The 105,873-nt window shown below is 45.7% G+C and overlaps 3 protein-coding genes and 2 long non-coding RNA genes across 8 annotated transcripts; 1 reads left to right on the top strand and 4 right to left on the bottom strand.

The window, feature by feature from the left end:
* Positions 1–3,977: 3,977 nt before the first annotated feature.
* Positions 3,978–7,921, top strand: LOC115192993 (uncharacterized). Its single transcript, XR_003878054.1, has 2 exons — positions 3,978–4,633; positions 4,700–7,921. It is a non-coding gene; the product is annotated as an uncharacterized LOC115192993 (long non-coding RNA).
* Positions 7,922–14,270: 6,349 nt separating this feature from the next.
* fbxl22 (F-box and leucine-rich repeat protein 22) lies at positions 14,271–27,947 on the bottom strand. The gene is made up of 2 exons (XM_029751993.1): positions 26,648–27,947; positions 14,271–15,435 (listed from the first exon to the last, which is right to left on the bottom strand). Exons 1-2 carry the CDS (start codon positions 27,037–27,039, stop codon positions 15,078–15,080), a joined length of 750 nt encoding a protein of 249 aa, XP_029607853.1. The 5' UTR covers positions 27,040–27,947; the 3' UTR covers positions 14,271–15,077.
* A 15,985-nt stretch (positions 27,948–43,932) lies between these two features.
* On the bottom strand, positions 43,933–70,636 carry usp3 (ubiquitin specific peptidase 3). 4 transcript variants are annotated; one of them, XR_003878053.1, is made up of 15 exons: positions 70,103–70,635; positions 66,085–66,145; positions 65,746–65,883; positions 65,329–65,412; positions 60,317–60,398; positions 58,696–58,778; positions 57,733–57,846; positions 55,515–55,628; positions 53,057–53,275; positions 50,215–50,321; positions 50,025–50,105; positions 47,720–47,952; positions 45,184–45,251; positions 44,067–44,436; positions 43,933–44,024 (listed from the first exon to the last, which is right to left on the bottom strand). XR_003878053.1 is itself a non-coding variant. In XM_029751990.1 (14 exons), exons 1-14 carry the CDS (start codon positions 70,191–70,193, stop codon positions 44,262–44,264), a joined length of 1,650 nt encoding a protein of 549 aa, XP_029607850.1. In that variant the 5' UTR covers positions 70,194–70,635; the 3' UTR covers positions 43,933–44,261. The 4 variants fall into 4 exon arrangements, 3 of the variants coding, with proteins under 3 accessions (XP_029607850.1, XP_029607852.1, XP_029607851.1); XM_029751990.1 differs by having other exon boundaries at positions 43,933–44,436; XM_029751992.1 differs by lacking the exon at positions 45,184–45,251 and having other exon boundaries at positions 43,933–44,436; positions 70,103–70,636.
* A 4,131-nt stretch (positions 70,637–74,767) lies between these two features.
* LOC115192990 (uncharacterized) lies at positions 74,768–80,834 on the bottom strand. The gene is made up of 4 exons (XR_003878052.1): positions 80,779–80,834; positions 80,381–80,425; positions 77,906–77,984; positions 74,768–75,800 (listed from the first exon to the last, which is right to left on the bottom strand). It is a non-coding gene; the product is annotated as an uncharacterized LOC115192990 (long non-coding RNA).
* A 39-nt stretch (positions 80,835–80,873) lies between these two features.
* Positions 80,874–103,744, bottom strand: LOC115192989 (kunitz-type serine protease inhibitor vestiginin-1). Its single transcript, XM_029751989.1, has 3 exons — positions 103,610–103,744; positions 95,512–95,718; positions 80,874–80,953 (listed from the first exon to the last, which is right to left on the bottom strand). Exons 1-3 carry the CDS (start codon positions 103,680–103,682, stop codon positions 80,916–80,918), a joined length of 318 nt encoding a protein of 105 aa, XP_029607849.1. The 5' UTR covers positions 103,683–103,744; the 3' UTR covers positions 80,874–80,915.
* Positions 103,745–105,873: the final 2,129 nt, after the last annotated feature.

The raw sequence follows: 105,873 nt of genomic DNA, 5'->3' as shown, positions 1-105,873 counted from the left end.
TGTCAGTACATAAACACAACAGGTAGGTCACATGTCATTACATAAACACAACAAGTAGGTCACATGTCATGACATACAACAGGTAGGTCACATGTCATGACATAAACACAACAGGTAGGTCACATGTCAGTATATAAACACAACAGGTAGGTCACATGTCAGTACATAAACACAACAGGTAGGTCACATGTCAGTACATAAACACAACAGGTAGGTCACATGTCAGTACATAAACACAACAGGTAGGTCACATGTCATGACATAAACACAACCGGTAGGTCACATGTCAGAACATAAACACAACAGGTAGGTCACATGTCATGACATAAACACAACCGGTAGGTCACATGTCATGACATAAACACAACAGGTAGGTCACATGTCAGGACATAAACACAACAGGTAGGTCACATGTCATGACATACAACAGGTAGGTCACATGTCAGTATATAAACACAACAGGTAGGTCACGTCATTACACACAACAGGTAGGTCACATGTCATGACATAAACACAACAGGTAGATGTTGTGAGGTGTTGCTTTATTTGTATTTTTTAAACCAGGTTTGCTGTTTACTTGTGCTATATAAGATGGAAGGGAGTTCCATGACTCTGTGTAATACTGTACATTGTCTATGAACTTGTTCTGGATTTGGGGACTGTGAAAAGACCCCTGGTGGCATGTCTGGTGGGGTAAGTGTGTGTGTCCGAGCTGTTTGTAAGTTGACTATGCAAACAATTTGGAATTGAACACATTAATGTTTCTTATACAAATTAGAAGTGATGAATAAGTCAGTCTCTCCTCAACTCTTAGCCAAGAGAGACTGGCATGCATAGTATTTATATCAGCCTTTTGATTATTTTTTACACCTTTATTTAACCAGGTATGCTAGTTGAGAACAAGTTCTCATTTACAACTGCGACCTGACCAAGATAAAGCACAGCAGTTCGACACAAATCAGAGTTACACATGGAATAAACAAACAGAATCAATAATACAGTAGAAAAATCTATAATGTGTGTGCAAATAGGATAGGTAGGATAAGAGAGGTAAGGCAATAAATAACCCATGGTGGCAAAAGAATTACAATATAGCAATTAAACACTGGAATGGTAGATGTGCAGAAGATGAATGTGCAAGTAGAGATACTGGGGTGCAAAGGAGCAAGATGAATAAATAAATACAGTTTGGGGATGAGGTAGTTGGATGGGCTATTTACAGATGGGCTATGTACAGGTGCAGTGATCTGTGAGCTGCTCTGACAGCTGGTGCTTAAAGCCAGTGAGGGAGGTGAGTCTCCAGCTTCAGGGATTTTTGCAGTTTGTTCCAGTCATTGGCAGCAGAGAACTGGAAGGAGAGGCGGCCAAAGAAGGAATTGGCTTTGGGGGTGACCAGTGAGATATACCTGCTGCAGCGCGTGCTACGAGTGGGTGCTGCTATGGTGACCAGTGAGCTGAGATAAGGCGGGGCTTTACCTAGCAGGGTCTTGTAGATGACCTGGAGCCAGTGGGTTTGGTGATGAGTATGAAGCGAGGGCCAGCCAACGAGAACATACAGGTTGCAGTGGTGGGTAGTATATGGGGCTTTGGTGACAAAACGGATGGCACTGTGACAGACTGCATCCAATTTGTTGAGTAGAGTGTTTGAGGCTATTTTGTAAATGACATCACCGAAGTCGAGGATCGGTAGGATGGTCAGTTTTACGAGGGTATGTTTGGCAGCATGAGTGAAGGATGCTTTGTTGCGAAATAGGAAGCCGATTCTAGATTGGAGAGCTAGACGTGCCGCTCTGTTCGGGACCAGCTGCAGCTTAACTAGGTCTTTTTTTGTAGCACTTTACCACACAACTAGACAATAATCAATATTAGATCAAACTAGAGCCTGCAGGACATGCTTTGTGGAGTGTGGTGTCAAAAAAGCAGAGCATCTCTTTATTACGGCCAGACCTCTCCCCATCTTTACAACCATTGAATCTATATGTTTTGACCATGACAGTTTACAGTCTAAGGTAACGCCATGTAATTTAGTCTCCTCAACTTGTTCAACAGCCACACCGTTCATTACCAGATACAGCTGAGGTCTAGAACTTAGGGGAGGATTTGTACCAAATACAATGCTCTTGGTTTTAGAGATGTTCAGGACCAGCAACACTTAGTTAGTCTGGGCATTAAAACGTCTTTGGGATAGGGGGCGGTATTTTGACGTCCGGATGAAAAGCGTGCCCAAAGTAAACTGCCTGCTACTCAGGCCCAGAAGCTAGGATATGCATATAATTGGTAGATTTGGATAGAAAACACTCTAAAGTTTCTAAAACGGTTAAAATAATGTCTGTGAGTATAACATAACTGAAATGGCAGGCGAAACCTCGAGGACAAACCATCCCCCCCAAAAAATGTCATCCTACCACTGATTTCAATGGCTGACACTTTTATAATAGGGCGAAATCGTGCCCGATTGTAGTTCCTAGGGCTTCCACTAGATGTCAACAGTCTTTAGAAAGAGTTTTAGGCTGGTTTTTGGAAAAATGAGCCAGAAATTGTATTTTTTCTAGGTGGCTCCCATTTTGGCTGTAGTGTTTCCAAACGCGTTTTTTTGTATTTTTCTCCGGTAAAGACAATAACGATTCTCCATCTTAAATTTGATCGTTTATTTGCGTATTAGGGTACCTATTGTTTGATTATAACGTTTGGGATTAATTTTGTATGCATTTTGAAGGAGGGAAACCGAGTGGATTATTGACTGAAGCGCGCCAGCTAAACTGAGTTTTTATGGATATAAAGAAGGACATTATCGAACAAAAGGACCATTTGTAATGTAACTGGGACCTTTTGGAGTGCCAACAGAAGAAGATCTTCAAAGGTAAGGCATATATTATATCACTATATCTGACTTTCGTGTCGCAACTCCCTGGTTGAAAATGATTTGTTATGCATTTGTGTGCTGGGCACTGTCCTCAGATAATCGCATGGTTTGCTTTCCCCGTAAAGCCTTTTTGAAATCTGACACGGCGGCTGGATTAACAACAAGTTAAGCTTTATTTTGATGCATTACACTTGTGATTTCATGAAAGTTTAATATTTATAGTAATTTAATTTGAATTTGGCGCTCTGCAAATTTCACCGGAAGTTGTCGAGAAGAAGTTTTAAGCCTTGTAAGATACTGATATCTCACTACCCTCTGAGGACCATTGTTTACTGTAGCTTATGAAATGGCTCAATCAGCTCCAAGTGATGCCATTCAGTCTCCAGAATGCACCTGCCTTACTTCAGAGACTCATGAATGAAGCACGATGAGTACGGCCCTGTGTTTTGGGTGATCGTGACCTGGATTTGAACTTTTATTTAAAGCTTTTTCATCAAACGATCCAATTTCTTTTTATGTCAGATGGTCCAGCACCATCATCATCATCCATCATCATCATCGATCACCATCCTCCATCCTCAGACAAATGCTTTTATTTTTGGTCCAATTCTCATTTCTGGAAAAGGCTTAAAATAAAGGTTAAAATCCAGGTCATGTGACATGATCAACCAAAACACAGGGCCCTACTGTGAGTATTAATGTTACAGGACTGTGTAGTATTAATGTTACAGGACTGTGTAGTATTAATGTTACAGGACTGTGAGTATTAATGTTACAGGACTGTGTAGTATTAATGTTACAGGACTGTGTAGTATTAATGTTACAGGACTGTGTAGTATTAATGTTACAGGTCTGTGTAGTATTAATGTTACAGGACTGTGTTGTATTAATGTTACAGGACTGTGTAGTATCAATGTTACAGGACTGTGTAGTATTAATGTTACAGGACTGTGTAGTATTAATGTTACAGGTCTGTGTAGTATTAATGTTACAGGACTGTGTAGTATTAATGTTACAGGACTGTGTAGTATCAATGTTACAGGACTGTGAGTATTAATGTTACAGGACTGTGTAGTATTAATGTTACAGGGCTGTGTAGTATTAATGTTACAGGACTGTGTAGTATTAATGTTACAGGGCTGTGTAGTATTAATGTTACAGGACTGTGTAGTATTAATGTTACAGGACTGTGTAGTATTAATGTTACAGGTCTGTGTAGTATTAATGTTACAGGTCTGTGTAGTATTAATGTTACAGGTCTGTGTAGTATTAATGTTACAGGACTGTGAGTATTAATGTTACAGGTCTGTGTAGTATTAATGTTACAGGTCTGTGTAGTATTAATGTTACAGGACTGTGTAGTATTAATGTTACAGGACTGTGTAGTATTAATGTTACAGGTCTGTGTAGTATTAATGTTACAGGACTGTGTAGTATTAATGTTACAGGTCTGTGTAGTATTAATGTTACAGGTCTGTGTAGTATTAATGTTACAGGTCTGTGTAGTATTAATGTTACAGGACTGTGAGTATTAATGTTACAGGTCTGTGTAGTATTAATGTCACAGGTCTGTGTAGTATTAATGTTACAGGACTGTGAGTATTAATGTTACAGGTCTGTGTAGTATTAATGTTACAGGTCTGTGTAGTATTAATGTTACAGGTCTGTGTAGTATTAATGTTACAGGACTGTGTAGTGTTACAGGACTGTGTAGTATTAATGTTACAGGACTGTGTAGTGTTACAGGTCTGTGTAGTATTAATGTTACAGGTCTGTGTAGTATTAATGTTACAGGACTGTGTAGTGTTACAGGTCTGTGTAGTATTAATGTTACAGGTCTGTGTGGTGACTCTCCTAGCTATAGCTGGCAGCAGGGAGCTCATACACCTTCCCTTTGAGGAACTGAATCTTCTTACTCTAACGCTCCTTTGAATATACTCTCTGCTTGGAAGAAGGCAGTGACCTCTCATTGGCTCAGGTCACACTGCAGGTGGATCTAGGTAGCTGAATAACTGGCAGGCTAGCAGGTAGCTGAATAACTGGCAGGCTAGCAGGTGGATCTAGGTAGCTGAATAAATGGCAGGCTAGCAGGTAGATCTAGGTAGCTGAATAACTGGCAGGCTAGCAGGTGGATCTAGGTAGCTGAATAACTGGCAGGCTAGCAGGTGGATCTAGGTAGCTGAATAACTGGCAGGCTAGCAGGTAGCTGAATAACTGGCAGGCTAGCAGGTGGATCTAGGTAGCTGAATAACTGGCAGGCTAGCAGGTGGATCTAGGTAGCTGAATAACTGGCAGGCTAGCAGGTGGAACTAGGTAGCTGAATAACTGGCAGGCTAGCAGGTGGAACTAGTTGCTGAATAACTGGCAGGCTAGCAGGTGGATCTAGGTAGCTGAATAACAGGCGGGCTAGCAGGTAGCTGAATAACTGGCAAGCTAGCAGGTGGATCTAGGTAGCTGAATAACTGCCAGACTAGCAGGTGGAACTAGGTAGCTGAATAACTGGCAGGCTAGCAGGTAGCTGAATAACTGGCAGGCTAGCAGGTAGCTGAATAACTGGCAGGCTAGCAGGTGGATCTAGGTAGCTGAATAACTGGCAGGCTAGCAGGTGGAAGTAGGTAGCTGAATAACTGGCAGGCTAGCAGGTGAATCTAGGTAGCTGAATAACTGGCAGGCTAGCAGGTGGATCTAGGTAGCTGAATAACTGCCAGGCTAGCAGGTGGATCTAGGTAGATGAATAACTGGCAGGCTAGCAGGTGGATCTAGGTAGCTGAATAACTGCCAGGCTAGCAGGTGGATCTAGGTAGCTGAATAACTGGCAGGCTAGCAGGTGGATCTAGGTAGCTGAATAACTGGCAGGCTAGCAGGTGGATCTAGGTAGCTGAATAACTGGCAGGCTAGCAGGTGGATCTAGGTAGATGAATAACTGGCAGGCTAGCAGGTGGATCTAGGTAGCTGAATAACTGGCAGGTACATTCATTATATAGATTATATCAGCACCCACCAGACTATAGTCACAAGTACATTCATTATATAGATTATATCAGCACCCACCAGGCTATAGTCACAAGTACATTCATTATATAGATTATATCAGCACCCACCAGGCTATAGTCACAAGTACATTCATTATATAGCTTATATCAGCACCCACCAGGCTATAGTCACAAGTACATTCATTATATAGATTATATCAGCACCCACCAGGCTATAGTCACAAGTACATTCATTATATAGATTATATCAGCACCCACCAGACTATAGTCACAAGTACATTCATTATATCAGCACCTACCAGGCTATAGTCACAAGTACATTCATTATATAGATTATATCAGCACCCACCAGGCTATAGTCACAAGTACATTCATTATATAGATTATATCATCACCCACCAGGCTATAGTCACAAGTACATTCATTATATCATCACCCACCAGGCTATAGTCACAAGTACATTCATTATATAGATTATATCATCACCCACCAGGCTATAATCACAAGTACATTCATTATATAGATTATATCAGCACCCACCAGACTATAGTCACAAGTACATTCATTATATAGATTATATCAGCACCCACCAGGCTATAGTCACAAGTACATTCATTATATAGATTATATCAGCACCCACCAGACTATAGTCACAAGTACATTCATTATATAGATTATATCAGCACCCACCAGGCTATAGTCACAAGTACATTCATTATATAGATTATATCAGCACCCACCAGGCTATAGTCACAAGTACATTCATTATATAGATTATATCATCACCCACCAGGCTATAGTCACAAGTACATTCATTATATAGATTATATCATCACCCACCAGACTATAGTCACAAGTAGCAGGATAATGAGTGTGATGACTTTCCTCCTGGTAACTTATCCTGCGTTCATAAGCAAGTGGGAATGTGGTCACTACCAGTTGTGTAGTTGTAAATACAAGTTTGGTGCATTCACGTTTTGAACTGGGAAATATCATGAGCCATGGACATCATTAGCTCTTTCCTTCCCATAATAAGTCCAGACATGATTTCTAAATCAAAAGGAAGATGAACAGAATACATTTTGGATCAACCATTAGTATTTTCTTCTTACCGTAAACGACAGCATGCTTATCGACGTCAGAGAGGTGCTAGTGGAATACTGGCAGGACGAGGACGATAACAGGAGTTTCCAACGAGCAATTACCAGTTAGGAGGGGCGTTCAAGTGGGTTTTTCCTAGTCGTATACTGGTATTTACAAGATGTTGTGAATGCAGCAGAACTTTCCCTATTGAGAACAGTCATGACTGTCCTGTGAGGATCCCAATAGGTCAGATCAGCTTGACAACAGATGGCAGTAACCAGACCTCTCTCACCCACAGAAGAGGAGAGGAGGGAAATGGGTCAGGTTGACAGCTCACGCTTGTTGTAAATGAAAAGAGAAGACTCTCTCTTCCCCTCCGGTAGTACTGAATCATGAGTAAGGCTGGGGTTTTTGCAGATGCATGAGGTTACGACTGATGATGTGATACGAGGTAATGATTTAATACGATGACTGTTCTAACGGATGTAATAGGTAAAGACCTTTAGAGTTGAATTCGGGAGATGGTATTCTCTTTAAACAACCACTCTCGTGGTGCCCCAAATCCTAATGAGTTAATTGTTACCCGATTTTTTTTATTTATTTAAATCAATCATGTAACAATTAAACATAGTTGATTAAATAATGAACAGTCATCAGGTTAATGAAAGTAAAGTCACGACAGAACCAGGAAGTGAAACCATCATGGGTCATTTCCTCTTTATTAGGAAAGAAACACTTAGCAGAAGGACACCTGACCACAGTAGTGCTCTATGAATAGGGTTCCATTTGGGACGCAGCCTATGAAAACACAGCACAGTGCCCTTATCTGTTCCCTCCACTAACCTGTACAGACTATGAAACACAGTACAGTACTACTCTCTGTTCCCTCCACTAACCTGTTGTCATGACCTGCCCTGGGGGGAAAACATATGTTAACATTGCCAAAGCAAGTGAAGTAGATAATATACAAAAGTGAAATTAACAGTAAACATTACACTCACAAAAGTTCCAAAAGAATAAAAACATTACAAATGTCATTATGTATATATACAGTGTTGTAACGATGCGCAAATGGATAAAAGTACAAAAGGGAAAATAAATAAACATAAATATGGGTTGTATTTACAATGGTGTTTGTTCTTCACTGGTTGCCCTTTTCTTGTGGCAACAGGTCACAAATATTGCTGCTGTGATGGCACACTGTGGTATTTCACCCAGTAGATATGGGAGTTTATCAAAATCGGATTTGTTTTCTAATTCTTTGTGTATCTGTATAATCTGAGGGAAATATGTGTCTCTAATACGGGCATACATTTGGCAGGAGGTTAGGAAGTGCAGCTCAGTTTCCAACTAATTTTGTGGGCAGTGTTGCACATAGCCTGTCTTCTCTTGAGAACCAGGTCTGCCGACGGCAAGGCTCTGCTCACTGTGTCTGAATATAGTCAAAGCTTTCCTTAAGTTTTGGTCAGTCACAGTGGTCACATATTCTGCCACAGAATACGCTCTGTTTAGGGACAAATAGCATTCCAGTTTGCTCTGTTTTAAAAAATATATAATTACTTGACACATTAGAAATATATTTTTGTTTTCTCATGATTTGGTTGGGTCTAATTGTGTTGCTGTCCTGGGGCTCTGTGGGGTCTGTTTGTGAACAGAGCTCTCTCTCTCTCCACAGTTATATGACTTCACGACAGGTCATAAATACCTGGTAGAAACTGCCATGCAGTATTGAGAGAGTCAACGAGAACAAAGACTTTTTGTTTAAAACTCCTAATCCCCAAAATGTGAGAACTAAACAATATTTCTACTTTTGAGAATATGGGAATGGTCCGTGGACAATTAAGGACAGTTGTGATGAGTGTGTTTCATTTGGTGATCTCATATGAAGATTATTGTGATTTTGCCATTGTAATTGTTTGTTAGATACATTTTAGACTACAAATGCTATGATCGTATGCTATCCATTTGTTTGTCTTTTTGTATGTTCTTTGTATGCCATTTTTTTTATATTTGAGTTAACCAATGATATTAGGCCACACTTGGCCATGATTACAAACACCTGTGTGTCTCTTGACACTATATAAATGACTCATCTCGCAATGTTTGTGATGATACCCTGATGAAGACAGTTTTGCTGTCGAAACGTTGGTTATTAAATGTTTGCATCTGAGCTCTTAGAGTGTGCGGCTTTCCCTTATTTCCTAGTTTTCTATTCCGCTAGCCAGCACCTCGCCTTTATAGGCGTTTCTTTTTTCTAGATTGATCTCATATGAAGAACAGGAAACTTTTAAAGTGTACATTTTCCCCAGCTGTCAGGTTGACATCTAAATATTGTGAAACGTATGTGATTGAACATGAAACCGTTTGTGAAAAGAAGAAGTTATGTGATGTTAACCTTCTAAATGAGAAAATATGGGCTGTCATATAAAGATGAACTAGTCAGTGGCCACACCCCTGTGAGCCCAGTCATCACATTAGGCATCTTGGACCACCTTTTCCTCTGAAATGTATAAAACCACAATTTTCATTTCATGCCAAAGAGACCCACGGTAAGCCAGACGTCTCGAATGGTTAAGAAGTCAGAGAACGCCGGGACAGAGTCCCCACGTTGGAATGGCTACAGCTCTATAGGCCACGGAGACCGTACAGCTGTAGTTTGGCTACACGGCTGGAAATGGTTAAACTCTGAGACTATCGATCACTACAGAATAAGAGCAAATCTTAGACGCATAATTACTAGTCTGCAGCTAGATGTAACGTAAGTCTAGAACGAGAATACCAACAACCGCCAAAGCATCTATTCTATGAGAACATTTCCAAAATGGTACTCTGAAGTATCCACCTAACCACCTACAACCACGAAAGACATTGTGACTTCTGGGAAAGTTAACCAGAGACTCTGATGAACTCCACAGGACGATTGAGGATTTCAACAGAGATGACAACAACATCCAGGCGTAAATATGTACAGTACATTGCAATTATTCTCGAATGAGCGACCATTCAGGTGCAAAGGATTAGCATTTCAATTAATATAATTATAGACTGTGTGTAGTGTAGTAGTACACTAGTACTTACTAGTACTAGTAGTACACACAAAACACACAACACACACACATGGCTAGACGCCATACACACACATACAGTTGAAGTCAGAAGTTTACATACACTTTAGCCAAATACATTTAAACTCAGTTTTTCACAATTCCTGACATTTAATCCTAGTAAAAAAATGTCCTGTCTTAGGTCAGTGAGGATCACCACTTTATTTTAAGAATGTGAAATGTCAGAATAATAGTAGAGAGAATGATTTATTTCAGCTTTCATTTCTTTCATCACATTCCCAGTGGGTCAGAAGTTTACATACACTCAATTAGTATTTGGTAGGATTGCCTTTAAATTGTTTTTACTTGAGTCAAAAGTTTTGGGTAGCCTTCCACAAGCTTCACACAATAAGTTGGGTGAATTTTGGCTCATTCCTCCTGACAGAGCTGGTGTAACTGAGTCAGGTTTGAAGGCCTCCTTGCTCGCACACGCTTTTTCAGCTCTGTCCACAAATTTTCCATAGGATTGAGGTCAGGGCTTTGTGATGGCGACTCCAATACCTTGACTTTGTTGTCCTTAAGCCATTTGGCCACAACTTTGAAAGTATGCTTGGGGTCATTGTCCATTTGGAAGACCCATTTGCGAACAAACTTTAACTTCCTGACTGATGTCTTGAGATTTTGCTTCAATATATCCACATAATTTTCCTCATGATGCCATCTATTTTGTGAAGTGCACCAGTCCCTCCTGCAGCAAAGCACCCCCACAACATGATGCTGCCACCCCCGTGCTTCACGGTTGGGATGGTGTTCTTCGGCTTGCAAGCCTCCCCCTTTTTCCTCCAAACATAACGATGGTTATTATGGCCAAACAGTTCTGTTTGTTTCATCAGACCAGAGGACATTTCTCCAAAAAGTACAATCTTTATCCCCATGTGCAGTTGCAAACCGTAGTCTGGCTTTTTTATGGTGGTTTTGGAGCAGTGGCTTCTTCCTTGCTGAGCAGCCTTTCAGGTTATGTCGATATAGGACTCGTTTTACTGTGGATATAGATACTTTTGTACCTGTTTCCTCCAGCATCTTCACAAGGTCCTTTGCTGTTGTTCTAGGATTGATTTGCACTTTTCGCACCAAAGTACGTTCATCTCTAGGAGACAGAACGCATCTCCTTCCTGAGCGGTATGATGGCTGCGTGATCCCATGGTGTTTATACTTGCGTACTATTGTTTGTACAGATGAACGTGGTACCTTCAGGCGTTTGGAAATTGCTCCCATGGATGGACCAGACTTGTGGAGGTCTACACTTTTTTTTCTGAGGTTGTGGCTGATTTCTTTGGATTTTCCCATGATGTCAAGCAAAGAGGCACTGAGTTGGAAGGTAGGCCTTGAAATATATCCACAGGTACACCTCCAATTGACTCAAATGATGTCAATTAGCCAATCAGAAGCTTCTAAAGCCATGACATAATTTTCTGGGATTTTCCAAGCTGTTTAAAGGCACAGTCAACTTAGTGTATGTAAACTTCTGACCCACTGGAATTGTGATACAGTGAATTTTAAGTGAAATAATCTGTCTGTAAACAATTGTTGGAAAAATTACTTGTGTCATGTACAAAGTAGATGTCCTAACCGACTTGCCAAAACTTTTTGTTAACAAACTATAATTTGTGGAGTGGTTGAAAAACAAGTTTTAATGACTCCAACATGTGTATGTAAACTTCTGACTTCAACTGTACATTGCAATTATTCTCGAAGCATTTCAAAGAATATAATTATAGACTGTGTGTAGTGAATCCATTTCGTCTTTCCCGTTCGCTCAGTCCCCACCCTTTCCTTTGTCTACCATGCCGTCATATTGGCTTAGGGACTTTTCTGTCACTGTTAGTAACCAATATCTACTGTTTGTATGTGATGCATTTCTGTGATTATTTAGTTAGTTAGGAAATAAATAGTTAAGCCAATTTGTATATTGCTGATTCATAATGGTTACCTGCACGAACCCTAGTTTCCAAGAATTTTACAACGAGAACTGATGAGGCAATTAATAATTCATTACTTGAAGACTAATTGATCAGATATTTAAAAAAAATTATAACTTTGTAATCTCAACATTTTCCGTGGTGCCCCGACTTCCTAGTTAAGTAATTTTTACATGATTTGTTTAATCACGTAATAATTTAACCTACATAACTGATTTGATATAAGTCTTCACATTTAATGATAGTCTGTACAGTGTCATGTCTGGACTATGAAACAGTACAATACTCTGTTCCCTCCACTAACCTAGGCAAGTCTCTAAGAGCTTTGCACACCTGAATTGTACAATATTTGCCCGTTATAATTATTCAAGCTCTGTCATGTTGGTCAAAAAGCACCTAAAGACTCTCAGACCAGGAGAAACAAGATTCTCTGGTCTGATGAAATCAAGATTGAACTCTTTGGCCTGAATGCCAAGCATCACGTCTGGAGGAAACCTGGCACCATCCCTACGGTGAAGCATGGTGGTGGCAGCATCATGCTGTGGGGATGTTTTTCAGCGGCAGGGACTGGGAGACTAGTCAGGATTGAGGTAAAGATGAATGGAGCAAAGTACAGAGAGCTCCTTGATGAAAACCTGCTCCAGAGCACTCAGGACCTCAGACTGGGGTGAAGGTTCACCTTCCAACAGGACAACGACCCTAAGCACACAGCCAAGACAATGCAGGAGTGGCTTCGGGACAAGTCTCTGAATGTCCTTGAGTGGCCCAGCCAGAGTCCGGACTTGAACCCAATCGAACATCTCTGGAGAGACCTGAAAATAGCTGTGCAGCGACACTCCCCATCCAACCTGACAGAGCTTGAGAGGATCTGCAGAGAAGAATGGGAGAAACTCCCCAAATACAGGTGTGCCAAGCTTGTAATGTCATACCCAAGAAGACTCAAGGCTGTAATCGATGCCAAAGGTGCTTCAACAAAAGTACTGAGTAAAGGGACTGAATGTGATATTTCAGTTTATTTATTTCTAAAAACCTGTTTTTGCTTTGTCATTATGGGGTATTGTGTTTAGACTGAAGAGGGAAGAAAAACTATTTCCCTCTCCCCCCTCCTCCCCTTGCCCTCTCCCCCCCTTTGCCCTCTCCCCCCTCCCCTTGCCCCTCCCCTCCTCCTCCCCTTGCCCCCCCCCTCCTCCTCCCCTTGCCCTCTCCCCCCCTTTGCCCTCTCCCCCCTCCCCTTGCCCCTCCCCTCCTCCTCCCCTTGCCCCCCCTCCTCCTCCTCCCCTTGCCCCCCTCCTCCTCCTCCCCTTGCCCCCCCCCCCCTCCTCCCCTTGCCCCCCCTCCTCCTCCTCCCCTTGCCCCCCCCCCCTCCTCCCCTTGCCCCCCCTCCTCCTCCCCTTGCCCCCCTCCTCCTCCTCCCCTTGCCCCCTCGTCCTCCTCCCCTTGCCCCCCCCCTCCTCCTCCCCTTGCCCTCTCCCCCCCTTTGCCCTCTCCCCCCCTCCCCTTGCCCCTCCCCTCCTCCTCCCCTTGCCCCCCCTCCTCCTCCTCCCCTTGCCCCCCCCTCCTCCTCCCCTTGCCCCCCCCTCCTCCCCTTGCCCCCCTCCTCCTCCCCTTGCCCCCCCCTCCTCCCCTTGCCCCCCCTCCTCCTCCCCTTGCCCCCCCCCCCCTCCTCCCCTTGCCCCCCCTCCTCCTCCCCTTGCCCCCCTCCTCCTCCTCCCCTTGCCCCCTCGTCCTCCTCCCCTTGCCCCCCCCTCCTCCTCCCCTTGCCCTCTCCCCCCCTTTGCCCTCTCCCCCCTCCCCTTGCCCCTCCCCTCCTCCTCCCCTTGCCCCCCCTCCTCCTCCTCCCCTTGCCCCCCCCCTCCTCCTCCCCTTGCCCCCCCCTCCTCCCCTTGCCCCCCCCTCCTCCCCTTGCCCCCCCTCCTCCTCCCCTTGCCCCCCCTCCTCCTCCTCCCCTTGCCCCCCCGTCCTCCTCCCCTTGCCCCCTCCCCCCCTTCTCCTCCCCTTGCCCCCTCCCCCCTTCTCCTCCCCTTGCCCCCTCCCCCCTTCTCCTCCCCTTGCCCTCTCCCCCCTTCTCCTCCCCTTGCCCTCTCCCTCCTCCTCCCCTTGCCCTCTCCCCCCCCTCACCCTCTCCCCCATAGGGAGGACGTGTTGGAAACTACAGTACATATCCACAGAGTCCAGTAAAGCAGCAACTTAATGTGTCCAGAAGGGAATTGGTCCACCAGTTATCCACAGAGTCCAGTAAAGCAGCAACTTAATGTGTCCAGAAGGGAATTGGTCCACCAGTTATTTTCTGGGAATGAAACGTGAGGCGTTGCATGTGAATGACTCAGTTTATATAACGTTGAGAGGCTTACATTCAGTTAGTGTTCAATAAAACAAACAGCAAATCTCAGTAATAAAACCCAACCACACAAAAAGTATAAAAACACCTCAAATAAAAATCTGTATAAAGTTTTAAAAAATTATAATAATTGGCACTTTCAATTGAAAACCGAAACTATTTTTGCTCCTGTCAATAAGACTGAAGTCCAAAACAAGTCAACAGTAACCCTGCCATTCACCTTTAGGCATTTCAACACTGCCTCCTAGTGGTGAAACTATGGACTGTGTCCCAAATATTCCCTACATAATGCATTACTATTTACCAGAGCTCAAATGGGCCCTTGTCAAATGTAGTGCACTATATAGGGAATAGGGTGGGCCCTGGTCTATAGTAGTGCACTATATAGGAAATAGGGTGGGCCCTGGTCTATAGTAGTACACTATATAGGGAATAGGGTACCATTTGAGAAGCAGCTGTCTGTGGTTAAGTCTATGGTCATGAGGATAACGGAAGAACCTTCAGTAGTAGTCTGCAGTCTATATTGGGCTCTGGTCTAAAGTAGTGCACTACAAAGGGAATAGGGTGCCATAGGGCTCTGGTCTAAAGTAGTGCACTACAAAGGGAATAGGGTGCCATTTGGGACATAACCATAGCCTCTCATCATGAGAACTGCAGGACCTTCTGCAGCAGTAGGTTGTCTCCCAAATGGCACACTATCTGTAAATAGCTCCCTATTCCCTATGTAGTGCACTCCTTTTTTTAACCAGGGCCCATAGAGAAACAGCTGTAGTCTCATCAGGAGAACATTAAGACCTTCTGCATAAGGCTCCGTCGGAGCGGTAGCTGCATCCTCTTGTCCGGTTTACTATCAGGTATCATCCATGCGCTTCTCTCAGCGGTCAGATTAACGTCCGGACGTCTTTCCCTGACCATCTCCAGCCCTGCCTGGGTAACGTTACGGCAGAAGTCCACTGCGACCTGGTGGAGCGCGGCCCCGTGGAGCGCCAAGGCCTGCAGGGTAAGATCAGTGACCCGGACACAGTTCTCCAGATGGAGGGAGCGGAGTCGACTGCAGCTCTGCAGAACGCGGATCACTTCCTGGTCTGAGATATGACCGCAGCCAGATAGGGTCAGGGACAGCAGGTTAGGACACCTGGAGAAAGGAAGGATCATGTATATTTCACATTTTAGTAATTTAACAGGCGTTCATAAAGAGCGACTTACAGTTTGTGCATTCATCTTAAGATAGCTAGGTGGACCAGTCATAGTCAGTCCATTCATCTCCAGATAGCTAGGTGGACCAGTCATAGTCAGTCCATTCATCTCCAGATAGCTAGGTGGACCAGTCAGTCCATTCATCTCCAGATAGCTAGGTGGACCAGTCATAGTCAGTCCATTCATCTCCAGATAGCTAGGTGGACCAGTCATAGTCAGTCCATTCATCTCCAGATAGCTAGGTGGACCAGTCAGTCCATTCATCTCCAGATAGTTAGGTGGACCAGTCATAGTCAGTACATTCATCTCCAGATAGCCAGGTGGACCAGTCAGTCCATTCATCTCCAGATAGCTAGGTGGACCAGTCAGTCCATTCATCTCCAGATAGCTAGGTGGACCAGTCAGTCCATTCATCTCCAGATAGCTAGGTGGACCAGTCATAGTCAGTACATTCATCTCCAGATAGCTAGGTGAGACAACCACATATCACAGTCAGTACATGTTTTCCTCAATAAAGAAGGTATCAGGAAAGTTAGTACTAGTAGGAAAAGTGTGTGGTTATAAAGCATACATAACATGACCTGGAGAGAGGAAGGACCAGACCTGGAGGGAGGAAGGATGGACCAGACCTGGAGGGAGGGAGGACCAGACCTGGAGGGAGGAAGGACCAGACCTGGAGGGAGGGAGGAAGGACCAGACCTGGAGGGAGGGAGGGAGGAAGGACCAGACCTGGAGGGAGGGAGGGAGGAAGGACCAGACCTGGAGGGAGGGAGGGAGGAAGGACCAGACCTGGAGGGAGGGAGGGAGGAAGGACCAGACCTGGAGGGAGGGAGGGAGGAAGGACCAGACCTGGAGGGAGGGAGGAAGGACCAGACCTGGAGGGAGGGAGGAAGGACCAGACCTGGAGGGAGGGAGGAAGGACCAGACCTGGAGGGAGGGAGGAAGGACCAGACCTGGAGGGAGGAAGGACCAGACCTGGAGGGAGGACCAGACCTGGAGGGAGGGAGGAAGGACCAGACCTGGAGGGAGGAAGGAAGGACCAGACCTGGAGGGAGGGAGGAAGGACCAGACCTGGAGCGAGGAAGGAAGGGCCAGACCTGGAGGGAGGGAGGGAGGAAGGACCAGACCTGGAGGGAGGGAGGGAGGAAGGACCAGACCTGGAGGGAGGGAGGGAGGAAGGACCAGACCTGGAGGGAGGGAGGAAGGACCAGACCTGGAGGGAGGGAGGAAGTACCAGACCTGGAGGGAGGAAGGACCAGACCTGGAGGGAGGAAGGACCAGACCTGGAGGGAGGGAGGAAGGACCAGACCTGGAGGGAGGAAGAACAAGACCTGGAGGAAGGAAAGACCAGACCTGGAGGGAGGAAGGAAGGACCAGACCTGGAGGGAGGGAGGAAGGACCAGACCTGGAGGGAGGGAGGAAGGACCAGACCTGGAGGGAGGGAGGAAGGACCAGACCTGGAGGGAGGAAGGAAGGACCAGACCTGGAGGGAGGGAGGAAGTATCAGACCTGGAGGGAGGGAGGAAGTACCAGACCTGGAGGGAGGAAGGACCAGACCTGGAGGGAGGGAGGAAGGACCAGACCTGGAGGGAGGCAGGACCAGAGACCAGGTTAAGGCTGATATTGAAGATACCATATTGTTTTAAGATGGTCATAGCCAATAGAAACGCATTGAATAACACATTCATATTAATGGCAAAGACAACAGTCAAAATAAAGTGCCACTCCTGTATCTAGAAGATATAATAATGCTGAGGAAATATCTATATTTTTTTGCACACATATTTAAACCCTTATTTTTGCTGGCACAAAACTACTTCCATACATTTTTCCGGGTTACCTTCAGCAGAGTCCCGTGACACTTGTGGGGGTCGTAGAGAAACACGGAAAACACCATCGCGTTTGAGAGAGCCTCCCCATTCCACAGTGGGGTCATATCAGTTTGTCTGAAACGTCCAAACCCTTTGGGCTACAGAGGTTGCAGCATTACAATTACTGACTTCAGAGGAGTCCCATTGGGGTTCGTAGAGCAAAACAGCCAAACCATTCGGACGCTACAGCTGTTTTTTTGTGTGAAAAGACCTATTTATTTTCGGGATGTCTCAAGGTCTGACAAACGCCACTGTAGCACGGAAGGCCTACATAGGCGGATGCGGCTGATTGTGTTACTTAGATTCACACAAGGGTGTGGCAATAGACTCTTAGGGCTAGGGGGCAGTATTTACACCGCCGGATAAAAAACGTACCCGATTTAATCTGGTTACCACTCCTACCCAGTAACTAGAATATGCATATACTTATTAGATATGGATAGAAAACACCCTACAGTTTCTAAAACTGTTTGAATGGTGTCTGTGAGTATAACAGAACTCATATGGCAGGCCAAAACCTGAGAGATTCCTTTACAGGAAGTGGCCTGTCTGACCATTTATTGGCTTTCTTTGACATCTCTTTCCAAAACAAAGGATCTCTGCGGTAACGTGACTCTTCCCACGGCTCCCATAGGCTCTCAGAGCCTATGGGAGCCGTGGCAAAAAGCTGAATGTCGTCATTCCAGCCCCAGGCTGAAACACATTATCGCCTTTGTCAAGTGGCCGATCAGAGGACAAAGGGCTTAGGCTCGTGCACTGGCCGCCCCCGTCTTTCTTTTTTTCCCTCTATTTACCGAAACGCAGATTCCCGGTCGGAATATTATCACTTTTTTACGAGATAAATTGCATAAAAATTGATTTTAAACAGCGGTTGACATGCTTCGAAGTACGGTAATGGAATATTTAGAATTTTTTTGTCACGAAATGCGCCTTGCTCGTAACCCTGATTTACCATTTCGGATAGTGTCTAGAACGCACGAACAAAACGCCGCTGTTTGGATATAACGATGGGTTATTTGGGACCAAACCAACATTTGTTATTAAAGTAGAAGTCCTGGGAATGCATTCTGACGAAGAACAGCAAAGGTAATAACATTTTTGTTATAGTAAATCTGATTTTGGTGAAGGCTAAACTTGCTGGGTGTCTAAATAGCTTACTTAGAATATTGCAAAATGTGCTTTCACCAAAAAGCTATTTTAAAATCGGACATATCGAGTGCATAGAGGAGTTCTGTATCTATAATTCTTAAAATAATTGTTATGCTTTTTGTGAACGTTTATCGTGAGTAATTTAGTAAATTGTTAGTAAATTCCCCGGAAGTTTGCGGGGGGTATGCTAGTTCTGAACGTCACATGCTAATGTAAAAAGCTGTTTTTTGATATAAATATGAACTTGATTGAACAAAACAGGCTGTAACGTTTGTCGTCGGGAGACGAGGAAGCGGACCAAAACGCAGCTGGGAGCGAATACATGTTTATTTAACACACTAGAATTAAACATGTACACAAAATCAAGGAAAAACTGCCAATACGTTACGTGCTCAAATAACAGAGGCAACAACCCACAAACATCGTGGGGGAAAAGGAACTTAAATGTGATTCCCAATCAGACTTCACAAGCGACAGCTGTCTGATTGGGAAATCACCCCGAGCCCAACATAGAAATAAAACACAAAGAATGGCTATAACCAAAACATAGAAAATAAAGCATAGAAATGCCACACCCTGACCAAAATAGCAGAGTTCACCTGGTCAGGGCGTGACAGTACCCCCCCTCCAACGGTGCGTACTCCCGGCGCACCAACCTAAAGTCTATTAGGGGGGGGACCCGGGTGGGCGCCTCACCCTCGGTGGAGGCTCTGGCCCCGGGCGTGTTTCTCCCCCTGCCTCCACCCTAGCCCTACCCCTCTGGCCCGGACTGGACCACTGTGGAGCGGCATGCTCAGGCTCCGGAGCGGAGCCGTCGACCGGAACATGATTGGGCACCGGTGGACCAGACACGGGCCGTGCCGGACTGTGGACACGCACCGTGGGCTTGGTGCGGGGAACAGGGACGGGCCGGACAGGACTGTGGACACGCACCGTGGGCTTGGTGCGGGGAACAGGGACGGGCCGGACAGGACTGGGGACACGCACCACTAACCTGGTGCGGGGAGCAGGGACGGGCCGGGCCGGACTGGGGACACGCACCACTAACCTGGTGCGGGGAGCAGGGACGGGCCGGACAGGACTGGGGACACGCACCACTAACCTGGTGCGGGGAGCAGGGACGGGCCGGACAGGACTGGGGACACGCACCACTGACTTGGTGCGGGGAGCAGGGACGGGCCGGACCGGACTGGGGACACGCACCACTGACTTGGTGCGGGGAGCAGGGACGGGCCAGACAGGACTGGGGACACGCACCACTAACCTGGTGCGGGGAGCAGGGACGGGCCGGACAGGACTGGGGACACGCACCACTAACCTGGTGCGGGGAGCAGGGACGGGCCGGACAGGACTGGGGACACGCACCACTAACCTGGTGCGGGGAGCAGGGACGGGCCAGACAGGACTGTGAACACGTACTGGTGACCTGAAGCGTGGAGCCGGTTTAGCCACTCGTCCTGGCTGGATGCCCATCCTAGCACGGCATGTGCTGGGCATGTCCACCGGACGCACTGGGCTGTGCGGGCGCACCGGCGACACAGCGCGCAACTCTGCATACCATGGCTTGGTGCGGGGAGCAGGGACGGGCCGGACAGGACTGGGGACACGCACCGTGGGCTTGGTGCGGGGAACAGGAACGGGCCAGTCAGGACTGTGAACACGCACTGGTGACCTGAAGCGTGGAGCCGGTTTAGCCACTCGTCCTGGCTGGATGCCCATCCTAGCACGGCATGTGCTGGGCATGTCCACCGGACGCACCGGGCTGTGCGGGCGCACTGGCGACACAGCGCGCAACTCAGCATACCATGGCTCCTCCTCCAGATCTTCCCTCTGCAGGTCCTCAATCAAACGCCTCATCTCCTTCTCTTCCTCCGCCGTCATCCCCCACGAGAGCAGTGGTCTGGGCTCTTCCTCTGCCCTTCCGGACCACCCCATTAGCCCCCCCCCAAAATTTTCTTGGGGCTGTTTTCCGGGCCTCCTCGACCGCCGCCTGCGACTCCGTCTACCGGCTGGCTTTTCCTCTTCGACCTGGGAGTCCGTCCGCCAGGGTCCTTTCCCCGACATGATCTCCTCCCAGGTCCAGAACTCCTTTCCCTCGCGAGCCCATCTCTCGCGCTCCTTTTCCTCCCGCTGCTTGGTCCTGGTTCGGTGGGTTGTTCTGTAACGTTTGTCGTCGGGAGACGAGGAAGCGGACCAAAACGCAGCTGGGAGCGAATACATGTTTATTTAACACACTAGAATTAAACATGTACACAAAATCAAGGAAAAACTGCCAATACGTTACGTGCTCAAATAACAGAGGCAACAACCCACAAACATCGTGGGGGAAAAGGAACTTAAATGTGATTCCCAATCAGACTTCACAAGCGACAGCTGTCTGATTGGGAAATCACCCCGAGCCCAACATAGAAATAAAACACAAAGAAAGGCTATAACCAAAACATAGAAAATAAAGCATAGAAATGCCACACCCTGACCAAAATAGCAGAGTTCACCTGGTCAGGGCGTGACACATGCATGTATTGTATAACATAATGTCCTAGGTGTGTCATCTGATGAAGATCATCAAAGGTTAGTGCTGCATTTAACTGTCTTCTGGGTTTTTGTGACATTATATGCTAGCTTGAAAAATGGGTGTCTGATTATTTCTGGCTGGGTACTCTGCTGACATAATCTAATGTTTTGCTTTCGTTGTAAAGCCTTTTTGAAATCGGACAGTGTGGTTAGATTAACGAGAGTCTTGTCTTTAAAATGCTGTAAAATAGTCATATGTTTGAGAAATTGAAGTAATAGCATTTCTAAGGTATTTGAAAATCGCGCCACAGGATTCAACTGGCTGTTACGTAGGTGGGATGATTTGGTGCCACCTAGCCCAGAGAGGTTAAGGCTGTTAAGCGATGCTGGGTCCTTGAAAAGCACTATATAAATACATCGTATTAATATTACACTGAACAACATATACATGCATAGTGCCTTCAGAAAGTATTCAGACCCCTTGACTTTGATTTAATCAATTTTAGAATAAGGCTGTAACGTAACAAAATGTCAATGTTTTTCCTCATCAATCTACACCCCCCATAATGACAAAGTGATTTTTTTTTTTTAAATGTACTAAAAATATAAAACAGAAATTCCTTATTCCATGACAGAGCTCCAGAGTTCCTCTGTGGAGATGGGAGAACCTTCCAGAAAGACAATCATCTCTGCAGCACTCCACCAATCAGACCTTTATGGTAGAGAGGCCAGACGGAAGCCACTCCTCAGTAAAATGACACAATAGCCCGCTTGGAAGGCACCTAAATATTCTCTGGTCTGATGAAACCAAGATTAGACTCACTGGCCTGAATGCCAAGCGTCACATCTGGAGGAAACCTGGCACCATCCCTACGGTGAAGCATGGTGGTGGCAGCATCATGCTGTGGGGATGTTTTTCAGCGGCAGGGACTGGGAGACTAGTCAGGATCAAGAGAAAGCTGAACGGAGCAAAGTACAGCGAGATCCTTGATGAAAACCTGCTCCAGAGCACTCAGGACCTCAGACTGGTGTGAAGGTTCACCTTCCAACAGGACAACGACCCTAAGCACACAGCCAAGACAACACAGGGCTTCAGGACAAGTCTCTGAAAATCCTTGAGTGGCCCAGCCAGAGTCTGGACTTGAACCTGATCAAACATCTCTGGAGAGACCTGAAAATAGCTGTGCAGTGACACTCCCCATCCAACCTGGCAGAGCTTGAGAGGATCTGCAGAGAATGAGAGAAACTCCCCAAATACAGGTGCACCAAGCTTGTAGCGTCATACCCAAGAAGACTCAAGGCTGTAATCGCTGACAAAGGTGCTTCAACAAAGTACTGAGTAAATGGTCTGCATACAGTACACTTATGTAAATGTGATATTTCAGTTGTTTTCATAATACATTTGCTAACATTTCTGAAGGCCTGTTTTTGATTTGCCATCATGGGGTATTGTGCCATGGTGGGAAAAAGTACTTAATTGTCATACTTGAGTAAAAGTAAAGATACCTTAATATGACTCAAGTAAAAGTGAGTCACCCAGGAAAATACTACTTCAGTAAAAGTCTAAAAGTATTTAAAATGTACTTAAGTAGCAAAAGTTAAAGTACTAATAATTTCAAATTCCTTATGTTAAGCAAACCAGACGGCACAATTTACAAACAAAGCATTTCTGTTTAGTGAGTCCTCCAGATCAGAGGCATTAGGGATGACCAGGGACGTTCTCTGTTTAGTGAGTCCTCCAGATCAAAGGCAGTAGGGATGGCCAGGAATATTACCTTGATACAGTGTGTGAATTAGACCATTTTTCTGTCCTGCTAAGCATTTAAAATGTAACGAGTACTTTTGGCTGTCAGGGAAAATGTATAGAGAAAAAAGTACATTATTTTCTTTAGGAATGTAAGAACGTAGTGTTATTACAGTGGGCTGTTATTAAAGGGTGTTCTACAGTGGGCTGTTATTAAAGGGTGTTCTACAGTGGGCTGTTATTAAAGGGTGTTCTACAGTGGGCTGTTATTACAGGGTGTTCTACAGTGGGCTGTTATTAAAGGGTGTTCTACAGTGGGCTGTTAATAAAGGGTGTTCTACAGTGGGCTGTTATTAAAGGGTGTTCTACAGTGGGCTGTTATTAAAGGGTGTTCTACAGTGGGCTGTTATTAAAGGGTGTTCTACAGTGGGCTGTTATTAAAGGGTGTTCTACAGTGGGCTGTTATTACAGGGTGTTCTACAGTGGGCTGTTATTAAAGGGTGTTCTGCATTGGGCTGTTATTAAAGGGTGTTCTGCAGTGGGCTGTTAATAAAGGGTGTTCTACAGTGGGCTGTTATTAAAGGGTGTTCTACAGTGGGCTGTTATTAAAGGGTGTTCTACAGTGGGCTGTTATTAAAGGGTGTTCTACAGTGGTCTGTTATTAAAGGGTGTTCTACAGTGGGCTGTTATTAAAGGGTGTTCTACAGTGGGCTGTTATTAAAGGGTGTTCTACAGTGGGCTGTTATTACAGGGTGTTCTACAGTGGGCTGTTAATAAAGGGTGTTCTACAGTGGGCTGTTATTAAAGGGTGTTCTGCAGTGGGCTGTTATTAAAGGGTGTTCTGCAGTGGGCTGTTATTAAAGGGTGTTCTACAGTGGGCTGTTATTAAAGGGTGTTCTACAGTGGGCTGTTATTAAAGGGTGTTCTACAGTGGGCTGTTATTACAGTGGGCTGTTATTAAAGGGTGTTCTACAGTGGGCTGTTATTACAGTGGGCTGTTATTAAAGGGTGTTCTACAGTGGGCTGTTATTAAAGGGTGTTCTACAGTGGGCTGTTAATAAAGGGTGTTCTACAGTGGGCTGTTATTAAAGGGTGTTCTACAGTGGGCTGTTATTACAGTGGGCTGTTATTAAAGGGTGTTCTACAGTGGGGTTAGCATGTCTTGGGGGTATGCTAACCTCCCCTGTTATTGTAATGGTGAGAGGTTAGCATGTCTTAGGGGTTATGATATAAAATGCTAACCTCCCCTGTTATTGTAATGGTGAGAGGTTAGCATGTCTCAGGGGTATGATATAAAATGCTAACCTCCCCTGTTATTGTAATAGAGAGGGGTTAGCATGTCTTGGGGGTTAGAATATTTGAGAGTCTAACTTTCTCACACATCATTATTGACGATTCATTCAGGGTTATCCGTAATCACAGTAGCTTCCACATGAATGTTTTAGTGTTCTATTCTACATTCTACATTCTATTCTACATTCTACATTCTATTCTACATTCTACATTCTATTCTACATTCTACATTCTATTCTACATTCTACATTCTATTCTACATTCTATTCTACATTCTACATTCTATTCTACATTCTACATTCTATTCTACATTCTACATTCTATTCTACATTCTACATTCTATTCTACATTCTATTCTACATTCTACATTCTATTCTACATTCTACATTCTATTCTACATTCTACTCTAACTATGTACAAAAAGTGCTGTAGTTTCTAAACATTTCACCCAATATGGATGAAAATGCCCTGAAATGAAAGCTGACAGTCTGTACTTTAACCTCATATTCATTGTGTCTTTTCAAATCCAAAGTGATGGAGTACAGAGCCTAAACAAATTGTCACTGTCCCAACACTTCTGGAGATCACTGTTTTTTTTCTGTTAAATTGTGTTTTTATCTGACGTTCTTCTCTAGACGGATGAAGAGGATTTATCTTACAGGCAACACTCCCCGTCGGTCATCTCACAGCTGTGACCTCAACAGCCTTCAAGGACACAGAAACAATACCACTTAAGACAATGAGCCCTGTAGAGAGCCCACAGACAGACACTTAGTAACTGTAGTAAGACCAGCTCACCTGGGATGTCAGGAAGCTAGAGAGCAGCTGCTGCTTCTCCAACATACCAACAACCTGTTCCTGCTAGTCTAGTCAGGAGACAGGCTGACACGTGTCCTGGGGGTGGGGGGGGGGGGGCCTGTGTTTCTCTCAGAGAGTGTGTGTGTGTGAGAGAGACAGACAGTAACTGATGGCAGCAGCAGTAGGATGTACAGTGGGGCAAAAAAGTATTTAGTCAGCCACCAATTGTGCAAGTTTTCCCACTTAAAAATATGAGAGAGGCCTGTAATTTTCATCATAGGTACACATCAACTATGACAGACAAAATGAGAAGAAAAAAAAAATCCAGAAAATCACATTGTAGGATTTTTTATGAATTTATTTTGCGAATTATGGTGGAAAATAAGTATTTCATCAAAGATCTCTGTACTTTGCTCCGTTGATCTTTCCCTCGATCCTGACTAGTCTCCCAGTCCCTGCCGCTGAAAAACATGCCCACAGCATGATGCTGCCACCACCAGGCTTCACCGTACGGATGGTGCCAGGTTTCCTCCAGACTTTTGTCTTTTGGAAAACTCCAAGCAGGATTTCATGTGCCTTTTACTGAGGAGTGGCTTCCGTCTGGCCACTCTACCATAAAGGCCTGATTGGTGGAGTGCTGCAGAGATGGAAGAACCTTCCAGAAGGACAACCTTCTCCACAGAGGAACTCTGGAGCTCTGTCAGAGTGACCATCGGGTTCTTGGTCACCTCCCTGACCAAGGCCCTTCTCCCCCGATTGCTCAGTTTTGCCGGGCGGCCAGCTCTAGGAAGAGTTTTGGTGGTTCTAAACTTCTCCCATTTAAGAATGATGGAGGCCACTGTGTTCTTGGGGTCCTTCAATGCTGCAGAAATGTTTTGGTACCCTTCCCCAGATCTGTGCCTCGACACAATCCTGTCTCAGAGCTCTACGGACAATTCCTTCGACCTCATGGCTTGGTTTTTGCTCTGACGTGCACTGTCAACTGTGGGACTTTATATAGACAGGTGTGTGCCTTTCCAAATCTGTCCAATCAATTGAATTTACAACAGGTGGACTCCAAGTTGTAGAAACATCTCAAGGATGATCAATGTAAACAGTATGCATCTGAGCTCAATTTCGAGTCTCATAGCAAAGGGTCTGAATACAGTATTTTTTATTTTTTTAATAAATTCGTAAACATTTCTAAAAACCTGTTTTAGCTTTGTCATTATGAGGTATTGTGAGTAGATTGATGAGGATCTTTATTTAATCAATTTTAGAATAAGGCTGTTACGTAACAAAATGTGGAAAAAGTCAAGGGGTCTGAATACTTTCCGAATGCACTGTATAGAAACAGAAACACAGGTTAACAGAAACACAGGTTAACATATACAAACAGAAACACAGGTAAACATATACAAACAGAAACACAGGTAAACATATACAAACAGAAACACAGGTAAACATATACAAACAGAAACACAGGTAAACATAAACAAACAGAAACACAGGTAAACATAAAACAGAAACACAGGTAAACAGAAACAAACAGAAACACAGGTAAACATAAACAAACAGAAACACAGGTTAACATATACAAACAGAAACACAGGTTAATTAACATATACAAACAGAAACACAGGTAAATAGAAACAAACAGAAACACAGGTAAACAGAAACAAACAGAAACACAGGTTAACATATACAAACAGAAACACAGGTTAACATAAACAAACATAAACACAGGTAAACAGAAACAAACAGAAACACAGGTTAACATATATAAACAGATATTTACTTACATGGTACAGACGCGTTCTAGGAAGCTGCTGACCAGACTCTCATGTTTGCTACAGAGATCCTTCTGGAACTGATTCTTCATCCAGTCCTCTATGTTACAGACCTTGACCCTTGAGCTGTGCCAGGTCACAGCCAGATAACGCAGCGACGGTCCTAACACGTAGTTCTCTCTCCTCAGCTCAGAGGGGGAGCGGAACAAGAGCAGCGACCACAGCCTGGGGTCCAGGTAGACCTCTCTGAGCCGATGGCAGGTCAGGGAGAAAGACCTACAACTGTCTTTATCCAGGTAGGAGAGGAGGTGGAGGAGACACTCCTGGTTCAACTGGGTGATGGTGAGGTCCGTAGCGGGCTGGATGAGATTGGTGGTGCTGGTGTCCATGGTTGAAAGCTGCATGGTGAGGAGATGCCGGCAGACAGACTGGCTGACCAGGCTCCGATGGACAGACACAGAAAAGACTGGCTGACCAGGCTCCAATGGACAGACACAGAAAAGACTGGCTGACCGGCCTCCGATGGACAGACACAGAAAAGACTGGCTGACCAGGCTCCGATGGACAGACACAGAAAAGACTGGCTGACCAGGCTCCAATGGACAGACACAGAAAAGACTGGCTGACCGGCCTCCGATGGACAGACACAGAAAAGACTGGCTGACCAGGCTCCAATGGACAGACACAGAAAAGACTGGCTGACCAGGCTCCGATGGACAGACACAGAAAAGACTGGCTGACCAGGCTCCGATGGACAGACACAGAAAAGACTGGCTGACCAGGCTCCGATGGACAGACACAGAAAAGACTGGCTGACCAGGCTCCGATGGACAGAGAGAAGAAAAAGAGAGAGGGGCCTCGTCTAATCCTCGAGTCCCCAAAGTTTACCACTGACCAGCTGCCATCAGGCTACAATGAGGCAGCAGCAAAGCGACTGTATTGTCCTGTCTGGATATATGATGCCTTCTCAGCACAGACTGAGAGCTTGGAGCAGGGTAGGGGGCTGAAGGGTAACACAGTTGCTGATGGACATATAAGGCTGTGGAATGGAGGTTATTTTGGGAGGTGGAGGACAACTGTTTGGTGGAGCTGTCAGAGATAGAAGTGTGTGAGCTAAGACACACACACACACACACACACACACAAACAAACCCCTCTCTCCCATCTGTCATCCTGTTGCCGCCACAGGTTCTGGCTCTCTGGACCGGGACAGATGTTTGCACTAGTGTAGAGGCCCAGAACCTCAAATACATACATCAGCCTGAACATACACCTCAAATAGAAACATTCTGTTCACTGGACGTGCTACCTTGTCCCGGACCTGCTGTTTTCGACTCTCTCTCTCTACCACACCTGCTGTCTCTAACTCTGAATGATCGGCTATGAAAAGCCAACTGACATTTACTACTGAGGTGCTGACCTGTTGCACCCTCTACAACCACTGTGATTATTATTATTTGACCCTGCTGGTCATCTATGAACATTTGAACATCTTGGCCATGTTCTGTTATAATCTCCACCCGGCCACCCCTCATAGCCTGGTTCCTCTCTAGGTTTCTTCCTAGGTTTGGGCCTTTCTAGGGAGTTTTTCCTAGCCACCGTGCTTCTACACCTGCATTGCTTGCTGTTTGGGGTTTTAGGCTGGGTTTCTGTACAGCACTTTGAGATATCGGCTGATGTAAAAAGGGTTTTATAAATACATTTTATTTATTAAAACATAAATCAGCGTGAACATACACACTATCGGTCAAAGGTTTGGTCACACCGACTCATTCAAGGGTTTTTCTTTATTTTTACTATTTTCTACATTGTAGAATAATATTGAAGACATCAGAACTATTAAATAACACATATGGAATCATGTAGTAACCAAAACAAAGTGTTAAACAAATCAAAATATATTTTATATTTGAGATTCTTCAAATAGCCATCCTTTGCCTTGACGACAGCTTTGCACACCTGGTCCTGTGATCCCACATGCCTCAAGCACACATAGGTTACTTCACCTGCTTGCAAATGTGTGCCAAAAGTGGGGACGTTTCATAGTATTTCTGATTAACTTGCACCTCCAATTATTTATCGTTTTACAGAAAACCACAGAACCACCACTGCAATACAGGCCAACACTTAGCACCTTTCCATCCATCTACAAACAGGATTATTCCACTGTCCCCATAGGAGAACCCTTTCCATCCATCTACAAACAGGATTATTCCACTGTCCCCATAGGAGAACCCTTTCCATCCATCTACAAACAGGATTATTCCACTGTCCCCATAGGAGAACCCTTTTCATCCATCTACAAACAGGATTATTCCACTGTCCCCATAGGAGAACCCTTTCCATCCATCTACAAACATGATTATTCCACTGTCCCCATAGGAGAACCTTTAATGGTCCATTTCCACAGAGGGTTCTACCTGGAACCATAAAGGGTTCTCCTTTGGTGACAGTGGAATAGTCCTGTTTGTAGATGGATGGAAAGTGTTCTCCTTTGGTGACAGCCAAACAACCCTGTTGGAACCCCTTTCTCAAAACAGTGTACTCAAGTTCAGCCTGTTACTTTACCACCATTTCATTCTGTACTCAAACATCTGCCTGGAATTCAAGATAACACGCAACATACCACCACCTTCGAAGGTTTTCGTCAACCTCCGTGCTCAGACTTAAATCGCAGTTTCCCAAGATCCTCCACCAGGGGTGACTAATATCCTCAAAACGGACAAAAAAGAGACGAAAGGTCACGCCACACACATTTTTAGATCCCAAGGGGTCTTTATTTTCATACTGGATGATCTCACTGTCATCACCATGTATCAGATACTGGCACATAGCTACATTATAGTAGAACAGGCTACTTCCTGTATCAGATACTGGCACATAGCTACATTATAGTAGAACAGGCTACTCCTGTATCAGATACTGGCACATAGCTACATTATAGTAGAACAGGCTACTCCTGTATCCACGCTGTATTACATTTACATTTAAGTCATTTAGCAGACACTCTTATCCAGAGCGACTTACAAATTGGTGCATTCACCTTATGATACCGTTATGATTTCCTTGGTCTAGTCATGATTTTAGGTCTTCTAATCAAAGTTGTATCTCGTTTCCTTCCTTCAGGGGGAAGTAGTTCTGTATCCCTTAATCCTCTATGTACTCCCATTGGTCCAGACAGGAGAGAGAGAGGTATAGTATCTTCATAGTTGTATCTCGTTTCCTTCCTTCAGGGAGAAGTAGTTCTGTATCCCTTATTCAACTCAGTTCCAGTGTTAATGTGGAGACCTACAGTTGAAGTCGGAAGCTTACATACACCTTCGTCAAATACATTTAAAATTAGTTTCACAATTCCTGACATTTAATCCAAGTAAAAATTCCCTGTTTTAGGTCAGTTAGGATCAGCACTTTATTTTAATAATGTGAAATGTTATAATAATAGTGGAGAGAATGATTTATTTCAGCTTTTATTTCTTTCATCACATTCCCAGTGGGTCAGAAGTTTACATATACTGAATAAGTATTTGGTAGCATTGCCCTTAAATTGTTTAACCTGAATCAAACATTTCAGGTAGCCTTCCACAAGCTTCCCACAATAAGTTGGGTGAATTTTGGCCCATTCCTCCTGACAGAGCTGGTGTAACTGAGTCAGGTTTGTAGGCCTCTTTGCTCGCACACACTTTTTCAATTCTGCCCACAAATGTTCTATAGGATTGAGGTCAGGGCTTTGTGATGGCGACTCCAATACCTTGACTTTGTTGTCCTTAAGCCATTTTGCCACAACTTTGGAAGTATGCGTGGGGTCATTGTCCATTTGGAAGACCCATTTGCGACCAAGCTTTAACTTCCTGACTGATGTCTTGAGATGTTGATTCAATTTAGCCACATAATTTTCCTCCCTCATGATGCCATCTATTTTGTGAAGTGCACCAGTCCCTCGTGCAGCAAAGCACCCCGACAACATGATGCTGCCACCCCCATGCTTCATGGTTGGGATGGTGTTCTTCGGGCTTGCAAGCGTCCCCCTTTTCCCTCCAAACATAACAATGGTCATTATGACCAAACAGTTCTATTTTTGTTTCATCAGACCAGAGGACATTCCTCCAAAAAGTACGATCTCTGTCCTCATGTGCAGTTGCAAACCGTAGTCTGGCTTTTTTATGGTGGTTTTGGAGAAGTGGCTTCTTCCTTGCTGAGCGGCCTTTCAGGTTATGTCGATATAGGACTCGTTTTACTGTGGATATAGATACTTTTGTACCTGTTTCCTCCAGCATCTTCACAAGGTCCTTTGCTGTTGTTCTGGGATTGATTTGCACTTTTCGCACCAAGTGCGTTCATCTCTAGGAGACAGAACGCATCTCCTTCCTGAGCGGTATGACGGCTGCGTGGTCCCATGGTGTTTATACTTGCATACTATTGTTTGTACAGATGAACGTGGTACCTTCAGGCGTTTGGAAATTGCTCCCAAGGATGAACCAGACTTGTGGAGGTCCACATTTTTTTCCTGAGGTCTTGGCTGATTTCTTTTGATTTTCCCATGATGTCAAGCAAAGAGGCACTGAGTTTGAAGATAGGCCTTGAAATACATCCACAGGTACACCTCACCTCCAATTGACTCAAATGATGTCAATTAGCCTATCAGAAGCTTTTAAAGCCATGACATTTTCTGGAATATTCCAAGCTGTTTAAAAGGCACAGTCAACTTAGTGTATGTGAACTTCTGACCCACTGGAATTGTGATACAGTGAATTATAAGTGAAGTGGAGACCCAAACCCACAGCCCCATTCAGTCAGATCCAGTGTTATTGTGTAGACCCAAACCCACAGCTCCATTCAGTCAGATCCAGTGTTATTGTGTAGACCTAGTGACAGTGGAGACATAAACCCACAGCTCCATTCAGTCAGATCCAGTGTTATTGTGTAGACCTAGTGACAGTGGAGACATAAACCCACAGCTCCATTCAGTCAGATCCAGTGTTATTGTGTAGACCTAGTGACAGTGGAGACATAAACCCACAGCCCTATTCAGTCAGATCCAGTGTTATTGTGTAGACCCAAACCCACAGCCCCATTCAGTCAGATCCAGTGTTATTGTGTAGACCCAAACCCACAGCTCCATTCAGTCAGATCCAGTGTTATTGTGTAGACCCAAACCCACAGCCCTATTCAGTCAGATCCAGTGTTATTGTGTAGACCCAAAAACCCACAGCCCCATTCAGTCAGATCCAGTGTTATTGTGTAGACCTAGTGACAGTGGAGACACAGCTCCATTCAGTCAGATCGTGTTATTGTGTAGACCTAGTGACAGTGGAGACCCAAACCCACAGCCCCATTCAGTCAGATCCAGTGTTATTGTGTAGACCCAAACCCACAGCTCCATTCAGTCAGATCCAGTGTTATTGTGTAGACCCAAACCCACAGCCCCATTCAGTCAGATCCAGTGTTATTGTGTAGACCTAGTGACAGTGGAGACACAAACCCACAGCTCCATTCAGTCAGATCCAGTGTTATTGTGTAGACCTGGTGACAGTGGAGACACAGCTCCATTCAGTCAGATCCAGTGTTATTGTGTAGACCCAAACCCACAGCTCCATTCAGTCAGATCCAGTGTTATTGTGGAGACCTAGTGACAGTGGAGACATAAACCCACAGCCCTATTCAGTCAGATCCAGTGTTATTGTGTAGACCCAAACCCACAGCCCCATTCAGTCAGATCCAGTGTTATTGTGTAGACCCAAACCCACAGCTCCATTCAGTCAGATCCAGTGTTATTGTGTAGACCCAAACCCACAGCCCTATTCAGTCAGATCCAGTGTTATTGTGTAGACCCAAAAACCCACAGCCCCATTCAGTCAGATCCAGTGTTATTGTGTAGACCTAGTGACAGTGGAGACACAGCTCCATTCAGTCAGATCGTGTTATTGTGTAGACCTAGTGACAGTGGAGACCCAAACCCACAGCCCCATTCAGTCAGATCCAGTGTTATTGTGTAGACCCAAACCCACAGCTCCATTCAGTCAGATCCAGTGTTATTGTGTAGACCCAAACCCACAGCCCCATTCAGTCAGATCCAGTGTTATTGTGTAGACCTAGTGACAGTGGAGACACAAACCCACAGCTCCATTCAGTCAGATCCAGTGTTATTGTGTAGACCTGGTGACAGTGGAGACACAGCTCCATTCAGTCAGATCCAGTGTTATTGTGTAGACCCAAACCCACAGCTCCATTCAGTCAGATCCAGTGTTATTGTGGAGACCTAGTGACAGTGGAGACACAGCCCCATTCAGTCAGATCCAGTGTTATTGTGGAGACCTAGTGACAGTGGAGACACAGCCCCATTCAGTCAGATCCAGTGTTATTGTGTAGACCCAAACCCACAGCTCCATTCAGCCAGATCCAGTGTTATTGTGGAGACCTAGTGACAGTGGACACAAACCCACAGCTCCAGCACACAACATCATGTAGGGGTGTAGTTTATTGTTATTTACAATGACGGCCTACCGGGGCCAAAACCTAACGACGCTGGGCGCCGTCCTATGGGACTCCCAATCACGGAAGTTGCAATACAGCCTGGAACCGAACCAGGGTCTGTAGTGACACCTCTAGCACTGAGATGCAGTGCCTTAGACCGCTGTGCCACTCGGGAACGCTACATGTAAATTACTATGTAAAATATGCTACATTTACAATTGAATTCATCCATGAAATAAATACTAGCACATCTAATTAAGTTATTTTAACACTAGCCTACTCCCCTATCGACACAGTAAATAATATTACCTACGTGCTTTCAACAAATACGTTATCAACAAAAATGTATTATTTTTTAAATAAACCAAATTTGCCTCACCAATAAATATTTCCTAAACGAATTCACAATTTAATATAGCCTACTTACTCCTCAAATCGGATCAAGGACATCATGGTAATTATTTTAATCGTCTAAGGAAATTATCTGGAGCTTACTCTCGAAAATCGCACCTGCCGCTTGTAAAAAAGTCCTTAAACATTTAGATTGAGAAAGGGACATCCCAAGGATCCCGAATAGCACTGCGAAAGCCTATGGGACTCCTCTATCTGACTGAAAGCCACGGACAACTCTTATTGGTTGTCTGTTTAGGCTACTGGGAACACAGTCTGTGATTGGCTAACAACATTTAGATCTGTATTGGGGGGGAGATAACATACCATGAGGTGTTGAGGGAAAGACAGATTACCTACAGATTGGACTCTTCTAGGCCTTTAGAGATAACAGGAAATACACAAACCCTAGAATACACTATAGCTCAAGGTGGCTACACCGGAATGTCGACCTGCACGGGGAAAAACGGTACATTTCTAACGTTTTATTAATATAAATATCAACTATGCACCTTATGACTTTCATTAACATGTAGACGTCAGTATGGCGTCATGTATGGCGTTGGTACTGTATGATGACGTGGTAGTTACAGTGAGGTGTAGACGTCAGTATGGCGTTGGTACTGTATGATGACATGGTAGTTACAGTGAGGTGTAGACGTCAGTATGGCGTTGGTACTGTATGATGACGTGGTAGTTACAGTGAGGTGTAGACGTCAGTATGGCGTTGGTACTGTATGATGACATGGTAGTTACAGTGAGGTGTAGACGTCAGTATGGCGTTGGTACTGTATGATGACATGGTAGTTACAGTGAGGTGTAGACGTCAGTATGGCGTTGGTACTGTATGACATGGTAGTTACAGTGAGGTGTCGACGTCAGTATGGCGTTGGTACTGTATGATGACATGGTAGTTATAGTGAGGTGTCATGTAGACGTCAGTATGGCGTTGGTACTGTATGATGACATGGTAGTTACAGTGAGGTGTAGACGTCAGTATGGCGTTGGTACTGTATGATGACATGGTAGTTACAGTGAGGTGTAGACGTCAGTATGGCGTTGGTACTGTATGATGACATGGTAGTTACAGTGAGGTGCCATGTAGACGTCAGTATGGCGTTGGTACTGTATGATGACGTGGTAGTTACAGTGAGGTGTAGACGTCAGTATGGCGTTGGTACTGTATGATGACATGGTAGTTACAGTGAGGTGTAGACGTCAGTATGGCGTTGGTACTGTATGATGACATGGTAGTTAGTGAGGTGTAGACGTCAGTATGGCGTTGGTACTGTATGATGACATGGTAGCTACAGTGAGGTGTAGACGTCAGTATGGCGTTGGTACTGTATGATGACGTGGTAGTTAGTGAGGTGTAGACGTCAGTATGGCGTTGGTACTGTATGATGACATGGTAGTTACAGTGAGGTGTAGACGTCAGTATGGCGTTGGTACTGTATGATGACATGGTAGCTAAAGTGAGGTGTAGACGTCAGTATGGCGTTGGTACTGTATGATGACATGGTAGTTACAGTGAGGTGTAGACGTCAGTATGGCGTTGGTACTGTATGACATGGTAGTTACAGTGAGGTGTAGACGTCAGTATGGCGTTGGTACTGTATGATGACATGGTAGTTACAGTGAGGTGTCATGTAGACGTCAGTATGGCGTTGGTACTGTATGATGACATGGTAGTTACAGTGAGGTGCCATGTAGACGTCAGTATGGCGTTGGTACTGTATGATGACGTGGTAGTTACAGTGAGGTGTAGACGTCAGTATGGTGTTGGTACTGTATGATGACGTGGTAGTTACAGTGAGGTGTAGACGTCAGTATGGCGTTGGTACTGTATGATGACATGGTAGTTACAGTGAGGTGTAGACGTCAGTATGGCGTTGGTACTGTATGATGACATGGTAGTTACAGTGAGGTGTAGACGTCAGTATGGCGTTGGTACTGTATGATGACATGGTAGTTACAGTGAGGTGTAGACGTCAGTATGGCGTTGGTACTGTATGATGACATGATAGTTACAGTGAGGTGTAGACGTCGGTATGGCGTTGGTACTGTATGATGACATGGTAGTTACAGTGAGGTGTAGACGTCAGTATGGCGTTGGTACTGTATGATGACATGGTAGTTACAGTGAGGTGTAGACGTCAGTATGGCGTTGGTACTGTATGACATGGTAGTTACAGTGAGGTGTAGACGTCAGTATGGCGTTGGTACTGTATGATGACATGGTAGCTACAGTGAGGTGTAGACGTCAGTATGGCGTTGGTACTGTATGATGACATGGTAGTTACAGTGAGGTGTAGACGTCAGTATGGCGTTGGTACTGTATGATGACATGGTAGTTACAGTGAGGTGTAGACGTCAGTATGGCGTTGGTACTGTATGATGACATGGTAGTTACAGTGAGGTGTCATGTAGACGTCAGTATGGCGTTGGTACTGTATGATGACATGGTAGTTACAGTGAGGTGTCATGTAGACGTCAGTATGGCGTTGGTACTGTATGATGACATGGTAGTTACAGTGAGGTGTAGACGTCAGTATGGCGTTGGTACTGTATGATGACATGGTAGTTACAGTGAGGTGTAGACGTCAGTATGGCGTTGGTACTGTATGATCACATGGTAGTTACAGTGAGGTGCCATGTAGACGTCAGTATGGCGTTGGTACTGTATGATGACGTGGTAGTTACAGTGAGGTGTAGACGTCAGTATGGCGTTGGTACTGTATGATGACATGGTAGTTACAGTGAGGTGTAGACGTCAGTATGGCGTTGGTACTGTATGATGACGTGGTAGTTACAGTGAGGTGTAGACGTCAGTATGGCGTTGGTACTGTATGATGACATGGTAGTTACAGTGAGGTGTAGACGTCAGTATGGCGTTGGTACTGTATGATGACGTGGTAGTTACAGTGAGGTGTAGACGTCAGTATGGCGTTGGTACTGTATGATGACGTGGTAGTTACAGTGAGGTGTAGACGTCAGTATGGCGTTGGTACTGTATGATGACGTGGTAGTTACAGTGAGGTGTAGACGTCAGTATGGCGTTGGTACTGTATGATGACATGGTAGTTACAGTGAGGTGTCATGTAGACGTCAGTATGGCGTTGGTACTGTATGATGACATGGTAGTTACAGTGAGGTGTAGACGTCAGTATGGCGTTGGTACTGTATGATGACGTGGTAGTTACAGTGAGGTGTAGACGTCAGTATGGCGTTGGTACTGTATGATGACATGGTAGTTACAGTGAGGTGTAGACGTCAGTATGGCGTTGGTACTGTATGACATGGTAGTTACAGTGAGGTGTCGACGTCAGTATGGCGTTGGTACTGTATGATGACATGGTAGTTATAGTGAGGTGTCATGTAGACGTCAGTATGGCGTTGGTACTGTATGATGACATGGTAGTTACAGTGAGGTGTCATGTAGACGTCAGTATGGCGTTGGTACTGTATGATGACATGGTAGTTACAGTGAGATGTAGACGTCAGTATGGCGTTGGTACTGTATGATGACATGGTAGTTACAGTGAGGTGTAGACGTCAGTATGGCGTTGGTACTGTATGATGACATGGTAGTTACAGTGAGGTGTCATGTAGACGTCAGTATGGCGTTGGTACTGTATGATGACATGGTAGTTACAGTGAGGTGTAGACGTCAGTATGGCGTTGGTACTGTATGATGACATGGTAGTTACAGTGAGGTGTAGACGTCAGTATGGCGTTGGTACTGTATGATGACATCGTAGTTACAGTGAGGTGTAGACGTCAGTATGGCGTTGGTACTGTATGATGACGTGGTAGTTACAGTGAGGCGTTGGTGTCATGTCAGTCCGATGTTTAATGGTAGGCGACAGCCACATGGTGGAACGGTCGCCTCAGCTTAATTCTGGCACATATCACCCCCCATAGACATACGAGCACGCTGCGATTGAGGCGCGAGAACGAGAAAATGTAGAGAAAACAAAGCTCTTAAAGCCTGGTGGGAACTCTTTTAGACAGCGTAACAAAGTACCTGCTGTTCTGTCGTTGCTTCATAAACTCCCCCAGAGAAATGGCCGTCTAACAGGAAGCATCATGTGGTGACGTCACCAAGGTCAGGTGTAGTGTCTCCGTCTCTTAGGTTGTCATACAGCAGGTGTTATTGCAGGTGTAGCAAAATGCTTCTGTTTCTAGCTCCAACAGTGCAGTAGAATCTAACAATTCACAAATCTAAAAGTAAAATAATGGAATTAAGAAATATATAAATATTAGGACGAGCAATGTCGGAGTGGCATTGACTAAAATACAGTAGAACAGAATACAGTATGTACATATAAAATGAGTACGCAGTATGTAAACATTACAGTGGCCAGTGATTCCATGTCTATGTATATAGGGCAGCAGCCTCTAAGGTGCAGGGTAACCGAGTGGTAGCCGGCTAGCGATGGCTATTTAAGTCTCTCGGTCCCAGCTTTGATGCACCTGTACTGACCTCACCTTCTGTATGCTATCGCGGTGAACAGGCAGTGGCTCGGGTGGTTGATGTCCTTGATCTTTTTTGGCCTTCCTGTGACATCGGGTGCTGTAGGTGTCCAGGAGGGCAGGAAGTTTGCCCCCGGTAATGCGTTGTGCAGACCGCACCACCCTCTGGAGAGTCCTGCGGTTGCGGGCGGTGCAGTTGCCGTACCAGGCGGTGATACAGCATGACAAGATGCTGCCCATTTGTGCATCTGTAAAAGTATGTGAGGGTTTTAAGTGCTAAGCCAAATTTCTCCAGCCTCCTGAGGTTGAAGAGGTGCTGTTGCGCCTTCTTCACCACAGTCTGTGTGGATTAGAGGTCGACCAATTAATTAGGGCCGATTTTCAAGTTTTCATAGCAATCGGTAAATCGGTATTTTTGGCCACCTATTTTTAAAAAAAGTACATTTATTTTTTACACCTTTATTTAACTAGGGAAGTCAGATTAAGAACACTATCTTATTTTCAATGACGGCCTAGGAACGGGGGTTAACTGCTTTGTTCAGGGGGGATTCGGTTTTGCAACCTTCCGGTTACTAGTCCAACGCTCGAACCACCTGCCTTACATTGCACTCCACGAGGAGCCTGCATGGCAGGCTGACTACCTGTTACGCGAGGGCAGCAAGAAGCCAAGGTAAGTTGCTATCTAGCATTAGACTTATAAAAAACTATCAATCTTAACATAATCACTAGTTAACTACACATGGTTGATGATATTACTAGTTTATCTAGCCTGTCCTGCGTTGCATATGATCAATGCAGTGCCTGTTAATTTATCATCGAATCACAGCCTACTTCAACTTCGACAAACGGGTGATGATTTAACAAGCGTATTTGCGAAAAAAGCACCGTCGTTGCACCAATGTACCTAACCATAAACATCAATGCCTTTCTTTAAAATCAATACACAAGTACATATTTTTAAACCTGCATATTTAGTTAATATTGCCTGCTAACATGAAATTGTGTCACTGCTCTTGCGTTCATTGCACGCAGTCAGGGTATATGCAACAGTTTGGGCCGCCTGGCTCGTTGCGAACTAATTTGCCAGAATTTTACGTAATTATGACATACCATTGAAGGTTGTTCAATGTAACAGGAATATTTAGACTTAGGGATGCAGGCTCATAAGCATTCATTCAAACAGCACTTTCGTGCGTTTTGCCAGCAGCTCTTCGCAATTCTTCAAGCATTGCGCTGTTTATGACTTCAAGCCTATCAACTCCCGAGATTAGGCTGGTGTAACCGATGTGAAATGGCTAGCTAGTTAGCCGGGTGCGCGCTAATAGCGTTTCAAACGTCACTCGCTCTGAGACTTGGAGTAGTTGTTTCCCTTCCTCTGCATGGGTAACGCTGCTTCGAGGGTGGCTGTCGTCGATGTGTTCCTGGTTCGAGCCCAGGTAGGAGCGAGGAGAGGGACGGAAGCTATACTGTTACACTGGCAATACTAAAGTGCCTATAAGAACATCCAATAGTCAAAGGTATATGAAATAGAAATCGTACAGAGAGAAATAGTCCTATAATTCCTATAATAACTACAACCTAAAACAACTTACCTGGGAGTATTGAAGACTCATGTTAAAAGGAACCACCAGCTTTCATATGTTCTCATGTTCTTTGTTTTTGCATTATTTAAACCAAATTGAACATGTTTCATTATTTATTTGAAGCTAAATTGATAATATAATACATAAATACTAAGTTAAAAGTGTTCATTCAGTATTGTTGTAATTGTCATTATTACAACAGAAAAATCTAAGAAATTGTTTTTTATTATTATTAAAATGGGCCGATTAATCGGTATCGGCGTTGAAAAATCATAATCGGTTGATCTCTACTACACACTTCCCGATGAACTCATATCCCAGTCCGTGTGATCAAAACAATCTGGAAACATGGATTCTGATTGGTCAAACCAGCATTGAATAGACCTTAGCACGGGTACTTCCTGTTTGAGTTTCTGCCGATAGGAAGGGAGGAGCAAAATGAAGTCATGATCTGATTTGCCGAAGGGAGGGCGGGGGAGGGCCTTGTAAAGCATCCTGGAAGAGAGAATTGCAGTGGTCGAGGGTTTTTCCAGCACGAATACCAAACGTCCCTTTTTCAGAACCTTTTCTTTCAAAGAAATTATCAAAGATAATTCTTAAAAATCCAAATAATTTCACAGATATTCATTGTTAAGGGTTTATACACTGTTTCCCATGCTTGTTCAATGAACCATAAACAATTAATGAACATGCACCTGTGGAACGGTCGTTAAGACACTAACAGCTTACAGACGGTAGGCAATTAAGGTCACAGTTATGAAAACTTAGGACGCTAAAGAGGCCTTTCTGACTCTGAAAAACACCAAAAGAAAGATGCCCAGGGTCCCTTCTCATCTGCGTGAACGTGCCTTAGGCATGCTGCAAGGAGGCATGAGCACTGCAGATGTGGCCAGGGCAATAAATTGCAATGTCCGTACTGTGAGACACCTAAAACAGCGATACAGGACGGACAGCTGATCGTCCTCGCAGTGGCAGACCACGTGTGACACCTGCACAGGAGCGGTACATCTGAACATCACACCTGCTGGACAGGTACAGGATGGCAACAACAACTGCCCGAGTTACACCAGGAACGCACAATCCCTCCATCAGTGCTCAAACTGTCCGCAATAGGCTGAGAGGCGCTGGACTGAGGGCTTGTAGTCTGGTGAGGACTTGACTTACATCATCGGCAACAACGTCGCCTATGGGCACAAACCCACCGTTGCTGGACCAGACAGGACTGGCAAAAAGTGCTTTTCACTGACGAGTCGCGGTTTTGTCTCACCAGGGGTGATGGTCAGATTCGCGTTTATCGTCGAAGGAATGAGCATTACACCGAGGCCTGTACTCTGGAGCGGGATCGATTTGGAGGTGGAGGGTCCGTCATGGTCTGGGGCGGTGTGTCACAGCATCATCGGACTTAGCTTGTTGTCATTGCAGACAATCTCAACGCTGTGCGTTACAGGGAAGACATCCTCCTCCCAATGCCACCAGCCATACTGCTCGTTCTGTGCGTGATTTCCTGCAAGACAGGAATGTCAGTGTTCTGCCATGGCCAGCAAAGAGCCCGGAACTCAATCCCATTGAGCACGTCTGGGACCTGTTGGATCGGAGGGTGAGGGCTAGGACCATTCCCACCAGAAATGTCCGGGAACTTGCCGGTGCCTTGGTGGAAGAGTGGGGTAACATCTCACAGCAAGAACTGGCAAATCTGGTGCAGTCCATGAGGAGGAGATGCACTGCAGTACTTAATGCAGCTAGTGGCCACACCAGATACTGACTGTTACTTTGATTTTGACCTTATTCAGGGACACATTATTCCATTTCTGTTAGTTACATGTCTGTGGAACTTGTTCAGTTTATGTCTCAGTTGTTGAATCTCGTTATGTTCATACAAATACTTACACATGTTAAGTTTGCTGAAAATAAACACAATTGACAGGGAGAACAGTCAAAAACAGTTTTTGTTGCCGAGTTTACATTGTATGTGTTGATAGAACTTCGATAGCATTTTCTGAGGGCTAAAAACAGAAACACACCAATTCCATTGAGCTCCATCGTGTTTAATATGAGGAAAGACAGTGGTTTAATAGGTTCATATGGCATAATCTAAAACGTGTTTTTCTGACTATGCTCTTCAAGAGGTGACGATACGACCTACATATTCCAAAGTTTTGTAAAAACAGAAAAAGATTCCAATGATCTGCATGTTTAGTTTTTTTCCCCCATACAGATGACACCATTTCTACAATCTCTTCATCCTATTTAATAAAACGGCTGGCTATTTCTGAAGTGGCAGACAACAGACTGAGGAAAAGGTTGCAACAGGAAAATCAAGAGAATATATTACAGAATGTTGATACAAATCTCTGTTCACATTGGTTCTGATCAAGAGGGTATACTCAGTCACTAATATATATATAATTTAAAAATCAAGACATCAGTCAAGTTCTAAAATCACATTTAGTTGAAAATAGAAAACTACCAACTGGCTTAGACAGAGAAGACCAATAACCCCCTCTACCATAGATAGAAACCCAACCCCCTCTACCATAGATAGAAACCCAACCCCCTCTACCATAGATAGAAACCCAACCCCCTCTACCATAGATCGAGACCAATAGATTCAAGGAAAAAGTATTTGATCCCCTGCTGATTTTGTACATTTGCCCACTGACAAAGACGTGATCAGTCTAGAATTTTAAATGGTAGGTTTTATTTGAACAATGAGAGACCGAATAACAACAACAAAAAATCCAGAAAAACACATGTCAAAAATGATATAAAATGATTTGCATTTTAATGAGGGAAATAACTATTTGACCCCTCTGCCAAACATGATTTAATACTTGGTGGCAAAACCCTTGTTGGCAATCACAGAGGTCAGACGTTTCTTGTAGTTGGCCACCAGGTTTGCACACATCTCAGGAGGGATTTTGTCCCACTCCTCTTTGCAGATCTTCTCCAAGTCATTAAGGTTTCGAGGCTGACGTTTGGCAACTCGAACCTTCAGCTCCCTCCACAGATTTTCTATGGGATTAAGGTCTGGAGATTGGCTAGGCCACTCCAGGACCTTAATGTGCTTCTTCTTGAGCCACTCCTTTGTTGTCTTGGCCGTGTGTTTTGGGTCATTGTCATGCTGGAATACCCATCCACAACCCATTTACAATGCCCTGGCTGAAGGAAGGAGGTTCTCACCCAAGACTTGACGGTACATGGCCCCGTCCATCGTCCCTTTGATGCGGTGAAGTTGTCCTGTCCCCTTAGCAGAAAAACACCCCCAAAGCATAATGTTTCCACCTCCATGTTTGACGGTGGAGATGGTGTTCTTGGGGTGATAGGCAGCATTCCTCCTCCTCCAAACACAGCGAGTTGAGTTGATGCCAAAGAGCTCCATTTTGGTCTCATCTGACCACAACACTTTCACCCAGTTGTCCTCTGAATCATTCAGATATTCATTGACAAACTTTAGACGGGCCTGTATATGTATTCTTGAGCAGGGGGACCTTGCGGGCGCTGCAGGATTTCAGTCCTTCACGGCGTAGTGTGTTACCAATTGTTTTCTTGGTGACTATGGTCCCAGCTGCCTTGAGATCATTGACAAGATCCTCCCGTGTAGTTCTGGGCTGATTCCTCACCGTTCTCATGATCATTGCAACCCCACGAGGTGAGATCTTGCATGGAGCCCCAGGCCGAGGGATATTGACAGTTCTTTTGCGTTTCTTCCATTTGCGAATAATCGCACCAAATGTCACTTTCTCCCCAAGCTGCTTGGCGATGGTCTTGTAGCCCATTCCAGCCTTGTGTAGGTCTACAATCTTGTCCCTGACATCCTTGGAGAGCTCTTTGGTCTTGGCCATGGTGGAGAGTTTGGAATCTGATTGATTGATTGCTTCTGTGGACAGGTGTCTTTTTTACAGGTAACAAGCTGTGGTTAGGAGCACTCCCTTTAAGAGTGTGCTCCTAATCTCAGCTCGTTACCTGTATAAAAGACACCTGGGAGCCAGAAATCTTTCTGATTGAGAGGGGGTAAAATACTTATTTCCCTCATTAAAATGCAAATCAATTTATAACATTTTTGACATGCATTTTTCTGGATTTTTTTGTTGTTATTCTGTCTCACTGTTCAAATAAACATGCCATTAAAATTATAGACTGATCATTTCTTTGTCAGTGGGCAAACGTACAAAATCAGCAGGGGATCAAATACTTTTTCCCCCTCACTGTGTATACATTTTCTGAACCCTGGTGTTCACCATCAGGACAGATCACCTCCATGGAGGAATGTTTTGTGAAGATAAACAAGGGCTGTGTCTCAAATGACACATTATTCCCTACCCGGCCAGGGCACTACATAGAGAATAGGTTGCCGTTTGAGACCCATTTCTTACCCTCTTTTATACAGAACTCAAATATCAAGCAGCAATTTGGTTTTATAGAAATTCTGATTAAATCGATGTCTGACACAAAGACTTAGCCTCCCGCACCTAGCCTCCCGCACCTAGCCTCCCACACCTAGCCTCCCACACCTAGCCTCCCACACTTAGATTAAAGAAAGGTGCTTTAAGGACATGATTCAGGCTGAGAGGAAAAGGTTTTGTCCTGGTGAAGATGAGGTAGGCCTAGTCTGGGGTCGGGAGCAGCCTGAAGCCGGGTTCGGGAGCAGCCTGAAGCCGGGTTCGGGAGCAGCCTGAAGCCGGGTTCGGGAGCAGCCTGAAGTCGGGTTAAAGCCTGCCGTCAGTCTCTGGCGTGGTTTTGTCAGGTCTCTCTGTGTAGAAAAGAATGTAAGCCTTGGCTTTAACCACCGTCTCCTCCTCAGCCAGAGTCACGGTGCTGTCGTTGAAGTGGTACCAGCGACCGTCCCGTTTGCCGTACGCTGTGTAATGTCCCGATCCAACTCTGTCAACACAATTAAAACCACATTTTAAAGACACTAAAATGGAAGAAAACAGAGTGAAACAGGGTCGGACCTACTAGTAATGGAGGGGTTGCTAAAGTTACATAAAATCGGGATATTTGTTACAATATATCGACAATATCGCAATATTATTTTGCAGCTAGTTAGCTGTACCAAAACGTCAGTATTTTTCCTTTAAAGTTTGTTCTCCATCTTTTTAAAAATAGGGAGCAAATTTGTTTACAGCACTTCCATGACTGATCAAAACTCATGTTCGTCAGTGCTCTCTCTTGTCCGTCTGCATTGTATCGTGAGGTCCCTGGCAATTCCCAACCCTTACGCGGTACCTGGACTTTAAGCAAAGCGGATGCTCATTTCCTGTTCTCAAAAACGTTTTTTTTTCCCCCCCAATGAACATGACCCTGATGGCTGCCTTTATGCAACGATCGGCTAGTTAACTCTGTAACACGTTCAGTTGGCTCATCAGGCAGGAACACCAACATGAGGGAACTACGGAGTGGTGTAACTTGGAAAAACATCTTGCAACATTGGCTGCGTTTACACAGGCAGGACAATTCTGATCAGTTTTCCCCCCTAATTGGTCTTTTGACCAATCAGATAAGAGCTGAAAAAGATCCGATTATGATTGGTCAAAATACCAATTATTGGAAGAAAAAAAATAAATATCAGAATTAGGCCGCCTGTGTAAACAGCCAATGTAACCCGGTTGAGAAAGGATCGGTACTCACCCTGACCCATGATGCACCACCACAGCCACCAGGTCATACAGCCACCGGTCAGGCAACGCCTCCTCCGGCTGCTCAAACACAACAAAACATTTCTGAAGCCTTGAGTCTTTGATAAAAGGCTTTTTTGAGACTCGTTTCACAGACAAATTAAAAAAAAAAATCACATCCAATGGAGATTCCTAGTGTTTGGAGAATCACCCCACCCCATGTCCAGTCCTCTGAGATGGTACGTAGGGTCAGGTGTCACCTGTAGTAAGTACCCCTCCACACAGAGGGAACAACTCTACATAGGGTCAGGGGTTTAGGGTTAAAGGCTTTGCCAGCAGCATTTACAACCCCGCATCTCACTGCTGGCTTGCGGCCGAAGAAGAAGAGGGAAACGGGCATGCCCGTCTGTCTCTGTGCTGCTTAAAGAACTGATTTGACCACGGAAAGATGACTCAACACAACGGTATCCGTTTTGGGGACTCAGGGGACTCGTCTGAAGTCGGTAAACGCTGATGTGCTAACTTCTGGTCTGTAGCGTTCGAACCGTTTGGGGCTACGCACTAATATGACCCCATTGCGGAAAGATGAGACTCTTGAACACGGTGCACACCGTTCTTTTCTACAACCCCCACAAGTGTCACAGGACTCGTCTGAGGGTAAAAGGTATCATTTAAAAAATAAATAAATGAATGGAAGTATGAAGGTCGTTTTTGTGTCCAAAAAATAAGGGGTTAAATGTACAGTTGTGGCCAAAAGTTTTGAGAATGACACAAATATACATTTTCACAAAGTTTGCTGCCTCAGTTTGTATGATGGCAATTTGCATATACTCCAGAATGTTACGAAGTGATCAGATGAATTGCAAAGTCCCTCTTTGCCATGCAAATGAACTGAATCCCCAAAAAAACATTTCCACTGCATTTCAGCCCTGCCACAAAAGGACCAGCTGACATCATGTCAGTGATTCTCTCGTTAACACAGGTGTGAGTGTTGACGAGGACAAGGCTGGAAATCACTCTGTCATGCTGATTGAGTTCGAATAACAGACTAAAAGCTTCAAAAGGAGGGTTCTTCCTCTGTCAAACATGGTTACCTGCAAGGAAACACGTGCCGTCATCATTGCTTTGCACAAAAAGGGCTTCACAGGCAAGGATATTGCTGCCAGTAAGATTGCACCTAAATCAACCATTTATCGGATCATCAAGAACTTCAAGGAGAGCGGTTCAATTGTTGTGAAGAAGGCTTCAGGGCGCCCAAGAAAGTCCAGCAAGCGCCAGGACCGTCTCCTAAAGTTGATTCAGCTGCGGGATCGGGGCACCACCAGTACAGAGCTTTCTCAGGAATGGTAGCAGGCAGGTGCGAGTGCATCTACACGCACAGTGAGACGAAGACTTTTGGAGGATGGCCTGGTCAAGAAGGGCAGCAAAGAAGCCACTTCTCTCCAGGAAAAACATCAGGGACAGACATATTCTGCAAAAGGTACAGGGATTGGACTGCTAAGGACTGGGGTAAAGTCATTTTCTCTGATGAATCCCCTTTCCGATTGTTTGGGGCATCTGGAAAAAAGCTTGTCCGGAGAAGACAAGGTGAGCGCTACCATCAGTCCTGTGTCATGCCAACATGTGGGGTTGCCTTTTCCAGCATGATGGAGCACCTTGCCATAAGGCAAAAGTGATAACTAAGTGGCTCGGGGAACAAAACATCAATATTTTGGGTCCATGGCCAGGAAACTCCCCAGACCTTAATCCCATTGAGAACTTCTGGTCAATCCTCAAGAGGTGGGTGGACAAACAAAAACCCACAAATTCTGACAAACTCCAAGCATTGATTATGCAAGAATGGGCTGCCATCAGTCAGGATGAGGCCCAGAAGTTAATTGACAGCATGCCAGGGTGGATTGCAGAGGTATTGAAAAAGGGTCAACACTGCAAATATTGACTCTTTGCATCAACTTCATGTAATTGTCAATAAAAGCCTTAAACACTTATGAAATGCTTGTAATTATACTTTCAGTATTCCATAGTAACATTTGACAAAAATATCTAAAGACACTGAAGCAGCAAACTTTGTGGAAATTAATATTTGTCATTCTCCAAAAACCCACTTCCTGAGGTTTCTATCCACCTCGTAGACACTTCGAAACCTTAGGATTAATTATTGTATTGATACCTTAAGGGGTCCTAAAATTCTAAATAAAATAGGTCCATGGTATGACCATTTTAAAATAGGTCCATAGTATGACCATTTTAAAATAGGTCCATAGTATGACCATTTTAAAATAGGTCCATATGTTGGCTCTGGATAAGAGCGTCTGCTAAATGACTAAAATGTATTAACCCATTTTTACATGTACATTTTTAGTCATTTAGCAGACGCTCTTATCCAGAGCGACTTACAGTAGTGAATGCATACATTTCATTTCATGCATTTTTTTTTGTATTGCCCCCCCCCCGTGAGAATCGAACCCACAACCCTGGCGTTGCAAACACCATGCTCTACCAACTGAGCCACAGGGGAAGACCTCGAAGGTTTAAGGGTTAGTGGTCACCTGCAGTAAATAGCCTCTCATGTCCAGGCCTCGTAGAGGGAACTCGACATAGGTGGTTACTTTGTTCCTCAGGTAGGACGTCCAGTGGAACCTCTTCAGGTGCAGACACAACACCTTGGGCAGCTTCTGGACCCAGAACTTCTTGGTGGATTTCTGTCTCTTCTTACACCTATGGCACATATAGAGCTCTGTCTGGTCTAGCTCCTCCAGGTCAGTGAAGCTACACAGGCAGTCTGAAGAAGAGCAGGGACAGAGAGAGATGTCGTGGGTTACACTACGCCAGAAAGTACAGGTGCAGTGATCTGTGACCTGCTCTGACAGCTGGTGCTTAAAGCTAGTGAGGGAGATATGAGTCTCCAGCTTCAGAGATGTAGTGGGTTACACTAAACCAGAAAGGATTCAAACCTGACATGGCTTGAGTCAATAAGTATTCAGCCCCTTTGTTATGGCAAGCCATAAGTACAGCAGTAAACATTTGCTTAACAAGTCACATATAAGTTGCATGGACTCACTGTGTTCAATAGTGTTTAACATGATTTATGAATGACTACCTCATCTCTGTACCCCCACACATACAGCTAATTGTAAGGTCCCTTAGTCGAGCAGTGAATTTCAAACACAGATTGAACAACAAAGGTCACCGATTGGTAAATGGGTATAAAAATATCTCCCTGGAGAGGAGGGAAGCCACTCAGAGATTTCACCATGAGGCCAATGGTGACTTTAAAACAGTTAGAGTTTGTAGTTACTCCACAATACTAACCTAAATGACAGAGTGAAAAGAAGGAAGCCTGTACAGAATACAAATATTCCAAAAACACGCATTCTGTTTGCAGTAACGCACTAAAGTAAAACTGCAAAAACTGTGGCAAAGAAACTAACTTTATGTATTTTATACAAAGTGTTATGTTTGGGGCAAATCCAACAACATCACTGAGTACCACTTCAAATTTTTAATCATGGTGGTGGCTGCATCATGTTATGGGTATGCTTGTCATCATTAAGGACAAGGGAGATTTTTAGGTCAAAAAAGTATCTATATCCACAGTAAAACAAGTCCTATATTGACATAACCTGAAAGGCCGCTCAGCAAGGAAGAAGCCACTGCTCCAAAACCACCATAAAAAAAAAGCCAGACTACGGTTTGCAACTGCACATAGGGACAAAGATCGTACTTTTTGGAGGAATGTCCTCTGGTCTGATGAAACAAAAATAGAACCGTTTGGTCATAATGACCATCGTTATGTTTGGAGGAAAAAGGGGGAGGCTTGCAAGCCGAAGAACACCATCCCAACCGTGAAGCATGGGGGTGGCAGCATCAAGTTGTGGGGGTGCTTTGCTGCATGAGGGACTGGTGCACTTCACAAAATAGATGGCATCAGGAGGCAGGAAAATTATGTGGCTAAATTGAATCAACATCTCAAGACATCAGTCAGGAAGTTAAAGCTTGTTCACAAATGGGTCTTCCAAATGGACAATGACCCCAAGCATACTTCCAAAGTTGTGGCAAAATGGCTTAAGGACAACAAAGTCAAGGTATTGGAGTCGCCATCACAAAGCCCTGACCTCAATCCTATAGATAATTTGTGGGCATAATTGAAAAAGTGTGTGCGAGCAAAGAGGCCTACAAACCTGACTCAGTTACACCAGCTCTGTCAGGAGGAACGGGCCAAAATTCACCTAACTTATTGTGGGAAGCTTGTGAAAGGCTCCCCGAAACATTTGACCCAAGTTAAACAATTTAAAGGCAATGCTACCAAATACTAATGTATGTAAACTCCTGACCGACTGGGAATCTCTCTCTCTCCCCCCCTCCCCCCCTCTCCGAAGCTACGTATAAAAGGCAGTCTGATGACCTACGAGACAGACAACACGCATTACGACCTACGAGACAGAGAACACGCATTATGACCTACGAGACAGAGAACACGCATTATGACCTACCGAGACAGAGAACACGCATTATGACCTACGAGACAGACAACACGCATTATGACCTACAGACAACACGCATTATGACCTACGAGACTGAGCGTATTAAACTACACCTATAAATTTGTTTACATCCTCCACTGTTCAATAGAAATTAACTCATCTTGTATGGGTAGTAACATATAGAGAGTGTGTGATACGCCCAGTCTACTCTGCAGTAATATGTTCTGTATCTACAACAGAACAGGTGCAGGCAGTCTGACAACTAACAGGAGAACAGAGCTACAGTTGAGTACATTAGGGCGTCGCGACGGGGTACAGTAGGGAGTCGCCGGGGTACAGTCGGGCATCGCCGGGGTACAGTCGAACTCACCTCGTAACGTGCAGGTAGGACCAGGCTCTTGGTCCTTGGTTCTCTTGTGTCTGAACTGACTGGGAATATCCAGGGACAGATCTGGGAGGGCAGGGAACATTTGGAAATTTATGTTAACTTCCTGATTTGACCGAATAGAAATGGAAATTCAACCCCGGCCATGGGTGAACTGATAGTGGACGTGACTTACCAAGGAAAGGGTCAAACTTTCTAGACTCGGTCCCACAGATCAGGCAGTTGACTTCATTCTGCAAAACGCCACCAAAGATAGACGTGACCACAGTAGAAGTGCCGTTTCTGAAAAGACCGCAACAGAGCAGACTTCAGAGTAGCCACTTCAGCAAGCGTCTTTTAAACGTGGTAGTAGAAATACATGTTCCTTTCAACGGTATTGATGTCGAAAACAGAGGCTCTATCACACACACACACACACACGACAGCTGCATTCAGCTCGACGACTCAACAGAATGTCTCCTTTTATTTGAGGGTATTTTCCATCTCTGTTTTAGCGTTTAGAAATCAAAGTAATTTATGCATCTATTCCCCCCCCATAAGTATTTGGACAAATTCAGTCAAGTTTTTTTTATTATTTTGGTCCCATATTACGTAAACGCAACGACTACATCAGGGTTCCCCAACTGGTGGCCCGTGGGCCAACTTTAGCCCACAGGTGATTTTATTTGGTCCCCCCAAGTTGTGAGCAAAAAATTATAATGGACATAAGACTAAAAACACCAGTAAATCAGCGCCAAGTGATTTTAAATTTAGGAAATCTGTTCAAAGTAATCCCACACATAAGAGACATATTGTATACGTTTTATATTCCTCTATTTAACTAGGCAAGTCGGTTAAGAACAAATTCTTATTTACAATGACGGCCTACCAAAAGGCCTCCTGCGGGGACAGGATTCAATTCAAATTATAGGACAAGTGATCGTATACAAACGTAAGCAAGGTTTGAAATTATGTTTTAGTCAAATATTATATCTGTCTGGGATTCTTGCGGTTAATTTGCAGTTCAAAAATTAATTGTAATTATGTTCCGGCCCCCTGACCATCTCCTTATAAAAGAGAAGATAAAAGAGAAGATGGACCCGCGGCTGAACGTAGCTGATAACCTGGACTACATCAAACTTCTACATTCGCCGTTTGTTTTGGTTGTGTTTCGGATTATGTTGTGTTCAAAGATAGACACACAAATATGCTGGCGTTGCAAACACCATGCTCTACCAACTGAGCCACAGGGAAGGCCATATCATACCCACAAGACATGCTAACCTCTCACCATTACAATAACAGGGGAGGTTAGCATTTTACATCATACCACCAAGACATGCTAACCTCTCACCATTACAATAACAGGGGAGGTTAGCATTTTATATCATAACCCCCAAGACATGCTAACCTCTCACCATTACAATAACAGGGGAGGTTAGCATTTTATATCATACCCTCCAAGACATGCTAACCTCTCACCATTACAATAACAGGGGAGGTTAGCATTTTATATCATACCCCCCAAGACATGCTAACCTCTCACCATTACAATAACAGGGGAGGTTAGCATTTTACATCATACCCCCCAAGACATGCTAACCTCTCACCATTACAATAACAGGGGAGGTTAGCATTTTATATCATACCCCAAGACATGCTAACCCCTCACCATTACAATAACAGGGGAGGTTAGCATTTTATATCATAACCCCCAAGACATGCTAACCTCTCACCATTACAATAACAGGGGAGGTTAGCATTTTATATCATACCCCCAAGACATGCTAACCTCTCACCATTACAATAACAGGGGAGGTTAGCATTTTATATCATACCACCAAGACATGCTAACCTCTCACCATTACAATAACAGGGGAGGTTAGCATTTTATATCATAACAAGCATTTTTGGTGGTGATTATATTTTTGCCTTAGTAACCTTCTCACTCATTCTTAGTCACGACTCAGTCAGGATGATCTGTAACTACGGTAGAATCCACATTAATGTAGAAGTGTTCAGAAACTTTCTATTCTTATTTACAATAAAAATTACTCCAAAATGACAATACATTATTTACCATTAATTTCTATTGGGCACTAAATAATCTGAATCAAGCAAAACAAACAAATGCATCCAACAAGTTTGTAGAATCACCAGCTTGATGTAGCCATTGCGTGATATGAATATGAAACCAAAATACTAAACTTTTGACTACTTTAATACACTAAGTGAAATTGTCCAAATACTTATGACACCTTTAAAAATGGAGGGGGAGACAAGAAAAAAAAGTACCTTCATTTCTAAACAGTAAAACAGATATGAAAATACCCTCAAATAAAAAGGTGACATTCTATCCTGTCACCTGAAAATGTTTGAGTCCCAGACCTGCTGTTTTCAACTCTCTGGAGACAGCAGGAGCGGTAGAGATACTCTCAATGATCGGCTATGAAAAAGCCAACTGACATTTACTCCTGAGGTGCTGACCTGTTGCACCCTCGACAACTACTGTGATTATTATTATTTGACCCTGCTGGTCATATATGAACATTTGAACATCTTGGCCATGTTCTGTTATAATCTCCACCCGGCACAGCCAGAAGAGGACTGGCCACCCCTCATAGCCTGGTTCCTCTCTAGGTTTCTTCCTAGGTTTTGGCCTTTCTAGGGAGTTTTTCCTAGCCACCGTGCTTCTACACCTGCATTGTTTGCTGTTTGAGGTTTTAGGCTGGGTTTCTGTACATCACTTTGTGACATCGGCTGATGTAAAAAGGGTTTTATAAATACATTTGATTGATTGATTTGATGGAGTATGAAGTCAAAATGAATTTGTTTTACTGTTTAAATAAATAGGTAGGGGAGTGTACATGACTCAGTATGGTTTTGTCTGTCCGAAGCCACCTGCTGTGGTAAACATACATTAGGATGCAGCCTCTCCATCTGAAATCCAGACGTCATGGCCGGGCCAATGTCCCCTGTACACGGAAACACCAGACAGACACTACTTTCCAATCAGACTAGAAAGGAAGTCATCTTACATGCAGCATTTCCCCCCCGTGGAGGGTGGTTTCCCCTCGTCCTGGGGTAACGGGAGCCCGTCTTGTGCCAGAGTAGGGTTGTCTCCTAATACTTTAACAGAATCCGGTGGAATGGTGAGAGCGGGGTGCTTGGCGCCGTTCAGACCGCCCTGTAGTTCTCTATGGAGATGGTCCAACAGGTAGCGCATGAACTCATGAGCATCCTGCTGCTGGTACCCTCTGGACAGAACAACACAGGGGGTCAAGGTCATCAATGTTACCGAGCAACACGGGGGTCATCAATGTTACCGAGCAACACGGGGGTCATCAATGTTACCGAGCAACACGGGGGTCATCAATGTTACCGAGCAACACGGGGGTCATCAATGTTACCGAGCAACACGGGGGTCATCAATGTTACCGAGCAACACGGGGGTCATCAATGTTACCGAGCAACACGGGGGTCATCAATGTTACCGAGCAACACGGGGGTCATCAATGTTACCGAGCAACACGGGGGTCATCAATGTTACCGAGCAACACGGGGGTCATCAATGTTACCGAGCAACACGGGGGTCATCAATGTTACCGAGCAACACGGGGGTCATCAATGTTACCGAGCAACACGGGGGTCATCAATGTTACCGAGCAACACGGGGGTCAAGGGCATCAATGTTACCGAGCAACACGGGGGTCAAGGGCATCAATGTTACCGAGCAACACGGGGGTCAAGGGCATCAATGTTACCGAGCAACACGGGGGTCAAGGACATCAATGTTACCGAGCAACACGGGGGTCAAGGTCATCAATGTTACCGAGCAACACAGGGGTCAAGGTCATCAATGTTACCGAGCAACACAGGGGTCAAGGACATCAATGTTACCGAGCAACACGGGGGTCAAGGACATCAATGTCACCGAGCAACACGGGGGTCAAGGGCATCAATGCTACCGAGCAACACGGGGTCAAGGGCATCAATGTTACCGAGCAACACGGGGTCAAGGGCATCAATGTTACCGAGCAACACGGGGTCAAGGGCATCAATGTTACCGAGCAACACGGGGGTCAAGGATACCAATGTTACCGAGCAACACGGGGGTCATCAATGTTACCGAGCAACACGGGGGTCAAGGACATCAATGTTACCGAGCAACACGGGGGTCAAGGGCATCAATGTTACCGAGCAACACGAGGGGTCAAGGGCATCAATGTTACCGAGCAACACGGGGGTCAAGGGCATCAATGTTACCGAGCAACACGGGGGTCAAGGACATCAATGTTACCGAGCAACACGGGGGTCAAGGTCATCAATGTTACCGAGCAACACAGGGGTCAAGGTCATCAATGTTACCGAGCAACACAGGGGTCAAGGTCATCAATGTTACCGAGCAACACAGGGGTCAAGGTCATCAATGTTACCGAGCAACACAGGGGTCAAGGTCATCAATGTTACCGAGCAACACGGGGTCAAGGACACCAATGTTACCGAGCAACACGGGGTCAAGGACACCAATTTTACCGAGCAACACGGGGGTCAAGGACATCAATGTTACCGAGCAACAACACAGATATGTTTTGAACACGTCTGCGACCCAAATGTTAAGGCTGCTATAGACATGCTGAGGGCAGAGCTAGATCCAATAGAAAATGACACTAACAGATCTATAATAGATGTATTGGATCACCTTCCATCCATCTATTATAGATCTGCTAGTGTTATTTTGGACTGAAGGTGATCCAATAAAATGACACTAACAGATCTATAATAGAAAGACTGAAGGTGATCCAATACAAAATGACACTAACAGATCTATAATAGATGGACTGAAGGTGATCCAATACAAAATGACACCAACAGATCTATAATAGATGGACTGAAGGTGATCCAATACAAAATGACACTAACAGATCTATAATAGATGGACTGAAGGTGATCCAATACAAAATGACACTAACAGATCTATAATAGATGGACTGAAGGTTGTTTCCTTCTTCCCTACCAGCTAATTAAAGTTCTGACAAGCGAGACAAAGTCTGAGGATATTATTCAACCAAAGTAAAAAGGACAGTAATGTTACAAGTAGGAAGTTCAGGTTTCAATAGGTGATAAAACGTGTCATGAAAGGAGTGTGGATATTTGGCCTGGCAAAGCAGGCGCTGAGTGAACGAGAGCTGATAGGAGGATTTTACTCCACTGGTATCGGGAAGAAATTACCTCAATGTCTGAGAATTAAATTCTATCTGACAAGAGACACTCAATTGTTGGGTCTGAAAATACTACAAGACTGCCACAAAGAGAGAGAAGGCGTGTTGATTTAGGACGAGGACCCCACCTGTCTATTTAAATCTTAACAGTTATGATCTGAAAGGCCAACCTGATCTTAGATCAGTTGATTTACGTTCTGATCCCAACATTAAATCCGAGGGGAAAAAGCCCACGGAGCAGACATTACTGAAATGAAGAGGTCTGTCATAGTACCTGAAGCTGGGCATGATTTTCCAGACAACGTAGAACAAAGAGTCGGGGCTGAATGCTGTTGGGCCACCCTGCCACAGATAACACAAGGTCTTCCTTAACTCCTCCACCAAGGACCTGGGAAACAGAGACAAACATAGGACGACTGTCAATACCAGGAAGCTTCAAAATCTCAACTCGTTCAGTTAAACATCCTCTGTGCTGTTGGCTAACTCTAAACCAAATCAGCATATTTATTTGTTTTGGTGCAGAAGTATGTTCTAAATCAAAGATGAATACACAAAGCAAGAATATGTTAGCTACATTAAAAAGCTAAGATAAAACATGTAACCAAAGATTATAGGGTCCCCTAAGAAACGCTTATCAACACTTTGGTTCCTACCCTGTCACAATAAACCCTCCCTGGCATTTAAATTCTTTGTCATGTCAAACACTGTATTCAAAGTGGCCACTATTATATTCTAACTATAGAATTAGAATAAATCATTATATTTCCATTACTCTAACAGTACACACAAGAGTTTTGATCTAAATCACAAGTCTAACATTTGGTTAAAAACAGGCCTATAAATTGTTTGCCCATATCGTGCAGCTCTACATGGCAGTGCAGGGAATGCAGAAACTGAAGTATATAATTATGGGTTGAAGTTGAATTGTATAAAACAATGAGAAAGGAGAAAGACCCATTGAAATCACTTACAATGTACAGTACCAGTCAAAAGTCTGGACACCTACTCATAAGTCCCCTCCTTTACTATTTTCTACATTGTAGAATAGTGAAGCCACCAAAACTAGCTTTGCACACTTGGCATTCTCTCAACCAGCTTCATCAGGTAGTCACCTGGAATGCATTTCAATTAACAGGTGTGCCTTGTTAAAAGTTCATTTGTAGAATTTATTTCCTTCTTAATGCGTTTGAGCCAATCAGTTGTGTTGTGACATGGTAGGAGTGGTATACACAAGATAAGCAAATAAGGCTAAAGACCAAGGCCAAGAAATAGACATTAGATATGTAGGAACTCCTTCAAGACTGTTGGAAAAGCATTCCAGGTGAAGCTGGTTGAGAGAATGCCAAGCTGTCATCAAGGCAAAGGGTGGCTACTTTGAAGAATCTAAAATATATTTTGATTTGTTTAACACTTCTTCGCTTACTACATGATTCCATATGTGTGTTATTTCATAGTTTTGATGTCTTAAATAAAATCTGGAATGAGGTGGTGTCCAAACTTTTGACTGGTACTGTATGTGTTGCCACCCTATTGTCACGCACTACTCATAAAGCACATTACCTTAAATTATTCAAAAACATAAAATAACGTGAAATGTGTATTTTTATACCGTGATATGATATTTTGTCCATATCGCCCAGCCCTATGGTGTATTTTTGACTCTTACATGCGGGTAGATTAAGGCTTTGGCGGCTAAGAAGTCCATTTAACCAGCCACGTTGGCAGATGGTCAGCGGACCACAGTGGGAGCATTTAACCAGCCACGTTGGCAGATGGTCAGGAGACCACAGTGGGAGCATTTAACCAGCCACGTTGGCAGATGGTCAGGGGACCACAGTGGGAGCATTTAACCAGCCACGTTGGCAGATGGTCAGGGGACCACAGTGGGAGCATTTAACCAGCCACGTTGGCAGATGGTCAGCGGACCACAGTGGGAGCATTTAACCAGCCACGTTGGCAGATGGTCAGGGGACCACAGTGGGAGCATTTAACTCGTATTTGTGAATAAAATAGACAAGAATGATCACATTTATAGCAAAATAAATGCTGCGGTAGCTGTTTTCAAAGTATTTCTGCCATTTTGTTAAATAGCTGCTAAATAAAAAAATTAAAAAAATAATAATAATCGCACAAAGAACTATATTCATCCCACCTCGCGCTGCAACACAGCCTGGCTGGGTGCTGAGTGAGAGACTCATTGTTAGAAGGCATAAAAGTTGGTCTAATTTACTCAAAACTAAAGTCTACTAAAGTGAGAGACTGTCCTCACGTTTCTAAGCTACTTAGATTTTTGTTCACAAGCCAGGTTTCTTTTTAACGTCTGAATATCCAACGTCTAGGGAAGAGAAACAGCTACTGGTCGAACTCAGACAGAAAGACAGCTCAAAGCTCAACTGTTATGGTTTTTGGTGTAAATGTTTTATTTTGGCGAGTAAAAAAAAAAGACCAAAAAGTTAGCTTCAGGCCCTGCAAACACACACGTAAGACCTTACACACTGGTGTCCCCCTGGCTGCGGGTGTGGTACATCCGTCGCCCTGCAGTCTTCCCGCTCCGCAGCGCCACCGCTGGCAGCTCCATGAAATAACAGCTGAACTGCTGGATGTTGCTGGAATAGAAACAGCTTCTTAACACCCAGCCCTCTTTCCCCTTTCCCTCACCCCCCAGCCCCCTTTCCCTCAAACCCCCAGCCCCTTTCCCTCACCCCCCCCAGCCCCCTTCCCCTCACCCCCCCCAGCCCCCTTTCCCTCACCCCCCCCCCAGCCCCCTTTCCCTCACCCCCCCCAGCCCCCTTTCCCCCTTCCCCTTTCCCTCACCCCCCCAGCCCCTCACCCTCTTTCCATCACCCTCTTTCCATCACCCCTCACCCCCCAGCCAACATGTAGTCTATAGTGGACAATGTATAGATAATTACTGAAACTTTGCCAAATTGGCTCAGACCACTGAGCCAGGCAGTAGGCCGCCCGCGACTACAGACCACTGAGCCAGGCAGTAGGCCGCCCGCGACTACAGACCACTGAGCCAGGCAGTAGGCCGCCCGCGACTACAGACCACTGAGCCAGGCAGTAGGCCGCCCGCGACTACAGACCACTGAGCCAGGCAGTAGGCCGCCCGCGACTACAGACCACTGAGCCAGACAGTAGGCCGCCCGCGACTACAGACCACTGAGCCAGACAGTAGGCCGCCCGCGACTACAGACCACTGAGCCAGACAGTAGGCCGCCCGCGACTACAGACCACTGAGCCAGACAGTAGGCCGCCCGCGACTACAGACCACTGAGCCAGACAGTAGGCCGCCCGCGACTACAGACCACTGAGCCAGACAGTAGGCCGCCCACACATCAGAACCAGAGCCTTAAAGCCACACAGATCACCTGAGTTCCAAGGGACCATAATTGGCCTTGGCTCACCTGAGACTCACCTAAGCCTAACCACAACTCAGCCGTGAGAGGACTTACCTGAGAGACTGCAGGATGGCGTTCATAAAGCATGTGTTGCCTAGGTTACGTAATCCCATGGCAGAGAGAGCGGAGGCCCCACCCTGAGAGGGAGAGAGAGACAGGGGGGGAGAGAGACAGGGGGGGAGAGAGACAGGGGGGGAGAGAGACAGGGGGGGAGAGAGACAGGGGGGGAGAGAGAGAGACCATAGCTGAGCCAATATCAAGCAACAGTGCAGGGAAACTACCATTAGATTAATCTATTACAAGTGTTACAGAAGTTGGGGCAAGTAGTCTGGTAATCAAGTAATGAGAAAACCAAGACAGCTAGTCTGGGAAAGATTTGTCAGGAAATATTCACAAGCATGTCTATTAGTTTGAGGGGGAAAATAAGCTGAAGTTTAATTACAAAGAGTGCAGACTGAAAGATGGATCTGTACAGCTTTTTAACAGTTGACAGCCTAGTCGACCTTGACAGGCGCTGGGCAGTAAAGAGCACTAGTGACAGACAGCCCCCATTTGATAGGCTATGAATATGGCTTAGTCTTTCATTGGTTAATGACTACATGGCTTCTCCAAACAATGAATGTTGTACCCATCTCATCCCAAAAACATTGACTCAAGATTAGCCAAAAAGCACCTGGATGATCATTAAAACTCTAGGAAGAATATTCTATGGACAGATGAGTCAAAAGTATAACTTTTCGGATGGTGGTAGGGGGATGGTTTGGGGATGCTTTGCTGCCTCAGGACCTGGACGATTTGCCTTTAATAGAAGGAACCATGGATTCTGCTCTGTATCGGAGAATGTCAAGCCATCGGGCTGTGAGCTGATGCTGAAGCCAGCTGGGTCATGCAGCAAGACAATGATCCAAAACACAATTAAGTCCAAATGAAAAATGGTTAAGAAGCAACACATTTCAAGTTTAGGAACGGCTTAGTCAAAGTCCAGACCGAATCCCTGTAGAGATGTTGTGGCAGGACTTGAAACGAGCAGTTCATGATTGAAAACCCACAAATGTCTGAGTTAAAGCAGTTCTGCATGGAAGAGCGGGCCACAATGCCTCCGCAGCGCCGTGAGAGACTGATCAACTACTACAGGAAGTGTTTAGTTGGAGTCATTACAGCTAAAAGGTGGAACAACCAGTTATTGAGTGTAAAGGGGGCAATTACCTTTTTTTACACAGGGGCATTGGGTGCTGCAATTACTTTTTCATTAATATAAATATGTAATTGTTGTGTTATTTGTTCACTATTCTAATATCAGGTTTTAGTTGAAGACCTGATAACATTCACTAATCAACAATAAGCAAAAGTAGAGAAAATTATAAAAGGGGGCAATACTTTTTCCCCTAACATATGGAATTATTTTAAGGACAAACCAAGGATCATTTAGCTATTTGATTTTGAATTTTAAGACCCCTTGAAGAACCCCAAAAATATATAGATTTTTAAATGATTATTTGGCCCCACTGCCATTAGCCCATAGAAACACATTGCATAACAGATTCACTACATCCTACAAAATAAATCTAAAGGAAGTTTGTTCTGAAGTGTCTGTCCTTTATCTGAGAGATAGAAGATCAGGAAACATGTATTTTCTTACATCTGGCAAATAAAAATCAAATTGTGGAACACTTACATTGTCCTTCAACAGTTTACTGGTAGGAGAGTTGCTTTCCAGAAGTTTCCTCTTCGTCCGTCTGTCAACAGCCAGCGGAGAGCTGTAGGTGATAAATGACATTCAGTCTCAACTAACAAAAGCACAGCGTTATAATTAAGCAATAAGGCCCGAGGGGTTATGGTCAATATACCACGGCTAAGGCCTGTTCTTAAGCACGACTCAACGCGGAGTGCCTGGATACAGCCGTGGTTTATTGGCCACATACCACAACCCCCCCCCCCTCCTAAATACCCCCCAGCCTTCAGATGGGAGTAAACAGTACGTCCTAAATGCCCTTCAGATGGGAGTAAACAGTACTTCCTAAATGCCCTTCAGATGGGAGTAAACAGTACGTCCTAAATGCCCTTCAGATGGGAGTAAACAGTACGTCCTAAATGCCCTTCAGATGGGAGTAAACAGTACTTCCTAAATGCCCTTCAGATGGGAGTAAACAGTACTTCCTAAATGCCCCCAGCCTTCAGATGGGAGTAAACAGTACTTCCTAAATGCCCCCCAGCCTTCAGCCGGTCCAGAACTGCACCAAAAATATATCCAAAAGGTGTCGGGTCCTTGCTTATTGAGGTGTAGCCTACAGTGTTGCCTGAAATATAATTTTATGAATGCCCTGATCTACAGTATCTCACAAAAGTGAGTACACCCCTCATATTTTTGTATATATTTGAGTATATCTTTTCATGTGACAACACTGAAGAAATGACACTTTGCTACAATGTAAAGTAGTGAGTGTACAGCTTGTATAACAGTGTAAATTAGCTGTCCTCTCAAAATAAGATTTACGTCATTTAGCAGACGCTCTTATCCAGAGCGACTTACAAATTGGTGCATTTGCCTTATGATATCCAGTGGAACAACCACTTTACAATAGTACATCTATATCTTTTTTGGGGGGGGGGTTAGAAGGATTACTTTATCCTATCCCAGGTATTCCTTAAAGAGGTGGGGTTTCAGGTGTCTCCGGAAGGTGGTGATTGACTCCGCTGTCCTGGCATCGTGAGGGAGCTTGTTCCACCATTGGGGTGCCAGAGCAGCGAACAGTTTTGACTGGGCTGAGCGGGAGATGTGCTTCCTCAGAGGTAGGGAGGCGAGCAGGCCAGAGGTGGATGAACGCAGTGCCCTTCTTTGGGTGTAGGGACTGATCAGAGCCTGTTTGTAAAACACCAACAACAGAGGTAGGGGGGCCAGCAGGCCCGAGGTGGATGAACCATGTCCATCCATGTGTTAGACCCACCGTTTTGTAAAAACAGGCCTTTGCATTTCTTTATAAGTCCTGATTCCTTTGACTAATCAATTTGGCTGTTTAAAGCTCTGAATATATTCAGCTACCCAACTTTATCAGGAGTTAACGCGAGCCAATCTGCAATGTGTTTACACAGCGGGAAACGCATAAGTATTGTCAAAATACAGATACAAACTGGAATCCACTGATCATGACAAATGGGGTGAAAAGTCCTGGACAACAGTTGTGATTGTCCATTCCATATTGTCCATTTTACTTTGACCTGTTCTGTTTTTAGGATTTGTTGCTTTGTTAACATGACAGCTAATGTTTTATTTGAATGAGCTCCATTTAGGGTCGGCTATTTGATCTGAGAAACCAGGATGATGGTAAAAAAAGTGTCCGTCTCATTACATTGTCCTCCATTTTATCTCCAGCCTGTTTTGCTACAGAAAAGGCCACATCCTCTTTCTACCGTTTCCTCCATCTGCTACATCACTCATGTTAAATCCATGTTATGGAGCGTTGTTGGAGCGTCACAGCGCTGAGTCTCTCCACCGGCAGCCTGGAGAGGTGCGCTGGGAACGGACAAGCTAAATATTTAGCGACCCTGCCTTTGGCAAAACTGGCCACTGTTTATCACAGTGGCATCAACGATCACCTAAAAAAGCCCATATGCCATTGGTTGAGAGAAATTGTCATCGTTTTTGGGGCAGAATTACGTGAGGTTTTAGGTTCTCGTCTCCTAACTCCGCCACATTGTTCTCAACACCAATATGCTGGTAAACTTTGCTATTTACGCACAGAGCAACATGGTCCAGGAAAAGGCGGCAATCGAAAAGCGCAGAGCAGGAATGCAAACTGGTGAGAGCTCAAAAGGGTGACAATTATTTTTTGGGCTGAAACATGAAAAATAAATCCCTGCTAGTGGGGATAAAAAAAAAAAATATCCGCTTTAAAATGCTAATTTATAGGTTTTATCTAATTAAAACAACCAAAGAATATGACCAGTCTCTTTGTGAAATAAAAAGCGGTTAATGTGAACCTAACCCAGAGTAAGAGTTACTTCCGTCCCTCTCCTCGCCCCTACCTGGGCTCGAACCAGGGACCCTCCGCACACGTCCACTACAGTCCCCCTCGAAGCATCGTTCCCCATCGCTCCACACGGTAACAGAGGAAGGGAAACCACGTCAAGGTCTCAGAGCGAGTGACGTCACAGATTGAACGACTACTAGTGCGCACGGCTAACTAGCTAGCCGTTTCACACCGGTTACATAAGGAAAGAAATCCAATGTTATTTGTTTCCTGGACTTTACTGCAAATGACACTCAAGTCTTGAGAAAAAAACAATCCACTAATATTGCAGTTACCGTGACAGCCTTTACAATAATAGAACGTCTGTTACCGTGACAACCTTTACAATAATAGAACGCCTGTTACCGTGACAGCCTTTACAATAATAGAACGCCTGTTACCGTGACAGCCTTTACAATAATAGAACGCCTGTTGCCGTGACAGCCTTTACAATAATAGAACGCCTGTTACCGTGACAGCCATTACAATAATAGAACGCCTGTTACCATGACAACCTTTATAATAGAACGCTTGTTACCACGACAGCCTTTACAATAATAGAACGCCTGTTACCGTGACAGCCTTTATAATAGAACGCTTGTTACCATGACAACCGTTATAATAGAATGGTGACCACATGTTTAAATATTGCACTTGGGGAAAAAAAACAACTTAAAGTAGAAATAAAATGAAACATTATATTTTTGTTCTATTATAGAGGCCACTATAGTAGACATCTACCAAGTGCACAAGGCTACATGTGTCCAAAATAATGTTCACTTGATCATTGAATCCACTTGTTTAACGAGTATGCACAAAAACACAAGAAGAAGAAGGAGCGTAACATTACATTTAAACTACTCAATCAGTAGGAGGGAAGTCTCTAGTCAGGTATCGTTTCTGACGTCGCTATGCGCAGGATTACTGAGAGGTAAGAGTCAGTAAGGGGTGATCTGTGTCTTGACTTGTTATATTTCATCACTGAAAATGTCTGTTCACATACATAGGTTGACCCAAACATCTTCTGAGCATGACTCCTAATCTTCGGAAAGTTTTTGTTCATCGAGAGATGCATAGAACCTCGTCAGTGAACATTGTTCTGAATATTTCTCCAATCACTGCATCAGACTGAAGATGGATAAGCTCAGGTTGCAGGTGAGTGGGAGCGTTGTCCACATTGAAGGTGAACTCAGGTTGCAGGTGAGTGGGAGCGTTGTCCACATTGAAGGTGAACTCAGGTTGCAGGTGAGTGGGAGCGTTGTCCACATTGAAGGTGAACTCAGGTTGCAGGTGAGTGGGAGCGTTGTCCACATTGAAGGTGAAAGGAAAGGAAACCAGCAGCACGATTACGCAATAAAGAAATAGTTTGATGTCCACTCTTGCTGGAACACTTTCCTTGTCTACTTTCCTTCTTAGAAATATATATTTTTTAATTTCTAGCGAGATACTATTTGTAACTGACGTGTGAGTCAGCCTGTCAGCCGCCGTCTGTCCTCGTGCAGTTATTTATACGTGCCTTCAAAAATAAAAATGTCCCACAAGCGATGGGAGTTAAATCATTACACAAAGGCCGGTATTCGTGATTGGCCCGAGCCCGTTGGGGAGTTGCCCGTTGGGGAGTTGCAGCGATGAGCCAAGGTTGAAAAAGTGGGTTGAAAAAAAGAAAATGCATGAATGTGATCTGAGATCAGATCTGCCTGAATCACATTGTTTCCCCATTTTGAATTCAAAAACAGAGAATTTCGCTGAAAGGGGACTAGTTTGGATCCTTGGTACTGCTGTGTTTCAGAACAGCGACCGCGGTACACAACTAGGGAGAAGGTCCATTTTGTTATTTAAATATCATTTTTATTAGTGTTGAACCATTGTTCTTACATAATATAACCATATACAATTTCAGCAGCACATGTGTAAGAATTACATTTACTTAGACTGATGGACTCTGCCATCCCACACAGCCTCCACAATGGATCAGTCCACTCAGACAGGAGCCACTCAGACAGGAGCCACTCAGACAGGAGCCACTCAGACAGGAGCCACTCAGACAGGAGCCACTCAGACAGGAGCCACTCAGACAGGAGCCACTCAGACAGGAGCCACTCAGACAGGAGCCACTCAGACAGGAGCCACTCAGACAGGAGCCACTCAGACAGGAGCCACTCAGACAGGAGCCACTCAGACAGGAGCCACTCAGACAGGAGCCACTCAGACAGGAGCCACTCAGACAGGAGCCACTCAGACAGGAGCCACTCAGACAGGAGCCACTCAGACAGGAGCCACTCAGACAGGAGCCACTCAGACAGGAGCCACTCAGACAGGAGCCACTCAGACAGGAGCCACTCAGACAGGAGCCACTCAGACAGGAGCCACTCAGACAGGAGCCACTCAGACAGGAGCCACTCAGACAGGAGCCACTCAGACAGGAGCCACTCAGACAGGTGTCTTGAACACCATGATATTTTAACTCTTATTTCTGGGGTGAAATAGGAGTTAAAAACCCAAAACCCTAATTGCAATACAAATTAGGGTTTTGCTTGGACAAATTCAGTCAGGTCCCTCCACATTCTGTTCAATTTGCCCCCATTTGGTTTTTAGTGAAAACACCCCAAGTTGGCAAACAGTGGCAAATGACACAAAAGACATTGTAGAGTAATCCTGCTAGCTGCTTATGAATACTCACTTCTCCAGAATCCGTAGATGTTCTCTCACCTTCTGCACGTGTCCTAGCTTGGTGTCGTTCACTACAAAGTCATCACACCTGTAACTACAGAGAGAGACAGAGAGAGATCAACGCCCCACCTGTAACTACAGAGAGACAGGACTGGCTGTACGCAGTAGAGTCACTATGACGTAATAAGTAGACAAGGGTCAAGATGTTTCTGAATCCTGTGTCACAGTTCTTCTCAGGTGAAGTCACTAGTCTAGCGAACACAGCTATCAAGCCAGGTGGTCCATACAGACCAGGAGGTCCCCTCACCAGTCCATACAGACCAGGAGGTCCCCTCACCAGTCCATACAGACCAGGAGGTCCACTCACCAGTCCATACAGACCAGGAGGTCCACTCACCAGTCCATACAGACCAGGAGGTCCACTCACCAGAAGAGACTGTAGCTGCTACAGTCCATACAGACCAGGTGCTGAGCATTCTTCTCCGACTCCTCACATCTCTTCTGACCACCACTTCCTGTCACCTGACTGTCCTCGTAGTGCTGCTTAGCATGAGCATTCACATACCTGGAGAGAAAAAGGTTGCCTGCATTAAACACAACACATGCACTCAACTACAGTTTTGCATAGGTTAATAAGGCAATATCACTTTCGCAACAGTCACGTGGACCTCCATGCACATCTAAAAGCTGGAATGGGAATCCTGTTAAAATAGATTTACCAACTATCTACTGCATGTAGCTACAATGATTGCATGTCAATACTAACCTCCCACAATGCACATTGAGACAGGTGAGACATACCCAGGGACTTTTGTTTGACCTGCAAACTAGAGAAGAAGAAGAGACATTAGACGCTATGTAACTTTAGGACATTCAAAACCTTTCTTCGCCGTATGTAAGGTTCTCAGAGGTTACATTTGGCTCCGTGTGAACAAGTCGTACACCCAGTTATTTCCCAGTGTGCATTTTGTACACTCGCTTCTAAATCCCCACGATGCCTATTAAAGTAGAGTAGTGGAGATTTACATCGTTTCAATTAATAAGACGAGCTGCCCAGTGACGCGAGCCTACCAGATGAGCTAAATACCTTTTATGCTCGCGTCGAGGCAAGCAACACTGAAGCATGCATGAGAGCACCCGCTGTTCTGGATGAATGTGTGATAACGCTCTCGGTAGCCGATGTGAGCAAGACCTTTAAACAGGTCAACATTCACTAAAGCCGCAGGGCCAGACGGATTACCAGAGCGTGTACTCAAAGCATGCGCTGACCAACTGTCAAGTGTTTTCACTGACATTTTCAACCTCTCCCTGACTGAGTCTGTAATACCTACATGTTTCAAGCAGACCACCATAGTCCCTGTGCCCAAGGAAGCGAAGGTAACCTTCCTAATGATTTCCGCCCAATAGCACTCACGTCGGTAACCATAGTGCTTTGAAAGGCTGGTCATGGATGGCTCACAACACCATTATTCCAGAAACCCTAGACCCACTCCAATTTGCTTACCGCCCCAACAGATGCATAGATGACAATCTCTATTGCACTCCACACTGCCCTTTCACACATAAACAAAAGGAACACCTACGTGAGAATGCTGTTCATTGACTACAGCTCAGTGTTCAACACCATAGTGCCCACGAAGCTCATCACTAAGCTAAGGACCCTGGGACTAAACACCTCCCTCTGCAACTGGATCCTGGACTTCCTGACGGGCTGCCCCCAGGTGGTGAGGGTAGGTAACACATCCGCCACGCTGATCCTCAACACTGGAGCCCCTCAGGGATGTGTACTTAGTCCCCTCCAGTACTCTTTGTTCACCCACGACTGCGTGGCCAACACACAACTCCAACACCATCATTAAGTTCACTGATGACAACAGTGGTAGGCCTGATCACCGACAACAATGAGAGGAGGGTTAGAAGGATTACTATATCCTATCCCAGGTATTCCTTAAAGAGGTGGGGTTTTAGGTGTCTCTTATCCAGAGAGACTAACAGGAGCGATTTGGGTGAAGTGCCTTGCTCAAGGGCACAGACAGACTTTTCACCTAGTGGGCTTGGGGAGTCGAACCAAATTAAAAATCACTTGGAGCTGATTGGTGTTTTTACAGTTTTTTTTATGTCCAACAATAAAAATTCAACTTAGGGGGGGGGGGGGCTCCTGATTGGCGCAGCGGTCTAAGGCACTGCATCACCACAGAGCTGGGTTCGATCCCAGGCTGTGTAGCAGCAGGCCACGACCCGGAGACCCATGAGGCGGCGCACAATTGACCCAGCGTCGTCCAGGTTAGGGAAGGGTGGGAATGTCCTTGTCCCATCGCACTCTAGCAACTTCTTGTGGCGGGCCGGGCGCATGCACACTGACGTCGGTCGCCAACTGTGCGGTGTTTCCTCCGACACATTGGTGCGGCTGGCTTCCGGGTTAAGAGAGCAGTGTGTCAAGAAGCAGTGCGGCTTGGTTGGGGTCGTGTTTCGGAGGACGCATGGCTCTCGACCTTCGCCTCTCCCGAGTCCGTACGAGAGTTGCAGCGATGGAACAATTGGATATCACGAAATCGTGGAGAAAAAGTTCCAAAGAATAAAATACTTGGGGGGGGGGGGGGGGGGGGGGAGGCTAAATAAAAACACCCGCGGGTCAAAAGATACCAGTATGGTTCTCTACACATCTCATTTTTTACACAAATGTATTTACATCCCTGTTAGGGAGCATTTTATCCTTTTCCAAGATAATCCATCCACCTGACAGGTGTGGCATATCAAGAAGCAGATTAAATAGGCATTATCATTACGCAGGTGCACCTTCTGCTGGGGACAATAAAAGGCCACTCTAAAACGTGAAGTTTTAGAGTGGAAACTCTTTTAGAGTGGAAAATCCATTTTCAAAGGCCTTTGGTTTGACAAGGGTATTAATTTTGTAGGTGATTTGGTAAACAACACTGGGGAGTTTTTACCGTTTGATGAGTTCATTGGTTAATGGCAGGTTAATATTACTGTAGAGAATATATGAAGGTTTGCAAAGCAATTCCACTTCTTTCACGTGGACTTAAGAACCCTTTGTTATGAGGTTCTTCTCTCTTTTCCAAGATTACAAATTAATGACTTTAATCTTTTGGATAAAAATAAAAATGCAACATTAAGTGGATACGATTGGTAGTTAAGTAATTTTTGGTGATTATAATTCAATATATTGCTATGGAAGTGACCAGCCCATGCTATGGTCAAAAGCGACTACCTTTTACCTTACTTGTCCAGTTATCCCAAAAGTTAAAGAAACTAATTTTTTTTATATTTTCTACCCTGTAAATGATTTCTTGCACAAAAGATTCCATTTTGACAAAATTCCTTGTTTTTTCTGTTCCTCTGATTCAGAATCTATAGAGAATTAATTTTTTTCATGCCACCATTCTAGTAAACTATGGATTGAAATTCATGAATGGTTGTGTACAAAATCTCCAGAATTACCTATGATGATGTTTTACGGCATTATGCTTATCTTTGTAATTGTGATCATAACTATTTTTAACATTATATTCACAAATGTAAATGGGGTGGAAAAATTCCTTATTTTGTAGGTTTTTTTTCTCATTTGAACTGTTACAATTTTATAAAACCCTCAAACTTGTGAAACTTAAGTTGGAAAAATTATGACAAGTCACGTCTTTGAATATCTGTTAATGTCTCATGTCTTTGTTACATTAATGATGTCCTGAATTATTATTTCATTGTATTCACAGGAATATCCTTGTATTGATGTGTAATATTGTTATTATTGTTGCAATAATAAAAAATAAAAACTTAAACATGAGATATGTCCATGTGGGAACACCAACCCTAACAATGTGTGTAGTAATTTAAACATTGTCAGATTAGAACAAGCGATGCTTGTTAATGTTTAAAACTAGTGTCCGGGCTTTTAACACCACAACTCTACCAGTCAGAAGATACAATCCAAGACGGAACTAAACCAAGATAAAGCACGGCATGTCGTTTCCAATGGGAGCAAATGAGTCATAGTGGGGGAAAAAACAAACAAGGAAGTGGGCAGAGCTAAGCACAAGATAGCGAGATCCTATTGGCGAGTTCTAGAATAAATCTGCATATTTCCGTTTGGGAACGCCTACTCTGAAGTGTGCAATAACTCAATTCGACCTTTCCACTCTTAAACAACACGATTTTAAAAGTTGGCAAAGGGTAAAGTACAAAACTTCATCCACTCTGTTCATAATATATTTTAGTTTTTGGGAAAAGAGAAAACTGTATTGAGATCAAACGTTTCAGCGACGATAAAAATGTGCAAAACGTCAGCAAAACTCCCATCTAGTTCCATCTTCCTCTCACTACCATATGTCTGTGAAGCGGCTTCACATTTTATACATCCGATGAAAATATCTGTGTCATTATTCTCTGTGTGATACTATCGTTAAATGTTGAGTGTTAATGTTAAAACTAGCTTCGGTCAGAAGATACTATCGTCAATGAATGGGGTAGCACATTCACACACACCATGAAAATAGATGAGTCACCATCAAGTTGGTTTCATTATAGAAATATCTGAATATACTTAAAATCAATTAAAGTGTATCGCATAGCGTTGGTGCAAAATGTGTTAATTTTTTTTTTTTTTAAACAAGGTTTGCGGGGCAAATAACTTCGCAAATCAAGAAACAACCAGGGAAACTGTAGAAAAACAAGTCTAGTCAAGACAAGTAGTAGCTATCAGGTGGCTAGTTAGCTAACTAAATGTGTTTGTTATGTTAGCTATCAGAATGAAATGTATACTAACTCACCGCTGCAACACCAGGAGGACGGGGGACCGTGGGGGAAGCTTGAGGTATCTATGGTAATGCAAACATTGGAATTCAAATGAGGGCACTCCATCAAAACTAGACTGGCTAGCTAGCTAACGTCTCCAAGTTTTAGCAGTGTTGTTGCACCGTTAGCTAGCTAACGTCTCCAAGTTTGAGCAGTGTTGTTGCGCTAGCTAGCTAGCTAACGTCTCCAAGTTTTAGCAGTGTTGTTGCGCTAGCTAGCTAACGTCTCCAAGTTTTAGCAGTGTTGTTGCACCGCTAGCTAACGTAGCTAGCTTTGAGCGAAAGCAAGCTTATTAGCTGTTGTGTCGTGATTTAAAAAAATTGTTGCTTAATTAGCTAGCTAACCGACCATATTATAGATAGTTGTATTAATTGATCTTAATTTGAGACCACTTAGATGCGAGCCACGTTCAAAATACAAAAGAAACCTAACACGTCCAACAACAACAAAAAAGTGTAAAGGACTTGAACCGCTGGCTCCAAAAACATTTAAGAGAATTGGGAGGAAATGACGTAAGGAGCTAAACCAACTCGGGTTGTTATTGGTTAACCACAGTGTCCATCAACATCTCACTTCCTCTCACTGGCTCCAGTGTGGACCTCCCTATTATTGGAAGGGTTTTATTGTCCAAAGCAGAGGGTTCTGTCACGTTTTGTCTACCCTGCTCTATCCTGAAACCAGCAAGGATATCAACAAAACTTTCCTAGACTTTATATGGAAAAATAAACTACACAAACTTGTGAAGTACTATATTTCATTGATATCAACAATACCTTTTAAAGTAAACTTGGATAAAATATGTTTAACTCTGAATCTTTATGGTACTTCATTCTTTGTCATTAAAAAATATATATATATATATATATATTTTAAATTTTCCTTGTCAATTTTCTAAAATTGGGTGGTCTTACATTTGTGTGGAAGTGCAACTATTCTCTAGCAAAATTACCCATCAAACTGTCCAAATTTCATGAACAAGCCCTTTTAGCCTGTAAACTATGTTATGTCCACAACTTCTCCCCACACAAGGCACTTCTGTGGAACAACAAAGATATTGAGGTTAAAAACAGGTCTTTGTTCTTCCCTAAGTGGTTTGAAAGAAATATATTTCTGCTTGATTTATTTGATAAAGAAGGAAATATACTTTAGCAATAAGGCCCGAGGAGGTGTGGCATATGGCCAATATACTATAGCCTAATAGATGCCTTAATTGTTTTCTACCAACAGGAAAGAACGGTTAGTACAGCATGCCAAACTGACCCCTGGGTGGCAGAGTGTTGCTGTGCTGCGGTGGAGAAGAGGTCCACTGGGACCATCAGTAAAGAGCTCAGGGCCCAGTTAGACTGCACTCAGGGCCCAGCTAGACTGCGCTCAGGGCCCAGCTAGACTGCGCTCAGGGCCCAGTTAGACTGCGCTCAGGGCCCAGTTAGACTGCGCTCAGGGCCCAGTTAGACTGCGCTCAGGGCCCAGTTAGACTGCACTCAGGGCCCAGTTAGACTGCACTCAGGGCCCAGTTAGACTGCGCTCAGGGCCCAGTTAGACTGCACTCAGGGCCCAGTTAGACTGCGCTCAGGATGCAACCGAGTCCTGCCCCTATTGGCCACAGATGGAGCTGATGGAGAGAAACCAGAACTACACCACAGATGGAGCTGATGGAGAGAGAGAGATCAGTGAAGACCAGAACTACACCACAGATGGAGCTGATGGAGAGAGAGATCAGAACTACACCACAGATGGAGCTGACGGAGAGAGAGACCAGAACTACACCACAGATGGAGCTGACGGAGAGAGAGACCAGAACTACACCACAGATGGAGCTGATGGAGAGAGAGACCAGAACTACACCACAGATGGAGCTGATGGAGAGAGAGACCAGAACTACACCACAGATGGAGCTGATGGAGAGAGAGACCAGAACTACACCACAGATGGAGCTGATGGAGAGAGAGACCAGAACTACACCACAGATGGAGCTGATGGAGAGAGAGACCAGAACTACACCACAGATGGAGCACCATCCTGGACTCTGCTTCCCACCTGATCCTCTCCCAGGAGACTGTGCATGTGACTGATGTGAAGAATAGCTACTGATTGGAGACAGAGGGATAAGAGAGATGCCTGCAACACATTGAGGTAAGCTATAGCCAAACCTATATTTTGTAGCTAGCCTAAGGGTTGTAAGTGTGTATTTGGTGGATGTATGAAGAGGACGTAGGAACCTTTAGGATAATAATAATAAAACCATTATTACCAACAGGCCCGTGGATGCAGTTTTCAAACCCTGGCCACTGACAGGCATCCACTTGAGGGACTGATATCTGGCATATTTTTTTATAACCCAACCCTGATCTGTACTTCTCCACAACTTTGTCCCTGACCTGTTTGGAGAGCTCCTTGGTCTTCATGGTGCCACTTGCTTGGTGGTGCCCCTTGCTTAGTGGTGTTGCAGACTCTGGGGCCTTTCAGAACAGGTGCATATATACTGAGATCATGTGACAGATCATGTGACACTTAGATTGCTGATAGCATCAAGGAAAACGCTATGTCTGGCGCAAACCCAACACCTCTCATCACCCCGAGAACACCATCCCCACAGTGATGCATGGTGGTGGCAGCATCATGCTGTGGGGATGTTTTTCATCGGCAGGGACTGGGAAACTGGTCAGAATTGAAGGAATGATGGATGGTGCTAAATACAGGGAAATTCTTGAGGGAAACCTGTTTTCAGTCTTCGAGAGATTTGAGACTGGGACGGAGGTTCACCTTCCAGCAGGACAATGACCCTAAGCATACTGCTAAAGCAACACTCGAGTGGTTTAAGGGGAAACATTTAAATGTCTTGGAATGGCCTAGGCAAAGCCCAGACCTCAATCCTATTGAGAATCTGTGGTATGACTTAAAGATTGATGTACACCAGCGGAACCCATCCAACTTGAAGGAGCTGGAGCAGTTTTGCCTTGAAGAATGGGCAAAAATCCCAGTGGCTAGATGTGCCAAGCTTATAGAGACATACCCCAAGATACTTGCAGCTGTAATTGCTGCAAAAGGTGGCTCTACAAAGTATTGACTTTGGGGGGGTGAATAGTTATGCACGCTCAAGTTTTCAGTTTTTTTGTCTAATTTCTTGTTTTTTTCACAATCAAAAATATTTTGCATCTTCAAAGTGGTAGGCATGTTGTGTAAATCAAATGATACAAACCCCCAAAAATCCATTTTATTTCCAGGTTGGAAGGCAACAAAATAGGAAAAATGCCAAGGGGGGTGAATACTTTCGCAAGCCACTGTATGTAGTTCTGTCCTTGAGCTGTTCTTGTCTTTTGATGTTCTGTATTATGTATTGTGTGGACCCCAGGAAGAGTAGCTGCTGCCTTGGCAACAGGAACTAATGGGGATCCATAATAAACCCCAGGAAGAGTAGCTGCTGCCTTGGCAACAGGAACTAATGGGGATCCATAATAAACCCCAGGACGAGTAGCTGCTGCCTTGGCAGGAACTAATGGGGATCCATAATAAACCCCAGGAAAAGTAGCTGCTGCCTTGACAGGAACTAATGGGGATCCATAATAAACCCCAGGAAGAGTAGCTGCTGCCTTGGCTGGAACTAATGGGGATCCATAATAAACCCCAGGAAGAGTAGCTGCTGCCTTGGCAGGAACTAATGGGGATCCATAATAAACCCCAGGAAGAGTAGCTGCTGCCTTGACAGGAACTAATGGGGAGAATTACGTAACTAACAAATTGTCAGCCAACATAACGTGCAACTTATTAAATAAGTCATTACTTTATTACATTGCTCAACATTTTCTTAACATTTGTCATAATTAGTTAAAGCAATGAATTTGTGTCAGCTGCATATTTTTCGCCATTTTCTTCAAATATGAAAACGTTGTGAAACAATACCCATTTCCTGAGGAATTGCATTATGGACCCTAAAAGCACGGAAATCGTGTCCACTGTTTGTATACTTCGTATTTCGGTGATTGTAGTACAACATCTAGGAACTTTTGGCATACTAACTGTATCCATACTATGTGTCACGTCCTGACCATAGAAAGATGTTATTTTCTATGGTAGAGTAGGTCAGGGCGTGACAGGGTTTTTTTTCTCTCTATGTTTTCTATTTCTATGTTTAGGTTCTAGTTTTGTATTTCTATGTTGGGGTTTTGTTTGGGATGATCGCCAATTAGAGGCAGCTGGTCCTCGTTGTCTCTAATTGGAGATCATACTTAAGTAGGGGTTTTTCCACCTGGGTTTTGTGGGTGATTAATTTTGAGTTGTGTATGTGTTCATCTCTGCGTCACGGTTTGTTGTTTTTTCATTCAGTGTATTTATGTATTGCATAGTTTCACAGTATAAATAAAATGCGGAACGAAACACACGCTGCACTTTGGTCCTCTTCTCCTTTCGACAACCGTGACACTATGAACAATAAGCATACTACATTTACGTCACAAATAGTACAGTTAGTGCGGTTAGTATGAGTATTCGGTATTCAAACACAGCTCTAGTGTTTCCATTCCCCTTTAAGTTATGCACATCTTTCATTTTTTTTGTGTTTATCTGTGTTTATTTATTTTTGTAACACATTTGAATATGTATCCTTCAAAATGTATATGGAATTTCACAACAATAACAACATCACAGATTGACTCGCTGCTTTTATTTACTTCCTGCTTTTATTTACTTCCTGCTTTTATTTACTTCCTGCTTTGCTCCTATGGGTACACTCAAAATGGCTGCCAGTCCAGGAGGATGATATCATCTCAGTCCCATAATGGCACAATTTACTTGAATGGGGACGAGCGTTCTATTCATTCTATTTCTGTGGGTAAAAACTGTTGAAGGACGATATCATCTCAGTCCCATAATATATATATTTTTAAAACAGTGTTTTGGTTCATTCTCACATCATGCCTTACAATAATGTTACATATAGTAGTTGGAACAAAACCAATGTGAACGTTGATACAGACCAAACATAAACAGAATGTAGCACGTAAAATAAAACACACATTCCACATGAAGAACTATCGGGAATATCAGAAGAACCCTGTTGCACACTGAGGAGTTCAATAAAAACACACGATGCTGTAATCTAATTACTAAACAACAGTGTCCCGTGGAGGTGATGTGAGCAGTTACCAAATATACCTGAAATAAACACAGAAGTCATATTGGCAAAAGACGAGAGTGCAGAAATCCTTATACACGTTGTAAGATAATTGAGAGTCATTTTAAACATAACCATGAGGAAAATAGCCTGGCCTGCATTAGTGAAGGTAGATAACATATGACTCTCTCATTGTCCACTCCTCCAACCCACAAACAAGGATTTGTTGAATAATCTGATAACAACACATGATGGAAACATGACATTACATTGTAGGGTTGTTAAGTTGTAGATCTGCATTCCTCTATTAAATCAACCTGAGAGGGGCCATTCAGGTGAGGGCCCTGCCTGGTGTTTCCCCTAGAAATACAATAACTGGCATGGGTACACTTAAAATGGAAAGTGGACTTGAATGGGATCATGCGTTCTAGCCAGTCTCATTTCTACGGTGTTTCCAGTCGTTCCTGTGTTCTCGTCTCTATGCCATCTCGATTGGCTCCTGTTGCAGTGGTGTCTCCGTCTTGGTTTCTTTCACTTTCTTTGGTTCACGTTTGTGATTCTTGCTGATATTTGATATAAAAGGACAGTTAGTTATTTGTAGCATAATTAGGCCAAATTACAACAACAACAAAAAATCATTCTGTTTCATTATTTACATTTTCTTCTCTTTTTAATTAAAGAGAATGATGAACTGTGTACTGTACTGTATCACTAGAGAATGATGAACTGTGTACTGTATCACTAGAGAATGATGAACTGTGTACTGTACTGTATCACTAGAGAATGATGAACTGTGTACTGTATCACCAGAGAATGATGAACTGTGTACTGTATCACCAGAGAATGATGAACTGTGTACTGTACTGTATCACTAGAGAATGATGAACTGTGTACTGTATCACTAGAGAATGATGAACTGTGTACTGTACTGTATCACTAGAGAATGATGAACTGTGTACTGTACTGTATCACTAGAGAATGATGAACTGTGTACTGTATCACCAGAGAATGATGAACTGTGTACTGTATCACCAGAGAATGATGAACTGTGTACTGTACTGTATCACTAGAGAATGATGAACTGTGTACTGTATCACTAGAGAATGATGAACTGTGTACTGTACTGTATCACTAGAGAATGATGAACTGTGTACTGTACTGTATCACTAGAGAATGATGAACTGTGTACTGTACTGTATCACCAGAGCATAATGAACTGTGTACTGTATCACTAGAGAATGATGAACTGTGTACTGTACTGTATCACCAGAGCATAATGAACTGTGTACTGTATCACTAGAGAATGATGAACTGTGTAATGTACTGTATCACCAGAGCATAATGAACTGTGTACTGTACCACCAGAGAATGATGAACTGTGTACTGTACTGTATCACCAGAGAATAATGAACTGTGTACTGTACTGTATCACCAGAGAATGATGAACTGTGTACTGTACTGTATCAGCAGAGAATGATGAACTGTGTACTGTATCACTGGAGAATGATGAACTGTGTACTGTACTGTATCACCAGAGCATAATGAACTGTGTACTGTATCACCAGAGAATAATGAACTGTGTACTGTACTGTATCACCAGAGAATAATGAACTGTGTACTGTACTGTATCACCAGAGAATAATGAACTGTGTACTGTACTGTATCAGCAGAGAATGATGAACTGTGTACTGTATCACTGGAGAATGATGAACTGTGTACTGTACTGTATCACCAGAGCATAATGAACTGTGTACTGTATCACCAGAGAATAATGAACTGTGTACTGTACTGTATCACCAGAGAATAATGAACTGTGTACTGTACTGTATCACCAGAGAATAATGAACTGTGTAATGTACTGTATCACCAGAGAATGATGAACTGTGTACTTACTTGCTCTGTATCAGCAGAGAATGATGAACTGTGTACTGTACTGTATCAGCAGAGAATGATGAACTGTGTACTGTACTGTATCAGCAGAGAATGATGAACTGTGTACTGTACTGTATCACCAGAGAATGATGAACTGTGTACTGTATCACCAGAGAATGATGAACTGTGTACTGTATCACCAGAGAATGATGAACTGTGTACGGTACTGTATCACCAGAGAATTATGAACTGTGTACTGTATCACCAGAGAATGATGAACTGTGTACTGTACTGTATCACCAGAGAATGATGAACTGTGTACTGTACTGTATCACCAGAGAATGATGAACTGTGTACTGTATCACCAGAGAATAATGAACAGTGTACTGTACTGTATCACCAGAGAATGATGAACTGTGTACTGTACTGTATCACCAGAGAATGATGAACTGTGTACTGTACTGTATCACCAGAGAATGATGAACTATGTACTGTATCACCAGAGAATGATAAACTGTGTACTGTACTGTATCACCAGAGAATGATGAACTGTGTACTGTATCACCAGAGAATGATGAACTGTGTACTGTACTGTATCACCAGAGAATGATGAACTGTGTACTGTATCAGCAGAGAATGATGAACTGTTTACTGTACTGTATCACTAGAGAATGATGAACTGTGTACTGTACTGTATCACTAGAGAATGATGAACTGTGTACTGTACTGTATCACCAGAGAATGATGAACTGTGTACTGTACTGTATCAGCAGAGAATGATGAACTGTGTACTTACTTGCTCTGTATCACCAGGAAAATAACGACTCCGATAATTATTCCTCCCGTGATCCCCAACACCACTCCCAGAATCAGGGCTGCAGGAAGCAGAATAACGTGACTGTTTTGTTAACAACATAAGTAAGTAAGTAAGTAATTAATAAAATATCAAAACTGTAGAATAGACCTACACTATATAGACAAAAGTATGTGGACACCCCTTCAAATGAGTGGATTTGGCTATTTCAGCCTCAGCCGTTGCTGACCGGCATTTAAAATTGAATAACACAGTGTACTGTACTGTATCAACAGAGAATGATAGGAGTATATAGACCTATCTCTCTACCCACCAATAGGAGTATATAGACCAATAGGAGTATATAGACCTATCTCTCTACCCACCAATAGGAGTATATAGACCTATCTCTCTACTCACCAATAGGAGTATATAGACCTATCTCTCTACCCACCAATAGGAGTATATAAACCTATATCTCTACTCACCAATAGGAGTATATAGACCAATAGGAGTATATAGACCTATCTCTACCCACCAATAGGAGTATATAGACCTATATCTCTACTCACCAATAGGAGTATATAGACCTATATCTCTACCCACCAATAGGAGTATATAGACCAATAGGAGTATATAGACCTATCTCTACCCACCAATAGGAGTATATAGACCAATAGGAGTATATAGACCTATATCTACTCACCAATAGGAGTATATAGACCTATCTCTCTACCCACCAATAGGAGTATATAGACCTATATCTATACTCACCAATAGGAGTATATATACCTATATCTCTACCCACCAATAGGAGTATATATACCTATATCTCTACCCACCAATAGGAGTATATAGACCAATAGGAGTATATAGACCTGTCTCTCTACCCACCAATAGGAGTATATAGACCAATAGGAGTATATATACCTATATCTCTACCCACCAATAGGAGTATATAGACCTATCTCTCTACCCACCAATAGGAGTATATAGACCAATAGGAGTATATATACCTATATCTCTACCCACCAATAGGAGTATATAGACCTATCTCTCTACCCACCAATAGGAGTATATATACCTATATCTCTACCCACCAATAGGAGTATATAGACCTATATCTCTACCCACCAATAGGAGTATATAGACCAATAGGAGTATATAGACCTATATCTCTACCCACCAATAGGAGTATATAGACCAATAGGAGTATATAGACCTATCTCTCTACTCACCAATAGGAGTATATAGACCAATAGGAGTATATAGACCTATAGGAGTATATAGACCTATATCTACTCACCAATAGGAGTATATAGACCAATAGGAGTATATAGACCTATATCTCTACCCACCAATAGGAGTATATAGACCTATCTCTCTACTCACCAATAGGAGTATATAGACCAATAGGAGTATATAGACCAATAGGAGTATATAGACCTATATCTACCCACCAATAGGAGTATATAGACCAATAGGAGTATATAGACCTATATCTCTACTCACCAATAGGAGTATATAGACCAATAGGAGTATATAGACCTATATCTCTACCCACCAATAGGAGTATATAGACCTATATCTACCCACCAATAGGAGTATATAGACCAATAGGAGTATATAGACCTATCTCTCTACTCACCAATAGGAGTATATAGACCAATAGGAGTATATAGACCTATATCTCTACCCACCAATAGGAGTATATAGACCTATATCTACCCACCAATAGGAGTATATAGATCTATATCTCTACCCACCAATAGGAGTATATAGACCAATAGGAGTATATAGACCTATATCTACTCACCAATAGGAGTATATAGACCTATATATCTACCCACCAATAGGAGTATATAGACCTATCTCTCTACTCACCAATAGGAGTATATAGACCAATAGGAGTATATAGACCTATATCTACTCACCAATAGGAGTATATAGACCTATATATCTACCCACCAATAGGAGTATATAGACCTATATATCTACCCACCAATAGGAGTATATAGACCTATATCTCTACCCACCAATAGGAGTATATAGACCTATATATCTACCCACCAATAGGAGTATATAGACCTGTCTCTCTACTCACCAATAGGAGTATATAGACCTATCTCTCTACCCACCAATAGGAGTATATAGACCTATATCTCTACCCACCAATAGGAGTATATAGACCTATATCTCTACCCACCAATAGGAGTATATAGACCTGTCTCTCTACTCACCAATAGGAGTATATAGACCTATATCTCTACCCACCAATAGGAGTATATAGACCTATATCTATACTCACCAATAGGAGTATATAGACCTATATCTATACTCACCAATAGGAGTATATAGACCTATATCTCTACTCACCAATAGGAGTATATAGACCTATATATCTACTCACCAATAGGAGTATATAGACCTATATCTCTACCCACCAATAGGAGTATATAGACCTATATATCTACTCACCAATAGGAGTATCGGGCTCATCCTCCTCCTTCTCAGTACCTTCATCTGGTGACAAAACATCAGATTATTATAAATATAGTATCAGTTAATTATTCAACATTACATTCGTGTGTTGTTAGTTCTGTGTCATGTGGCTACAAGAAAGGCTACATGAAAACTACAGGAATATTTGTAGAACCTCTAAATTAGGATATTTCACGATTCACGATTCATTAGTTTATGCCATGTTATTTTATGTGTTATGTCATGTTATGTCATGATATGCCATCTTATGTCATGTTATGCCATGTTATGCCATCTTATGTCATGTTATGTCATGTTATGCCATCTTATGTCATGCTATGCCATATTATATCATATTATGCCATTTTATGTCATGTCATGTCATGTCATCTCACCATGAATCCCAGCGCAGGTGGCGTTGCAGGCCGATATGTCGTGAACCTGTTTCCATCCCCACACAGCCATCCGTGGAAATTCTTTACACTTCACATGGATGGGTCCGTAGTAGTAACGCAGGTAGCTGCCGAAGCATTCACCCAGAGCCTTTATGGAAGTGGCAGGCTGTTGACTCTGGAGAAGGACAAAGGGTTGAGGTTAGGGTTGGGTAGAGAGAGAGAGAGAGAGAGAGAGAGAGAGAGAGAGAGAAGAGAGAGGAGAGAGAGAGAAGAGACAGAGAGAGAGAGAGAGAGAGAGAGAGAGAGGCGAGAGAGAGAGGAGAGAGAGAGAGAGAGAGAAGAGAGAGAGAGACAGAGAGAGAGAGAAGAGAGAGAGAGAGAGAGAGAACCTAAGAGAGAGAGAGAGATAGCGCTACGAGAGACAGTGAGAGAGAAGAGAGGAGTAGAGAGAGAGGGAGAGAGAGGAGTAGAGAGAGACAGAGATAGAGAGAGAGAGACAGAGAGAGAGAGAGAGGAGAGAGCTATAGAGAGAACCCAATTTGAGAAAGAGAGAGAGAGAAGATAGATAGAGAGAGATAAGAGAGAGAGAGACAGAGAGGAGAGAGAGAGAGAGAGAGAGAGAGACAGAGAGAGAGGATAGAGAGGAGTAGAGATGAGAGGGAGACAGAGAGATGAGAGAGAGATGAACAGAGAAGAGAGAGAGGAAGAGAGAGAAGAGACAGAGAGAGAAGAGTTAAGGGAGGAGAGGAGAGTAAGAGAGAGAGGAGAGGAGCGAGAGAGAGAGGAGCGAGCCAGAGAGACATAGAGAGAGAAGACAGAGCCAGAGAGACAGAGACAGAGAGAGAGAGAGAGAGAGAGAGAGAGAGAGAGCATTAATCACACACAAAGATGACTTCAGTGTTGTGATTCCTGGCGAGACATTGTTCTGGGTGTTGTTACTATGTTTTGCCACATGGTGGCACATTGGCGATGAAGGTAAATGTACTGCTGCACAGTTTTGCGTTAGTGCTTATATACTGTAAGCCAGGGATCGTCAACTCAATTCAGCCGTAGGCCAATTTACCTTGAGCAGATGGCCAGGGGCCCGGAACAGAGTTATAAATCATCTGTACACTGCAAATTGACCTTGAGAATCCCAAGCAGACAGAGCATTGGGGCAATAACAGAATCATTTCATACCTTTATTACATTGGGATACGATCACGTACGCCTCTCTTTCTATGTGTGGGAATACTTGGGAATTTCTTGGTGATTTGACAGTCTTTAATTACATTTGCTCAGAAAACTTAGGGGGTCAAATAAAATGACCCGCAGGCCGGATTTAGACTGTGGGAAGCATTATTGGGGAGTCCTGGTGTAAAACCCTGAAATCAGTAGTAGGTTTTGAATGAGTTACTCTTCTCATTTCAGACATTATGGATGATCTCTGCTTCACATTTAGATGGTAAACCTCAAGAAACCCAACATTAGATGACAGTAAAAATCTCTCTCTCTTTCTCTTTCTTCCTCTCTCTCTCTCTCTCTCTCTCTATCTCTCTCTGTCTGTCTGTCTCTGTCTCTCTCTCTCTCTGTCTCTCTCTCTCTCTCTCTCTGTCTGTCTGTCTCTGTCTCTCTCTGTCTGTCTGTCTCTCTCTCTATCTCTCTCTGTCTGTCTGTCTCTCTCTCTCTCTCTCTCTGTCTGTCTCTGTCTCTCTGTCTCTCTCTCTCCATCTTCCTCTGTCTCTCTCTCTCTCTCTCTCTCTCTCTCTCTCTGTCTCTCTCTTTCTTTGTCTCTCTGTCTCTCTCTGTCTCTCTCTCTTCTTCTTTCTCTCTCTTACACAAACACCCACCCACTACCCAATATAGTCATAGCAGGGGCAATAAAAACCTCTTCCTCTGTACAAATGTTACTCCAAAGTCCTTGTTTATGGCCATGCCACAATAAAGTCATTGTTTATGGCCATGCCACAATAAAGTCCTTGTTTATGGCCATTCCACAATAAAGGGTGTTTTCTGGGCTGTAATAACTTGAATACTATGTCCACTATATCTGCAGATGCACAGTGGACTGTCTTGACAGACATTACACATTACAAGTGTGGGGTCTTAAATGGGTTATACTATATTGGGTATTATAAGTATCCACATACTATGTCTGTATCTACCAATAGGATTTAATGAACAGAACAATGTATCCACCTACTATGTATCTATCTACCAATAGGATTCAATGTGTTGAATGTGTACAGTAAATGCACAGAAGCCTTGATAGATATAACACTTTGATTTGATTCATTTGGATCCCCATTAGGTGATGGAGACAGCTAGTCTAACTGGGGTCTGATACCATGGAGACAGCTAGTCTAACTGGGGTCTGATACCATGGAGACAGCTAGTCTAACTGGGGTCTGATACCATGGAGACAGCTAGTCTAACTGGGGTCTGATACCATGGAGACAGCTAGTCTAACTGGGGTCTGATGCCATGGAGACAGCTAGTCTAACTGGGGTCTGATACCATGGAGACAGCTAGTCTAACTGGGGTCTGATGCCATGGAGACAGCTAGTCTAACTGGGGTCTGATGCCATGGAGACAGCAAGTCTAACTGGGGTCTGATTTCATGGAGACAGCTAGTCTAACTGGGGTCTGATACCATGGAGACAGCTAGTCTAACTGGGGTCTGATACCATGGAGACAGCTAGTCTAACTGGGGTCTGATGCCATGGAGACAGCTAGTCTAACTGGGGTCTGATACCATGGAGACAGCTAGTCTAACTGGGGTCTGATGCCATGGAGACAGCTAGTTTAACTGGGGTCTGATGCCATGGAGACAGCTAGTCTAACTGGGGTCTGATGCCATGGAGACAGCTAGTCTAACTGGGGTCTGATACCATGGAGACAGCTAGTCTAACTGGGGTCTGATACCATGGAGACAGCTAGTCTAACTGGGGTCTGATACCATGGAGACAGCTAGTCTAACTGGGGTCTGATGCCATGGAGACAGCTAGTCTAACTGGGGTCTGATACCATGGAGACAGCTAGTCTAACTGGGGTCTGATACCATGGAGACAGCTAGTCTAACTGGGGTCTAATACCATGGAGACAGCTAGTCTAACTGGGGTCTGATACCATGGAGACAGCTAGTCTAACTGGGGTCTGATACCATGGAGACAGCTAGTCTAACTGGGATCTGATACCATGGACACAGCTAGTCTAACTGGGATCTGATACCATGGAGACAGCTAGTCTAACTGGGGTCTGATACCATGGAGACAGCTAGTCTAACTGGGGTCTGATGCCATGGAGACAGCTAATCTTACTGGGGTCTGATACCATGGAGACAGCTAGTCTTACTGGGGTCTGATACCATGGAGACAGCTAGTCTAACTGGGGTCTGATACCATGGAGACAGCTAGTCTAACTGGGGTCTGATACCATGGAGACAGCTAGTCTAACTGGGGTCTGATACCATGGAGACAGCTAGTCTAACTGGGGTCTGATACCATGGAGACAGCTAGTTTAACTGGGGTCTGATACCATGGAGACAGCTAGTCTAACTGGGGTCTGATACCATGGAGACAGCTAGTCTAACTGGGGTCTGATACCATGGAGACAGCTAGTCTAACTGGGGTCTGATACCATGGAGACAGCTAGTCTAACTGGGGTCTGATGCCATGGAGACAGCTAGTCTAACTGGGGTCTGATACCATGGAGACAGCTAGTCTAACTGGGGTCTGATGCCATGGAGACAGCTAGTCTAACTGGGGTCTGATGCCATGGAGACAGCAAGTCTAACTGGGGTCTGATTTCATGGAGACAGCTAGTCTAACTGGGGTCTGATACCATGGAGACAGCTAGTCTAACTGGGGTCTGATACCATGGAGACAGCTAGTCTAACTGGGGTCTGATGCCATGGAGACAGCTAGTCTAACTGGGGTCTGATACCATGGAGACAGCTAGTCTAACTGTGGTCTGATGCCATGGAGACAGCTACTCTATCTGGGGTCTGATACCATGGAGACAGCTAGTCTAACTGGGGTCTGATACCATGGAGACAGCTAGTCTAACTGGGGTCTGATACCATGGAGACAGCTAGTCTAACTGGGGTCTGATACCATGGAGACAGCTAGTCTAACTGGGGTCTGATACCATGGAGACAGCTAGTTTAACTGGGGTCTGATACCATGGAGACAGCTAGTCTAACTGGGGTCTGATGCCATGGAGACAGCTAGTCTGACTGGGGTCTGATACCATGGAGACAGCTAGTCTAACTGGGGTCTGATGCCATGGAGACAGCAAGTCTAGCTGGGGTCTGATTTCATGGAGACAGCTAGTCTAACTGGGGTCTGATACCATGGAGACAGCTAGTCTAACTGGGGTCTGATACCATGGAGACAGCTAGTCTAACTGGGATCTGATACCATGGACACAGCTAGTCTAACTGGGATCTGATACCATGGAGACAGCTAGTCTAACTGGGGTCTGATACCATGGAGACAGCTAGTCTAACTGGGGTCTGATGCCATGGAGACAGCTAGTCTTACTGGGGTCTGATACCATGGAGACAGCTAGTCTTACTGGGGTCTGATACCATGGAGACAGCTAGTCTAACTGGGGTCTGATACCATGGAGACAGCTAGTCTAACTGGGGTCTGATACCATGGAGACAGCTAGTCTAACTGGGGTCTGATACCATGGAGACAGCTAGTCTAACTGGGGTCTGATACCATGGAGACAGCTAGTTTAACTGGGGTCTGATACCATGGAGACAGCTAGTCTAACTGGGGTCTGATACCATGGAGACAGCTAGTCTAACTGGGGTCTGATACCATGGAGACAGCTAGTCTAACTGGGGTCTGATACCATGGAGACAGCTAGTCTAACTGGGGTCTGATACCATGGAGACAGCTAGTCTAACTGGGGTCTGATACCATGGAGACAGCTAGTCTAACTGGGGTCTGATGCCATGGAGACAGCTAGCCTGACTGGGGTCTGATACCATGGAGACAGCTAGTCTAACTGGGGTCTGATGCCATGGAGACAGCAAGTCTAGCTGGGGTCTGATTTCATGGAGACAGCTAGTCTAACTGGGGTCTGATACCATGGAGACAGCTAGTCTAACTGGGGCCTGATACCATGGAGACAGCTAGTCTAACTGGGGTCTGATGCCATGGAGACAGCTAGTCTAACTGGGGTCTGATACCATGGAGACAGCTAGTCTAACTGGGGTCTGATGCCATGGAGACAGCTACTCTCACTGGGGTCTGATACCATGGAGACAGCTAGTCTAACTGGGGTCTGATACCATGGAGACAGCTTGTCTAACTGGGGTCTGATGCCATGGAGACAGCTAGTCTAACTGGGGTCTGATACCATGGAGACAGCTAGTCTAACTGGGGTCTGATACCATGGAGACAGCTAGTCTAACTGGGGTCTGATGCCATGGAGACAGCTAGTCTAACTGGGGTCTGATGCCATGGAGACAGCTAGTCTAACTAGGGTCTGATACCATGGAGACAGCTAGTCTAACTGGGGTCTGATACCATGGAGACAGCTAGTTTAACTGGGGTCTGATACCATGGAGACAGCTAGTCTAACTGGGGTCTGATACCATGGAGACAGCTAGTCTAACTGGGGTCTGATGCCATGGAGACAGCTACTCTAACTGGGGTCTGACGGTAATGGAGACAGCTAGTCTAACTGGGGTCTGATACCATGGAGACAGCTAGTCTAACTGGGGTCTGATACCATGGAGACAGCTAGTCTAACTGGGGTCTGATACCATGGAGACAGCTAGTCTAACTGGGGTCTGATGCCATGGAGACAGCTAGTCTAACTGGGGTCTGATGCCATGGAGACAGCAAGTCTAACTGGGGTCTGATTTCATGGAGACAACTAGTCTAACTGGGGTCTGATACCATGGAGACAGCTAGTCTAACTGGGGTCTGATACCATGGAGACAGCTAGTCTAACTGGGGTCTGATACCATGGAGACAGCTAGTCTAACTGGGGTCTGATACCATGGAGACAGCTAGTCTAACTGGGGTCTGATGCCATGGAGACAGCTACTCTAACTGGGGTCTGACGGTAATGGAGACAGCTAGTCTAACTGGGTTCTGATACCATGGAGACAGCTAGTCTAACTGGGGTCTGATACCATGGAGACAGCTAGTCTAACTGGGGTCTGATACCATGGAGACAGCTAGTCTAACTGGGGTCTGATGCCATGGAGACAGCTAGTCTAACTGGGGTCTGATGCCATGGAGACAGCAAGTCTAACTGGGGTCTGATTTCATGGAGACAACTAGTCTAACTGGGGTCTGATACCATGGAGACAGCTAGTCTAACTGGGGTCTGATACCATGGAGACAGCTAGTCTAACTGGGGTCTGATGCCATGGAGACAGCTAGTCTAACTGGGGTCTGATACCATGGAGACAGCTAGTCTAACTGGGGTCTGATGCCATGGAGACAGCTACTCTAACTGAGGTCTGATACCATGGAGACAGCTAGTCTAACTGGGGTCTGATACCATGGAGACAGCTAGTCTAACTGGGGTCTGATACCATGGAGACAGCTAGTCTAACTGGGGTCTGATGCCATGGAGACAGCTAGTCTGACTGGGGTCTGATACCATGGAGACAGCTAGTCTAACTGGGGTCTGATGCCATGGAGACAGCAAGTCTAGCTGGGGTCTGATTTCATGGAGACAGCTAGTCTAACTGGGGTCTGATACCATGGAGACAGCTAGTCTAACTGGGGCCTGATACCATGGAGACAGCTAGTCTAACTGGGGTCTGATGCCATGGAGACAGCTAGTCTAACTGGGGTCTGATACCATGGAGACAGCTAGTCAAACTGGGGTCTGATGCCATGGAGACAGCTACTCTCACTGGGGTCTGATACCATGGAGACAGCTAGTCTAACTGGGGTCTGATACCATGGAGACAGCTAGTCTAACTGGGGTCTGATGCCATGGAGACAGCTAGTCTAACTGGGGTCTGATACCATGGAGACAGCTAGTCTAACTGGGGTCTGATACCATGGAGACAGCTAGTCTAACTGGGGTCTGATGCCATGGAGACAGCTAGTCTAACTGGGGTCTGATGCCATGGAGACAGCTAGTCTAACTGGGGTCTGATACCATGGAGACAGCTAGTCTAACTGGGGTCTGATACCATGGAGACAGCTAGTTTAACTGGGGTCTGATACCATGGAGACAGCTAGTCTAACTGGGGTCTGATACCATGGAGACAGCTAGTCTAACTGGGGTCTGATTTCATGGAGACAGCTACTCTAACTGGGGTCTGACGGTAATGGAGACAGCTAGTCTAACTGGGGTCTGATACCATGGAGACAGCTAGTCTAACTGGGGTCTGATACCATGGAGACAGCTAGTCTAACTGGGGTCTGATACCATGGAGACAGCTAGTCTAACTGGGGTCTGATGCCATGGAGACAGCTAGTCTAACTGGGGTCTGATGCCATGGAGACAGCAAGTCTAACTGGGGTCTGATTTCATGGAGACAACTAGTCTAACTGGGGTCTGATACCATGGAGACAGCTAGTCTAACTGGGGTCTGATACCATGGAGACAGCTAGTCTAACTGGGGTCTGATACCATGGAGACAGCTAGTCTAACTGGGGTCTGATACCATGGAGACAGCTAGTCTAACTGGGGTCTGATGCCATGGAGACAGCTACTCTAACTGGGGTCTGACGGTAATGGAGACAGCTAGTCTAACTGGGTTCTGATACCATGGAGACAGCTAGTCTAACTGGGGTCTGATACCATGGAGACAGCTAGTCTAACTGGGGTCTGATACCATGGAGACAGCTAGTCTAACTGGGGTCTGATGCCATGGAGACAGCTAGTCTAACTGGGGTCTGATGCCATGGAGACAGCAAGTCTAACTGGGGTCTGATTTCATGGAGACAACTAGTCTAACTGGGGTCTGATACCATGGAGACAGCTAGTCTAACTGGGGTCTGATACCATGGAGACAGCTAGTCTAACTGGGGTCTGATGCCATGGAGACAGCTAGTCTAACTGGGGTCTGATACCATGGAGACAGCTAGTCTAACTGGGGTCTGATGCCATGGAGACAGCTACTCTAACTGAGGTCTGATACCATGGAGACAGCTAGTCTAACTGGGGTCTGATACCATGGAGACAGCTAGTCTAACTGGGGTCTGATACCATGGAGACAGCTAGTCTAACTGGGGTCTGATACCATGGAGACAGCTAGTCTAACTGGGGTCTGATACCATTGAGGGGGTCTGATACCATGGAGACAGCTAGTCTAACTGGGGTCTGATACCATGGAGACAGCTAGTCTAACTGGGGTCTGATACCATGGAGACAGCTATTCTAACTGGGGTCTGATACCATGGAGACAGCTAGTCTAACTGGGGTCTGATGCCATGGAGACAGCTAGTCTAACTGGGGTCTGATACCATGGAGACAGCTAGTCTAACTGGGGTCTGATGCCATGGAGACAGCAAGTCTAGCTGGGGTCTGATTTCATGGAGACAGCTAGTCTAACTGGGGTCTGATACCATGGAGACAGCTAGTCTAACTGGGGCCTGATACCATGGAGACAGCTAGTCTAACTGGGGTCTGATGCCATGGAGACAGCTAGTCTAACTGGGGTCTGATACCATGGAGACAGCTAGTCTAACTGGGGTCTGATACCATGGAGACAGCTAGTCTAACTGGGGTCTGATGCCATGGAGACAGCTACTCTAACTGGGGTCTGATACCATGGAGACAGCTAGTCTAACTGGGGTCTGATACCATGGAGACAGCTAGTCTAACTGGGGTCTGATACCATGGAGACAGCTAGTCTAACGGGGTTCTGATACCATGGAGACAGCTAGTCTAACGGGGTTCTGATACCATGGAGACAGCTAGTCTAACTGGGGTCTGATGCCATGGAGACAGCTAGTCTAACTGGGGTCTGATACCATGGAGACAGCTAGTCTAACTGGGGTCTGATGCCATGGAGACAGCAAGTCTAGCTGGGGTCTGATTTCATGGAGACAGCTAGTCTAACTGGGGTCTGATGCCATGGAGACAGCTAGTCTAACTGGGGTCTGATACCATGGAGACAGCTAGTCTAACTGGGGTTTGATACCATGGAGACAGCTAGTCATACAGAGGCCTCAATAAAGTGTGCACCTGTTCACAACTCTCTGCTCTCCTGCGCCTGACTTCGCAACCAGTACGCACACACCTGACAGAATTCCACACCCACCCATGGAGTCAGCAGGAGCAGGTACCCCGGTCAGAGGAGTCGAGAAGCGCGTCCGGGAACACTCGGCAATGCTGCAACATCTCGGTGCCACGATGGATCGCGTTGTCCAGACCATGGACCGCTGGGAGAGACAGGAAGTCTCTCCAGTGCCTTGACCAGCGCAACTGGGGTTACCTCTACCCGTCCCTCCTGGATCCAGTCCCAGTGGGAAGCGTCTCTCCCTTCCCAGGGAATATGATGGGACAGCAGCACGGTGCCAGGGGTTCCTGTTACAACTGGACCTCTACCTGGCCACCGTTCACCCAGCTCCCTCAGGAAGGGAGAGGGTGTCCGCCCTCGTCTCATGCCTCTCGGGGAGAGGTCTGGAGTGAGCAAACGCCGTGTGGGGTGAAGGAGACGCGGCGTTGGACCACTTCGAGGAGTTCACCTGTCTTCGACCAATGGCCCGAAGGTAGAGCGGCGGGGGAACGGCTCTTTCACTTGAGGCAGGGGACGAGGAGCGCCCAGGAGTTCGCCCTGGAATTCCGGATTTTGGCCGCCGGAGCAGGATGTAACGACAGGGCCCCACTACCAATGCAACCTGCGCAAGGACGTCCGACGGGAGTTGGCCTGCAGGGATGCCACCATCACTTTTGACCAACTGGTGGATCTGTCCATCCGGTTGGATAACCTGCTGGTCACCCGTGGACGTCCAGAGAGGGCTCTGTCGGTTCCATCTTCGAGCATTCCCGCTCCGGAGCCCATGGAGCTGGGAGGGGCTCCACGTAGGGAGGCTGGAGGAGGTGCCTTCATGTGCACCATCTGTGGCCGCAGAGGGCACACTGCCGGTCGGTGCCGTGTTGGTTCCTCTGGGAGTCGAGGCAACAGGCAGGGCTCTCTGGCGTCCCCCCAGGTGTGTCTGCACCACTCTCATCCTCATCCTCTGTTGTCCAACTGTTTGTACCTGTTTGTTTTCCTGAGTTTTCCCTGCATTCCCAGCATAAGGCGCTCGTCGTTTCAGGCGCGGCTGGGAATTTTATCGACAGAGCGATCGCCCTTAGTTTAGGGATCCCCATTGTTCCTGTGGTTAGACCTTTCCCGGTACACGCTCTGGATAGTCAACCATTAGGGTCCGGGCTAATCAGGGAAGCCACCATCTCCCTGGCCATGGTGACGCAGGGGGGTCACGAGGAGAAAATCAGTCTCTTCCACATTGAGTCTCCCGCGTTTCCCGTGGTACTAGGCCTTCCCTGGTTAGCTCGTCATGACCCCACCATTTCATGGCAACAGAGGGCTCTCACGGGGTGGTCGCGAGAGTGTTCGGGGAGGTGTGTAGGGGTTTCCGTTGGTGCTACCACGGTGGAAAGTCCAGACCAGGTCTCCACCGTGTGCATCCCCCAGAATATGTCGATTTGGCTCTCGTCTTCTGTAAAAAGAAGGCGACTCAATTACCATCCCATCGACGGGGGGATTGTGCGTTAAATCTTCTGGTAGACGCTGAACTTCCCAGGAGTCACGTGTATAGGCTAGGATAGGAGCCGTGCTCTCTCAGCACTCGGGCACGCCACCGAAGCTCCGCCCCTGTGCTTTCTTCTCGAAGAAGCTCAGCCCGGCGGAGCGGAACTATGATGTGGGGGACTGGGAGCTGTTGGCTGTGGTTAAAGCTTTGAAGGCGTGGAGACATTGGCTTGAGGGAGCTAAACACCCTTTCCTCATCTGGACTGACCACCGCAACCTGGAGTACATCCGGGCAGCGAGGAGACTGAATCCTCGTCAGGCAAGGTGGGCCATGTTCTTGACCCGTTTTGTGTTTACCCAGAATATGAAGGCAGACGCATTGTCCCGGCTGTATGACACAGAGGAGCAGCCCATGGATCAGACTCCCATTCTCCCGGCCTCCTGCCTGGTAGCGCCGGTAGTGATGGGAGCTGTACACGGACATTGAGCAGGCATTGCATACAGAGCCCGCTCCCCTCCAGTGTCCCGTCGGGCGTCAGTACATTTTGTCTGCTGTCCGTGACCAGTTGATCTATTGGGCCCACACATCACCCTCCTCTGGTCATCCGGGGATCGGCCGGACGGTGCACTGTCTGACTGGGAAGTACTGGTGGCCCACCTTGGCAAAGGACGTGAGGGTTTATGTTTCCTCCTGCTCGGTGTGCGCCCAGTGTAAGGCTCCTAGGCACCTGCCCAGAGGGAAGTTACACCCCTTACCCGTTCCACAACGGCCGTGGTCACACCTGTCGGTGGATTTTCTGACGGACCTTCCTCCCTCACAGGGAAACACCACGATCTTGGTCGTTGTGGATCGTTTCTCTAAGTCCTGTCGTCTTCTCCCTCTGCCCGGTCTCCCTACGGCCCTACAGACTGCGGAGGCCTTGTTTACACACGTCTTCCGGCACTACGGGGTGCCTGAGGATATAGTGTCTGATCGAGGTCCGCAGTTCACTTTGAGAGTCTGGAGGGCATTCATGGAACGTCTGGGGGTCTCGATCAGCCTCACCTCAGGTTTCCACCCCGAGTGTAATGGGCAGGTGGAAAGAGTAAACCAGGATGTGGGAAAGTTTCTGCGGTCCTATTGCCAGGATCGGCCGGGGGAGTGGGCGGCGTTCGTGCCCTGGACAAAGATGGCGCAGAACTCACTCCGCCACTCCTCCACTAACCTCTCCCCCTTTCAGTGTGTATTGGGGTACCAGCCGGTTCTGGCACCGTGGCATCAGAGTCATACCGAGGCTCCTGCAGTGGACGATTGGTTCTGGCACGCGGAGGAGACATGGGAAGCCGCCCATGGTCACCTCCAGCAGGCCGCACTGCGCCAAAAGACCAGCGCGGACCGTCACCACAGTGAGACCGGGTCTGGCTCTTGACCCGAAACCTGCCCCTCCGCCTGCCATGCCGGAAGCTGGGCCCGCGGTTTGTGGGGCCATTTAAAGTCCTGAGGAGACTGAACGAGATATGCTACAGGTTACAGCTTCCCCCCGATTACCATATTAACCCCTCGTTCCATGTGTCTCTCCTCAGGCCGGTGGTGGCTGGTCCGCTCCAGGAGTCTGAGGTACGGGAGGTTCCTCCGCCCCCTCTGGACATCGAGGGGGCCCCGGCGTACTCCGTCTGTTTCATCCTGGATTCGAGGCATCGGGCGAGGGGACTTCAGTACCTCATGGAATGGGAGGGGTACGGTCCGGAGAAGAGATGCTGGGTGCCGGCGGCGGATGTGTTGGACCCTGAACTGTTGCGGAAGGTCCACCGTCGCCGGCCGAATCGCCCTGCGCCTCGCCCTCCGGGTCGTCCCCGAGGCTGGTGTTGGCGCTCCGCTGGAGCCGCACATCAAGGAGGGGGTACTGTCACGACTTCCGCCGAAATCGACTCCTCTCCTTGTTTCTAGCCATCGCCGCTCCATTTTTCATTTTTCCATTTGTTTTGTCTTGTTCCCTGCACACCTGGTTTTCATTCCCCAATCACACTGCATGTATTTATTCCTCTGTTCCCCCTCATGTCTTTGTGTGGAATTGTTTGTGTTACGTGTATATTGTTGACGCGCCAGTTTGGTTTGCTTATACCGTGTTGTTCACGAAGATGTTTATTGTTAGACATAAATGATTGTGACTGTTCTTGCGCGTTTTGCACTTTTGCCTCTGGGCTGGAGGTTTTGACGCAGTTGCTTCCGTATGTTGGTTTCTCCTGCCTCAATAAAGTGTGCGCCTGTTCACAACTCTCTGCTCTCCTGCGCCTGACTTCGCTACCAGTACGCACACACCTGACAGACAGGGTCTGGACTGGTTCTGGTATACTATCTATATTAGAGGACAGGGTCTGGACTGGTTCTGGTATACTACCTATATTAGAGGACAGGGTCTGGACTGGTTCTGGTATACTATCTATATTAGAGAACAGGTTCTGGACTGGTTCTGGTATCTATCTATATTAGAGGACAGGGTCTGGACTGGTTCTGGTATACTATCTATATTAGAGAACAGGGACTGGACTGGTTCTGGTATACTATCTATATTAGAGGACAGGGTCTGGACTGGTTCTGGTATACTATCTATATTAGAGAACAGGGACTGGACTGGTTCTGGTATACTATCTATATTAGAGGACAGGGTCTGGACTGGTTCTGGTATACTATCTATATTAGAGGACAGGGTCTTGACTGGTTCTGGTATACTATCTATATTAGAGGACAGGGTCTGGACTGGTTCTGGTATACTATCTATATTAGAGGACAGGGTCTGGACTGGTTCTGGTATACTACCTATATTAGAGGACAGGGTCTTGACTGGTTCTGGTATACTATCTATATTAGAGGACAGGGTCTGGACTGGTTCTGGTATACTATCTATATTAGAGAACAGGTTCTGGACTGGTTCTGGTATACTATCTATATTAGAGGACAGGGTCTGGACTGGTTCTGGTATACTATCTATATTAGAGAACAGGGACTGGATTGGTTCTGGTATACTATCTATATTAGAGGACAGGGTCTGGACTGGTTCTGGTATACTATCTATATTAGAGAACAGGGACTGGACTGGTTCTGGTATACTATCTATATTAGAGGACAGGGTCTGGACTGGTTCTGGTATACTATCTATAATAGAGGACAGGTTCTGGACTGGTTCTGGTATACTACCTATATTAGAGGACAGGGTCTGGACTGGTTCTGGTATACTACCTATATTAGAGGACAGGGTCTGGACTGGTTCTGGTATACTATCTATATTAGAGGACAGGGTCTTGACTGGTTCTGGTATACTATCTATATTAGAGGACAGGGTCTGGACTGGTTCTGGTATACTATCTATATTAGAGGACAGGGTCTGGACTGGTTCTGGTATACTACCTATATTAGAGGACAGGGTCTTGACTGGTTCTGGTATACTATCTATATTAGAGGACAGGGTCTGGACTGGTTCTGGTATACTATCTATATTAGAGAACAGGGACTGGACTGGTTCTGGTATACTATCTATATTAGAGGACAGGGTCTGGACTGGTTCTGGTATACTATCTATATTAGAGGACAGGGTCTGGACTGGTTCTGGTATACTACCTATATTAGAGGACAGGGTCTTGACTGGTTCTGGTATACTATCTATATTAGAGGACAGGGTCTGGACTGGTTCTGGTATACTATCTATATTAGAGAACAGGTTCTGGACTGGTTCCGGTATACTATCTATATTAGAGGACAGGGTCTGGACTGGTTCTGGTATACTATCTATATTATAGGACAGGGACTGGTTCTGGTATACTATCTATATTAGAGGACAGGGTCTGGACTGGTTCTGGTATACTATCTATATTAGAGGACAGGGACTGGTTCTGGTATACTATCTATATTAGAGGGCAGGGTCTGGACTGGTTCTGGTATACTATCTATATTAGTGAACAGGTTCTGGACTGGTTCTGGTATACTATCTATATTATAGGACAGGGACTGGTTCTGGTATACTATCTATATTAGAGGACAGGGTCTGGGTCTGGTTCTGGTTCTGGTATACTCTCTCTGGTCTCACCATCCATGGGATAGGTCTCCTCTGCGTTTTTGGAACAGTTCCTCATACAGAGCTTCTCCAGGGTGAATCGATTAGCGTTGCCCCCCTCTCCCAGGTACTTGAAGGGGTAGCACAGGTCTTTGGCTGCGTCGTAATACAGCAGGATCTGGAAGTCATCCGCTCCTGAGGCCGGAGATGTACCCACGTCCTGTGGTAGGAGACAGTGCTCTGTGGAGAGGAGAGGAGAGGGATTAGAGGACAAGAACAGCACTCTGTAGAGAGGAGAGGAGAGGAGAGGAGAGGAGAGGAGAGGAGTGGAGAGGAGAGGAGAGGAGAGGAGAGGAGAGGGATTAGAGGACAAGAACAGCACTCAGAGGAGAGGAGAGGAGAGGAGAGGAGAGGAGAGGAGAGGAGATGGAGAGGAGAGGAGAGGAGATGAGAGGAGAGGGATTAGAGGAGAGGGATTAGAGGACAAGAACAGCACTCTGAGGAGAGGAGAGGAGAGGAGAGGAGAGGAGAGGAGAGGAGAGGAGAGGAGAGGAGAGGAGAGGGATTAGAGGACAAGAACAGCACTCAGAGGAGAGGAGAGGAGAGGGGAGGAGAGGAGAGGAGAGGAGAGGGATTAGAGGACAAGAACAGCACTCTGAGGAGAGGAGATGAGAGGAGAGGAGAGGACAGGAGATGAGAGGAGAGGAGAGGAGAGGAGATGGAGAGGAGAGGAGAGGAGAGGATAGGAGAGGAGAGGAGAGGAGAGGAGATGGAGAGGAGAGGAGAGGAGATGGAGAGGGATTAGAGGACAGAACACTGTAGGTAGGAGTTTGACACTGTTTGAGCCTTATCCATTTTACCAGCACCTGAACTAAAGGATATTATTTGCCTCTCAGATATGCAAGGAGAGATTCCCATAACATTAGAGGCGAGGCAGAGTTGTTATTGGTGCTTAAAAAATATGTCGATATGAGTGTTCAGAAATGTTACAAATGTGGGATTATACTTATTTAGTAAGTATGTGCCAAACCTTCACCTTCTTGAGGGTGGCTGTGTTTAACTGGCTGGTACTGAAGCCAGCAGGGCAGAATGATGCCAAGTGTTCTGACTGAAGCTCATACTCTATCTTCTGACAGTGACACAGCGCCCCCATGTGGACTGAAGCTGAACTTTACTACAACGTCATATTTAACCCTGTTTTTAAAAAATTAAACTCGAGTCGATGTCCACGTCCGCGAAAACCCATAACAATCCATCAGGTCAAGCTAGTGATGTCACAGTCCAGCCCTACCCTCATCCACAGTCCAACCCTCCTCATCCGCTAGCCACAGTCCAACCCTCCCCTCCTCATCCACTAGCCACAGTCCAACCCTCCTCATCCGCTAGCCACAGTCCAACCCTCCCCTCCTCATCCCCAGTCCAACCCTCCCCTCCTCATCCCCAGTCCAACCCTCCCCTCCTCATCCACTAGCCACAGTCCAACCCTCCCCTCCTCATCCACTAGCCACAGTCCAACCCTCCCCTCCTCATCCACTAGCCCCAGTCCAACCCTCCTCATCCACTAGCCCCAGTCCAACCCTCCCCTCCTCATCCACTAGCCACAGTCCAACCCTCCTCATCCACTAGCCACAGTCCAACCCTCCCCTCCTCATCCACTAGCCCCAGTCCAACCCTCCTCATCCACTAGCCACAGTCCAACCCTCCCCTCCTCATCCACTAGCCACAGTCCAACCCTCCTCATCCACTAGCCACAGTCCAACCCTCCCCTCCTCATCCACTAGCCACAGTCCAACCCTCCTCATCCACTAGCCCCAGTCCAGCCCTCTCCTCCTCATCCACTAGCCAGTCCAACCCTCCTCATCCACTAGCCAGTCCAACCCTCCTCATCCACTAGCCAGTCCAACCCTCCCCTCCTCATCCACTAGCCACAGTCCAACCCTCCCCTCCTCATCCACTAGCCACAGTCCAACCCTCCTCATCCACTAGCCAGTCCAACCCTCCCCTCCTCATCCACTAGCCAGTCCAACCCTCCTCATCCACTAGCCACAGTCCAACCCTCCTCATCCACTAGCCAGTCCAACCCTCCCCTCCTCATCCACTAGCCCCAGTCCAACCTTCCCCTCCTCATCCACTAGCCACAGTCCAACCCTCCCCTCCTCATCCACTAGCCAGTCCAACCCTCCCCTCCTCATCCACTAGCCACAGTCCAACCCTCCTCATCCACTAGCCAGTCCAGCCCTCCTCATCCACTAGCCAGTCCAGCCCTCCCCTCCTCATCCACTAGCCAGTCCAACCCTCCCCTCCTCATCCACTAGCCACAGTCCAACCCTCCCCTCCTCATCCACTAGCCAGTCCAACCCTCCTCATCCACTAGCCAGTCCAGCCCTCCCCTCCTCATCCACTAGCCACAGTCCAACCCTCCTCATCCACTAGCCACAGTCCAACCCTCCTCATCCGCTAGCCACAGTCCAACCCTCCCCTCCTCATCCACTAGCCCCAGTCCAACCCTCCTCATCCACTAGCCAGTCCAACCCTCCCCTCCTCATCCACTAGCCACAGTCCAACCCTCCCCTCCTCATCCACTAGCCACAGTCCAACCATCCCCTCCTCATCCACTAGCCACAGTCCAACCCTCCTCATCCACTAGCCACAGTCCAACCCTCCCCTCCTCATCCACTAGCCACAGTCCAACCCTCCCCTCCTCATCCACTAGCCACAGTCCAACCCTCCTCATCCACTAGCCACAGTCCAACCCTCCTCATCCGCTAGCCACAGTCCAACCCTCCCCTCCTCATCCACTAGCCCCAGTCCAACCCTCCTCATCCACTAGCCAGTCCAACCCTCCCCTCCTCATCCACTAGCCAGTCCAACCCTCCCCTCCTCATCCACTAGCCACAGTCCAACCCTCCCCTCCTCATCCACTAGCCACAGTCCAACCCTCCCCTCCTCATCCACTAGCCACAGTCCAACCCTCCTCATCCACTAGCCAGTCCAACCCTCCTCATCCGCTAGCCAGTCCAACCCTCCTCATCCACTAGCCACAGTCCAACCCTCCTCATCCACTAGCCACAGTCCAACCCTCCCCTCCTCATCCACTAGCCAGTCCAACCCTCCCCTCCTCATCCACTAGCCACAGTCCAACCCTCCTCATCCACTAGCCCCAGTCCAACCCTCTCCTCCTCATCCACTAGCCACAGTCCAACCCTCCCCTCCTCATCCACTAGCCACAGTCCAACCCTCCCCTCCTCATCCACTAGCCAGTCCAACCCTCCCCTCCTCATCCACTAGCCAGTCCAACCCTCCTCATCCACTAGCCAGTCCAGCCCTCCCCTCCTCATCCACTAGCCAGTCCAACCCTCCCCTCCTCATCCACTAGCCACAGTCCAACCCTCCCCTCCTCATCCACTAGCCACAGTCCAACCCTCCTCATCCACTAGCCAGTCCAACCCTCCCCTCCTCATCCACTAGCCACAGTCCAACCCTCCCCTCCTCATCCACTAGCCACAGTCCAACCCTCCCCTCCTCATCCACTAGCCAGTCCAACCCTCCTCATCCACTAGCCAGTCCAACCCTCCTCATCCACTAGCCACAGTCCAACCCTCCCCTCCTCATCCACTAGCCACAGTCCAACCCTCCCCTCCTCATCCACTAGCCAGTCCAACCCTCCCCTCCTCATCCACTAGCCACAGTCCAACCCTCCTCATCCACTAGCCAGTCCAGCCCTCCCCTCCTCATCCACTAGCCACAGTCCAACCCTCCCCTCCTCATCCACTAGCCACAGTCCAACCCTCCCCTCCTCATCCACTAGCCAGTCCAACCCTCCTTATCCACTAGCCAGTCCAACCCTCCTCATCCACTAGCCAGTCCAACCCTCCTCATCCACTAGCCAGTCCAACCCTCCCCTCCTCATCCACTAGCCAGTCCAACCCTCCCCTCCTCATCCACTAGCCCCAGTCCAACCCTCCCCTCCTCATCCACTAGCCACAGTCCAACCCTCCTCATCCACTAGCCATTCCAACCCTCCCCTCCTCATCCACTAGCCACAGTCCAACCCTCCTCATCCACTAGCCCCAGTCTAACTAACCCTCCCTGTATCTACTACTGTATCTTATTAAAGGACAATTCCACCACTTTATAACGAGTTCTTATGCTGTTATTACACACTGAGTAACCCCCCCCCTGCCCTCAGAACAACCTCACTTATTCGGGACATGGACTCTAAAAGGTTTCGAAACCAGTCCACAGGGATGCTGGGGACCATGTTGACTCCAATGCTACCCACAGTTGTGTCCAGTTGGCTGGATGTCCTTTGGGTGGTGGACCATTGTTGATACACACAGGAAACTGTTGAGTGTGAAAACCCCAGCAACGTTGCAGTTCTTGACACAAACCAGTGCACCTGGCACCTACTGTACTACCATACCCCGCTCAAAGGCCTTTGAACAACATACAAAATATTGGCGTAAACTGACTATAAATATCATTCTATAGGTTTTTGTGTATCTGTTTGAAATTTTTCCAGATGTTGTTAGATCAAGACAACCAGAAAAACATAAAGTTGGAAGTTCCAATATGATCAGAAAACTACAGACAGGTTATAAAGACATCTGAAAATGACTGGCCATAACTTAATGCATTAGTCATCTCTGGGACCCTACTTGCATTAGTCATCTCTGGGATACTACTTGCATTAGTCATCTCTGGGATCCTACTTGTAGTAGTCATCTCTGGGTTCCTACTTGCATTAGTCATCTCTGGGACCCTACTTGCATTAGTCATCTCTGGGACCCTACTTGCATTAGTCATCTCTGGGATGCTACTTGCATTAGTCATCTCTGGGATCCTACTTGCATTAGTCATCTCTGGGTTCCTACTTGCATTAGTCATCTCTGGGATACTACTTGCATTAGTCATCTCTGGCATACTACTTGTAGTAGTCATCTCTGGGTTCCTACTTGCATTAGTCATCTCTGGGATACTACTTGGATTAGTCATCTCTGGGATCCTACTTGCATTAGTCATCTCTGGGATACTACTTGCATTAGTCATCTCTGGGACCCTACTTGGATTAGTCATCTCTGGGATCCTACTTGGATTAGTCATCTCTGGGATCCTACTTGTAGTAGACATCTCTGGGATACTACTTGCATTAGTCATCTCTGGCATCCTACTTGCATTAGTCATCTCTGGGATCTTACTTGCATTAGTCATCTCTGGGATACTACTTGCATTAGTCATCTCTGGGATCCTACTTGCATTAGTCATCTCTGGGATCCTACTTGAAAACGTCACAGAGAAGCGTTTTCCAACCGGTCAATAGAAATGTAAATAGAACAATGTGACATCACTAAATACTTCAGAATAACAACCCAAATGTTCACAGTGGCGGAGTTGTCCTTTAATGTCCGTAACAATTAGCTGGGGTCCCAGGCTGGGCTAGATTGAGTTTTTTTTGAGGCCATTCTTGGAATAAACTCCTATTGCTCAATATATCACTATTATTACAATGATTGTTCTTTTAGTATCTGTTTGACAGTGATTTCCTGTACTGATGTAATTGTTCCATGTCTTCCATACAGAATGTGCAGTGTTTGGATCTGCCAGGCAACACAATAGAAGCCTTATAGGGTCATAAAACATCTAAAATACAGGAAGAAGCATTCTCTGTAAACACTGACTCCTTAACTGCAGGACAACGACTTTCAAAACAAACCACCTCCTTTCATCGCAGCCACCACCTTTCATCGCAGACTCTCAGATGTACACCGTGGCATTAGGTTACAGACGCCATAACCCTAGGTTTAGGACTAGAGCAGCACTGCAGTGGTGTTACTGGTCTGCAGGCCCTGCTCCCCATGCTACTGCTACGACTGGAAAAGCTTCTCATTCTCCTAAAAACAGATCAGGATTAATGTCATATAGCTTGTCTTATACACAACAAAACGTTGTGGCTATACTGTATGTCTAAGACAAGCTAGTCTGTCTGTATTATTCAGGGATGCAAATTGGTGAGAGCCCAACTGGTGAGGGCCCAACTGGTGAGGGCCCAACTGGTGAGAGTCCAACTGGTGAGGGCCCAATTGGTGAGGGCCCAACTGGTGAGGGCCCAACTGGTGAGAGCCCAACTGGTGAGAGCCCAACCGGTGAGGGCCCAACTGGTGAGGGCACAGCTGGTGAGGGCCCAACTGGTGAGGGCCCAGCTGGTGAGAGCCCAACTGGTGAGGGCCCAACTGGTGAGAGCCCGACAGGTGAGGGCCCAGCTGGTGAGAGCCCAACTGGTGAGGGCCCAACTGGTGAGGGCCCAGCTAGTGAGGGCCCAACTGGTGAGGGCCCAGTTGGTGAGGGCCCAACTGGTGAGGGCACAGCTGGTGAGGGCCCAAATGGTGAGGGCCCAGCTGGTGAGAGCCCAACTGGTGAGGGCCCAACTGGTGAGAGCCCGACAGGTGAGGGCCCAGCTGGTGAGAGCCCAACTGGTGAGGGCCCAACTGGTGAGGGCCCAGCTAGTGAGGGCCCAACTGGTGAGAGTCCAACTCGTGAGAGCCCAATTGGTGAGAGCCCAACTGGTGAGGGCCCAACTGATGAGGGCCCAGTTGGTGAGGGCCCAACTCGTGAGAGCCCAATTGGTGAGGGCCCAACTGATGAGGGCCCAACTGATGAGGGCCCAACTGGTGAGGGCCCAGCTGGTGAGTGCCCAACTGGTGAGGGCCCAGTTGGTGAGGGCCCAACTGGTGAGGGCCCAACTGGTGATGGCCCAACTGGTGAGGGCCCAGCTGGTGAGAGCCCAACTGGTGAGAGCCCAATTGGTGAGGGCCCAGTTGGTGAGGGCCCAACTGGTGAGGGCCCAACTGATGAGGGCCCAGTTGGTGAGAGCCCAACTGGTGAGGGCCCAACTGGTGAGGGCCCAACTGGTGAGGGCCCAGCTGGTGAGAGCCCAACTGGTGAGAGCCCAATTGGTGAGGGCCCAACTGATGAGGGCCCAGTTGGTGAGGGCCCAACTCGTGAGAGCCCAATTGATGAGGGCCCAACTGATGAGGGCCCAACTGGTGAGGGCCCAATTGGTGAGGGCCCAACTGGTGAGGGCCCAGCTGGTGAGTGCCCAACTGGTGAGGGCCCAGTTGGTGAGGGCCCAACTGGTGAGGGCCCAACTGATGAGGGCCCAGTTGGTGAGAGCCCAACTGGTGAGGGCCCAACTGGTGAGGGCCCAACTGGTGAGGGCCCAGCTGGTGAGAGCCCAACTGGTGAGAGCCCAATTGGTGAGGGCATTAACTGGTGAGGGCCCAGCTGGTGAGGGCCCAGCTGGTGAGAGCCCAACTGGTGAGAGCCCAACTGGTGAGAGCCCAATTGGTGAGGGCCCAAAAAGTCTGTCTTATTAGGTCTTGATCTAAAGTGAAACCTTCAACTGCCAGTGAAACCGCCGTGCTGTCAGAGTGAAACCTTCAACTGCCAGTGAAACCGCCGTGCTGTCAGAGTGAAACCTTCAACTGCCAGTGAAACCGCCATGCTGTCAGAGTGAAACCTTCAACTGCCAGTGAAACCGCCATGCTGTCAGAGTGATACCTTCAACTGCCAGTGAAACCGCCATGCTGTCAGAGTGAAACCTTCAACTGCCAGTGAAACCGCCATGCTGTCAGAGTGAAACTCTCAGGGATCATAAACGATTTGAATGAGAACCTTTGTTCTCCCAGTTCCATACGATGTTACCCTAACTGCAGAATATTAGAATGTGTAACATATTGAAAATAACACACGAGTAACTTAATTCATTGATTAAATTCATAAATATTGTGGAAAATATATTTTTTAAATTTATATTGAATCAAATGTGTGGTTGACTTCTTTGCCTTCCAGCCCACAACTCAACTGGACGTGAACTGAAGCAAAGACAGGCCTCCCTTATTTCAAATGGAAGAATGAAACTAGGAAGAGGAGGAAAACTCCAAACTAATGTTTGATGTTACAATGAAGCGTTAAGAGAAGCGTTTTAAGACCCCTTTAGCAAACAAATGATTTATTAAAGTCTTCACAATCAAACTATTTCAGATGTACAAACACGAACAGAACCTACCTGCTACTGACAAAACCAGTGACGGAGGTATATGCACACAGACATACTAAAATTGATTGAACTTACCTGGTGGTTCTTTGCTGTGAACCATGTTGAATGTAGCAAAAACTAAAGCCCCAAATATGACCAGTTGTTTCATGGTGCTGTCTGTGTGTGTGTGTTGTCTCCAGTCTCCAGCAGAATGAGTGACGGTTGTAAACTGCGATGGGAGTGGACGTTTACACATCATCACCCACTGACCTTCGTACTCATCACTGATACCAAGGGCTGCGCCCCAACAGGAAGTCAGGTGCAATAAGGACATGTAGCCTGGTCCCAGGTCTGTTGGTGCTGTTTAGATCGCTGTAATATGTTTCACATTTTTGTCTTTATCCAGAGAGACTTACAGTTAGTTCATTCATCTCCAGATAGCTAGGTGGGACAGCCACATATCACATTCATAGTCAGTACATTTTTCCTCAAAGCAGCTATCAGCAAAGTCAGAGATAGTCAGGGGAAATGAGGGGTGGGGGGCTGTGGGATTATTTAAAATACTCGTTGAAGAGGTAGGGTTTCAGATGTTTTCGCAAGATGGGCAGGGTCTCTGCTGACCTAGCTTCAGGGGGGAAGATGGACAGGGTCTCTGCTGTCCTAGCTTCAGGGGGAAGATGGACAGGGACTCTGCTGTCCTAGCTTCAGGGGGGGAGATGGACAGGGGCTCTGCTGTCCTAGCTTCAGGGGGGAGATGGACAGGGACTCTGCTGTCCTAGCTTCAAGGGGAAGATGGACAGGGACTCTGCTGTCCTAGCTTCAGGGGGAAGATGGACAGGGACTCTGCTGTCCTAGCTTCAGGGAGAAGATGGACAGGGTCTCTGCTGTCCTGCCTTCAGGGGGGGGAAGATGGACAGGGTCTCTGCTGTCCTAGCTTCAGGGGGAAGATGGACAGGGACTCTGCTGTCCTAGCTTCAGGGAGAAGATGGACAGGGACTCTGCTGTCCTAGCTTCAGGGGGAAGATGGACAGGGACTCTGCTGTCCTAGCTTCAGGGGGGGAGATGGACAGGGACTCTGCTGTCCTAGCTTCAGGGAGAAGATGGACAGGGACTCTGCTGGCCTAGCTTCAGGGGGAAGATGGACAGGGACTCTGCTTTCCTAGCTTCAGGGAGAAGATGGACAGGGACTCTACTGGCCTAGCTTCAGGGGGAAGATGGACAGGGTCTCTGCTGGCCTAGCTTCAGGGGGGAAGATGGACAGGGACTCTGCTTTCCTAGCTTCAGGGAGAAGATGGACAGGGACTCTGCTGGCCTAGCTTCAGGGGGAAGATGGACAGGGTCTCTGCTGGCCTAGCTTCAGGGGGGAAGATGGACAGGGACTCTGCTGTCCTAGCTTCAGGGGGGAAGATGGACATGGACTCTGCTGTCCTAGCGTCAGGGCGAAGCTGGTTCCACCATTGGGGTACCAGGACAGAGAAGAGCTTGGACTGGGCTGAGAGGTAGCTGCCCTCCTGTAGGGGTGGGAGGGCCAAGAGATCAGAGGTGGCAGAACGGAGTGCTCAGGTTGGGGTGTAGGGTTTGAGCATAGCCTGAAGGTAGGGAGGGGTAGTTCCTCTTGCTGTTCTGTAGGTAAACACCATGGTCTGGTAGTGGATACGAGCTTCGACTGGAAGTGTCCTGAGAAGCAGGGTGACATGGGAGAACTTGGGAAGTTGTAAAGTACTTAAGTAAAAATACTTTGAAGTACTACTTAAGTCGTTTTTTGGGGTATCTGTAATTTACTTTACTATTTATATTTGAACTTTTACTTCACTACATTTGTAAAGAAATAATGTACTTTTTACTCCTAACATTTTCTCTGGCAGACAAATGTACTCGTTACATTTTGAATTCTTAGCAGGACAGGAAAAACGGTCCAAATCACACACATCAACAGAACATCCCTGGTCGTCCCTACTGCCTCTGATCTGGACGACTCACTAAACAGAGAACATCCCTGGTCGTCCCTACTGCCTCTGATCTGGAGGACTCACTAAACAGAGAACATCCCTGGTCATCCCTACTGCCTCTGATCTGGTGGACTCACTAAACAGAGAACATCCCTGGTCATCCCTACTGCCTCTGATCTGGAGGACTCACTAAACAGAGAACATCCCTGGTCATCCCTACTGCCTCTGATCTGGAAGACTCACTAAACAGAGAACATTCCTGGTCATCCCTTGTAAATGATGTGGAACGATTTATACATTTACTTTTGATACTTAAGTATTTTTAAATGCCTAATACTTTCTGAATTTACCCAAGTAGTCTTTTACTGGGTGACTTTTACTTAAGTAATTTTCTATTAAGATATCTTTACT

Source organism: Salmo trutta, chromosome 4, assembly GCF_901001165.1.
Source record: "Salmo trutta chromosome 4, fSalTru1.1, whole genome shotgun sequence".
Taxonomy (NCBI): Eukaryota; Metazoa; Chordata; class Actinopteri; order Salmoniformes; family Salmonidae; genus Salmo; species Salmo trutta.
This window is presented reverse-complemented; position numbering and strand designations above follow the sequence as displayed.

Coding starts and splice junctions, on each gene's coding strand:
- fbxl22 (XM_029751993.1), bottom strand. CDS start 27,039: ATGCAGCTTTCAACCATGGACACCAGCACCACCAATCTCATCCAGCCC. Junction 15,436..26,647: donor CTAGAACGCGTCTGTACCAT/GTAAGTAAATAT, acceptor TCCTTTCTCCAG/GTGTCCTAACCTGCTGTCCC.
- usp3 (XM_029751990.1), bottom strand. CDS start 70,193: ATGGAGTGCCCTCATTTGAATTCCAATGTTTGCATTACCATAGATACC. Junction 50,322..53,056: donor ACGGGGGGGAAATGCTGCAT/GTAAGATGACTT, acceptor CGGTCTTTTCAG/AAACGGCACTTCTACTGTGG. Junction 45,252..47,719: donor TGAGAGGCTATTTACTGCAG/GTGACCACTAAC, acceptor GTGTTTGAGCAG/CCGGAGGAGGCGTTGCCTGA.
- LOC115192989 (XM_029751989.1), bottom strand. CDS start 103,682: ATGAAACAACTGGTCATATTTGGGGCTTTAGTTTTTGCTACATTCAAC. Junction 95,719..103,609: donor TCACAGCAAAGAACCACCAG/GTAAGTTCAATC, acceptor TCCTCTCCACAG/AGCACTGTCTCCTACCACAG. Junction 80,954..95,511: donor GGAGACCTATCCCATGGATG/GTGAGACCAGAG, acceptor GTCCTTCTCCAG/AGTCAACAGCCTGCCACTTC.